Raw genomic sequence first — 127,500 nt, forward strand, 5'->3', positions numbered from 1 at the left:
TGATACATAACTTCCAGGGTGGTAGAGGATGTTTAATATGCAGAGGAGGGGTGTATAGTGGAGTGGGCTTATTATTCATAATTTTCTGGTGGGAGGACAGCTTGCTTGACTGCAGATATCTCCAGTTCCCAGAAATAGATTTCTTAAATTTTAATGGAATTAAAAACTAGAGAATCCCACCTACCAAATGGTATTGGGGACTAGGGGGTGAGAGTTCAGGAGTCAGAGCAATCTGCCAACGAGTATATAAAACTACATACCAGGTGTGTGGAGCTGGAGCAGTAACCAGCTGCTGGAAGGCTGATATCTCTGGTTCTGGGCACAGTAGAGACAAGCTACTAGTGTCCATCAAAGGGGGAGAGTCCCAGCTTTTGGAAAATACCCTCAGAGAAACTCTAAGTTCGACAGAACCTGAAATATCTGACTGGGAAAAGCAATTAACAGGCTTGGATGGGGACCTCTGCTTTGAAGTCAGATATCTCCGGTTCCCATGGGCCGATTTTTACAATTTTTGCACCCATAGAAAGAGGGGACCCTCAGCTTTCAGATGAGGGCCCTTAGACTCCTGGGGGGGTTTCTGGGTACTCAGAAACCCCCCCTGCGTGCGCTACTGTGTTGCATGCCTTTTTAGCGAGCGCGGTCTCAAACCCCCTTTCTTCCGAATAGATAACAGACCCGGGAGCCACATGTGTATTTATGGCAGCCATGAGGGTTGTGGCGTCTCCCCTTTCAACAGTGGTCAAGAAGCAGCCCCTGTCTCCCTGCATATACTGCCAAACACCCATTGCTGGGGCAGCATCCTCCCAACATTGGATTTGTGCCTCACAAAGAGGCTATCATCGACCTCCACCACCATGCCAGGGCCTCCAATTTGTGTCTGCGGCTGGGACAAGAGATCCATGGTTCATGCCTCCCTTATGAGACCGTTATACTGCACCATTGTCTTTATAGACATGTGCAGCTCCCTCTCGCAGTACTGCACATTCATCAGCTCCTGTGCCCAAGAATACACAAACCAGACCAGGGTCAGGAACGTAAAACCGACACCCGGAAAACCAGTGGTCCGCTCGAACGCTGACCTTCTTGCAGCAACAATTAATGTGGCAGTGCCACGTCGCTTCCTTAAGAGACAGCTTCATCAGATGGCCGTTCACGCAAGTCTGCGTAACGGGCAGCAATTGGTTTTGCTGACAAAACAGCACAGCCTCCTCCTCTGATGTAGGCACGGTGAACATGGACATTTGCTCACCTGCACTTCATCACAAAAATAATGTTATATGGTATAGACAGTAATTTCCTTAATAAACTTAAAAATAAATACATTTATTTAATAAACGTTGGTGGCATAGTGCCCCCCCTCACCCTAAACAAATAAACATTGGTGGCATAGTGTGTCCCCCCTCCCCCAACCAAAGAAACATTGGTGGCTAGTGGCATAGAAAAATATATATTTAAAAAAACATAATGGTGTGCCCCCCCACAAGCATGACCAGTCCCAGGCTCTTTGAGTGGTCCTGGTTCCCAAAATACAGAGGACAATGTGAGAGGGGGTCCCCCGTATTTTGGGGACCAGCACCAGGCTCTTGAGCTGGCCCTGGTTTCCAGAATACGGGGGACAAAATGAATAGGGGGTCCCCCGTATTTTGGGGAACAGCAACAGGCTTCACTAACAGGGAGTGTTATGACATAGCCAGGGGACACACTTGATGTGGTCCCGTGGCCAAAGTATTACCCACCCTAACTAGTCAGCCCAGACCAGGAGTTTTTGGGGAGGTGGGGTCCCCCCTCTCCAGGGCACCCCAGGCCTGGGCTGAAGCCCGGCGCTATCCCCTGCACCCCTGGGCTGTGGGTGCAGGGTTGATAGCTTGTTTAAACAGTAATATTGTCCTGTACAGTAGGACTACAGGTCCCAGCAAGCCTGCCCCACATGCTGGTACCCCTGCCACCCCAGGGCTTCTGCGGAGTCTTCACCTGGGGCCAGGGCCACCACTAGAAATGTTGGGGCCCAGGACTGACCTACAGTCCGGGCCCCCAGCAGCACAGCGCCATATCTCCGCCGCCCTGCCCCGCACCTGCCCCCGCCTGCCCGCACCCTGTCTCCCCCTACCCCATCCCCATTACGATTACTTACCATCACCCGCGGCAACGTCCTCCGGATCCTTCAGCCTCCACGGTCCAGAGCGCACACTGCACAGTGCAGCCTGCAGAGCGCCGAGCCCCTCTGTGTTCTAGGCTCGGCACTCTGCAGGCTGCACTGTGTATTGTGCGTGCCTGGCGCCGGCGGGGGGGGGGAGGCTGTGTGCGGGTGCGGGGGGGGGCTCTGGGCAGCCCCCCCTAGGGCTAGGGCCCGGGACAGCTGTACCCAGTGCATCTCCCTGTCAGCGGCCCTGCCTGGGGCAGCGGCCTTTTAAGCTCTTTTGCAAGGCCGCTGCTTCCCAGGGCTTCAGCCTCTTTATCTGTGTTCTTCACCTGGGGCAGCAGCCTTTTAAGCTCTTTTTGCAAGGCTGCTGCTTCCCGGGGCTTCAATCTCTTCATCTGTGTTCTTCACCTGGGGGGGGGGGGGGGGGGCGGCAGCCTTTGCAGCTCTTTCGCTTGGCTGCCACCTCCCAGGGCTTGTTCTTCTGGAGCTCTTCTCTGCTCCTCCTCCTAGGACTGATTGCCCCCTGTCTGGAGCTGGCTAATATAGCCAGCTCTACGGGTGGGGCAATGACACGCAAGCTGTGATTGGCAGGCTGCGGCCATTTTGAATTTTTTTCTCCACTCCGCTGCCTCCACTGCACCAATGGATGAGGGCCGACGCCACGACCAGGGTGAGTTTATTGAGGGTGGGGGTGGGGGGTTTGGAAGTGCTTCGAGGGGTGGGAGGGGAGGGAAGGGAAGGAGGGTGGGATCGGAATGCAGCGAGTTGGGGGGAGTCCAGGTGCCACGAGTGGGGGAGGGGGGGTCCAGGTTCCGCTATGGGGAGGGGGGTCGGAAGTGCCACGAGTGGGGGAGTGGGGGGTCAGAAGTGTAGCAAGTGGGGTCGGAAGTGCCGCGAGTGGGGTACGAGTGGGGTAGTCCGGGTGCCGCGAGTGGGGCAGGGTGGGGGGTCAGAAGTGCCGCGAGTGGGGGAGGAGGGGTCCGGGTGCCGCGAGTGTGTACGGGGGTGCGGAATTGGCGCGAGTGGGGGAGGTGGGTTGGAATTGCTGAGGTGGTGGGTGCCGCGAGTTGGGGGTCTGGGAAGGGGGCTGCTGCATCACCCGCTTAGAGGTCCTGCTCATCTGCCCACACCACACATGCGGGAGATGTGCAGGAGCTTCTGAGCGACTGCAGAGAAATTATCTGGCCCGTCTTTTCTGAATCTTGGGCAGATTCAGAACGGCGGGGCTGCGCATTTAAATCGCTGGGTGGTCTACACACATAGCAATTTACATGCGTTTTCAGGCATTTTCTGAGTGATTTAGTAAAATCGCTCAGAAAATGCCTGAAATGTCGCCCTGTGTGTGGGGCCCTTTACACAATACAGACAATAAACTGAAACCTGTGGACACCTTTATAGATAGATATAAACTAGCTACCTTTATTGTAATTTATCAACATATGTAAACTTGATTTTAGATCTTTGATCTATTCCCGCAGCCAGGGGGCTGGGGGCATGGCTAGAGGCTCACAGAGCCTCTGGGTCATGCCCCCATAGAGTCAAAACAGGGGCATGGCCTCGCGGTAGAGCCGCGAGTATAGGCCATGCCCCTTTAGTTAGGCCACGCCCCCGAAATTTTCTGCATCCACTTTTCCCTCCTCTGTCTGTTTCAAAGTTGGGAGGTATGTGCACCCGGGCTTCAGCCCGGTCAGGGTTAATACTGGAGAGGGGGACTGCTCAGGGGGTTAATGCTTCAGCCAGGGGAACTAATATTAATAGTTTTCCCCTGGCTGTGGAATTACCCTGCTGGCTGGTTGGGCCTGGTGCTGATTCTCAAAATGCGGGGACTCCTATTCATTTTTTCGCCCAATATATTGGATGCGATATCGGCCGATATATCGGATGTGATAACGGCCGATATAAAGATGCGATATGATGCGATTTTTTACCTGTTCATAACCCCACTATCCACTATGCATGGAGTTGATTTTATATAGTGTGGCAAGCGCTGGGCTTGGTGGCTCGCTGCGCTCGCCACACTATATAAAGTCAACTCCATGCGTTATAAACAGGTCAAAAATCGCATCGATAAATATCGTCCGATATTGCATCCGATATATCGGGCGCCGTGAAACTAAACAAGCACCAAATTATTTTATCACCTGTTTTATTTTTAGGAACTATCATATACGCTAGTTACAATTAAGCATTCTACAGAATAATTACAGATGATTCTTCACTGTGCTCATACTTACCTCTGATGCAGAGGCGTAGGGAGGGCGGAGCCACCGGAGCTCCTGCTCCGGGCGCCGATTGGTCGAATGGCGCCGCCGGCCCGCCCCCCCCCCTCCGCAAATGATACCTGCCTGCAGTTCAAGGCAGTGGCGCCATAGCCACCGTGAGGCAGACCCCACGGCTATTTGGAGGAGAAAGAGCCAGCGGGGTCTGCGGTGGGCGCCTGTCAGGGACAGGCTGTGCATTTAGTGATTGCGCTGCGCTCTGCTCTGGGCCACGCTGCTGATTGACAGCTTGAGCTGTCGGCACCCGGCATGTAGCTACCCGGTTTTTCTTGGTCCCCTGCGGCTGTTATAGAGGAGAAGGGGAAGGAGTGATCTGCATACGAAGATACTGCTGCTGCTGCTCCCGAGTCCCAGGCAGAGATGAAACTGTCAGTCAGCCCTGTGTAAGGGGACATGACAAAGTTCAGGAGCAGCAGCAGTGAGCTTGCTGATAGGTAACTAAGTGCTCCCACCCTCCACCCCTTAACAACAATAGACAGTGGGTGCTGAAAAGGGGGCGAGGCTAAAGACGACAAGGGGCGGGGCTAACAACTCGAGTCAAATGGGGCAGAGTTACATGGGAGCAGCTGCCTGCAGGACATCACGGGGTCAGCCATTAGACCAAGTTATGCTGCTTTCCCACTGCAGACCCGTTTTAGTTTACAGGTAATCTTAAATGGTATTTAGCATTCCCACTGCAGCAGATTACAGTTTCAAATGCCATTTAAGTACCATTCCCATTGCAGGTAAAACGTTTTAGCTCTTCAAAACGTTTAGTGCCTGTGACAATGGGTCAGGCCTGTCTTTCCTTGTTGATATATATATATAGATATATATATATATCTATAGATATAGATATATATATATATCTATATATATATATATATATATATATAGATCTATAGATCTATGTCTATATATATATATATATATATATATATATATATATAGATCTATATATATATATGTATATATATATATATATATCTATATAGATCTATATATATATATAGATAGATATATATCTATCAACAAGGATAGACAGGCAGCTTGGAGGGGGTAGAGGAGGGAAGCTGTCCCCGGGTGCTGTGGGGGTAGAGGGGGGAAGCTGTCCCCATGAGCTGCGGGAGGAGGGGGGTCCCTGCTGCTGCTGAGGGGAGAGGGGGTACCTGTCAGCCTGACACGGCGCTGCCGCTGCTGTATCACCCCCCCGGCGGCCGGTCCTTGCGGCGTATGTACAGTCAGTGTCGGCGGTCCCTCTGGCGCAGGGGAAATAAGTACTATTTCCCCTGCGCCAGAGGGACCGCCGACACTGACTGTACATCCGCCGCAAGGACCGGCCGCTGGGGGGGAGATACAGCAGCGGCAGCGGCCGCCGGGGGGGGGAGATACAGCAGCGGCAGCGGCCGCCGGGGGGGAGATACAGCAGCGGCAGCGCCGTGTCAGGCTGACAGGTACCCCCTCTCCCCTCAGCAGCAGCAGGGACCCCCCTCCTCCCGCAGCACCTGGGCACATCTTGCCCAGCGCTGCACGCTGTGGACCCGCTGCGGGTGCCTGCACCCGCAGCGGGACCATGTACACCGCCATTTACACGGGACCCGTGTAAAAGGTGTAAAAGGGGTATAACAGGGGGGGGGGGGGCGAGGGGGAGGGGGGGCGAGGGGGAGGGGGGGGGCGGGGGGCAGCGGGGCGTACACACACGGAGATGATTGCTGAAAAAAATCAGCAATCATCTCTACCGTTTAAAGATGCATTCCCATTGCATCTTAAACGGTAGATTACCGTGCAAAACCCTGCTCTGAAAACGGGTTGAAATACCGTTTAACTTTAAACGGTATTTCAACTCTGGCGCTTTCCCACTGCAGCCTTAAACGGTATTTTGCCCTCAAAAATCGGCAAAATACCGTTTTAAGGCTGCAGTGGGAAAGGGGCATAAGTGTTGCCACAGTCAGTTATTGAATAAGTGTGTATGGCCAATATATATAGATGCAGCCATGTTACAGGGAGCATTATATGTGTAGGCAGGGCTGCTCCTGGGGGAATTCTGCACTATGCATATAAACAGCTTTGCTATTGGAGGCATTATGGGTGTAAGCCAGTGCCGGATTAAGGTGTGTGGGGGCCCTGGACAACAAAATTGTGGGGGTCCCCACAGACAACCATTACACAGACGACACAGTGCCCGTCCCCCCGGCGAGGCTGGTACCTGGTCAGGCGGGTAGAGGGTCTCTGCAGGGTCCAAGCAGTCAGCAGTGCTGGTGTGGGGGCCCCCAAATGTGTGGGGACCTCGGGGCGACGGCCCCTGTCGCCCCGTGCTTAATCCGCAGTGCCTCTACTGGGGACATTATGCTTGTTAGTGGTGCTGCTCCTGGGGGTTTGTTATGCGGTGCTGCAATTTGGGCATTATGAGGTTAAGTTGCACTGTTACTGCTGGCATCATGTGTGCAAAGTGGCACTGCTACTGGGGGCATAATTTGCATAGGCAACAATGTTACTGGGGGCATTATGTGTTTAAAGGTCCGCATACGCTGTGATCCCCCCAAGACACAAAAATACTAGAGGTGCAGGAGCCCCTCTAGCATCTGTCTATTATAGGGGAGTGCAGAGCACCCAATGCTACCCGGAAGTGTGGATTCCGGGAGCGCTGTCCTTCAATGTGCACCCCCGGCAATGAGCATGTAACTCTGCTGTAGGCACCCCTGGGAAACTATCAAGTAACTAGCTCTGGCAATGACCATGTATTCCCCCATGGCAACAAGCATGTAACTCCCCCTAGGTAACAAGCAAGAAACTCCCCCTGGGAAACCAGCATAAAACCCCTGGAAATAAGCATTTAACCCCCACCCTTTCTGTGGCAACAAGCTTGAAACCCCTGGCAAGGAGCATGTAACCCCCAGACAATGGGGGTTATTCTAGTTCATTCTTTCTGACAAAATCCTTCTTAGATGGACAAAACCATGTGCACTGCGGGTGGGGCAGATGTAACTTGTGCAGAGAGAATTAGATTTGGGTGGGGTTTTTCTTCAAAGTGAGATCTATATTGCAGTGTAAAATAAAGCAGTCAGTATTTTCCCTGCACAGAAACAAAATAACTCACCCAAATCTAATTCTATCTGCACATGTTACATCTGCCCCCCCTGCAGTGCACATGGTTTTGTCCATCTAAGAAGGATTTTGTCAGAAAGAATGAACTAGAATAAACCCCAATGTGATGTAATCCCTGGCAGCAAGAATGTAACCCCTGACATTGAGACAGAAACTCCTGGCAACAGGCATGTAACTCCTTACAATGAGCATGTAAGCAAGTAGCAGTTATGATATACACACATATACATGCACACACATATACTGTATATGTATATAAATGTATATATTTGTGTGTGGTGGTGTGTGTGTGGTCTTATATAGCGCAGCACATTCCGTTAGAGTGTCTTATATAGTGCAGCAGATTCCGTTACAGCTTCTTATATAGCGCAGCAGATTCCGTTACAGTGTCTTATATAGCGCAGCAGATTCCGTTACAGCATCTTATATAGCGCAGCAGATTTCGTCACAGTGTCTTATATAGCGCAGCAGATTCCGTTACAGTGTCTAATATAGTGCAGCAGATTCTGTTACAGTGTCTTATATAGCGCAGCAGATTCCGTTAGTGTCTTATATAGCGCAGCAGATTCCGTTACAGCATCTTATATAGAGCAGCAGATTCCGTTACAGTGTCATATATAGTGCAGCAGATTCCGTTACAGTGTCTTATATAGCGCAGCAGATTCAGTTACAGCATCTTATATAGCGCAGCAGATTCCGTTACAGCATCTTATATAGAGCAGCAGATTCCGTTACAGTGTCTTATATAGTGCAGCAGATTCCGTTACAGTGTCTTATATAGCGCAGCAGATTCCGTTACAGTGTCTTATATAGCGCAGTAGGTTCAGTTACAGTGTTTTATATAACGCAGTAGATTCCGTTACAGTGTCTTATATATTTTAAATCTAACATGCCAACACATGTTAGCCACGCCCCCAATTCATATTGGGGGGGGGCGCGAAATATGCCCTTGCTCCAGGCACCATGGCACCTAGCTACACCGCTGCTCTGATGGCGTCATCTTTCCAATAATGTCTTTGGAAAGATGGTGTCTGCACAAAAGATATAAAATCTTTGGCAATGTGCCAGAATCTTTGTTATCTACTGTGCATAAACCAATTTTATTATATTGCAAGAAAGATGGCACTGCCAGCAACAGGTATGGGTGGACCCATTGCACATGGGCCCTATAGCTCTTAAAACACATTATGTAATAAAAAAAAAAAGTAGCTGCTCATGTATTAATATACTTTTCCTTGTCAACTTATTCTTTCATGTATGTACTATAAGTATTCTCGCATTTTAGAAGAGAGGATGAAAGATGTATCTCTTGATGTAGCTTGCAATGAGCCTGGCTTCCCGGAAGATGATTCCAAAGACCATACTGACTCAGTCATTCCTAAACCAAGATCAGTAAAGATCAACTATGCTAACACATATAGATTGGAACCCAGAAATACATTTTCTGTTCAAACAGTTGAAAGAATAATGGAACAAATTCTAAAGGTATGTCAGACCTAGCAAAGAGTGGAAAACTTTAGCATATTAATAAATTCAGGGTTGCCTACCCTCCCGGAATGGCCGGGAGGGTTCCGGAAATCGGGTCCCCCTCCCGGACCCCTGGAAAGAGGGGCAACCCTCCCGCAAAACCGCCTGGCTCCCGCGCCCCCCCCCTCCGCCGGCACCAGCGACCCCTCCCTCGGCGGGGGGGGGGGGGTCCGCTTGTCAAATGACTCGAATAGCGCCATTTTAGCCCTGCCCACCGCAGTGCAATACCATAAAAAATGGCATTGTATGTTGGGGGCATGGCTAAAACAGCACTATCGCTTAGGCTACACCCCCAACAAGTCACTGCCCATGTGCCTCCACCCCCTCCCCACCCATTTTCACTCCCGGCGCCCCCCCCCCCCTGAGCTGGCTGCCCTCTCCCGGATGAGGGCAGCCAGAAAGTCGGTAAGTATGAATAAATAGTTTTAAATATTTCTGTAGAAAGCACCTACAGATTAATGCCAATGGACTGATTCAGTGGTGGCAAAGCTGTTTCATATTTGTATACTAGATGATGCTAGAGCTACAGGAAGCATCTTAAGAATAAAAATGCCCACTGCCTGTTTCTCTGATCCACTGCTGCATAAAGAGGATGCAGCTTAGGATTTACTGCTACTGGCAGTGTCAGACTGGGGCATGAAGGGCCCACCACGAAAATGCACTCACAGGGGCCCACCAAGGGGGTGTGGTCTTTTTGAAGGGGTGTGGTCACCTAACCAGAGAGCAGTGGCTATACACTATACGATTTTGGGCCAATTTCATCCGATTTCGGCACTTTGGGACGATAATCGGGCAAAATTGGCCCAAAATTACAGGTGTGCGACATCTGATCCGGAAATCCCCCACCCTGATAATAATGTACATAGGTCCCACAGATAATAATACAGCAAATAGCCCCCCCCCCAGATAATAAAGCACATAGGTCCTCCACACACAGATAATAGTAAAGCACATTGGTCCCCTCACATATAATACAGCACATGGGTCCTCCCCACACAGATAATAGAAACATAGAATTTGACGGCAGATAAGAACCATTTGGCCCATCTAGTCTGCCCCTTTTTTTTACCCTTCAGGTAATCTCAACCCTTTTTAATCCTTATTTCTTTGTAAGGATATTCATATGCCTATCCCAAGCATGTTTAAATTGTTCTACTGTCTTTACCACCTCTGATTGGAGGCTATTCCACTTATCCACTACCCTTTCTGTGAAGTAATTATTTCTAACATTTCCCCTGAACCTACCTCCCTCCATATTCAGTGCATGTCCTCGTGTTCTATTACTTCTTTTCCTTTGAAGAAAAGTTCCCTCCTGTACTATGTTAAAACCCTTGATATATTTGAAGATTTCTATCAAGTCCCCCCTTTCCCTTCTCTGCTCCAAACTATACATGTTAAGATATTTTAGTCTTTCCAGGTAAGTTTTGTGATGTAGGCCATGCACCATTTTAGTTGCCCTTCTTTGTACACTCTCTAATGTATTTATATCCTTCTGAAGATATGGTCTCCAGAACTGGACACAGTATTCCAGATGAGGCCGTACCAATGACCTATAAAGTGGCATTATTACTTCTTTTTTTTCTGCTACTGATTCCTCTCCCTATGCAACCAAGCATCTGACTAGCCTTCCTCATTGCTTTGCTACATTGCTTTCCTGCCTTTAAGTCACTTGAAATAGTGACTCCTAGATCTCTTTCCTCCTCAGTAGTTTCCATTATAGTACCCTTGATAATATATTGAGCCTTTGGGGTTTTGAGTCCCAAGTGCATAATTTTGCATTTTTTAGCATTAAACTGTAGTTGCCATGCTCTTGACCAATTCTCATGTTTACTTAGATCATCAGTCATTTGATTTACCGCTCCTGGTGTGTCTACTCTGCAAAAAGGCATAATTTCCCTTCAATACCATTTTCAATGTCACTAACAAAGATATTAAAGTGCACTGGTCCAAGTACAGATCCCTGGGGTACTCCTCACTGGTAACATGTCCCTCCATAGAATGCACTCCATATACTACTACTGTTTGTTTCCTATCCTGCAACCAGGTTCTTATCCATTTAATTGTTTTATAATCCAACCCCACACTTTCAAGTTTATTTAGCAGCCTGCGATGTGGGACAGTGCCAAATGCCTTACTAAAGTCTAGATATGCCACATCTACAGCCCCCCTTCATCTAGTATTTTGGTCACAGAGTCAAAAAAGTAAATGAGACTTGTTTGGCATGATCTCCCTGCAGTAAAGCCATGCTGTTTTGGATCCTGTAAATTGTTTAATTTAAGATATTCCACTATTCTTTCTTTTAATAGTGTTTCCATTAATTTCCCTACTACTAATGTAAGGCTCACTGGTCTGTAGTTACTTGCTTCTTCTTTGCTTCCGCTTTTGTGCAGTGGAACTACGTTTGCTCTTCTCCAGTCCTCTGGAACTGTACCTGTATCTAGTGACTGGTTGAATAAATCTGTTAATTGCGCTACCAACACATCTTTTAGTTATTTTAGTATCCTTGGATGCACTCCATCTGGCCCCATTGATTTATCCACTTTCAGTCTTGAAAGTTCTGTTAAGACTTTCTCCCTAGTAAATGTACTTCCATCTAACTTATTTTTATGACTGTCCATGCAACTTAACTGTGGTCCCTTCCCTTCTCCTTCTATAGTGAATACGGAGCAAAAGTAATTATTTAGATGATCGGTACTTGTGGAGTATCACGGCTCACATCGCATGCCATCGCATGCCATATGTAGTGTAGATTTTTACCATTTTTAGCTATTTTTAGCAAAAATCGCATCGCATGCAATCAAATCGCATGCGATGCGATGCGATCGCATGCGTTTTTGCACTGAAATGCATCCAAATGCATGGAAATGTGTAGCAAACATGTTAAATGCCCCCAAATGTCATTTTTCAGAGTGTACCACCCCCACTATCAACGCCAACCCGAAGCGTGGCGAGCGCAGCGAGCCCGCGAGGGGCGGAGGTACGCGTCCTATGACCTTTTCATACCCCCACTATCCACGTCGGCGTGGAGTTGAGAATAGAAAGTGTGGCGAGCGCAGCGAGCCACCGAGCTCGAAGCGTGGCGAGCGGATGCTGACACCTGTGAAGCCCACGAGGGGACGCGGATACCTGTGAAGGTATCCACGTCCCCTCGCTGCGCTCGCCACACTTTCTATTCTCAACTCCACGCCGACGTGGATAGTGGGGGTATGAAAAGGTCATAGGACGCGTACCACCGCCCCTCGCGGGCACGCTGCGCTCGCCACGCTTCGGGTTGGCATTGATAGTGGGGGTGGTACACTCTGAAAAATGACATTTGGGGGCATTTAACATGTTTGCTACACATTTCCATGCATTTGGATGCATTTCAGTGCAAAATCGCATTCGATCGCATCGCATGCGATGCAATGCGATTTTTTAGCATGCGATGGACATCGTGGGAACCGTGATACTCCACAAGTACCAGATGATCTGTAATTGCCTTCTCTCTCTCCAGCAAATTCTCAGTGTCTGTCCGCAGTCTTATTATTCCTCCATTTGATTATTTCCTTTCACTTATATACTTAAAAAAAGTTTTGCTTCCTTTATCTACTGGTATACAAAGAATGGTTTAGTAGTGGTTATGAATGCGCCAAACCTGACTGCCGCAACTAATACCCCCTTGGGATACCAGCCCCAAAAAACAATACAAAGGAATACAAGATAGAGGTATCCTGATGCGCTGTCAGGTAAATGAATAGGGTGGATTGATCACTCCTTCTTCCCTGGTCCTGGATTCTGTCCAAGGATGCTTTACAGGCTCATGGGTAAAAGAGGAGACATATACATATAGATAGTGAAACCAGAAACAGTCTCCAATAAATCACTATAGTTGGGTTCTCAAGGGAACACTGACCTGTCCAACAGGCCCTATATGCCTATAAAGGTATCTTTCAATCACCAACTTTTCTCCAGATTCCCATGCAGTAAATGCTCACCTTTTGGCAATGCCCTATATGCACATAGGGGTATCTTTTCTGTTCTTAGATTGTCCAGATCTCATGTAGAACTTTATGGCATCAAGCTCACAGGCAGGTAGCGGTATAACAAAATTTTATTCTCACAATCCGTGCAGTAAAAAAACAGGATACATTGGACAAACAGCAGAAAAGAATTAAAAAATTAAAAATATTCCAAGCAGAGCGTCACCTCCTATCCCTGCCAACTCAGCACTCACCCGGGTCTAGAGGAGAGTTGGTGCCTCACAAGATGAAAAAAATGTGAAGAGGCCAGAGGGGATGGATCGGCTAAGCTGGAAAAGTCACTCCACAACACCGACGCGTTTCGGACCTATAATGGTCCTTTTTCAAGGTGTGGAGTGTATGAATAGGGTGAAGGTATTTATACCTGCCCAGCAAACATCCTAATTAAGCAAGTAAAAAAATCTGTACCGGAGTGTAAATTCTTAAAAAGCCAATTCATAAAATATACACACACATTAAAACAAAGGGACCTCTCTATATAAAATATATTACATCAAGAAAGCATGGAGAGAAAAAACGGAGCATATGCATTATTATGTTGGTACATTTACGTAATTGTACTGCGTCCGATCCGGGGAGTCCTTAACTTGTTTTTTCGTAGCCTCATACAGCGTTCCCGCTGTTTCTAACGGTGTACTCTATCAGGCAGTCCCGCTACCCGGATATCCGGGTCTTCCTGTGCAGGCGATAGTATTGGCTACGTCCGGTTTGTTATGTGGAACGCAGACCCTCTTCAAACGGATGCGGAAGTGACGTCTGCTTCCAAACTGAGGTTTGAGACGCGGATATCGCTCCGTATGATACTTCCTGATATCTTTACAGTGACGCTTGCGTGTCATATACGTTTAGCTTGAAACGCAGGTCACCGGGATGGTTATTCATATTGCATCAGGCACCATTATATGGATCGTTCCATATGAAAAAGTAGAGATGTGCAAAATTAGCATTAATCACATATTGCCGTACGGCCCGTATATAACAATACTAAAGGATACAAATGTTAAAAAAACCACTGCATTATTTTTAATGAGAGATAACAATAAAAATAATAAAAGAATTCATTTACTAAAAAGCCTTAATAAAAAATTCATGATAAGTGGATATTAAAAAAGCAGATATTAGAAAGGCTGGCATTATAAACCTCATTCTAAAAAGCATTTAAGCTCGAAGTCCATATTTAAGCCTAATGGGAACAGAGTTTTCAACGTATATATGGTCTGCATTTCTGTGCGTGCCAATCTCTGTTCACAGTCATTGACCCGCCAGTGTGATTTCACCATCCTTATCCCACAAAAAGAGACCAGATGTCGAATATCACACTGGTGGACTTTTTTGAAATGGTCAGACACATTATTGGACTCCAGGCCTTTCTTTACATTTCTTACATGCTCCGCCCATCTAACTTTAAGGGCCCTGGATGTCCTGCCAACATACTGTTTGGAACAATTACATTGTAGCAGATAAATACAGTTCTTGCTATCACAAGTTATGAAGTCCTCAATCGGATATATTTTCTTTGTATGTGTGGATTGGTATTCTTGCACACATTTTATTGAACCTTTACAGGATCTACATAAACTGCACATACCACATCTAAAAAACCCTTTTGATTTTATACGGGTAAGTGGCGATGGAACATTAATGGCGCTGTTCACTATGGTGTCTTTCACATTTCGGGCCCTCCTGTATACAAACTTCGGGTTGGTATTAATATGTTTGGATAACAGGGGGTCACTAGTAAGCACACTCCAATGTTTTTTTATCATGCTTTCTAGCTGTTTATGTTGACTCGTGTACTTTGTGATGAACATTACATCAGATATACTAGATTTAACCTTCTGGGGCCTTTCCTGATCTTTATTCACTAGCAGAAACCTGCCCTTATCTTTAGCTGCATCAATCATTGGCTTTTGATATCCTTTGCTAAGGAATTGTTTCTCTAGTTGTAGGGCCTGGTCATCATAAACCTCTAGGTCCGTACAATTCCTGCTGATACGCTGGAATTGACTTCCAGGGACACTTCTGAGCCAATTGGTGTGGTGATTGCTACTAGCGTCAATGAATGAGTTACAATCAGTTTTTTTTATGTAATTTTTAGTTTTTAGTAAGTTATTTTCGACGTAGATAGTAAGGTCGAGAAAATTAACAGTTTCTGAACTAATATCAAATGTTAAGCGAATATTGAGGTCATTTGAATTCAAATGATCGCAAAACAGTTTTAAATCAGGCTCATTGCCCCTCCAAATGCAAAGTATATCATCAATATACCGACGCCATAGCACCAGGCTGGCACCAAACGGGTGATTTTGCCACACCGCCTTCATTTCCCACCATGCCATAAATAAATTGGCATAGCTTGGTGCCAGCCTGGTGCCCATAGCGGTACCGGTTAATTGAAGATAGTATCCACCATCAAACCAAAAATAATTATTTGTTAAAATCAAAGAAATGCCTTCCAGAATGAAATTTTTCTTCTCTTCTTCCATCTCTTCCTGATCTAGGAAGTATTTAATCGCTACTAACCCTTTATTATGGTCTATAATTGTGTAGAGGGAGGCTACATCAGATGTTATTAATTTGAAACCTCCCTCCCACTTGATGGTTTTTAAGACATCTAGAGTGGCGATAGTGTCTTTGAGATAAGACTGATTCTTTTGTACCATCGGCTGTAACAAGTGGTCTAGAAAATGGGACAAATTTGAAAGGATAGAGTTTGTGCCTGCCACAATTGGCCGGCCGGGGGGTTTGTTCTCATTTTTATGTATTTTGGGTAGTATATATACTACTGGCATTGATGGTTTCTCGATCATAATGTATTCACTTTCAGATGTTGTGATTACTCCTTTTTTAGTATACAGTTTTAAAAAAGTGGATAGCTTCCCACTGATTGTCTCAGTGGGGTTGCCCCTTAATTTTTTATAAGTTGCTGTATCGGACAGCTGTCTTATGATTTCGCTGTTGTAATCCTCCACATCCAAAATTACGATACTGCCCCCTTTGTCTGCGGGTTTTATGACGATTTGGTCATTTTCCCGCAGACTCTTAATGGCTTCCCGTTCCTTTTTTGTTAAATTTACAGTTTTGTCTGGTTTAAATTGAATTTTTCCTAGATCATCGCATACCAGGCGTTCAAAGGTCTCGATGAAGCAACCCTTTTTGTGTTTTGGGTAGAAAGTGGACTTCTTTTTAAAAATGGAATAATTAGTAACCTCATTATTTGTATTTTCTGTCTGTCCATTTTCCTCGAAGAAACGTTTTAATGTCAACTTTCTAATAAATTTCTGGAAGTCTATAAAGACTTCAAACTCATCTGTTTTATTTGATGGGGCGAACTTTAAACCTCGCTCCAAGACTTTCATCTCTTCTGCATTAGGTATGTATTTGCTTAAATTAAAAATTTTGTTTTTGCCAAGATCATGCTGTTCTACCTCCTGTGTTTCCAAAGGGATTTGGTTATGTGATTTCTCTGATCTTTTTATTTTTTTCTTGAGTTTGGACTCCTCGGATAGTCCGCCCCCTCTTTTACCTCGTTTTTTACATTTTTTTGGGGGATTATGTATCAATGTGTTACTGGTTGGTAAGTCTCCTTGTCTAAAAAATGTGGCTCAATGTCCCGATGTCTTCTTAGAGGCTCAAATCTATTTTTTGTCCTCCAACCAATATTTTCATTTTCTGGCCTATTTTGTCTCCAGTGTCTAGGGGTTTCTTCCTCATTAGTGAAATATCTGTTTCTTTTTTGTCTAATGGGTAAGTCTTCACTGTTATTGTACACTCTCCATTTTCTCTTATTCCTTTGGAAGGTGAAACTATCTTCATTTGTTGAAATTCTCTCTTGGGGCTTATAACGATATGATTGTTTAGATTGATGGAATCTCTTTACCCTAGGGGTTTGTTTAGGAGTTACGGGGTCCCTGTTTGTTTCCATTTTATTGGTTTTGGTTTTATAATCATATTGGGAGCCTGTTTTGTAGTCCTCTTTATCTCTAAGATACTTTTTCTTTTTTTTTCAATCTAAGTTCTTTTTCGTTTTTTTCAATTTTATGTGTGATGTTCTCCTCACATTCTTTAAATTCTTTTGTTTTGGAATGGGGATCGACCAGAGTTTTATAAATCATAACAGTATCTTCATTTTTCTTTAATTCCTCATTTTTATATTTAATTATGAGTTCCATTAATTTAAATGAGCAGGTATCCAAAATTTTATACCAATTGGCTTTAAACTCATCTGATTCACTGTTAAAGGATGGCGTTTTATCTATTCTGAGCCCCCTGGGGATGATGCCCTCAGAACGATATTTTTCAAGTGAGATGACTTCCCACCAGAGACGTCCCTCCTTTAACAGTGCTTTCTCCAATTTAAACATAGCTTCCTCCAAATTATCATCTATAACTTCGCAATGTTCCTCATTGTCAAAGATATCTTTAGCTAATACATTTCTACGGCCTCTATGGGCAAACATAATCTCGGCTGCAAAAAACCTCTACCGGTGGTAAAAGACAAGTATACAAAGAATGGTTTAGTAGTGGTTATGAATGCGCCAAACCTGACTGCCGCAACTAATACCCCCTTGGGATACCAGCCCCAAAAAACAATACAAAGGAATACAAGATAGAGGTATCCTGATGCGCTGTCAGGTAAATGAATAGGGTGGATTGATCACTCCTTCTTCCCTGGTCCTGGATTCTGTCCAAGGATGCTTTACAGGCTCATGGGTAAAAGAGGAGACATATACATATAGATAGTGAAACCAGAAACAGTCTCCAATAAATCACTATAGTTGGGTTCTCAAGGGAACACTGACCTGTCCAACAGGCCCTATATGCCTATAAAGGTATCTTTCAATCACCAACTTTTCTCCAGATTCCCATGCAGTAAATGCTCACCTTTTGGCAATGCCCTATATGCACATAGGGGTATCTTTTCTGTTCTTAGATTGTCCAGATCTCATGTAGAACTTTATGGCATCAAGCTCACAGGCAGGTAGCGGTATAACAAAATTTTATTCTCACAATCCGTGCAGTAAAAAAACAGGATACATTGGACAAACAGCAGAAAAGAATTAAAAAATTAAAAATATTCCAAGCAGAGCGTCACCTCCTATCCCTGCCAACTCAGCACTCACCCGGGTCTAGAGGAGAGTTGGTGCCTCACAAGATGAAAAAAATGTGAAGAGGCCAGAGGGGATGGATCGGCTAAGCTGGAAAAGTCACTCCACAACACCGACGCGTTTCGGACCTATAATGGTCCTTTTTCAAGGTGTGGAGTGTATGAATAGGGTGAAGGTATTTATACCTGCCCAGCAAACATCCTAATTAAGCAAGTAAAAAAATCTGTACCGGAGTGTAAATTCTTAAAAAGCCAATTCATAAAATATACACACACATTAAAACAAAGGGACCTCTCTATATAAAATATATTACATCAAGAAAGCATGGAGAGAAAAAACGGAGCATATGCATTATTATGTTGGTACATTTACGTAATTGTACTGCGTCCGATCCGGGGAGTCCTTAACTTGTTTTTTCGTAGCCTCATACAGCGTTCCCGCTGTTTCTAACGGTGTACTCTATCAGGCAGTCCCGCTACCCGGATATCCGGGTCTTCCTGTGCAGGCGATAGTATTGGCTACGTCCGGTTTGTTATGTGGAACGCAGACCCTCTTCAAACGGATGCGGAAGTGACGTCTGCTTCCAAACTGAGGTTTGAGACGCGGATATCGCTCCGTATGATACTTCCTGATATCTTTACAGTGACGCTTGCGTGTCATATACGTTTAGCTTGAAACGCAGGTCACCGGGATGGTTATTCATATTGCATCAGGCACCATTATATGGATCGTTCCATATGAAAAAGTAGAGATGTGCAAAATTAGCATTAATCACATATTACCGTACGGCCCGTATATAACAATACTAAAGGATACAAATGTTAAAAAAACCACTGCATTATTTTTAATGAGAGATAACAATAAAAATAATAAAAGAATTCATTTACTAAAAAGCCTTAATAAAAAATTCATGATAAGTGGATATTAAAAAAGCAGATATTAGAAAGGCTGGCATTATAAACCTCATTCTAAAAAGCATTTAAGCTCGAAGTCCATATTTAAGCCTAATGGGAACAGAGTTTTCAACGTATATATGGTCTGCATTTCTGTGCGTGCCAATCTCTGTTCACAGTCATTGACCCGCCAGTGTGATTTCACCATCCTTATCCCACAAAAAGAGACCAGATGTCGAATATCACACTGGTGGACTTTTTTGAAATGGTCAGACACATTATTGGACTCCAGGCCTTTCTTTACATTTCTTACATGCTCCGCCCATCTAACTTTAAGGGCCCTGGATGTCCTGCCAACATACTGTTTGGAACAATTACATTGTAGCAGATAAATACAGTTCTTGCTATCACAAGTTATGAAGTCCTCAATCGGATATATTTTCTTTGTATGTGTGGATTGGTATTCTTGCACACATTTTATTGAACCTTTACAGGATCTACATAAACTGCACATACCACATCTAAAAAACCCTTTTGATTTTATACGGGTAAGTGGCGATGGAACATTAATGGCGCTGTTCACTATGGTGTCTTTCACATTTCGGGCCCTCCTGTATACAAACTTCGGGTTGGTATTAATATGTTTGGATAACAGGGGGTCACTAGTAAGCACACTCCAATGTTTTTTTATCATGCTTTCTAGCTGTTTATGTTGACTCGTGTACTTTGTGATGAACATTACATCAGATATACTAGATTTAACCTTCTGGGGCCTTTCCTGATCTTTATTCACTAGCAGAAACCTGCCCTTATCTTTAGCTGCATCAATCATTGGCTTTTGATATCCTTTGCTAAGGAATTGTTTCTCTAGTTGTAGGGCCTGGTCATCATAAACCTCTAGGTCCGTACAATTCCTGCTGATACGCTGGAATTGACTTCCAGGGACACTTCTGAGCCAATTGGTGTGGTGATTGCTACTAGCGTCAATGAATGAGTTACAATCAGTTTTTTTTATGTAATTTTTAGTTTTTAGTAAGTTATTTTCGACGTAGATAGTAAGGTCGAGAAAATTAACAGTTTCTGAACTAATATCAAATGTTAAGCGAATATTGAGGTCATTTGAATTCAAATGATCGCAAAACAGTTTTAAATCAGGCTCATTGCCCCTCCAAATGCAAAGTATATCATCAATATACCGACGCCATAGCACCAGGCTGGCACCAAACGGGTGATTTTGCCACACCGCCTTCATTTCCCACCATGCCATAAATAAATTGGCATAGCTTGGTGCCAGCCTGGTGCCCATAGCGGTACCGGTTAATTGAAGATAGTATCCACCATCAAACCAAAAATAATTATTTGTTAAAATCAAAGAAATGCCTTCCAGAATGAAATTTTTCTTCTCTTCTTCCATCTCTTCCTGATCTAGGAAGTATTTAATCGCTACTAACCCTTTATTATGGTCTATAATTGTGTAGAGGGAGGCTACATCAGATGTTATTAATTTGAAACCTCCCTCCCACTTGATGGTTTTTAAGACATCTAGAGTGGCGATAGTGTCTTTGAGATAAGACTGATTCTTTTGTACCATCGGCTGTAACAAGTGGTCTAGAAAATGGGACAAATTTGAAAGGATAGAGTTTGTGCCTGCCACAATTGGCCGGCCGGGGGGTTTGTTCTCATTTTTATGTATTTTGGGTAGTATATATACTACTGGCATTGATGGTTTCTCGATCATAATGTATTCACTTTCAGATGTTGTGATTACTCCTTTTTTAGTATACAGTTTTAAAAAAGTGGATAGCTTCCCACTGATTGTCTCAGTGGGGTTGCCCCTTAATTTTTTATAAGTTGCTGTATCGGACAGCTGTCTTATGATTTCGCTGTTGTAATCCTCCACATCCAAAATTACGATACTGCCCCCTTTGTCTGCGGGTTTTATGACGATTTGGTCATTTTCCCGCAGACTCTTAATGGCTTCCCGTTCCTTTTTTGTTAAATTTACAGTTTTGTCTGGTTTAAATTGAATTTTTCCTAGATCATCGCATACCAGGCGTTCAAAGGTCTCGATGAAGCAACCCTTTTTGTGTTTTGGGTAGAAAGTGGACTTCTTTTTAAAAATGGAAGCATGATGCAGCTAAAGATAAGGGCAGGTTTCTGCTAGTGAATAAAGATCAGGAAAGGCCCCAGAAGGTTAAATCTAGTATATCTGATGTAATGTTCATCACAAAGTACACGAGTCAACATAAACAGCTAGAAAGCATGATAAAAAAACATTGGAGTGTGCTTACTAGTGACCCCCTGTTATCCAAACATATTAATACCAACCCGAAGTTTGTATACAGGAGGGCCCGAAATGTGAAAGACACCATAGTGAACAGCGCCATTAATGTTCCATCGCCACTTACCCGTATAAAATCAAAAGGGTTTTTTAGATGTGGTATGTGCAGTTTATGTAGATCCTGTAAAGGTTCAATAAAATGTGTGCAAGAATACCAATCCACACATACAAAGAAAATATATCCGATTGAGGACTTCATAACTTGTGATAGCAAGAACTGTATTTATCTGCTACAATGTAATTGTTCCAAACAGTATGTTGGCAGGACATCCAGGGCCCTTAAAGTTAGATGGGCGGAGCATGTAAGAAATGTAAAGAAAGGCCTGGAGTCCAATAATGTGTCTGACCATTTCAAAAAAGTCCACCAGTGTGATATTCGACATCTGGTCTCTTTTTGTGGGATAAGGATGGTGAAATCACACTGGCGGGTCAATGACTGTGAACAGAGATTGGCACGCACAGAAATGCAGACCATATATACGTTGAAAACTCTGTTCCCATTAGGCTTAAATATGGACTTCGAGCTTAAATGCTTTTTAGAATGAGGTTTATAATGCCAGCCTTTCTAATATCTGCTTTTTTAATATCCACTTATCATGAATTTTTTATTAAGGCTTTTTAGTAAATGAATTCTTTTATTATTTTTATTGTTATCTCTCATTAAAAATAATGCAGTGGTTTTTTTAACATTTGTATCCTTTAGTATTGTTATATACGGGCCGTACGGCAATATGTGATTAATGCTAATTTTGCACATCTCTACTTTTTCATATGGAACGATCCATATAATGGTGCCTGATGCAATATGAATAACCATCCCGGTGACCTGCGTTTCAAGCTAAACGTATATGACACGCAAGCGTCACTGTAAAGATATCAGGAAGTATCATACGGAGCGATATCCGCGTCTCAAACCTCAGTTTGGAAGCAGACGTCACTTCCGCATCCGTTTGAAGAGGGTCTGCGTTCCACATAACAAACCGGACGTAGCCAATACTATCGCCTGCACAGGAAGACCCGGATATCCGGGTAGCGGGACTGCCTGATAGAGTACACCGTTAGAAACAGCGGGAACGCTGTATGAGGCTACGAAAAAACAAGTTAAGGACTCCCCGGATCGGACGCAGTACAATTACGTAAATGTACCAACATAATAATGCATATGCTCCGTTTTTTCTCTCCATGCTTTCTTGATGTAATATATTTTATATAGAGAGGTCCCTTTGTTTTAATGTGTGTGTATATTTTATGAATTGGCTTTTTAAGAATTTACACTCCGGTACAGATTTTTTTACTTGCTTAATTAGGATGTTTGCTGGGCAGGTATAAATACCTTCACCCTATTCATACACTCCACACCTTGAAAAAGGACCATTATAGGTCCGAAACGCGTCGGTGTTGTGGAGTGACTTTTCCAGCTTAGCCGATCCATCCCCTCTGGCCTCTTCACATTTTTTTCATCTTGTGAGGCACCAACTCTCCTCTAGACCCGGGTGAGTGCTGAGTTGGCAGGGATAGGAGGTGACGCTCTGCTTGGAATATTTTTAATTTTTTAATTCTTTTCTGCTGTTTGTCCAATGTATCCTGTTTTTTTACTGCACGGATTGTGAGAATAAAATTTTGTTATACCGCTACCTGCCTGTGAGCTTGATGCCATAAAGTTCTACATGAGATCTGGACAATCTAAGAACAGAAAAGATACCCCTATGTGCATATAGGGCATTGCCAAAAGGTGAGCATTTACTGCATGGGAATCTGGAGAAAAGTTGGTGATTGAAAGATACCTTTATAGGCATATAGGGCCTGTTGGACAGGTCAGTGTTCCCTTGAGAACCCAACTATAGTGATTTATTGGAGACTGTTTCTGGTTTCACTATCTATATGTATATGTCTCCTCTTTTACCCATGAGCCTGTAAAGCATCCTTGGACAGAATCCAGGACCAGGGAAGAAGGAGTGATCAATCCACCCTATTCATTTACCTGACAGCGCATCAGGATACCTCTATCTTGTATTCCTTTATCTACTGACTGAGCCATTTTCTCCTCAGCTTGTGCCTGCCTGATCACTTTCTTAGCCTCATTGGATCTGGCAAATCACACTTCTTTGTCGTTATTATTTTGTGTCTGCTTGTAAGTCCTAAACGCCATCTTTTTTGCTATTACACTAGTTGATACCTCTTTAGTAAACCACAGTGGCTTCCTTTTCCTGGTGCTTTTCCCAACCCCGTTGCCTTTAGTATTGAACTTTTTTATTTTTTCCACCTCTCCTGCACTCCTTTCAAGTTCCTCCAATCCGCTAATGAATCGCTTAAACATCTCCCCATTTTTGCAAAGTCAGCTTTCCTAAAATCCAACACCTTAGTTTTTGTGTGACTGGAGTTGTACCCTGCCTTGATACTAAACCATACTGCTTGATGATCACTGGATCCCAGGTTCTCACCCACATACAGTATATGTCCGATATCCTGTCATCATCTGTGAGTATTAAATCTAATATTGAGTCTTTGCGAGTAGGCTCCCTCACCAATTGCTTGAGAGATGCTCCCTGTAGGGAATTTAGAAATTTGCCACTTGTAGATGATCTTGCAAAAGACTCCTCCCAATTCACATCAGGTAGATAAAAGTCTCCCATGATTATGACCTCTCCCTTTAATGCCATTTTAGTGACAGCAAGCAATAGGCTCCTAGTACAGCACATAGCCCCCCCCCCCCCCACATATAATACAGCACATGGGTCCTCCCCACACAGATAATACTACAGGACATAGCCCCCCTCATATAATATAGCACATGGGTCCTTCCCACACAGATAATAGTACAGCACATGGGTCCCCCCACACAGATAATAGTACAGCACATAGACCCTCCGATATAATACAGCACATAGTAGGTCCCCCCACTCAGATAATAGTACAGCACATAGGTCCCCAGGCCCCAACTCAGATAATAGTACAGCACATAGGTCCCCCCACATATAAAACAGCACATTCACTGTCTGTCCTGTTGCTGCTCAGCACACTCCTTACCTGCAATGCTGCGCGGCAAGCACGAAGGGGGTACAGGTCATTAGGGGGCACCCCCCCGTGCGCTTGCCTGTGGAATGCCACTGACTAGTGACTACTGTTGACATGTCAAACGGCAGGCCCCACCCTCCTTTAAAAGTGGTCAGAGTTTAAAATCTCCCGGTCCCCCGCCAGGTCAGTCCGAGCCTGGCTAGTCTCAACTTTTTTTGCTTTGTTTACTAGGAAGTGCTATTATGATGTCTTGTAAAGTGTGAAGTGTAAAATTGAATTTAAATATTGTATCATGATGTCATTTTTTTTCTCCTATTTAGCATTTGATTTTTTTTTGTGTCTTATGCCAATTGCACAGACAATTTGATTAATTCTAAGATGCCAACTTAGGCTGTGGTGTCTCCAGTCAAACCATCTTATGAACCATAGAAACTTGTGGCAAGTACAGTTTCTCTGAGTATTGCCTACTCTGTATGCAACTGTGCATCTTTGGATACAGATGCTTACACCAATAAGCATGCATCTGCTTAGCAATCCCCCCTTTTGCTCCTAGGAATACTCACTGACCCACAAACCATACATCTGATTATGGGCCTTATTCTGGTTGGTGCGGCCGGGCCGTACGCGTACGTTCCGGGGTTTTTCATGATCTGCGCATGCGTACATTCGCTAATGCGCAGGCGCGAACACTCCACAACGCTTACGGACGGGTCTCTCCGTGCGAAAAAACCTGTACGCGAGAGTACGGGCATTGGGGGCGGCATAGGGGCGTGTTGAGGGGAGCGGCCGAAATAATGAGGGAAAATGGGCGTAAACATGGGCGTACACGGGGGTGTGCACCAAAAATGAGCGGTGCTACTACCGCACGATCGACTAAAGCACCGTTCATTTCGGACACAAAACAGGCGGCCGCCAACCGCCACCTCAGACCACCCCTACAGATACCGCATGCCAGCGTGCGCCTGGGTTTGCTAATTTACGCTGATTACTACTCAAACACATACACCTGAATGTAATAACCAATGCTGCAGTCTATTAAGTCAAAACCATGATTTCACTACCTGCAAGCCACACACAGCACTCAAACACATTGGAAGCTTATCTTTCTATACTTCTCTACATTTAAAGGTTTGTTTAATTTAAGGTAAGAATCTTTTTAAGACCTGCTTATATATGCTAAGGTAGGTATTTGTTAAACAGTTAGACACATTCACTACGTGCTTTCATAGACTTTACACAGTAGCACACTCAATCTACACAAGTCGACATGTGTCAACGTGTTCACTCTAATACAAACATAGGTTTTGTATTTATGATACAATAACATAAACCACATCTAACACCTACAAAGGATGTTTCAGCAATGTTTTAAGCCCATGCCCACTATTTTGCACATTAATTAATTCAATCAATTAATTAATTTTCATAATTATAGTTGAAAGGCAAGATTTGCAGGTCCATATATGTGAAGGGTATGTCAGCGTACACGGACGTACGCTCACTCTCACGAGCGGTGACATAAGCTGAGTTTTCTATTGAAAACAATAGGGACCCGTCCGTGCAAGCTGGCGTACTCTCAGATAGCCGCAAGAAGTCGGTGGGAAGACGGACGAGAGACGTCCGTAAATGGTGGTGTACGCTCAATTGTACGCCAGTTGTCGGAGTGTAAGGGCTGGCCCGTCCGTGTACGTTGGCGTACGCTCAATTGTACGCCACTCCCCTTTGACGTTGTTTCTGGCCGTACGTATGCGGCTGAGTTGTGGGTGGACTTAACCCCAACGGCCGCGTACGAATAGCGTACGTTAATATGGAACGTACGCACGTTTGGCCGCTACGATCAGAATAACCTCATGTTCTGGATTTAGGAGCAGTAACAATTGGGATGCATGTAGTGTATGGCTGGGACACTTGCAAATATAGAACATTGGCTAACTGCATGCGGGATTGACACTACGTATGACTCAAAAGCATGCCATTTGTGGTGACTGTAAAGATGTGCTATAACTAGAGATTGGCGCCGCGCCGAAGAGTTAAATTTGGATTCGTCGCCGGGATTTGGCTTTGTCAAGCAGCGGTGAAAAGCTTTAGATTTGGATTTTTTTCAAAAATGGTAAAAAAAAAAACTAAATCACGTCATTGTTTTTGTCCCTTTGTGAGTAATATTAAACTCAATAACATTAATTTCCAGCCCTTTCCAGACAATTATCACCACTTTACAGCTCACAATGTTGTTTTCATTCCATTTAGGCCAAGGTCTGCAGAAAGCTGGCTGGTTATTAACCCCTTCCCGACATTTGACGTACATTTACGTCATGGCCGGGATGTACTTCCCGACACATGGCATAAATGTACGTCATGACTTTAAACTGTCACTGCGTCTCGAGACGCAGTGACAGAGGGACGATGTCTGCTGTCCCTGACAGCAGACATGTCCCTGCATGCCCAGGGGGGGCTGCGATGTCGCCCCCCCGTCGGCGATCGCTGTGATTGGCTGTTCAGTGTGAACAGCCATTCACAGCGTTTTCCTGTGTTACCAGCGAATCGGACGCTCGGTAACACAGGTGTCAATCACCGCCGGGCGTCAGGGGGCATGAGGGGGTCATCGGTGACGATGACACCTCACCCCACCCTCACCCCACCTGCCCCCAAGGCTGTGATTGGTCCGTGGGACCCACGGACCAATCACAGCCAAGGCGCGACATTTAAACTACCGGTGACTGCGCTGCAGACGCCATTCCGGTCTGGAATAGCGTGCAGAGCGGTCACCGTGCCTATCTGCCGTGATACTGACCTGATCCTTGCTAATACTTACCTGATCCTTGCAAATACCTTACCTGATCACTTGATCACTGCTTGTAGCGTGCTGGACGCTTCCTGGATCTGACTTCTTGGGACTTCCTGCTGCTGCTGCAGTGTGATAGAGAGATAGAGAGATAGAGAGAGAGATAGAGAGAGATAGAGAGATAGTGACAGAGAGAGCTATATTTTGTGTCTGCTACCCCCCCTTTTTGGGGGTGCAGGTTTTTTTTATATATAAATAACTGTCACTGCTGCTGCTGCAGTGTCATAGTGATAGATAGTGATAGATAGTGAGAGATAGTGATAGATAGTGATAGATAGTGAGAGATAGAGAGATTTGTGTCTGCTACCCCCCCTTTTTGGGGGTGCAGGTTTTTTTTTTATATATATAACTGTCAGTGCTGCTGCTGCAGTGTCATAGTGATAGATAGTGATAGATAGTGAGAGATAGAGAGATAGAGAGAGATAGTGACAGAGAGTGATAGAGAGTGTATATTTTGTGTCTGCTACCCCCCCCTTTTTGGGGGTGCAGGTTTTTTTTTTATACATATAACTGTCAGTGCTGCTGCTGCAGTGTGATAGATAGTGATAGATAGTGATAGATAGTGATAGATAGTGAGAGATAGAGAGAGATAGTGACAGAGAGTGATAGAGAGTGTATATTTTGTGTCTGCTACCCCCGCCTTTTGTGCTGATCACTATATCTGAGATGATCAGCAACTTTTTGGGGGCGCAGAGGTTTTTTTTTTTTATATATACCTGTCAGTTGCTGCCAGTTGCACTGTCAGTTGCACCAAAGGTTGTGCACCTGCTGCCCCTCACTGGTAATCAGTGTTGCATCACTGATCACCTTTTTTTTTTTTTGAGGCTGCTGTGGGTCTTTTTTTAATTTTTTTTTTACACACACTGTGATTTTGTGGGTGTCCTGTGGCCACTGTGCGCTGATCAGTGACGTACATCACTGATCAGCTTTTTCGGCACAGGGTTGATCTATTTTTTTTTTTTTTTGATCAAATTCCTGTTGCCTTTGAGCGCTGTTCAGTGACGGACGTTACTGACCAACATCTGTGCTCAATTTTTGGCGCAGGACCTTTTTTTTTTTTTTTTTAACCCCTTCAATTTTTTTTTTTTTTAATTGGGTTCAAATTCCTGTATAAAGTATTTTTTTTTTTTCTGCACTACATACACACTACACACTACACACTACATACCCCCCGGGTTGAAATAAAGTTTGTACCCCCCCCTACACTATACACGTGTTGAAACATTTCACTACCAGTAACACAAAAATAAAAATGGCATCCCAAATGTCATCCCAAATGTCATCCCAGTCATCCAGAAGAATGTATTCAGCGGAGGAGGCATATGCCATGCTTGCCTCTGATTCTGACACAGCCAGTGAGGCAAGCGGGGAATTTGAAGGATTCATCTTAACCTCATCTTCCTCCTCTAGTGATGAGGGACCCCCTCAAAGACGCCCCCGTAGAGCAGCTGAGACCCCCCCCCCAATAATTGATCTCGTATGGACCCCACCACCAGACAATTTTGAGCCCCAGGTTCCTGAGTTTTTGGCCATGCCAGGAATCCAATTTGATTCCACAGGTCTCAGAGAAATTGACTTTTTCAAATTATTTTTCTCTGATGATTTTATAAATTTAATTGTGGACCAAACTAATTTATATGCCCAGCAGTTTATTGCTCAAAACCCCACGTCATCATTTGCTAGGTGGACCCCTGTAGATGCAGTAGAGATGATGACGTTTTGGGGTCTGGTGTTTCATATGGGCATAGTAAAAAAGCCAGAAATTAGGCAATATTGGAGTACAGATGTTCTGTACAGCACCCCATTTTACCGTATGGCCATGCCCCGGGCTCGATTTGAGACGATCCTTAAATTTTTGCATTACAACGATAATGCACAGTGCCCACCCAGAGATGATCCCACCTTTGACCGGCTATTCAAAGTCAGGCCGGTCATTGATCATTTCAGTGCCAAATTTGAAGAGATGTACATCCCAGATAAATTCATTTGCATAGACGAGTCCCTTATACATTTTAAAGGAAGGGTTAAATTCCGCCAGTACCTTCCCAGTAAGAGGGCAAGGTATGGCATAAAAATGTATAAGCTGTGTGAAAGCACCTCAGGGTACACCCACAGGTTTAGGGTATATGAAGGGAAGGATTCAAGAATTGAACCGCCAGAATGCCCCCCCTCCCTCGTAGGTGTTAGTGGAAAAATTGTCTGGGATTTAGTGCACCCCTTCCTGGATAAAGGTTATCACCTCTATGTGGATAACTTTTACACCAGCATCCCCCTGTTTAAGGCCCTTGGTTCAAGAGGTACAGCAGCTTGCGGTACTGTGCGCAAGAACCAAAGAGGCCTCCCAAAAACGCACATTGCCCAAGTAATGAGAAGGGGTGAAAGCAGGGGAATATGCACCGAAAATATGTTGTTGGTCAAATATAAGGACAAGAGGGATGTCCTTATACTGACAACAATTCACGGAGACAGTACCACCTCCGTCCCTGTACGAGGTACCAGTACCCACACCTCCAAACCTAATTGTATCCTGGATTACAATAGGTACATGGGCGGAGTGGATCTTTCAGATCAGGTACTGAAGCCGTACAGTGCCCTGCGGAAAACAAAAATCTGGTACAAGAAGCTGGCCGTGTATATCATCCAGATGGCACTGTATAACGCTTACGTGCTATTCCGTTCTACCGGCCAGAGGGGGACATTTACGCACTTTCAAGAGGAAGTCATAAAGGGCCTAGTATTTGGGAACCAGCAGGCAGAGGGCCCCAGTACTTCTAGTACTGGCCCCCGTATTGTACCAGGGCAGCATTTTCCTGATGAAATCCCCTCCACTGGAAAAAAGGGCAGGACACAAAAAAGGTGCAAAGTTTGCTATAAAAAGGGAATAAGAAAGCAAACTATTTTCCAGTGTGACACTTGCCCCGACAAACCCGGCCTATGTATAAAGGAGTGTTTTAAAATATACCACACATCTATGGATTTTTAGGTTCATCATTTTACCGTGCTTCGGGGGTCTTGCTAATGCCACATAGCACCCACCATTCATTCCACCAGAATCTGAGCCGCAAAATCCAAAAATCACTCCTTCCCTTCTGAGTCCTGCCATGCACCCAACTGGTATTTTTTGGTCACATGTGAGGCATTGCCGTACTCGGGAGAAATTGGGGCACAGATTTTGGGGTGCTTTTTCTCCTTCATACCTTCTGAAAATGAAAAATTTTGAGCCAGAACTGCATTTTTGTGTAAAAAAATGTAATTTTTCATTTTCACTGCCCAGTTGTATCAAAATTGGTGAAACCCCTGGGGGTTTGAAATGTACACTATACCCCTAGATGAATTTCCTGAGGGGTGTAGTTTGCAAAATGGGGTCACTTGTGGGGGGGTTCCACTGTATTGGTGCTTGGGGGGTCTTGCTAATGCGACATAGCACCCACCAACATTCCACCAGAATTTGTGCTGCAAAATCCAAATATCACTCCTTCCCTTCTGAGTCCTGACACTTTTTGGTCACACATGAGGCATTGCCGTACTCGGGAGAAATTGGGGCACAGATTTTGGGGTGCTTTTTTTCCTTCATACCTTCTGAAAATGAAAAATTTTGAGCCAGAACTGCATTTTTGTGTAAAAAAATGTAATTTTTCATTTTCACTCACCAGTTGTATCAAAATTGGTGAAACCCCTGGGGGTTTGAAATGTACACTATACCCCTAGATGAATTCCCTGAGGGGTGTAGTTTGCAAAATGGGGTCACTTGTGGGGGGGTTCCACTGTATTGGTGCTTTGGGGGTCTTGCTAATGCGACATAGCACCCACCAACATTCCACCACCAACAATCACTCCTTCCCTTCTGAGTCCTGCCATGCACCCAACTGGTATTTTTTGGTCACATATGAGGCATTGCCATACTCGGGAGAAATTGGGGCACAGATTTTGGGGTGCTTTGTCTCCTTCCTTCCTTGTGAAAATGAAAAATTTTGAGCCAGAACTGCATTTTTGTGTAAAAAAATGTAATTTTTCATTTTCACTGCCCAGTTGTATCAAAATTGGTGAAACCCCTGGGGGTTTGAAATGTACACTATACCCCTAGATGAATTCCCTGAGGGGTGTAGTTTGCAAAATGGGGTCACTTGTGGGGGGGTTCCACTGTATTGGTGCTTGGGGGGTCTTGCTAATGCAACATAGCACCCACCAACATTCCACCAGAATCTGAGCTGCAAAATCCAAAAATCACTCCTTCCTTTCTGAGTCCTGCCATGCACCCAAATGGTATTTTTTGGTCACATGTGAGGCATTGCCGTACTCGGGAGAAATTGGGGCACAGATTTTGGGGTGCTTTGTCTCCTTCATTCCTTGTGAAAATGAAAAATTTTGAGCCAGAACTGCATTTTTGTGTAAAAAATGTAATTTTTCATTTTCACTCACCAGTTGTATCAAAATTGGTGAAACCCCTGGGGGTTTGAAATGAACACTATACCCCTAGATAAATTCCCTGAGGGGTGTAGTTTGCAAAATGGGGTCACTTGTGGGGGGGTTCCACTGTATTGGTGCTTGGGGGGTCTTGCTAATGCGACATAGCACCCACCAAAATTCCACCAGAATCTGAGCTGCAAAATCCAAAAATCACTCCTTCCCTTCTGAGTCCTGCCATGCACCCAACTGGTATTTTTTGGTCACATGTGAGGCATTGCCGTACTCGGGAGAAATTGGGGCACAGATTTTGGGGTGCTTTTTCTCCTTCATACCTTCTGAAAATGAAAAATTTTGAGCCAGAACTGCATTTTTGTGTAAAAAAATGTAATTTTTCATTTTCACTGCCCAGTTGTATCAAAATTGGTGAAACCCCTGGGGGTTTGAAATGTACACTATACCCCTAGATGAATTCCCTGAGGGGTGTAGTTTGCAAAATGGGGTCACTTGTGGGGGGGTTCCACTGTATTGGTGCTTGGGGGGTCTTGCTAATGCAACATAGCACCCACCAACATTCCACCAGAATCTGAGCTGCAAAATCCAAAAATCACTCCTTCCTTTCTGAGTCCTGCCATGCACCCAAATGGTATTTTTTGGTCACATGTGAGGCATTGCCGTACTCGGGAGAAATTGGGGCACAGATTTTGGGGTGCTTTTTCTCCTTCATACCTTCTGAAAATGAAAAATTTTGAGCCAGAACTGCATTTTTGTGTAAAAAAATGTAATTTTTCATTTTCACTCACCAGTTGTATCAAAATTGGTGAAACCCCTGGGGGTTTGAAATGTACACTATACCCCTAGATGAATTCCCTGAGGGGTGTAGTTTGCAAAATGGGGTCACTTGTGGGGGGGTTCCACTGTATTGGTGCTTGGGGGGTCTTGCTAATGCGACATAGCACCCACCAAAATTCCACCAGAATCTGAGCTGCAAAATCCAAAAATCACTCCTTCCCTTCTGAGTCCTGCCATGCACCCAACTGGTATTTTTTGGTCACATGTGAGGCATTGCCGTACTCGGGAGAAATTGGGGCACAGATTTTGGGGTGCTTTTTCTCCTTCATACCTTCTGAAAATGAAAAATTTTGAGCCAGAACTGCATTTTTGTGTAAAAAAATGTAATTTTTCATTTTCACTGCCCAGTTGTATCAAAATTGGTGAAACCCCTGGGGGTTTGAAATGTACACTATACCCCTAGATGAATTCCCTGAGGGGTGTAGTTTGCAAAATGGGGTCACTTGTGGGGGGGTTCCACTGTATTGGTGCTTGGGGGGTCTTGCTAATGCGACATAGCACCCACCAACATTCCACCAGAATTTGTGCTGCAAAATCCAAATATCACTCCTTCCCTTCTGAGTCCTGACACTTTTTGGTCACACATGAGGCATTGCCGTACTCGGGAGAAATTGGGGCACAGATTTTGGGGTGCTTTTTCTCCTTCATACCTTCTGAAAATGAAAAATTTTGAGCCAGAACTGCATTTTTGTGTAAAAAAATGTAATTTTTCATTTTCACTCACCAGTTGTATCAAAATTGGTGAAACCCCTGGGGGTTTGAAATGTACACTATACCCCTAGATGAATTCCCTGAGGGGTGTAGTTTGCAAAATGGGGTCACTTGTGGGGGGGTTCCACTGTATTGGTGCTTGGGGGGTCTTGCTAATGCGACATAGCACCCACCAAAATTCCACCAGAATCTGAGCTGCAAAATCCAAAAATCACTCCTTCCCTTCTGAGTCCTGCCATGCACCCAACTGGTATTTTTTGGTCACATGTGAGGCATTGCCGTACTCGGGAGAAATTGGGGCACAGATTTTGGGGTGCTTTTTCTCCTTCATACCTTCTGAAAATGAAAAATTTTGAGCCAGAACTGCATTTTTGTGTAAAAAAATGTAATTTTTCATTTTCACTGCCCAGTTGTATCAAAATTGGTGAAACCCCTGGGGGTTTGAAATGTACACTATACCCCTAGATGAATTCCCTGAGGGGTGTAGTTTGCAAAATGGGGTCACTTGTGGGGGGGTTCCACTGTATTGGTGCTTGGGGGGTCTTGCTAATGCGACATAGCACCCACCAACATTCCACCAGAATTTGTGCTGCAAAATCCAAATATCACTCCTTCCCTTCTGAGTCCTGACACTTTTTGGTCACACATGAGGCATTGCCGTACTCGGGAGAAATTGGGGCACAGATTTTGGGGTGCTTTTTCTCCTTCATACCTTCTGAAAATGAAAAATTTTGAGCCAGAACTGCATTTTTGTGTAAAAAATGTAATTTTTCATTTTCACTCACCAGTTGTATCAAAATTGGTGAAACCCCTGGGGGTTTGAAATGTACACTATACCCCTAGATGAATTCCCTGAGGGGTGTAGTTTGCAAAATGGGGTCACTTGTGGGGGGGTTCCACTGTATTGGTGCTTTGGGGGTCTTGCTAATGCGACATAGCACCCACCAACATTCCACCACCAAAAATCACTCCTTCCCTTCTGAGTCCTGCCATGCACCCAACTGGTATTTTTTGGTCACATATGAGGCATTGCCATACTCGGGAGAAATTGGGGCACAGATTTTGGGGTGCTTTGTCTCCTTCCTTCCTTGTGAAAATGAAAAATTTTGAGCCAGAACTGCATTTTTGTGTAAAAAAATGTAATTTTTCATTTTCACTGCCCAGTTGTATCAAAATTGGTGAAACCCCTGGGGGTTTGAAATGTACACTATACCCCTAGATGAATTCCCTGAGGGGTGTAGTTTGCAAAATGGGGTCACTTGTGGGGGGGTTCCACTGTATTGGTGCTTGGGGGGTCTTGCTAATGCAACATAGCACCCACCAACATTCCACCAGAATCTGAGCTGCAAAATCCAAAAATCACTCCTTCCTTTCTGAGTCCTGCCATGCACCCAAATGGTATTTTTTGGTCACATGTGAGGCATTGCCGTACTCGGGAGAAATTGGGGCACAGATTTTGGGGTGCTTTGTCTCCTTCATTCCTTGTGAAAATGAAAAATTTTGAGCCAGAACTGCATTTTTGTGTAAAAAATGTAATTTTTCATTTTCACTCACCAGTTGTATCAAAATTGGTGAAACCCCTGGGGGTTTGAAATGAACACTATACCCCTAGATAAATTCCCTGAGGGGTGTAGTTTGCAAAATGGGGTCACTTGTGGGGGGGTTCCACTGTATTGGTGCTTGGGGGGTCTTGCTAATGCGACATAGCACCCACCAAAATTCCACCAGAATCTGAGCTGCAAAATCCAAAAATCACTCCTTCCCTTCTGAGTCCTGCCATGCACCCAACTGGTATTTTTTGGTCACATGTGAGGCATTGCCGTACTCGGGAGAAATTGGGGCACAGATTTTGGGGTGCTTTTTCTCCTTCATACCTTCTGAAAATGAAAAAGTTTGAGCCAGAACTGCATTTTTGTGTAAAAAAATGTAATTTTTCATTTTCACTGCCCAGTTGTATCAAAATTGGTGAAACCCCTGGGGGTTTGAAATGTACACTATACCCCTAGATGAATTCCCTGAGGGGTGTAGTTTGCAAAATGGGGTCACTTGTGGGGGGGTTCCACTGTATTGGTGCTTGGGGGGTCTTGCTAATGCAACATAGCACCCACCAACATTCCACCAGAATCTGAGCTGCAAAATCCAAAAATCACTCCTTCCTTTCTGAGTCCTGCCATGCACCCAAATGGTATTTTTTGGTCACATGTGAGGCATTGCCGTACTCGGGAGAAATTGGGGCACAGATTTTGGGGTGCTTTTTCTCCTTCATACCTTCTGAAAATGAAAAATTTTGAGCCAGAACTGCATTTTTGTGTAAAAAATGTAATTTTTCATTTTCACTCACCAGTTGTATCAAAATTGGTGAAACCCCTGGGGGTTTGAAATGAACACTATACCCCTAGATAAATTCCCTGAGGGGTGTAGTTTGCAAAATGGGGTCACTTGTGGGGGGGTTCCACTGTATTGGTGCTTGGGGGGTCTTGCTAATGCGACATAGCACCAACCAAAATTCCACCAGAATCTGAGCTGCAAAATCCAAAAATCACTCCTTCCCTTCTGAGTCCTGCCATGCACCCAACTGGTATTTTTTGGTCACATGTGAGGCATTGCCGTACTCGGGAGAAATTGAAGCACAGATTTTGGGGTGCTTTTTCTCCTTCATACCTTCTGAAAATGAAAAATTTTGAGCCAGAACTGCATTTTTGTGTAAAAAAATGTAATTTTTCATTTTCACTGCCCAGTTGTATCAAAATTGGTGAAACCCCTGGGGGTTTGAAATGTACACTATACCCCTAGATGAATTCCCTGAGGGGTGTAGTTTGCAAAATGGGGTCACTTGTGGGGGGGTTCCACTGTATTGGTGCTTGGGGGGTCTTGCTAATGCGACATAGCACCCACCAACATTCCACCAGAATTTGTGCTGCAAAATCCAAATATCACTCCTTCCCTTCTGAGTCCTGACACTTTTTGGTCACACATGAGGCATTGCCGTACTCGGGAGAAATTGGGGCACAGATTTTGGGGTGCTTTTTCTCCTTCATACCTTCTGAAAATGAAAAATTTTGAGCCAGAACTGCATTTTTGTGTAAAAAAATGTAATTTTTCATTTTCACTCACCAGTTGTATCAAAATTGGTGAAACCCCTGGGGGTTTGAAATGTACACTATACCCCTAGATGAATTCCCTGAGGGGTGTAGTTTGCAAAATGGGGTCACTTGTGGGGGGGTTCCACTGTATTGGTGCTTTGGGGGTCTTGCTAATGCGACATAGCACCCACCAACATTCCACCACCAAAAATCACTCCTTCCCTTCTGAGTCCTGCCATGCACCCAACTGGTATTTTTTGGTCACATATGAGGCATTGCCATACTCGGGAGAAATTGGGGCACAGATTTTGGGGTGCTTTGTCTCCTTCCTTCCTTGTGAAAATGAAAAATTTTGAGCCAGAACTGCATTTTTGTGTAAAAAAATGTAATTTTTCATTTTCACTGCCCAGTTGTATCAAAATTGGTGAAACCCCTGGGGGTTTGAAATGTACACTATACCCCTAGATGAATTCCCTGAGGGGTGTAGTTTGCAAAATGGGGTCACTTGTGGGGGGGTTCCACTGTATTGGTGCTTGGGGGGTCTTGCTAATGCAACATAGCACCCACCAACATTCCACCAGAATCTGAACTGCAAAATCCAAAAATCACTCCTTCCTTTCTGAGTCCTGCCATGCACCCAAATGGTATTTTTTGGTCACATGTGAGGCATTGCCGTACTCGGGAGAAATTGGGGCACAGATTTTGGGGTGCTTTGTCTCCTTCATTTCTTGTGAAAATGAAAAATTTTGAGCCAGAACTGCATTTTTGTGTAAAAAATGTAATTTTTCATTTTCACTCACCAGTTGTATCAAAATTGGTGAAACCCCTGGGGGTTTGAAATGAACACTATACCCCTAGATAAATTCCCTGAGGGGTGTAGTTTGCAAAATGGGGTCACTTGTGGGGGGGTTCCACTGTATTGGTGCTTGGGGGGTCTTGCTAATGCGACATAGCACCCACCAAAATTCCACCAGAATCTGAGCTGCAAAATCCAAAAATCACTCCTTCCCTTCTGAGTCCTGCCATGCACCCAACTGGTATTTTTTGGTCACATGTGAGGCATTGCCGTACTCGGGAGAAATTGGGGCACAGATTTTGGGGTGCTTTTTCTCCTTCATACCTTCTGAAAATGAAAAATTTTGAGCCAGAACTGCATTTTTGTGTAAAAAAATGTAATTTTTCATTTTCACTGCCCAGTTGTATCAAAATTGGTGAAACCCCTGGGGGTTTGAAATGTACACTATACCCCTAGATGAATTCCCTGAGGGGTGTAGTTTGCAAAATGGGGTCACTTGTGGGGGGGTTCCACTGTATTGGTGCTTGGGGGGTCTTGCTAATGCAACATAGCACCCACCAACATTCCACCAGAATCTGAGCTGCAAAATCCAAAAATCACTCCTTCCTTTCTGAGTCCTGCCATGCACCCAAATGGTATTTTTTGGTCACATGTGAGGCATTGCCGTACTCGGGAGAAATTGGGGCACAGATTTTGGGGTGCTTTTTCTCCTTCATACCTTCTGAAAATGAAAAATTTTGAGCCAGAACTGCATTTTTGTGTAAAAAAATGTAATTTTTCATTTTCACTCACCAGTTGTATCAAAATTGGTGAAACCCCTGGGGGTTTGAAATGTACACTATACCCCTAGATGAATTCCCTGAGGGGTGTAGTTTGCAAAATGGGGTCACTTGTGGGGGGGTTCCACTGTATTGGTGCTTGGGGGGTCTTGCTAATGCGACATAGCACCCACCAAAATTCCACCAGAATCTGAGCTGCAAAATCCAAAAATCACTCCTTCCCTTCTGAGTCCTGCCATGCGCCCAAATGGTATTTTTTGGTCACATGTGAGGCATTGCCGTACTCGGGAGAAATTGGGGCACAGATTTTGGGGTGCTTTTTCTCCTTCATACCTTCTGAAAATGAAAAATTTTGAGCCAGAACTGCATTTTTGTGTAAAAAAATGTAATTTTTCATTTTCACTGCCCAGTTGTATCAAAATTGGTGAAACCCCTGGGGGTTTGAAATGTACACTATACCCCTAGATGAATTCCCTGAGGGGTGTAGTTTGCAAAATGGGGTCACTTGTGGGGGGGTTCCACTGTATTGGTGCTTGGGGGGTCTTGCTAATGCAACATAGCACCCACCAACATTCTACCAGAATCTGAGCTGCAAAATCCAAAAATCACTCCTTCCTTTCTGAGTCCTGCCATGCACCCAAATGGTATTTTTTGGTCACATGTGAGGCATTGCCGTACTCGGGAGAAATTGGGGCACAGATTTTGGGGTGCTTTTTCTCCTTCATACCTTCTGAAAATGAAAAATTTTGAGCCAGAACTGCATTTTTGTGTAAAAAATTTAATTTTTCATTTTCACTGCCCAGTTGTACCACAATTGGTGAAACCCCTGGGGGTTTGAAATGTACACTATACCCCTAGATGAATTCCCTGAGGGGTGTAGTTTGCAAAATGGGGTCACTTGTGGGGGGGGTTCCTAACTTTTAGCATCTTATGGTGCCTAGAACCCTACATGGTGCCTAAAAAATAATCTCATAAAAAGGAGGCTCCAAAATCAAGTAGGTGCTCCTTCTATTATGAAGCCTGTGGTTTGGTCAACGTGCACACTAGGGCCACATATAGGATATTTATGAAAACAAAAGAATTGGGGGAATCAATTTTTAGTCACATTTCTCTAGTAAAATGTACTGTGTTCCTTAGAAAAATGTATTAAAATTGCAAATCTGCAAAAAAAATGAAATTTTGAAATTTCACCTACACTTTGTTTTAATTCCTGTGAAACACCTAAAGGGTTAACAAACTTCCAAAATGCTGTTTTGAATACTGTGAGGGGTGCAGTTTTTGAAATGGTATCAATTATGGGGGTGTCTCACATACAAGTCCCTCAAAGTCACATCAGAACTGAACTGGTCCCTAAAAAAATCAGTGTTTGAAATTTTCTTGAAAATTTGAGAATTTGCTATTCATATTGTAAGCCTCCTAGTGTCCAAAAAAATGAAAAGGAAGTTGAAATAATGATGTCAACATAAAGTAGACATATGGTCTATGTTAGTTATTAACTATTTTGAGTGGTATGATTATTTGTCTCACAAGCAGAAAATTTAACATTTAGCAAATTGCTAAATTTTCCATTTTTTCACGACATTTTGGTATTTTTCACAAAAAAACACAGACTGTATCGACCCAAATTTACCACTAATTTGAAGTACAATGTGTCACGAAAAAACAATCTCAAAATCACTGGGATAAGTAAAAGCAAAAAAAAGTTATCCCCACTTAAGTGAGACATGTCAGATTTGAAAAAAAGGGCTCTGTCAGGAACGCAAAAACTGGCTCTGTCAGGAAGGGGTTAACACACAGAACTTCTGACTGTATCAGTATGGTGTATTGAGGTGCAGTACACACAAACAATAAAGAAGAGCAAAATAATTTGGGGGTTTTATTTTTTTTTCTGCGCAGCTAGTATAACACTGTGTGGAGGCAGAACAATCACGGAACTTCTGACAAAATAGTTAGTTTGGGTGCAGTACACACAAACAATAAAGATACATTTTTTAAAAAAAAATTGTGTTATTTTTTTGGAATGTGCAGCTTGTATAATGGTGCGTGGAGGCAGAGCCAGATTAAGGTGTAAATGGGCCTGGAGCTGAAAATGATCAAGGGCCTATTATGCGCAATATTAGGGGCTCCTAATAATGTGGGAGCACTCGCAGGATGCCGATGCCCTAATATACTTGCGGGGTGAGGAGGCACTGCAGTCATAAAAAGAATAGTGAAAGCCGAAACTTGGTAGACAACATTTCAGAACCGCAGACATGAATTATCATATGTCAGCGGCAGCGCCGCTCGTCACCCGCCCACCCACTGTGCCATGCACATTACATCACCGCTTAGTGGCTGGGTCCGATGGTCCCCCTGCGCGTCCAGAAATGGCTCAGGCTCACTGCTGCTGGTGCCCGCCCATTGGCTACTCTACACACACACAGTCTATTGGCTGCTGTGTATCCAGCTGAGCTGAGTGGCGCGCAGATCCTCCCTGCATCTGAGGCTCAGTTAGTCACAGTGTGAGAGAGACTGATGGAGACACTGTGCTAATCACTGTACTAATAAGTGCCTCCCTCCCTCCGGGTCCTCCGTACAGTGAGCAGTCCAGAGAGAGACTGATGGAGACACTGTGCTAATCACTGTACTAATAAGTGCCTCCCTCCCTCCGGGTCCTCCGTACAGTGAGCAGTCCAGAGTGCTTAAAAAAATATTGAGGTGGGCTACACTCAGTTAAATTTTAATGAAATATATAAATAACAATGTATATACATATATGATTACATTAAAATAGGGGAGGCGGACACAAAAATGTTGTGCCTAGGGGCGGCCTGACCCCTAAATTCGCTCCTGTGTTGCTTACCTACATTTTCTTTGTCAGGGGTTCCATGCTCATTGCCATGTGGGATTACATGCTCATTACCTGGGGGACTGCCGCCGCCGGGTAAAAATGACAGCCGGGTAGAGAGCAGGGGGCTGCCCGGCTGTATTTAGAGCACTGCATGTCCTGGCTATTTGAAATAATACCCCTTTAACACCAGAAATTGCAGGGATTTACCCGGGAATATGGTCCCAGGATCATGCAGGGACATTCCCGGACTGGCCCCTTTTACACCAGCCTAGTCCCTGCATTTTCTGGTGTGAGGGGGAGAGAAAACCACCCCCGCCTCCCTTTAAACAACCAGCTATATCTTCTGAACCAACTGACCCATTTACATGTAGCCTTCGAATGATTTTGGTCCTGTGAAACTGGGCAGTTTGGTTCCAGAGAAATCTGTCCTCAAACAACATGAACAGCCATGAAATTACATTTCAGAAATGAAAAAAAAAATGGTTTACCTACAATATCTCTAGAACCCATGAACCCATATGGACCAGGTATCAGATTGAAGGCCCAGCGATTTGACTGAGATTAACCTCGAGCTTCTGTGATGCCGGAGGGGGAACTGACAGCCGTTGGAACCGGGTGGAGGTTGGAATTAGCGGGTCCCATGTTATCCTATGGGGAAAACGTTCCAGGTTTGCCTGGCAGTATCTCCGGTTCCCGGGGGGCTAGCGACGCGGGGCTGGGCTCGTTGGAAAGCCCTTGACATCAGCTACAAAATGGGCCTATTTGGAGAGTGGGCCTGGAGCTATAGCTCCATCAGGTCCATTGTTAATCCAGCCCTGCGTGGAGGCAGAACAATCACACAAGGAACTAATGGTGTATACTATTGGGGTGCAGTACACACAAAAAAATAAAGAAAAGCAATTTTTTTTTTATGGATGGGGCTTGTATAACACGGCAAGGAGGCAGAACAACCACACACGGAACTTCTGACAGTAGTATATGGTGTATTGGATTGCAGTGCAACACACCACACCACACACCACAATAAAAAAAAAAATGAAAAGCTGACTGACAAACTACCTGTGTACTGTACCCCAATACACTGACTTACAGCCTGTCTAACACACAACCAGTACAATACCTCAGCACAAACCCCTCTGCACAGCACAAACCCCTCTGCACTGCACAAACCCCTCTGCACTTCTGTGAAGTAATTTTTTCTAACTTTTCCCCTGAACCTACCTCCCTTCAATTTCAGTGCATGTCCTTGTGTTCTAGTCGGTAGTAGGGGCCCCCCTTTTTATAGTGCCCCGGGCCCCCCGAAGGCTCAATCCAGCTCTAATTTAGAGGCCGTATATATGGCCACCTACGCCATCAGGCAAATCCAAATTCATAAATACAGCAGATTAGTAAACCTGCTCTATTCACTAATTGTATTTTCCCCAGAATACGACCGATGCTGGTTGTATGGAGTCGCACCCAGCATCGGCCATATTCAGGATTCTTTGTAAATTTACCCCTTTGCAGTACCCGTGGACTGATATGGCACACATCCCAACACCCCTGGACAGATACGGCACACTTGGCAGCACCCCTGGACTGATGTGGCACACATGGCAGCACCCCTGGACTGATACGGCACACATTGTGGCACCCCTGTAATTATATGGCACACATGGAGGCACCCCTGGATTGATATGGCGCACAACACGGCACCCCTGGACTGATACGGCACACATAGCAGCACCCCTGCACTGATAAGGCACACATGGCGGCACTCTTGTACTGATATAGCACACATGGCAGCACCCCTAGAATTATACAGCACACACGGGGACAGCCCTGCAATATAAATTTAAAAAAAATGGTAATTTTTTACCTGCACCTCCCCCCGCAGCAGACAGCACAGACACGTCTGTGCTGTCTGAAATTACAGCCAGAATAAAAATGGTGCTGATCAATGGGAACTATATTGGGTCCGGGTCTGACAGCAGGGTCCGGGTCTGACAGCAGAATCCGTAAAATGGGTGGAAGATCGAACCCTCCTTCAGCTAGCCTTGGATCAGGTAAGTTCAGGGGGGCTTGATTCTCTAGGAACTGAACCTGCTCATCCCTAGCCTGTGCAGAGTCTACTGTGCTTCACCCCTGACTGAGCAGAGCAGCGGTGAATAAACAATGTGTGCATGGGCACAGCATCTATTCAGGCAGGCAGAGGGGCTAGAGGCATGGCCAGCAGTTCAGACAGCGCTGGCCATGCCCCCACAGTGGCAAAAACAGGGGTGTGGGCTTGTGGGAGTCCCATGAGGATAGGCCACGCCCCTAAATTTCACCCGCATGTCTCCGCCACCTGCAATTGTTCTGCTTTCTCGTCCACCAAAGTTGGGAGGTATGCCAATTATCATTGTACTAGGTGAATTATCGCGTCCGACGGGTGCTACTCACACCGTTGTAATTGGTTCTGGGCCCTTAACCTGTGACCAGTTTTATTGAAGGAAATAGGATTTGTGTGGGAGGGGTGTGTGGGGAAATAGTGCGGTTGTGGTAAGCACTGCTAACAAAGAAGTGCAGCAGCGACTGTACAGTGGCTAATGTGTGTGCTTTGGGTAAGTTATTTCTTTCTGCAGTTTTCAACTTATTCGCAGGCGTCATGCATTTCCGTAGAGCCGTGACAGTAGGCCTTGGCTAGTTTGATATAGCAGCGGGTGCATGTGACATCACGAAGATGCCGTGTTCCGCCTCCTGAGGGGTGTGGATAAGCATGCCTTGGCAGGGCCGCTCCCACAATATGCAGCGTCCCTACCCCACATTGTGCCGTCACTGACCTAGTTGTGTAAACTGCAGTTGCGGCATGCGCACATGTGAAGATATGTGAAAATTGGCCAGGACCAGTATTGAGTTTGACGTGCAATCCTAGATAGTTGTAAATAATTTATTAATATGTTAAAGTTGAGTGTTTTTTCAAGCGTAAAATAGGGATTGTTAAATATTATTTTTTAATACAAAAACTAATGATGTTACTTTTTTGCATGACATGGTATCAGTGCCATATTAATTAATTCCGTTTTGTGTTATTTTGATTATTAATCTATTGTACCCTAAATAATGGAATGCTAATGAAAAAAGCTATATGTGTTGTAAACAACACATCCAGAGTGTGGGTCACAGAAAGGATGTTATGTGACGTGCGAGTCTCTGGACAGTCCTGAATCAGAAGGGACGTCATGTAGCTTCGGGACTCCAATATGGACTCCTGCATTGCACGAAAGGGCTCGGCTAGCTCAGAGCCGTGAGGGGAGGTGTTTGCGCCGGGCGCCACTAACCCGCTGGGGGAAGAGAGGCGCGCTTAGCAGCCGCCGGCTTCTGCTCCTCTGCTCCGGGGGGAGAGGTGGGGGTGCCAGCCGCTGCTAAGCAGCTGGGGGCGAGGTTGCAGGGGCTACCGCTCACCTGCTCCGTGAAGAGACATACGCTGGAGGGGGAGAGATGAGGTTGCCAGGCGCCGGCTGACACTTTCTATCTCCGGGAAGAAGGGGGGGGTAAGCAATGCTGTGGAGGCAGCAGTGTCTTTGCCTGGCAGCATGGGGAGGCAGAGGGTGTCTGGCACTGTGGGCTGGTTCTCTGTCACTATGTGAGTGTGTGTGGGTGGAGTCAGAGGCTCTGATAGGCTATTAGCCTATGACTCCACCCAGCGTTATAGACACACTCACACATTGAGTGATAGATAGCTAAATATATGAGATATTTGCAGCTTAATCTCTGTAAACACCCATGGTTGAGGGTTTACAGCAAATATTAAGCATCCCCTGAATGCATCACAAAAGTAATGCAGCACATATATCCGATAGCTGATGCGATCCCTCCATTCCCAATGGCAGCCGCATCTGATGCTGCCAGATTTACCTACTTCTGGAATGCAAAGTATTCCGGAGATGGGCCTACACATCAGCTGGCAGGACATGATACTGGGCACATGATATGTAACTGGCACTAAATATGTGCAAGAAAATGATTGCTTGGCATTTAAATTCAGTATCTGAGATAGTACACAAACTTTGTTTCATGTTTTGAAACCTTGTTTTATGCACAAATAAAATATATGTGTGTGTATTTCATGTTTTTGATGTGTTTGTACAACATAAATGCAAGATACCTCAAGATACATCATTGAAATATAAAAATATTCTGAAATACGGAATAATCAGTTATCCAAAATTCTCCTGGTCCTGAGCATTTTGGATAAGGGATACTCAACCTGTATTATGTTAGCACTTGTCAACATTTTTTAGCTGATACTTTTACAAATATCATTAAACATTAAATTACTAATTATGAAAAATAATTAATTCATAAATATATGTTTGCATTTTGATGTTTAGGACAAGATTCAAAATATGGAGTATGATCCACACGTTTGCAAGACCCTAGCAAGTTCTGTGGCAAATGATATCCGTGCAACTGTAAAGGAAATGGAGTTTGAGCGCTATAAATATATTGTACAAGTTTTTTTAATGGAGAAAAAAAGTCATGCAATAAACGTATGTATGAACATATCAAGTTACACATTTCCAGTTAAATCCTATATAATAATAATATAATAGGCTAATGCTGCTCCTCACCTCTATGGTGGGAATTCAGGTATTTTGTCCCCAGGCAGCCACTGGATGGTGCTCTACATAGTAATTCAAGTGTTGCTCCTTTCAGGAGCACAGAGCAGTCAGTGCTAACATTACTGTTATGTTCTTCCGTTATTTTGAAGGTCTGGTAACTTGAACCAAATGCTGGTATATTGAAGCAAATGTAATATATACAGTACTGGACACTGACATCAGCGTCACTGGCGCCATTTTAATTTGACAACCTGTTGTCCTGCACTGCAGTCGGGGACTTTTTCAACTCCTGCTCCTAGCTCTTACTGAGTTGGCCTGCCCTCATTTCCTGAGCCCTGACTCCTGGCTGGGTTTCAAGCAGTGGCTGCTCTACAGAGGTAGGAATGGGTTGGCTAACTGGGATACTGTCATTGGGTCACCAGCAAGTAGTTAGCTACCATTAGCTGTTTTGAACTACACATCCCAGCATGCCCTGTTTTAGTTTTAGCATCGCCAAATCGTAAAACTGTAGCAAGGAATGCTGGGATGTGTAGTTCAACAGCTGGAGTGTCAAGGTTAGCCTTCACTGGTATAGGTAGACATGCAGGAAGGTAGACATGGGTTAGGTCTACAGGGTCATTAGGTCGACAGGGTCGTTAGGTCGACGTGGATTAGGTTGACAGTCAAAAGGTCGACATGAGGTTTTTCACTGTTTTTCACATGCCCCATGTAATTTTATGGATGAAAATTAGCCCAGGTTTGGCGACTTTTAGAGTCTCCTCTCTGGGAGAAGCCCGGAGAGGAGACTTTCAGCAGCAGTTTGGGCTTAAGCACGGCATTATATATATATATATATATATATATATATATATATATATATATATATATGTAATCAGAGGGTAATCAGAGATGATTGCATCAGGTGAGTTGGCATGGTGAGGCCCTATGTAAGGCATCTCTGGGTGCTATTAGGTTGATGACCCCTCTTGACAAAGGTGCTGTGGGCACCGAAACGGCCGTCGAGGACGAGGACTACTAAATGATGACTATTTGCCTGTTGGGTGTCACTTTACTATGCTGGAATATTGAGCATTGAGATGTCCTTTTTTGGACAATAAATCTGCATATTTGAAAATCGTAATGTGGACTGGTGCTGGTCTTCTCTGTTCACCTGCAGGGGTGTATTAAGTATTGAATTTTGACCTGGCACAATAATTTCTTAAAAGTGTTGTGCGATCATTTCTATGGTCTATATTTATATATGTATATAGAGGTCTTAAAAACGTGCTGTATTGCCAAAAGATGGAAACCAATGTTTCGGGGCATGCCACGCCGCTTTGTCAAGGGGTGTGGCAAAAAACCCCTGAGTGCCACCTTTATTCCATACATTTTATATATATATATATATATATATATATATATATATATATATATATATATTATATATATATATATATATATCAAACAAAATGCTAAACAAATGTTATCCAGGGTCTGTGGTGTCGGAAATATCACAGTGGTGAAGATCAAGTGATTCACCACTCACTTGGGAGGGTGAGGGAATTTAGAGGCAAATCTGTGGGGATATTGATATCACCTAAGACAGTCCTCGAGAGCAACCAACAGTTAATGATTTCCAGGTGTCCTCACAGAATCATAAATGAAGTAATTAGCTCCACCTGTGGATCATTTATAATGTGTCAGTCAGTAATGAGTGCACCTGTGCCCCAGCTAGGTGATCTAGAAACGTGAACAGTTGGTAGCTCTCGAGGACTGGAGTTGGCTACCACTGACCTAAGCTCTGAAGAGTGGACGTGAGGGAGCTAGGATGCAAAGTTGGTTGAGTGCCAGGGGAAGGGTAAACAGTTACTCGAAAGTGAATAATTTGAAAGAAGCATATAGCATGGACTTAAAACCTAGAGTATGCAATTGACGGTTCTGAAGATATGAGGTGGTATAAGTAATTGGGGGATATAGGGATCCCAACACCACAATGACCCACAGGCCATGGGGAAAGGGGGTTTGGGGTTAAGGTCCCAGAGCAGCAGGAGATGTTGGAAATCCAGGTTTAAGATACAAATGAAAAGGTCAATTTATTACATACAGATGTGGCTTTCCAGAGAAAGAGGGAGAGAGTTTGTGAATGAGAATGAATGTGAATCAGAGGGAGTTCTGTAGCTTTGAGGGGGTTTAATTGGAGAGCAGGGATACGAAGTGTAGGGATGGTGCGGGCTCTTGAGCTACAAATGGAACCTGCAGGAGGTGCTACCATTATCTTATTATTGCTGAGGCTTAGCTTATATGACTATCTTGTTTACTTTGTTCTTTTACAAAAACATTAAAAAACATAGGGCCTGATTCAGACCTGCTCGCTTAGCAGGCCATTTTCGCTGCCTAGCAGGTAGGTAAACAACGACCATCAAATTATTTTTCATCTCTTCTCTCCCCTTAGTATGCAAACACCCGACGAGTGTGATACTCAATGTACGCCTTTGCACATTGTGTCTGCACATGCATATTTTCATTCATATGCATGCGCAGTCCCACAACATTGGTCCCCGGAATGAATTCAGCAAATGATGAGACAACCTGAATCACCCCCATAAAATGCACTATATGCAAACAGCTAATACAATGACAAAGAAAGAAGTTATTTTATCATTTATAAACAATATATAGATAGAAATGAATCGATTATCTACAAAGTTAGCGCATAACTGAAAACGTGAACCAAGAAACGTTGGCATCACCATGAAGATATGTTATGAAAAAGTGAACATTGTATTCTTTATCTCTATAGATATCCAGCAGATCACTGTGGAATGCAGAGTTGGATAATTATGCAACAGCCAAATATGAAAATGCTGCAGTCATTTCCTTTGCACTGGTGTTTGCAATTTACTGTGAATAATAAATCAGACACAACTGAGTACAACTCATTATATAATTGCAGTTGTCATTTTACATAACTTGTAACTTCCAGGAGGAAACTGATGAAAATAAAAACAACGAAGTTGAAGAATATGCTGTTTAAATTGTATTATTATCCTAATCCATCAAATGGGGCTTATTTAATAAGAGATGATGGTGGGATGTTGCTATGGGCAACTAATTACATACTATCTATTATCTTCTAAAAGGTGCTAAATAAAGATTCTGATTGGTTGCCCGTAAGCAATATCCCATCTTCAATAGAATTCCCATTTTAATAAAATAACCCCAAACAATACAAACAAAGACTTATTTGCACATGCAGAAAAATGTGTGGCTGGGGGGGTTATTCAGACCTGGTTGCAAATCTGGTTTTTCAGCAAATGGGAAAAAAAACCATGTGGCACTGTAGGTGAGGCAAAAGTAATATGTGCAGAGAAAGTAATGGTGCATACACACTGGACAATATATTGACCGTTCGATTGAACAGCCGATATACCAATGCACCATCGGCCAGTGTGTACGAGCGAAATATCTGTGAACAGCGACATTCACAGATATATTGCATCAGCTGTGCACCACAGCCGATGCCCGATATAGCTAAATATATATCGGTGCATTGTGCTGTGTGTAGGGATCCACCCGACCGCAAATGTGTCCTGCAAAGCAACTTTCAAAGTAAATGTACTGTATAAGGGTCCGGATTCAGGTCTTAACGCAAGTGTCTGCATGTTGCAAAGTACTGATATTCATGCGCCAGACTCATATTGCGTACTTGGGCTTAGGCATAGGCATAGGTCCTGCATTGTTATTTTGTTTTTTTAAATCAGGTATGTTTTAATAGTTTTGCAATTTCCGTATTTAAAACAAAACCAGAAAACAAACAAAAACAAACACATCATACAATACAATAAGAGGAAGTGTGTCTGAGATTACATAAATCTTGCATATTAAGAATAATTTAATCGTAAGCTCTATGCAGCAAGGAAAAAAAACAACCCAAAACAAACTATTCAATATAGGATAGGAATGAGATCAGCAAGTATATAGTACAACATTGGATAAAAGACCATAACAGGTGAGGTATAATATCACAACAGAGGGAAGCGACCACGGATGCGCACTGAGCCCTGTAACAGTAGGGTGGGATATATATATAAGATATCTGGTCCTGACTACTATGGTCAAGGAAGTATAGAGAGGTCCGCCATAGCCCCCAGACGCCATCATATTTAGCTGGACATTTACGTTAGCGTACGTAAATCTTTCATGTGTAAGAGTAGAGTTGACTAGTGTTGTCCATGCAATAAAGGACGGGTTTGCTGCAGCCATCCAGGTTTGGGCGATACATACTCGAGACAAGGTAAGGAGATTTATTAACATAAAAATACATGTAAGAGGGGAGAGATTACTGGAGCTCCAAACCAAACAGACATATTCGGGGATTCAGTTGTGGCATCTGAATACCAGTATTCCGAATGCATTTGGCCACTTCCTCCCAAAAAGCATAAACCCGAGAGCACTGCCAAAGCAGTTGCCAGAAGTCAGCGGTTGGCATAGAGCACTTAGGGCATGCATCAGAAGATGATCCGCCAATACTATGCAGTCTGCTTGGCGTCCAGTAGACTCTTTGCAAGATATACAGCTGTATCTGCTGAAATCTAGCATATGAAGTGGCCACCCCGGGGGAGCCCAAGATATAGTCCCAGTCCTCATCATATAGGGCACCCAGATCCACCATCTATTGAGCACGGAGGGAATTGAGGCCAGTAGCCCCAGAGAAGGAGAGGAGGGTGGAGTAGAGATGAGAGACCTTCTTTCGCTCAGGCATATTATGCACCAGGGCATGTATAGGTGATTGTGAAAGTTGAGGAGCAACACCCCTCCACTGTGCAAAGAGAGCATGCCTAAGCTGTAAGTAACTGTAAAAATTGGAAAATGGAATGCTAAATGTGGAGGATAGATATTCAAAAGTGTGAAGGACTCCATCCTGGTATAGTTGTCCTATGGCAGACACCTCAAAAGAAGACCTTCTCGGGCCATCCTTCAATTTATATAATTCAGGGAAGTGCAAATTGTTCCACAGCGGGGAGCAGGGGTCAGAGCCTCCCAACAGACTCCCTGCCTCTCTCCTTCCAGGCTTGTACTAATAAAGGAGACAGATGGGAGAGTAGAGTGCGAGCTAAGAGAAATTGCAGCGGGGAAAACACAAGCCCAGCCATATCTAATAATGCTACAGGAAGGTTTCCATAATCCCCAGGAGTAACCCAATCCCCTAGGTGAGCCAGCTGAGCAGCCAAATAATAAAGTCGCATATCTGGCAGTGCCAAGCCGCCTGCAGCTTTGGTCCTGCACAGTGCTTTAGCAGCAATGCGTGCCCGTTTTGAGCCCAATATAATGGAAGAGAAACATTGGGTAATAATCCTGAATTTAACAACCGGGATATCAATCGGGGAATTTTAAATAATATACATAATTTGGGGTTGTACAATCATTTTAATAAGGTTAACCCGACCGGTGACTGAGAGGGGGAGTTTTTGCCAGACCTTGGATCTCTGGCGGAGCCTACTTAATTGAGGGGTTACATTTAAAGCTATATAATCATTAGGGGAGTGCGAGATCTGAATACCCAGATATTTAAACTGGGTGCACCACTTCAGGGGGAAGGTGTATGTTAGGGGCTGAGGAGTAGAGGGGAGAAGCTGAAATATAACTGTCACAACATTCAAGTATTTCAGTGTTACCTGCTTGTGAAATCCTGCTGGCTTTGTCTCATGCTGCTAACAGCTCTGTGTAGTTTGAACTCTGCATGCTGATTACAGCACCTGGTCCACTCCATGCTGCAGGAAAGTTCTGTGTGATCTGAGCTCTGCTAATTAGTTACAACACCTGGTGAATCTCTCCTGCAAGAAAGTTCTGTGTAAACTGACCATGCTCAGCCCTCGTTGATTAAGGCACCTGCGAGTATCCAGACAATTGTGCTTCCTATAAAAAGGCAGTCTCTGGCAGACAGAGGCTGCCAGAGTATAGGTTCACACCAGCTCCAGTGTTCCTGTGTCTTGTCCATTACTAGACTCCTGATCAGTAGCGCACGCAGGGGGGGGGGGGGGTTCTGAGTACCCAGTACCCCCCCCCAGGAATCTAAGGGCCTTAGCCTGAAAGCTGAGGGTACCATCTTTCCATGGGTACAAGAATTTAAAAAATCGGCCATGGGGAACCGGAGATATCTGACTTCAAAGGAGTGGTCCCCATCCAAGCCTGTTAATTGTTCTTCCCAGTCAGATATTTCAGGTTCTGTCTGACAGAGTTTTTCTGAGGGTATATTCCAAAAGCTGGGACTCTCCCCCTTTGAGGGACACTGTGCCCAGAACCAGAGATATTTGCCTTCCAGCAGCTGGTTACTGCTCCAGCTCCACACACCTGGTATGTAGTTTTATATACTCGTTGGCAGATTGCTCTGCCTCCTGAACTCTGATCCCCTAGTACCCAGTACCATTTGGTAGGTGGGATTCTCTAGTTTTTAATTCCATTAAAAGTTAAGAAATCTAGTTTCAGGGACTGGAGATATCTGCAGTCAAGCAAGCTGTCCTCCCACCAGAAAATTCTGAATAATAAGCCCAATCCACTATACACCCCTCCTCTGCGTATTAAACATCCTCTACCACCCTGGAAGTTATGTATCAGGACCCCTTCATTCATCCCAATGCCCCCTTCTCCCACTCCACCTCCCACCATCTGTGCAGTAAAGGGGTAATTAGTGGAAATTACTGACCCAGGCCCTACATGCTGAGCGGTTGATATAATACCCCCTACCACCCGCGGGACATCAAAGCTTCTACTCATAGCACCCCCCACCCCTACCTCTGGAGGATCGGCAATACATTGCTATGCCCAGGGGTCTACACTGCTGTTAAATATATATATATGTATATATATATGTGCTGGATGACTGGCACTCAGGTGAGAACGGGGTTTCAAGGTGCCTTGGTGCGCTGGACACCTGGTCTCCCAGGTAATGCAGAAGGTGGTGTAGAGCAGGCACTCGTCGGACTTAGCAATCACAGAAAAAAACGGACACAAGGGTCTTGCAGTTTACAGCAACGTTTCAAGCTTTACTCGCTTTTCATCAGGCTTAATACAACATATATCAAACAGCATTTAAATACACCTTACCTCCACCGTGCTCCCCAGTCACCGTGCACGCCGCCCGTCCAGTTCCGGGTCCGTCCCCGATGACGTCACCACGCCTACGGCGCACAAAGGCTCCGTAACCCGGCTGGGCGGGTGGTTGCCCGGCAACCTGTAACAAACAAACGTGTTAAAAACAATCTGTAGAAAATACACAAAGAACAGACAATCGTAATGCACCAGCTGTGCATAACTGTGAGAGACTGTACATAAAGCAGGCTGAGTTACATAATGCATAATGGCGGCATGTAATAGAACATGTCTACGTAAATAGAGAAAGGAAACACGTAAGTCCCATATAAACAGAGGGGTATAAGAACCAACCTACATCCTGGGGACAATAAAAGAGGCCCATAACAACAATGGAGGCCCAAAGCAAAAAGAGTCACATGACAAAAAAGAGTCACGGCCCCTGACACAAATGTTCGACCTGTACTGTCGACATGTGGAATGTGAATGCGATCACAGAAAGCAGTGGAAGCTGCAATACTCGTTGAGGCCCGCTGGGAACACCGTATTCAAACGGTGAATCCAGCGGGTCTCACACTGCAACAGGAGTCTGTCACGATCACCACCTCTTTGATTAGCAGGAATTTGGTCAATTATCTTGTACCTCAGGGTTGACAAATTGTGTCCCAATTCCCTAAAATGTCTGGGAACAGGCTGTTCATTGGCCGCAGGTTTTCCCTCAAGGGATTGCCTGATCGTGGACCTATGTGTACCCATGCGTTCTTTAAAGGTCCTTGTGGTCTTCCCCACATAGAGGAGACCACAAGGACATCTGATAATATAAACCACCATATAAACCATATAAAAAAATTTGGTCCCAATAAAAGTGGTTCACCTGCCTCTGGACCGACCATCTTGTCTGCAGAGACTCCATCATGCATAGGAAAGTCAGTACAAAAGTCCCAGCCCATAGCTATTGTCGCTGGGTGTGCTCTTTTTAACAGGTATGCTCCTGGAATCTTAGCTTCTACAGCAATGGAATCCAGGCTTGATTCTGTCTTGAATTCCGATTCAGAGATCGATGGTTGTCCAGTGTCTACTCAATCTGTCAAGAGTCCTGCCTATGCTCAGTCATGCGATACTACTTCTTCTTCTCCAGTGCCAAATGTTACCAAAAATGAAACCGTAATCCTTCCCTTAGATGCGGACTCCAACTCAGATTACAACTCTGAAGTCGATGACATGCCTTTAGTTGAGGGCACCATTAGTTCAGACAATATTTTTGGTATTACTGTGTTTACTCCTAGGCAACCTGGGAAGAAGAAGAATAAGTCTTGTCGGAGACATTGAGTCTGTTTTTGTTCCTGTTTTGTTCTTGGCTCCCCTTGATCGAGCTGGGGTGTCCGGAGTCCACCTTTTTTAGGGGGGAGGGGGGGGGGTTTCTGTTATGATCCGCCTCCAGCGGATCGGTGTAATGTGCAATTCACATATTCTGTGTGTAGTTTGTCTGTTTTCCCTGGATTCTGCTCCCTGGGTTTATTCCAGCCTGTGTTTGTGTTTGCTCGCTGGTGGCCTCCAGTGGTAAGCCTGGGCCATTGCAGCTCACTGTATGTGATGTGTCTAATTAGGCTTCAAGCCTGCAGTGCTCACCTGCAGGCAATGTGTAATCAGCACCACATTGTGCTCACTATATAAATCCTCTGGTTATTCAGTCCCATGCCGGTTATAGTTCTTTCCTGTGTGTCCAGAGTGTTCCCGGTTCCTTGGCATTACCCCACCTGTCCAGTCTGTTGGTTCCCGTGTCCTGAGGCTTGTCCTGCCTGTCAAGCTCAGTTTGCCTGTCCAGTGGGTTCACCTCAGCATTCAGCGATCCAGCCCTGATCCTGTCTCATCCTCCGCTCAGTAGCATTCCTGTTTTCCAGCAGATTCCTATCTCTCAGATAAGTTGGGGATCTCTTCCTTATCACGCTTGCTGTTTACCATCTCAGCTGTGTATAGGTACATAGGTCACTGGAATTGTCTACTGTTGCCATTTCATTGTTATTTACCACCACAGAGCATTGTTGCCATTTATTGTTTATATATTGTGTATTGTTACACCCGTTTAGTTTTATTACATCAATTGAGTATTGTTACTCCTGCATTGCCCTCAGTCGTGTCTGCCCCTAGAGCCACATCAGGCTCCTTAGCCTTTGGGGGGATCAGTGGCCCACAGGTCACCTTAGTTAGTCTGTCCTCTTGTTTCTGGTCCGTCTCCATGCGTGCTCTTTCCCAACATAAGACCTGCCTGTAACGGAGTCTGGGCGGACCTAATTCGCCCTTACAGGCGGGGACGGGTACAGGCGAAGCCTAGCCCTGCACGCACCTGAGGACGCTAGGCCAGGACAACAGAGTTAGGGAGCGTGGCCACTGATTCTCCCCTAACACACTGAGGTCCCCATCGCACACCCACACAGCTGAAGATAAAACCTGTTGTCAGACACAAAATAATTTCTCTCTAGGGTTAATTTAAGTAATTGCATAAAGAGTGAGATCCTGGGCCCCTTATATAGAGGATCATCAGTAATAAGTGCACAGACCGCCGCAAGCCTCCCCTCATAGGGAATACATGTATAGAGGCTCGCGACGTTGATGGTGCACAGCAGGCAGCCGTCAGGAACCACATTAACCTGTGCCAATTTGTTGAGAAGAGAGTTTGTGTCCTTGAGGTAGGTACTCAGGTTATTGCAATATACATACTTACATCCCTTGGACGTGGATGAGACATTTCTGTTTTTATATGTATCTGTCTGTTTTTTTTTGTAACATTGTATATTTATCTGATTAGTCACTGTGGTTTAGTTCACTTACGTTTTTTCACAGTATTTTGTATTATGCACGTTTTCACGATTGATTTGTTACTCAGTGCACTGACAGTTATTTTTGGACCTTTGAGTCTAACACTGTAGACATTGGATTAGTTTTGCTGTTAACAATGTCCTGATTATATGTATTTAATTTTCACAGCCACATTATATGTATGAACACGCCCACCTGTGAGGCTAGCTACACGCCCCCCCTCCACAACGGAGCAGTGACGTCACGACACCAGCGCCGGGAGGCGACGGAGGCGTGGAGGCTGAGCGTAGCGGGAAGGGGATAAAGGTATGATATTGTATGTTCATTCTTTGTCTTTCTGCACCTTGAAAAAGAAGCCAAGCGCTTCGAAATGTTGGGAGACATCCAGTTTTCTGGTCTCCTTTATTGTTTGAACGAGTGCCGCTGTCACCCAGTCACTATATATATATATATATATATATATATATATATATATAGTCATACACACACATATTGCACACACACACTACAAACGTGCATTGCTAGATATAATTATACAGGGTAACATCACCCATTTGCACCCACATTACTTGGGAGTTACAGTACAAGGGGATAGTGGCATTACCTATTGGGCAAGGTGGTAGTTGCTGCTGTGGGCACTTGGGGTGAGGGCTCCTGACCAATGAGGCCAGAGTACTTAAGACAAGGGGGAGCCCTAGCAAATGACTATGGGCTGGTCAGACTTTTTTTTTAAAGTGCCAATCATTTCCAAGTCACGTTTTTTCCTTGTAATTGAATGCTTCTTTAAAAAAGATTGTATGACATCCTACACGGGCGCTGAAGGCAGACGCTATTACATCCGGCCCATAGTTATTTTTAGGGGCCCACCTTGTCTTGAATACATACATACATACAAACACACACAAACATAGCATGTATATATACACACATAGCATACATATTCACACAGCATACTTATATACACAGACATACAACATACATAAATGAAGGGTAAATACACATGCAGCATAACTACAAACATACAAACAGCATGCATACACACAAAACCCACACACAGCATATCCTATACACACATACAGCATGCATAAACACAACACACACATATAGCATATAAGACATACAGTACACATCATATACACACATGCAGCATACCTACAAACAAAGTGTACATATAACATGATAAACACAACAAACAAACACACACCATATCCTTTACACACATACAGGATGCATAAATACAACACACACAGCATATACACACACATGCAGCATACCTACATACTGTATAGCACACACACTGCCACCCCTCCACCCTTCATGAGGCACTAACCATTGAGAAGAAGGAGGAGATCAGTGCACATGCTCAGCAGCTCCCTTCATGTCTGATCTGTGCGGGGAGCTCTGCCATTTGAGCTCTCTGAGCCTTATTCTAGGTCACTCTTTCTGACAAAATCCTTCTTAGATGGACAAAACCATGTGCACTGCAGGTGGGGCAGATGTTACTTGTGCAGAGATAATTCAATTTGGGTGGGGTTTTACTTCAAAGTGAGATCTATATTGCAGTGTAAAAATAAAGCAGCCAGTATTTACCCTGCACAGAAACAAAATAACTCACCCAAATCTAATTATCTCTGCATATTTTGCATCTGCCCCCCCAGCAGTGCATATGGTTTTGTGCATCTAAGAAGGAATTTGTCAGAAAGAGTGAACTAGAATAAGGCCCTCTGTGAGGAGTGGCCCTGGCCAGAGATGCAGACAAGGTTGTCTCCTTGTCTGCAGCGGCCGGGGAAGGGGGGGGGGGGGGTTGCGGGGGTCGGGCTTCGTGTTGTGACATCAAGGCAATGCAAGGAGTGCTCTACAAGCTATTAAAGTAAAGCCAGGCTACCACATTCAGTAAGTGACAAAATATGCACATGTGAAACATTGGTTGCTTAAGGGTAGAAGGGCCTGGGTTTGATTCCCGGGGTTTAGGGGTAGAATCTTGTGGTTTAGTGGAAGAATTATCCCCTGCCATGAGGGAGGCCTGGCTCTGAAAAGGGAACAAACACCACCCAACCTGGTGCTCGGGGCAAATGACCCTGAGATTATGGGGGAAATTTACTAAGAATACGAATACGATATTTCGTATTCGTATTCTTAATACGAATGAATACGACTGCATAGGCTGTTTCAGCTGTATGCAAATTCGTGTTCCGGAGGATAATTTACAAAGCAGTCAGATACGACTGCTTTGTAAACCTCCGATGGCGTACTTATTCGTATTAGCGGCCATATATACGGCCGCTAATACGAATTCGTACAGGCAGTCGGCACAGATCAGTCAGATCCGTGCAGGCTGCAGTGTGTAAAAAAAAATAGAAAAATAAATAATAAAAACGGCGTGGGGTCCCCCCCCACAGCCGTAACCAGCACCAGGCTGAAAAAAACGGGGCTGGTAATAAAAAATAAGGAAACCAACCAAATAGGGTTTCCCCGATTTTTTTTAAAACCAGCCCCAGGCTCCAGGGCTGGGGCTGGTTCCCAAAATACGAGGGACAAAATGAGTAGGGGTCCCCTGTATTTTAAGAACCAGCCCCAGGCCCAACCAGTCAGCAGGGTAATGCCACAGCCAGGGGGAGACTTTTTATACAAGTCCCCCTGGCCAAAGCATTCATCCCTACTGATCAGTCAGCCTGGCCAGGGGCCCTGGGAGATTGGGGACCCCCCCAATAAATCGGTCCCCCGTCCAGGACTTACCTGACCAAGCTGAAGCCTAGTGTTAAACCAGCCCTGGAGCCTGGGGCTGGTTTTAAAAAATCGGGGAACCATTATTTGCCGGGTTTCCTGATTTTTTTTTATTACTAGCCCTGGCTCTTTCAGCCTGGTGCTGGTTACGGCTGTGGGGGGGGGACCCCACGCCGTTTTTTAAATGTATTTATTTTAACATTTTTTACACTGAAGCCTGCACGGATCTGACTGATCCGTGCAGGCTAAAGCCAAATACGACAGGAAAATGAAGTGTATTTTCCTGCCGCATTTGCCCGGCCATTCGTGGCTGTTTTACGCCAATTAGCGGCCGTAATTTTAATACGGCCGCTTAGTAAATCAGGAATCACCATTCTTATGAATGGTGATTCCTGTCGTATTCTATTGATGGTGTATTCATTTGTATTTGTAAATACGAATGTCCCATCAATACGAATACGAAAATTCATATTTTTGGCATAGTAAATGCCAAAAATACGAATACGCCCCCAAAAATTGTATTTTCCTATGAAAATATGAATTTTTTTTCTACGAATTCATCTTAGTAAATTCCCCCCTATGAGTCTTATGCGCTACTGACTCAGCTAGCCAGTCTCGGTTAAAGTGTTGTGGCATCTAGACAAGGCAAGGATTGCTCTTCAAGCAATTAAACCAAAGCCAGGTTTCCACATTCAGTAGATCTTGAGAATCCTGCATGGTTTCACACACTGGTGTACACCACTGTTAAGTGACAAATAAAACACATGATTGGTGATGTAGTGGTACAATTCTCACCTGCTGAATTCTGGGAAAAACAACACTTAACATGACCCTTAGATTAAGAGTCTCATGCGCTACCGAGTCAGCTAGCTGGGCCTGGTTACAGTGTTGCAACATTAAGGCAAGGCAAGTCAAGCCAAGGAGTTCCCTATATGCTATTAAAGTAAAGCCATAAAAAACTTTTAATAACTTCCACATCCAGAAGTAAAAAACATACCAGATAAAAATGGATAAAAAATGGTGAGGGTATCACTCAGACTACTGGAGAGGGACAGTAATTAAATGCAAGGTCTACAACCTGGAGGGTCTTCCTGATGATCCGACCAGGGAGTATGCCGACCAAAGTCCCAGACTGGATATCAGTAGTCCAGAGCGAATCCTTCCTCTGTTCACACACAACGCGTTTCGATCCACTCTGAGATCTTCTTCAAGGTGTACAGAGGAATGTATGGGTCAGGGTTTATATACCCTATATACAGGAAGTTAGATGACTTCCTGTTCCTGTGTCTCAGTGAATGTTATAACATACAATTCATGTGTAACTTCAATTTTAGGGCATATAAAGCTCATTTAAAAGCTTGGGTCAATTTCCTGAAAAATATATAAAGCACAATATAGCGCTGTCGCACTAAATAAGTATATAGATGATGCCGGGAGAAGTGATAGCCGGAAGTGCTGTGCGTTACACTGCACCCATTTCTGCGTATCACACGGCCGGATGTTCTGTAGCCGGGCAAGGTGTGTGCCGCGCATCATTCTGATGCAATGCGGCGCGCCTACTAGTGACGGGCATGTCATGAAATGTGCGTTCCAACGCACAGAGGTACTTCCTAATAGTGCGTTCCACAGCACAAATGGACCGCGATCTCTGTTACATCGCGTCCTTAGATAACAAAAGGTGCAGATCCCCTTCCTCTTATTGCATTCCACCGAAACTTCCTTATTATGCGTGCCATGGACTACTTAACTCATGTTTCAGGAAAAATGACCCACACTGTACAAATATTGCACAATACATAATAAAATCTATAAAAATATTATAAATTGACAGTATTAAAACAATCTAGGAGTGATACATCTAGAAAATATACAAAATTAAAAAATAAGCAGCATATTTACAATACAAGCAGAACTGTACAATACAAAAATTAAAAAAAACAACATAATCAGTTCCAAATGGTGTAATCCATTTTCTTCCGGTCTTTCCATATTGTATATTACAAAGAAAGAGAAACATGCCTCAGATGACAAGAAACCATTATAGAAACCATTTCAATTAGAAATCACTATCATGACCCCCTGGTGACAAAGGGGGTTATTCTAGTCCATTCTTTCTGACAAAATCCTTCTTAGATGGACAAAACCATGTGCACTGCGGGTGGGGCAGATGTAACTTGTGCAGAGAGAATTAGATTTGGGTGGGGTTTTTCTTCAAAGTGAGATCTATATTGAAGTGTAAAATCATGCAGTCAGTATTTTCCCTGCACAGAAACAAAATAACTCACCCAAATCTAATTCTCTCTGCACATGTTACATCTGCCCCCCTGCAGTGCACATGGTTTTGTCCATCTAAGAAGGATTTTGTCAGAAAGAATGAACTAGAATAAACCCCAAAGTTCTGAACTCAAAGATATACTCCGTCTCCGTTTTTGCCAATCTACTTCCCACATCTTTATCTCTTACATCTGTAGCAATAGTTTTTAGTCCGAAAAAAAACAGATATGTAAGCAGGGGAGCAATTATGTTTGGCCTTAAAATGGGCAGACAACGCATGCGTTTCCGCTCCTTTTTTTATATTTCGCACGTGTTCCTGTTATGGTTTTCGCCTGGGCTCTGGGTGATACGACAGCTGGCAGGATGGAAAAGGTCAGGCGTGAGCCCGCAGCTGGGACCGCTGTTTAGAACGGCCACAGCGAAACCTCTGTTGAGTCCCCCGGGCAGATGGAATACCCCTGCAAGTGCTAGGCTTCGCCTGTAGCCGCCGCGTTCGACAGAGCCAGTTAGGCCGGCTCTGACCTCGATGCAGCCAGGTGTTAGGTAATGACAAGGGGTGAGCAATCGCCAGGGGGTAGCTCAAAAGGATGATCTGGCTAAAGGACCTAGCTGGAAAAAGACCCCTGACTACCGGCACCAGGCCAAGGACGGGAGTTGTGACCCAGTCGCAGACACAAGAGATACAATAGGGAATCTCGGAACAGGGGCACACCAAGACAAGTGATTCCCCAAAACCGGTTGCAGATGGAAAGGGAAACACCCCTGCCTGATGGAAGCTAGGGCGACAGACAATAACAAAACAGGAGGAACAGCTGGAAAAATGACACAAAGGAATAACGACGGACCCACAGCGGGGAACAGCCACGGCGGGCAAATGAATAATAAAAGATAGAACCACCGGGCTCCAAAGGAGCACTTACGTGACCCACAGGGAGAAGAGGGAAGTGGATCAGGCGCAGGCTCTGGCCCAGGACTGGATGACACACCAAGCAGACTCGGAAGCAGGAAACCAGGAGAGCACTGAAATTTCTAAAGGAGAACAGCAGGAACCAGAAAGCTCCGGGGTCCGGGTATACAGGCTGATGCTACAGTGAGCAATGAGCTGCAGAGGATAAATCCTGAAATCCAAACAGCAGACGGAACAGGGAACCAGGTAGCGAAGCTGAGAGCTGACAGAGAGTTCTCTTTACAGGAAGCAGGAACTAAACATAGGTTAACAGGAAGCTATCACTGGCAGAGTACTGCAGGTGAGCCTGCCCTATAAAAGGCTCAGGTGATTAATTACACCTGAAGATTCAGGGAGCTCCCAGGCTAGTGCTTGATTAGCTTAATTATCTCACAGCCTAGTGAATAAATTAAGCTCCCAGAACACAAAGCTGTAATGGCAACAGACCTGCCACTGGAGGCCACCAGTGAGTCAAAATGCCAAACAGAAACTGACAGAAAACAAAACAGACTGGTTCCTGACAGTTCCGCAACGCAGGTTTTTAAGGAACGTGAAGTGCGGCCAATGTAAAATTTGTCACATGTGCATTTGATGGCATATATTACATTTTGGCTGTTACGTGTGATAAAATCACACATTTTTGCTACCTTCCCATTTATTCAGTGGTTTTATTTTTTTCCCCTTTAATTTGTCTACATGGTAGACATAGGCCACATCTATAAAAGCAATGGACCATATACTCCCGGGCGTCCTCAAGGTTTTAATCGGCTTGATGTGAGCTTATTTTTCAAATTTGGTGCTTTTCTGTAAATTCATACGGGTTTCTCCGGAATTAGATCTTTCAATACCCTCCTCCCTCCTGTTCTCACAGCACTCTTCTTGTATTTCAACTACAGCTCTCTTACTCATCTACAATCTATACCTGCATCTATTCTTATTCACTTCCTATATCTCAGCTGTATTGTGTACTAAGAATTGTGCTTTAATTGTGTTATGTCTACTTCTGTGTACCCTGTACTGTTCTTTTGTGTTCTATATGTACAGTACTGACTGGTGCAATCACCATGTGGTGCCGCTGATTGGCTGCCTGGGTGCTGCACAGCTCAGTAATGATATGTTCCCCATGTCTGTATCCCTCATTAGAGTACATCTAGTATATATATCAGTACTGTTACTGGCTACCTAGCTGGCTGTGCAATCACCATGTGGCGCCGCTGATTGGCTGCCTGGGTGTTGCACAGCTCAGTAATTATATGTTCCCCATGTCTGTGTCCCTCATTAGAGTACATATAGTATATATATCAGTACTGTTACCGGCTGTGCCATCACCATGTGGTGCCGCTGAATGGCTGCCTGGGTACTGCACAGCTCGTTAAATATGTTCCCCATGTTTGTGTCCCTTATTAGAATGCGTCTTGTGCATATCTGTATGTGTGATGTACATCTGTACTGCCAGTGTTGCCTGTTCCTTGTACTGATAACCCTTTGTATTGCAGTATGTGCATTGTTATTTTTCAAAATATGTTTTATTGAACCTCACAAGTCATAAATGATACATACAATGAGCAGATATAAAAGGTATCGAGTGAGGAACAATTCACCATTTTCAAATGTTCCAAAACACGTATAAACCGAGGAAGGAACATAATATGGTAACTCTATTAGTAATTCAATGGACATAATATTGGTGTAAGGATACATATGGCGTGTGTGAAGCCAGTGGCATCACCAATCATTGAGAAGGGGCGTTACCAAAAACAATCAGCAATAGCAAATATAATCATAAGAAGAAAAGATAGAAAAAAAATAAAATAAAAACAAAGAACAACAACATCAACTATCCGCTCCCAACTCCAAGCCAACAACCCATTCATGGATCGATCCAGCCGTCCAGCAGGAAAGAAGAAAGAGAGGGAGGGGGATATGTGAAAGAGGAAGAGAGCAGGTAAGAGAGTAACATAGGCCTAGTAGTTAGATAACTATAGGGGGTCTGTTCTGAAAAACCTGAAGATTGTACCATGAGGTGGACTGGAAGCAGGTCTGGATGGCCTCCTTGGTCCTGGGGAGGCAAGGTCTGAATGTATTTGTCCCACACCTGGAACAGGACCGAGGTCATGGATTCTTTATGAAGAGATGCCTCCAACCAGTCCATGGTAAATAGGAAAAGTAATCGAGAAGTTGCCATCTCCAAAGAGGGGGCAGTGTCATGTATCCACTGCTGTAGAACAGCCTTCCTACCCACCGCTGATAAGAGTGCACCCCAGGACCCCACCCCTGTATATCTAATGCCGTGTATTTCCATACACATTAGAAGGCCAGAGACCCCTTCTGCGCCTGGTGGTAGCACCCACGCCCACCTGTCCTGTATATTGGTTTTAATTAGGTTCCTGACATTTCTTAGACTGCATGCAGAGCAAGGTGAGACCTGCACAAATGTTTAATGGATTATCAGATGGGGGGGGGGGGGTGCATTTCTGGGTTGTGGGCCCCCCTGGGCTGGTGTGGCTGTTTGTAATTCATTTCTCACCTTTACCTCTCACTACTTCACCTCTCACTACTTTATCTCTCATTTTTTTACCTCTCACTTACTTACCCCTGCTATCTTTAGCAGCCTCTCTCACTAACCTATCCTCACTTTGTTTCACTATATATTTCTTTCAGTCTTGTGTTGCCCTGGGGTCACTTGGCTGCACCATTTTGGGGTGCCCTGTGCCCTAGATTTGTACCCCCCAAAATGTTAGGGACTTGCCCGACTAATGAGGTCACCTGGACGCGGTGGGCAAGCCGTTACTTATGGCCATAAATAAGCGAAGAACCTCACTAAAAATGCAAAATTTTATTGCAAAATTTTTAAATTGGGAGTTTAATTTGTGCACCTGCACCTTTGACTTTGTATGCAGTTCTACTGAAAGGTCTCTGCAGGGTCGCACCTCTCAATTGGTGTGCACCCCAGGACCCCACCCCTGTAAGTTTTTTATCATGTTTGGGGACATCAGTTTGGTCTGCAACATATCCAAATAAAGCCCAGGAGTCACTACAGTTAAAGGTCAGTTTCAATGAGGAGACAGCATAATTATGCAGGGTGTTCCAGAAGGTTTGAATATGGGGGCAGGACCATAGGCAATGGAATAGGTCAGCCCCATGTGAGTGACATTTTGGGCAGTCAGAGGAATCAGCAGTACCCATCAGGTGGCAATGTTTAGGGGAAAAGTATGCCCTATGGAGGATCTTGTAGGACATTTCTTGATAAGAGCTAGCAGGGATGAGCCTCAGATTTAAAAGGAATGTGGATAAAATGGTGTCAGGGTCAAGGGTCGAGGTTTGTGAAGTCCATTTGTGGAGACTCGAAAGGTCCCAATCAGGATCCAATTCGGGGCGTATTCGTGCATATAATGTAGATATGGTATGTGTACAGGTGCGGATGACGGAATCAAGAGGGTTCGTAATGTCTTGAGGTGTAAGTTTGGGCAGTATGGATCTTAAGTAGTGAATGGCTTGGAGGTAAGCAAATTTATGTTGAGGAGTCAAATGAAAGCGTGACATGGCTTCGTCGAAAGAAATAAAAGGAGACATGGCTTTGCCGTTCTGAAATTCTAGGTTGCCAACTAAAGGGAGAGACAGGGAGTGATAACATTTTAAATGTAGAGATTTCCTAGCACGTCGCCATGCATAAACAGTGGAAGAAAGGAGGAGATTATCGTATTGGTTGGATTTTAATTGGGAGGGTTTAGCATGTAAAATAAAGCTAAGAGAAAGGGGGTAGCAAAGCTGGGAGTCTAGAGATACATCTGTAAAGATGTTAGAGTCCGTAATCCAATCTACTGCAAAGCGAAGAATACAGGCTAGGTTATAATATTTAATGTTGGGCAAGTTGACACCACCTCTTTGCGTAGTTTGCATTAATTTATAAAGGCTAATCCTAGGTTTTTTAGAGTTCCAAATGAATTTAGAGATCATGGCATTAAGTGCTGACAGGTCAGATTTGGTAAGCAAAATTGGGGTCATTTGTAAAATATATAAAAGCTTGGGGAAGCTAGCCATTTTAAAGAGATTACAGCACTCTAGAAAGTTAAGAGGCAGATTTTGCCAGAGAGCAAGTTCCTGTTTTATTTTTTGAATAACAGGAGTGATGTTACAGGTATATAGGTTATGGGGATGTGGGGGAAGAATAATGCCTAGAAAAGTAATGTGAGAGGGAGCCCATTTAAAGGGAAAAGGAGCGGACCATCCTGCCCGTGCATGGCCAAATATGGCCAGAACTTCGGATTTTTGAAAATTAATTGAAAATCCAGCAAAGGAGGAAAATCTGTTAATTGTGTCAATTTTGTCAATAAGAAAAGGAACAGAATATTTGGGATTGGATAGAAAGAGGAGAACATCATCAGCAAAAGCCACTGTACATAACTCCCTAGTGCCTATAGAAATACCTTGTAAGTGAGGTGACAATGAAATATAGCGGAGGAGCGGTTCAAGTGCTAAATTAAAGAGATGGGGAGATAGGGGGCATCCCTGACGGGTCCCTCTTTCAAGGGGAAAGGAGGGGGAGGTGACGTTGTTAACTGTTACTTTAGCTATGGGGTTGGTGTACAGGGAGTTAATAAGAGCTCGAAAAGACTCACCAAATAGTTGACTAGTCAGAACTCTATGGAGATGAGGCCAAGCAATCTGGTCAAAAGTGTCACGATCCGAGCTCTCAGACAGACTTTCTTACCGGCTAAGTGCCTCCGCAGGTTCAGCTTGCGGTCCAGACGTCATCTCTGCCGGCGTCCTGTCTCCCAGTGACAGTCCCCAGTGCACGGCAATCCACCTGTCCGCCGCCATTGCTCCCAGTATCCAGCATGGTGTGCACAAACACACTTTCCCGCCATAGCAGACATGGGGGCTGCCATGTTCTTCCCAGTCACATGTCTGTGCTGTCCAATCCTGTTGGTTCTGATCTCCCTGTCATACTTCCTCGGCCAATCCTGGCCACCCAGTGGGGATAAGTATGCTGGGAGCTCTCAGAACCATTGCTAGTGCTTCAGTTGTCTCCAGTGTATGGTCAGCTGTCCTTGTCTCCGTGCAAGTGTATTTCTCTGCTGGTGTTGTCTTCCATGCTGCAGTGTGTTCCAGGTTGTTCCATTTCCTGTGAAGTCCAGGTTATTCCACCGCCTGTGATCCTGCCTCTCAGCCCAGCGACCAAGCCTAGCTCCGGGACTCTGGTCCTTCCGATGCTCCAGCATCATCCACCATCGATGTCTCATCGTTAAATCCGATATTCCGGATCTCCTGCTTCCGTCCGTCATTCCGGACCCACAGTCATCTCCCGTCCGTCATTCCGGACCCACAGTCATCTCCCGTCCGTCATTCCGGACCCACAGTCATCTCCATATCCGATATCTGGATCCGATGTTCCACCATCGATACCATTCATCATACCTGTAAAGTATTGCAATCTGCATGAACTGTCATTACTCCTGCATACTTTACTGTCTGTCATTATTACAACCATCTGCAAATAAACTCCGGTTGTATTTTACCTCTGACTGCTTATTGGCTCTGGGTGCACTGTCGCGCAGTCTATGCGCAAGGGTCCTCTCCAACCTCACCGGTCCAGGTCCCCACCAGAGGTCTCAGTCTTGTCGACTGAGCCCCCTGGTGTGACAGTAAGCACTAGCCAAATGGATCCAGCCGCAAACCAAGCATCTCCACCCAGCCCTGTACAGCAACTGGCTGTTCGCTTGTATCAGCAAGAGGCTGCGCAGAGCCAAGTGATTCATTGTCTGCAAGATCTGTCTTCCCGGCTGGATAAGCTACAGACCACTCTCAGTGGCCCTGAGCCTGTCAGAGAACTTCCAAGTCCAGTTCATCCTCCTGTAATGGCTGCTGTACCTCGCCTTCATCTGTCTGTCCCCACCAAGTATGATGGGAACCCCAAGACCTGTCGAGGTTTTCTCAATCAGTGTGAGATTCATTTCGAGCTGCAACCCAGCAACTTCCCTACTGAAAGGGTCAAGATCGCCTACATCATCTCCCTCCTGTGTGGAGCAGCGTTAGAATGGGCGTCTCCCTTATGGGAAAGATCTGATGCCATCCTGTCCAATTACAAGGACTTCGTGTCAACATTCCGGCGTATCTTCGATGAGCCTGGGCGATCAGCATCTGCCTCCACTGAACTCCTCCGTCTCAGACAGGGATCCCGCTCCGTCGGGCAATATCTGGTCCAGTTCCAGATTCTGGCGTCTGAACTCTCCTGGTGTGATGGGGCCTTATACGCAGCTTTCTGGCATGGCCTATCCGATCATATTAAGGATGAACTCACTACCAGAGACTTACCCTCAGGTCTAAGTGACCTTATTTCATTGTGTATCAAAGTAGACCTACGCTTCCGAGAAAGGGCTGTAGAACGTCACAAGAGCGCTCCAGTTAAAGTGCCAACTCCTCCGCCTTCTTTACCCACTGCTCCTGCGGTCCATTCCAAAGAAGAACCAATGGAGATAAACCGTTTCCGTTTGTCTCCAGGAGAACGTCGACGTCGACGGTTGGCACAGCTCTGCCTGTATTGTGCCGATCCTGCACATCAAATTTCTGCATGCCCAAAGCGTCAGGAAAACTCCTCCTCCTAGCCCGTCAAGGAGAGGGTAGGCTAGGAGTAATTAAGTCCTCTCCATCAGCAACTGATTGTGTCCTTCCAGTTTCCCTACAAGTCAGTCAGCATTTCAAGACTGTCTCCGCACTTCTTGATTCCGGTGCCGCTGGCAACTTCGTTACTGCAGAACTGGTCCGCAAGTGGGGGTTGCCCACTGAAAGTCTTTCCAAGACTGTCTTCCTTACTGCTGTGGATGGCAGTAGGATTCCTGATGCGACAGTCTCCCGCAGAACTTTGCCACTTACAGTAAAAGTGGGAGTCCTGCACACTGAACTTTTGTCCTTCCTGGTTTTACCCCGAGCCACTCATGCTCTGGTTCTGGGTTTACCCTGGCTCCGTCTTCACAATCCTAGTCTTGATTGGAAGACATCGGAAATCCTTTCCTGGGATCCTTCCTGCTCCGGTACCTGTCTCCAAAAGGTACTCCCAGCTCGTCATTCTTCAGCCGATGCAGCAGACCTTCCGCCTCTTCCCTACCAAGAGTACTCAGATGTATTTAGCAAGTCTGGCGCTGATGTCCTACCTCCTCACAGACCGTGGGATTGCCCTATCGAACTTATCCCAGGCAAAGAACCACCCAGAGGTAGAACCTATCCTCTCTCTCTTCCAGAGACTCAAGCCATGACCAATTACATCAAGGAAAATCTGGCAAAGGGATTCATCCGTCCTTCGACTTCTCCTGCTGGCGCAGGATTCTTCTTCGTCAAGAAGAAGGATGGAGGCCTACGTCCCTGCATTGATTATCGCGGCCTCAATGACATTACAGTAAAGAACCGATATCCGTTGCCCCTCATCACCGAGCTGTTTGACCGTGTCAGCGGTGCAACCATCTTTACGAAACTCGATCTGAGGGGTGCATACAATCTCATCTGCATACGAGAGGGCGACGAGTGGAAGACGGCGTTTAATACCAGAGACGGCCACTATGAGTACCTCGTCATGCCCTTTGGGCTCAGCAATGCCCCAGCCGTGTTCCAGCACTATGTCAATGAGATTTTTCGGGACATTCTGTATCGTCATGTAGTTGTATATCTCGATGACATTTTAATCTACGCCAATAACATCACTGAACATCGTTATTGGGTCAAAGAGGTTCTGTCCCGGCTGCGAGCTAATCATCTCTACTGTAAACTGGAGAAGTGTGTCTTCGAGGTGAAGTCTATACCCTTCCTAGGGTACATTGTCTCCGGTTCTGGTCTTCAAATGGATCCAGGAAAACTGCAGGCTATCCAAGATTGGCCAATTCCCTCTTCGCTGAAAGGTATTCAACGTTTCCTGGGTTTTGCCAATTATTACAGAAAATTCATTCGTAACTTCTCTTCTATTGTGGCTCCCATCACTGCCTTGACTAAAAAGGGGTCTAATCCAGCGAAGTGGCCGGCAGAAGCCATCGAAGCCTTCCATCTGTTGAAACAGAGGTTCACTTCCACTCCTGTTTTAAGACAACCTGATACCACCTTGCCCTTTATTCTCAAGGTTGATGCCTCCTCCGTGGGTGACGGGGCAGTCCTCTCGCAGAAAGCGCCCGATGGTCGTCTTCATCCCTGTGGGTTCTACTCCCGTAAGTTCCTGCCTGCAGAGCGTAACTATGCCATCGGCGATCAAGAGCTCCTCGCCATCAAGTTGGCATTAGAAGAATGGAGATATCTTCTAGAGGGCGCTGTTCATGAGATCACAATTATCACAGACCACAAGAATCTTCTGTATCTCAAGTCTGCTCAATGTTTAAATCCCCGTCAAGCCAGATGGACACTTTTCTTTTCCAGGTTCCGTTTCAAGCTGTCGTTCTGTCCAGGGACACAAAACCGAAAAGCTGATGCCCTTTCCCGCTCATGGGAGCAAGAAAGTGAGTCTAAGTCCACACATCAACACTTTATTATTGATCCAGTGGCATTCTCCGCAACAAGAGTTTCAAATCTCACGCCCCCTACAGGGAAAAGATATGTAAAGCCAGCTCTAAGAAAGAAGTTGCTCTGTTGGGCGCATTCTTCAAAATTCGCTGGCCATGCAGGCATTCAGAAAACTTACGAGTTTATCACCAGGTCCTACTGGTGGCCGTCCCTCAAACAGGATGTACAGGACTTTGTTTCCTCTTGTGCTAAATGTGCTCAGCACAAGACCAGTCGTCAGTCTCCTCCTGGGCAATTGATGCCACTGTCAGTGCCACATCGTCCTTGGACGCATTTTTCTATGGACTTTGTAACTGATCTTCCAGAGTCTGACAAGTTCACCACCATCTGGGTGATTGTTGATCGGTTCACCAAGATGGCTCACTTCGTTCCCCTCACCGGTCTTCCGTCAGCTTCCAAGCTGTCCCAGCTCTTCATCAAAGAGATATTCAAGCTTCATGGGCTGCCTCTTGAAATCATCTCCGATAGAGGAGTCCAATTCGTAGCCAAGTTCTGGCGAAGCCTGTGCTCCCTGCTTCAAATCAAGTTAAAGTTTTCCACAGCCTACCACCCTCAAACCAATGGCCAAACGGAGAGGGTGAATCAGGACCTTGAAGCATTTCTCCGCACATATGTCTCTTCTTCCCAAGATGACTGGGCTCAACTCCTTCCATGGGCAGAGTTCTGCCATAATAACCAATATCATTCTTCATCAAATGTCACTCCATTCCTTGCCAATTATGGGTTTCATCCTCGAGTTCCTGACTTCACTCTGCAACCTGTGTCCTCTGTTCCAGCGGTCGACACGACCATCCGGCAATTCGTCAAATCCTGGAAGCTCATTCGTTCTTCACTTCTGAAGGCTTCAAGCAGGTACAAAAAATTTGCCGACAGGAAACGCAGAGCTGTGCCAGCCCTCCGTCCAGGAGATCGTGTCTGGTTGTCAACTAAGAATCTTCGATTGAGAGTGCCATCGATGAAGTTCGCTCCCCGATATATTGGTCCTTTCCCAGTTGAGCGAGTCGTCAATCCAGTAGCTTACAAGCTCAAGTTGCCGCCCTATTTGAAAGTGCCAGCTACATTCCACATTTCGCTGCTCAAGCCGCTGGTCTTGAATCGCTTTCATTCCAAGCTCCCCAAGGCTCCTAAGGTTTGCACCCAGCGTGGAACAGAATATGAGGTCAGTAAGATCTTGGACTCTCGCATCCGATATGGTCGTCTGCAATATCTGATCGATTGGAAGGGCTACGGGCCCGAAGAGCGATCATGGACCAATGCCATCGATGTCCATGCCCCCAGACTCATCCGGGCGTTCCACTCCAAGTTTCCCCGCAAGCCTAAAAGGTGTCCTGGGGCCACCCTTAAAGGAGGGGGTGCTGTCACGATCCGAGCTCTCAGACAGACTTTCTTACCGGCTAAGTGCCTCCGCAGGTTCAGCTTGCGGTCCAGACGTCATCTCTGCCGGCGTCCTGTCTCCCAGTGACAGTCCCCAGTGCACGGCAATCCACCTGTCCGCCGCCATTGCTCCCAGTATCCAGCATGGTGTGCACAAACACACATTCCCGCCATAGCAGACATGGGGGCTGCCATGTTCTTCCCAGTCACATGTCTGTGCTGTCCAATCCTGTTGGTTCTGATCTCCCTGTCATACTTCCTCAGACAATCCTGGCCACCCAGTGGGGATAAGTATGCTGGGAGCTCTCAGAACCATTGCTAGTGCTTCAGTTGTCTCCAGTGTATGGTCAGCTGTCCTTGTCTCCGTGCAAGTGTATTTCTCTGCTGGTGTTGTCTTCCATGCTGCAGTGTGTTCCAGGTTGTTCCATCTCCTGTGAAGTCCAGGTTATTCCACCGCCTGTGATCCTGCCTCTCAGCCCAGCGACCAAGCCTAGCTCCGGGACTCTGGTCCTTCCGATGCTCCAGCATCATCCACCATCAATGTCTCATCGTTAAATCCGATATTCCGGATCTCCTGCTTCCGTCCGTCATTCCGGACCCACAGTCATCTCCCGTCCATCATTCCGGACCCACAGTCATCTCCCGTCCGTCATTCCGGACCCACAGTCATCTCCATATCCGATATCCGGATCCGATGTTCCACCATCGATACCATTCATCATACCTGTAAAGTATTGCAATCTGCATGAACTGTCATTACTCCTGCATACTTTACTGTCTGTCATTATTACAACCATCTGCAAATAAACTCCGGTTGTATTTTACCTCTGACTGCTTATTGGCTCTGGGTGCACTGTCGCGCAGTCTATGCGCAAGGGTCCTCTCCAACCTCACCGGTCCAGGTCCCCACCAGAGGTCTCAGTCTTGTCGACTGAGCCCCCTGGTGTGACAAAAAGCCTTTTCGGCATCTAAATTCAATAGAATAGTGTCATGAATTTGATGGAGATGAGTATAGGAGATTGCGGCAATAGCTGCACGGATGCCCATCACCGATTGTCTCCCTTTAACAAAGCCCAACTGGGCAGGCGAGATCAAATGTGGTAGACACTTCTGCAGGCGATTAGCCATTAATTTCGTCAGAATTTTAAAGTCTTGGTTTAGAAGGGATATAGGGCGATATGAGCCGACAAGAGAGGGGTCCTTGTCGGGTTTCGGGATGACTATAATTTTGGCTTCGTTGAAATTATGTGGTAGGGTTCTTGAGGTCAGAATATGATTAAAAAGGAGGGCCAAAGTCGGGGAAATTTCAGAGCAAAGTAGCTTGCAGAACTCTGCACTAAAGCCATCTGGGCCGGGACTTTTGCCATTAGGGGAGGGATTTAATGGTGGTGCATATTTCCTCCTCTGTGATAGGGCTGTCTAACATGTCACTTTCCTCCTGTGAGAGTGTGGGTAGATTAGAGGCTTTTAAAAAGGCTTCACTTTCAGCTATATTGTCTGGGCCTACTTAATACAAAGATTTATAAACTTGCCTGGAACCCCCTCCGGTATTAGTGAATATTAATTATGGGTACTTATGTAATATCTGGGCTCCCGTTTTTCTTATGAGACCGCGTCCCCTCGCGGGGCTCGCTGCGCTCGCCACGCTTCGGGCACGGTGGCTCGCTGCGCTCGCCACACTATATAAAATCAACTCCATGCGTAGTTGGATAGTAGGGGTATGAAAAAATGGGGTTCATTTAACATGGGAGCCCAGATAATACATAAGTACCTAATTATGTTTCTGTTGTAATAATAAAAAAACATGTTCAATATGCAGTGTACTAAAAATGTTCTGCTCAAGGGGGCGGGGTAGTGGGCCCCCAAGATATATCAGTGTACCGGGCCCCGAGATTTCTGTTGCCAGCCCTGCATAAAGGTGAAAGAAGATTAGAAAGTGCTAGAGGCTGACGTGAACTTACCCCTGATCTGTCCATGGATGGGTCGACAACTGCATTGAAGTCTCCTCCGAGGATGAGGTTGGTATGTTCCCATGAAAGCAATTTCTGTAGGACTAAAGAAAAAAAGGATTCATTGGGGTTCGTGGGGGCATAAACATTGAACAAAGTATATGTAATGTTATCAATAAGTACATCTAGCAGGATAAATCTACCATCGGGGTCTATAGACTTTCTGACTATAGAATATTGTAGATTTTTGTTAAATAAAATAGCCACACCTCTAGTTTTGTCGGTGAACGGAGCAGAAATGTATTCGCCTAGCCACGGGGCCCTAAGTGCAGGTTGTGAACCATCAACCCAGTGGGTCTCCTGTAAAAAAACAATGTGTGGGGACATACATTGTAAATGTGCGAGGACTTTGTGACGTTTGACTGAGTGATATAGGCCCTCTACATTCCAGGAAATAACATTAAACGAGAGAAGAGGGACATCTCTCCCAGAGGATATAGGTGAAGGAGTGTGGTCAGTTATGCTAACCAACACCTGTGAGCGGGATCATATAGTAAGATGTACATGATAAGGGAAACCCCCCTCTGTCCCAGCGAGCGAAGGGGGAGTATCCCACAGAGGGAATGGGCCTGAGGTCAGAGCGGACAAAAACAAAAAACAACCTATAAACTAACAGAAAGAACGTTAGCAATAAAACATACGGTCGCCTAACTAATAATCAGTATTTGAAAATAGTCACACATCATAGCCAACATACAGTTAAATGTAAATGAGGTGGCAACAGGTATAATTGACAACACCCACATTAGGTTCCAGCAAAAGGGGGAGAAAACCTTATGAAAGAGGAAGGAGCAAAGTTCAGGTGTCAGGAATGGAGAAATGGGCTTTTGCATCTTCTGGGGTGTCAAAGAAGCGCGACTTTCCATCCTCAAACACCCAAAGACGAGCCGGGTATATTGCATTGTTATTTTTAATGTCTGTAAAGCACCTTGAGTCCTGTTGGAGAAAGTGCGCTATATAATTAAAACTTACTTACTTACAATATTGGATCTTTCTGTAGCACTGCCCAATGTTTCCTGATTGACTTCTCAATCTCTTTATATCTAGAGTTAAATCCTGTTACAAAGGCAAAATTAAATTTATTTTCTTTAATGTCCCGAGATTTGTTTTTTTTACTGCAATGAGAGTATTGCGATCTATATCTTTAACATTTTGGATAGTTATTTCTAGGAGGTTTGGTTCATAGCCACAGGCCAGAAACCTCTCTTGCGTTTCTCTGGTTTGCACATCTATAATTTCTGGTTCTGCACAATTCCTCTTCAGCCTTTTAAATTGGCCACTTGGTATGATCAAATCCATACCAAGTAGCCAATTTGATGTGAGAGCATAACATCTGTACACTGTGAGTTGGGGTATGCACTAAAAGTCAAAGATACCTTAATATGCTTTATTAGTCACATCTTTGATGTGAGTTGGGTACGCGAGTCATTTCTAGATACCATCAGGTGGAAGGAACAGCTTCACAGCCCCTAATTGCCTGCACGGGTGTTAAACGGAATCTTTAGTGTGGACATAATTCACCATATGCTATTTTGTTTCTGTTTCATTTCATGGACTAATACACATGAAAATTTGCTGCAAAGACCTTGTTCCTATCCACCTGTCTAATAGAATCATCCCATGAACAAAAGGGAAGTATTGTGTATTGTGTTGTAAGCGCTGGAAGGTTTCCACTTAAAATTGTGTGGTTTGTGTATTGTTGGAGGAGTGGTGTCTTCTCATTAAGGGGGAAGTTTACTAAGAAAAATTCATGAAAAAAAATCGTATTTTCATCCGAAAATGCGATTTTTTTGGGGTGTATACGTATTCTTGGCATTTACTATGCCTAAAATATGAATTTTCGTATTGATGGAACATTCGTATTTGTATTTACAAATACGAATGATTACACCATTGATAGAATACGACAGAAATCACCATTCAAAAGAATGGTGATTGCTGTTTTACTAAGCGGTCGTATTGAAAATAGGGCCGCTAATTGGCGTCAAATGCCCGCGAATGGCGGGCAAAATACGGCAAGAAAATACACTTTATTTTCCTGTCGTATTTGGCTTTAGCCTGCATGGATCAGTTAGATCCGTGCAGGCTTCAGTGTAAAAAAAATGGTAAAATAAATAAATAATTTGAAAAAACGGCTTGGTGTCCCCCCCACAGCCGTAACCAGCACCACGCTGAAAGAGCCGGGGCTGGTATTCAAAAATCAGGAAACCCCACAAATAGGGGTCCCCCAATATTTTAACACCAGCCCCAGGCTCCAGGGCCGGGGCTGGTTCCCAAAATGCGGAGGACAAAATGACTAGGGGTCCCCCGTATTTTAAGAACCAGACCCAGGCCAAACCACCCAGCAGGGTAATGCCAAAGCATTCATCCCTACCGACCAGTCAGCCTGGCCAGGGGCCTTGGGGGAGTGGGGACCCCCCCAATAAAGGGGTCCCCACTCCAGGACTTACCTGACCAGGCTGAAGCCTGGAGCTGTTCCCGGTGGCCCTGGAGTGGTGGCCACCGGGCTGATGAAGTTGTGTAAAAAATAGAAAAAACTATTGTTTAATACTGTGGAACAATGAGTCCCAGCAAGCCTCCCCCGCAAGCGGGGACTTGGAGAACCACAAGTCCCAGCATGGAGGGCATTAAAGGGCCCACTGGCACTTGTGGTTCCACAGTAGTAAAAATAGTCAAATAAACACACTGACACACAAGAAAAATAAAGCTTTATTACATCCAAAGCCCACACATATTGATACTTACCTATCTTGAGCCCATAGGTAGGTCTATGGGTCCAGGTCCATGTCGGCGTCCGGGTCCATGTCGGCCGCGTCCGTGTCGGCGTCCGGGTCCAGGGTCCGAAGTAATCCATAGGGACCTGTGGAAGGAAATTATACTTACAAGAATCCTATGGCGAAGATCTATCCTTTTCTCTCCTGAAGTAGGCCAGGTCTTCGCAAAATAAAAAAACGCGAGTGTCCCGGCGGTCACCTGTCAAGGACTGAGGAGAGACGAAGAGATGTTTCATCTTCCGCACCTCTCCTCTGAATGTTTCTATTGCCCACCTAGCAGCCAATCTGGAGCCAGCCTGGCTCTGAAAAGGGAATAAACACCACCCAACCTGGTGCTTGAAGCAAATAACCCTGAGATTAGGAGCCTTATGTGCTACTGACTCAGCTAGTCAGGGTTTGTTATAGTGTTGTGGCATCAAGGCAAGACAAGCATTGCCCTTCAAGCTATTAAACAAAAGCCAGGTTAAAACATCAGTGGATCCTGACTACATGGTTTCACACTGATGTACACCACTGTTAAGTGACAAAAAATTGTTTTCAAATAAAACACGTTTGGTTGTGTAGTGACAGAGAACTCGCCTGTAGAATTCTGGGAAAAAACAGCACCTATTGTGGGGCTTGAACACACGACCCTGAGATTAAGAGTATCATGCTCTACCGACTGAGCTAGCCAGGCTTGGTTACTGTGGTGTGATAAAAAGGCCACTCAAGCCAAGGAGTGCCCTACAAGCTATTAAAGTAGATCTAGGCTATCACATTCAGTACACTCTGAGATTCATGCTTGGTTTCACACATTGATGAAAATGGGTAAGTAACAATGAAGTAAAATGTGAAGCATTGGTTGTTCAGTGGTAGAATTCTCGCCTGCCACGCGGGAGGCCCAGGTTCGATTTCCGGCTAATGCAGTACTCAAGTTTTACTGAAATTATGGTATATTTTGTTAAAGAGTGCCTGGCTCTTTGCATTTTGGTGGTGCAGGTATAGAATTCAACATACAAGGATTTAGTGGTAGAATCTTGTGGTTTAGTGGTAGAATTCTCGCCTGCCATGAGGGAGGCATGGATCTGAAAAGGGAATAAACACCACCCAATGTTGTGCTCAAAGCAAATGATTTTTAGATTTGAAGACTTATTCGCTATTGACTCAGCTAGCTAGGCTTTTTTACAGTGTTATGGTATCATGGCAAGGCAAGGATTGCCCTTCAATCTATAAAACCAAAGCAAGGTTTCCACAATTAGTAGATCCTGAGATTCCTGCTTGGTTTCACACACTGATGTACACCTCTTTTAAGTTTCAAATAAAACACGTTTGGTTGTGTAGTGACAGAGGTCTCGCCTGTAGAATTCTGGGAAAAAACACCGCCCAATGTTGTGTTCAAAGCAAATGATTTTTAGATTTGGAGACTTATTCGCTATTGACTCAGCTAGCTAGGCTTTTTTACAGTGTTATGGCATCATGGCAAGGCAAGGATTGCCCTTCAACTTATAAAACCAAAGCAAGGTTTCCACATTCAGTAGATCCTTAGATTTCTGCTTGGTTTCACACACTTTAAAGAGGTGTACATCAGTGTGTGAAACCAAGCAGGAATCTCTCACATGTCTCATGTACACCTCTTTTAAGTTTCAAATAAAACACGTTTGGTTGTGTAGTGACAAAGATCTCGCCTGTAGAATTCTGGGAAAAAACACCGCCCAACGTGGGGCTCGAACCCACGACCCTGAGATTAAGAGTCTCATGCTCTACCGACTGAGCTAGCCAGGCTTGGTTACTGTGGTGTGACAAAAAGGCCACTCAAGCCAAGGAGTGCCCTACAAGCTATTAAAGTAGATCTAGGCTACCACATTCAGTACACTGAGATTCATGTTTGGTTTTACACATTGATGAAAATGGGTAAGTAACCATGAAGTAACATGTGAAGCATTGGTTGTTCAGTGGTAGAATTCTCGCCTGCCACGCGGGAGACCCGGGTTCGATTCCCGGCCAATGCAGTACTCAAGTTTTACTGAAATTATGATATATTTTGTTAAAGAGTGGCTGGCTCTTTGCATTTTGGTGGTGCAGGTATAGAATTCCACATACAATAAATTAGGGGTAGAATCTTGTGGTTTAGTGGTAGAATTCCCACCTGCCAAGAGAGAGGTCTGGATCTGAAAAGGGAATAAACACCAAACAAATGTTGTACTAAAAGCATATGACTCTTAGCTTGGGAGTTTTATTTCTATTGACTAAGCTGGCCAGGCTTTGTTACAGTGTTGTGGCATCAAGGCAAGGCAAGGCTTGCCCTTCAATCTACACTATTAAACCAAAGCAAAGTTTCCACATTCAGTAGATCCTGATATTCCTGCATGGTTTCTCCCACTGATGTACACCTGAAACAGCGATATATTTTGTTAAAGAGTGCCTGGCTCTTTGCATTTTGGTGGTGCAGGTATAGAATTCAACATACCAGGATTTAGTGGTAGAATCTTGTGGTTTAGTGGTAGAATTCTCGCCTGCCATGAGGGAGGCATGGATCTGAAAAGGGAATAAACACCACCCAATGTTGTGCTCAAAGCAAATGATTTTTAGATTTGGAGACTTATTCGCTATTGACTCAGCTAGCTAGGCTTTTTTACAGTGTTATGGCATCATGGCAAGGCAATTATTGCCCTTCAATCTATAAAACCAAAGCAAGGTTTACACATTTAGTAGATCCTGAGATTCCTGCTTGGTTTCACACACTGATGTACACCTCTTTTAAGTTTCAAATAAAACACGTTTGGTTGTGTAGTGACAGAGATCTCGCCTGTAGAATTCTGGGAAAAAACAACGCCCAACGTGGGGCTCAAACCCACGACCCTGAGATTAAGAGTCTCATGCTCTACCAACTGAGCTAGCCAGGCTTGGTTACTGTGGTGTGACAAAAAGGCCACTCAAGCCAAGGAGTGCCCTACAAGCTATTAAAGTAGATCTAGGCTACCACATTCAGTACACTGAGATTCATGCTTGGTTTTACACATTGATGAAAATGGGTAAGCAACCATGAAGGAAAACGTAAAGCATTGGTTGTTCAGTGGTAGAATTCTCGCCTGCCACGCGGGAGGCCCGGGTTCGATTCCCGGCCAATGCAGTAATCAAGTTTTACTGAAATTATGATATATTTTGTTAAAGAGCTGCTGTCTCTTTGCATTTTGGTGGTGCAGGTATAGAATTCCACATACAATAAATTAGTGGTAGAATCTTGTGGTTTAGTGGTAGAATTCCCACCTGCCAAGAGAGAGGTCTGGATCTGAAAAGGGAATAAACACCAAACAAATGTTGTACTAAAAGCATATGACTCTTAGCTTGGGAGTTTTATTTCTATTGACTAAGCTGGCCAGGCTTTGTTACAGTGTTGTGGCATCAAGGCAAGGCAAGGCTTGCCCTTCAATCTACACTATTAAACCAAAGCAAAGTTTCCACATTCAGTAGATCCTGATATTCCTGCATGGTTTCTCCCACTGATGTACACCTGAAACAGCGATATATTTTGTTAAAGAGTGCCTGGCTCTTTGCATTTTGGTGGTGCAGGTATAAAATTCAACATACAATGATTTAGTGGTAGAATCTTGTGGTTTAGTGGTAGGATTCTCGCCTGCCATGAGGGAGGCATGGTTCTGAAAAGGGAATAAACACCACCCAATGTTGTGTTCAACGCAAATGATTTTTAGATTTGGAGACTTATTCGCTATTGACTCAGCTAGCTAGGCTTTTTTACAGTGTTATGGCATCATGGCAAGGCAAGGATTGTCCTTCAACCTATAAAACCAAAGCAAGGTTTCCACATTTAGTAGATCCTGAGATTCCTGCTTGGTTTCACACACTGATGTACACCTCTTTTAAGTTTCAAATAAAACACGTTTGGTTGTGTAGTGACAAAGATTTTGCCTGTAGAATTCTGGGAAAAAACACCGCCCAACGTGGGGCTCGAACCCACGACCCTGAGATTAAGAGTCTCATGCTCTACCGACTGAGCTAGCCAGGCTTGGTTACTGTGGTGTGACAAAAAGGCCACTCAAGCCAAGGAGTGCCCTACAAGCTATTAAAGTAGATTTAGGCTACCACATTCAGTACACTGAGATGCATGCTTGGTTTCACACATTGATGAAAATGGGTAAGTAACCATGAAGTAAAATGTAAAGCATTGGTTGTTCAGTGGTAGAATTCTCGCCTGCCACTCGGGAGGCCCGGGTTCGATTCCCGGCCAATGCAGTACTCAAGTTTTACTGAAGTTATGGTATATTTTGTTAAAGAGTGGCTGGCCCTTTGCATTTTGGTGGTGCAGGTATAGAATTCCACATACAATAAATTAGGGGTAGAATCTTGTGGTTTAGTGGTAGAATTCCCACCTGCCAAGAGAGAGGTCTGGATCTGAAAAGGGAATAAACACCAAACAAATGTTGTACTAAAAGCATATGACTCTTAGCTTGGGAGTTTTATTTCTATTGACTAAGCTGGCCAGGTTTTGTTACAGTGTTGTGGCATCAAGGCAAGGCAAGGCTTGCCCTTCAATCTACACTATTAAACCAAAGCAAAGTTTCCACATTCAGTAGATCCTGATATTCCTGCATGGTTTCTCCCACTGATGTACACCTGAAACAGCGATATATTTTGTTAAAGAGTGCCTGGCTCTTTGCATTTTGGTGGTGCAGGTATAGAATTCAACATACAATGATTTAGTGGTAGAATCTTGTGGTTTAGTGGTAGAATTCTCGCCTGCCATGAGGGAGGCATGGATCTGAAATGGGAATAAACACCACCCAATGTTGTGTTCAAAGCAAATGATTTTTAGATTTGGAGTCTTATTCGCTATTGACTCAGCTAGCTAGGCTTTTTTACAGTGTTATGGCATAATGGCAAGGCAAGGATTGCCCTTCAATCTATATAACCAAAGCAAGGTTTCCACATTTAGTAGATCCTGAGATTCCTGCTTGGTTTCACACACTGATGTACACCTCTTTTAAGTTTCAAATAAAACACGTTTGGTTGTGTAGTGACAGAGATCTCGCCTGTAGAATTCTGGGAAAAAACACCTCCCAACGTGGGGCTCGAACCCACGACCCTGAGATTAAGAGTCTCATGCTCTACCGACTGAGCTAGCCAGGCTTGGTTACTGTAGTGTGACAAAAGGGCCACTCAAGCCAAGGAGTGCCCTACAAGCTATTAAAGTAGATCTATGCTACCACATTCAGTACACTGAGATTCATGCTTGGTTTTACACATTGATGAAAATGGGTAAGTAACCATGAAGTAACATGTGAAGCATTGGTTGTTCAGTGGTAGAATTCTCGCCTGCCACGCGGGAGGCCCGGGTTCGAATCCTGGCCAATGCAGTACTCGAGTTTTACTGAAATTATGATATATTTTGTTAAAGAGTAGCTGGCTCTTTGCATTTTGGTGGTGCAGGTATAGAATTCCACATACAAAAAATTAGTGGTAGAATCTTGTGGTTTAGTGGTAGAATTCACACCTGCCAAGAAAGAGGTCTGGATCTGAAAAGGGAATAAACACCAAACAAATGTTGTACTGAAAGCATATGATTTTTAGCTTGGGAGTTTTATTTCTATTGACTAAGCTGGCCAGGCTTTGTTACAGTGTTGTGGCATCAAGGCAAGGCAAGGCTTGCCCTTCAATCTACACTATTAAACCAAAGCAAAGTTTCCACATTCAGTAGATCCTGATATTCCTGCATTGTTTCACCCACTGATGTACACCTGAAACAGCGATATATTTTGTTAAAGAGTGCCTGGCTCTTTGCATTTTGGTGGTGCAGGTATAGAATTCAACATACAATGATTTAGTGGTAGAATCTTGTGGTTTAGTGGTAGAATTCTCGCCTGCCATGAGGGAGGCATGGATCTGAAAAGGGAATAAACACCTCTCAATGTTGTGCTCAAAGCAAATGATTTTTTATATTTGGAGACTTATTCGCTATTGACTCAGCTAGCTAGGCTTTTTTACAGTGTTATGGCATCATGGCAAGGCAAGGATTGCCCTTCAATCTATAAAACCAAAGCAAGGTTTCCACATTTAGTAGATCCTGAGATTCCTGCTTGGTTTCACACACTGATGTACACCTCTTTTAAGTTTCAAATAAAACACGTTTGGTTGTGTAGTGACAGAGATCTCGCCTGTAGAATTCTGGGAAAAAACAACGCCTAACGTGGGGCTCAAACCCACGACCCTGAGATTAAGAGTCTCATGCTCTACCGACTGAGCTAGCCAGGCTTGGTTACTGTGGTGTAACAAAAAGGTCACTCAAGCCAAGGAGTGCCCTACAAGCTATTAAAGTAGATCTAGGCTACCACATTCAGTACACTGAGATTCATGCTTGGTTTTACACATTGATGAAAATGGGTAAGTAACCATGAAGTAAAACGTAAAGCATTGGTTGTTCAGTGGTAGAATTCTCGCCAGCCACGCGGGAGGCCTGGGTTCGATTCCCGGCCAATGCAGTATTCAAGTTTTACTGAAATTATGATATATTTTGTAAAAGAGCTGCTGTCTCTTTGCATTTTGGTGGTGCAGGTATAGAATTCCACATACAATAAATTAGTGGTAGAATCTTGTGGTTTAGTGGTAGAATTCCCACCTGCCAAGAGAGAGGTCTGGATCTGAAAAGGGAAAAAACACCAAACAAATGTTGTACTAAAAGCATATGACTCTTAGCTTGGGAGTTTTATTTCTATTGACTAAGCTGGCCAGGCTTTGTTACAGTGTTGTGGCATCAAGGCAAGGCAAGGCTTGCCCTTCAATCTACACTATTAAACCAAAGCAAAGTTTCCACATTCAGTACATCCTGATATTCCTGCATGGTTTCTCCCACTGATGTACACCTGAAACAGCTATATATTTTGTTAAAGAGTGCCTGGCTCTTTGCATTTTGGTGGTGCAGGTATAAAATTCAACATACAATGATTTAGTGGTAGAATCTTGTGGTTTAGTGGTAGGATTCTCGCCTGCCATGAGGGAGGCATGGATCTGAAAAGGGAATAAACACCACCCAATGTTGTGTTCAAAGCAAATGATTTTTAGTTTTGGAGTCTTATTCGCTATTGACTCAGCTAGCTAGGCTTTTTTACAGTGTTATGGCATAATGGCAAGGCAAGGATTGCCCTTCAACCTATAAAACCAAAGCAAGGTTTCCACATTTAGTAGATCCTGAGATTCCTGCTTGGTTTCACACACTGATGTACACCTCTTTTAAGTTTCAAATAAAACACGTTTGGTTGTGTAGTGACAAAGATTTCGCCTGTAGAATTCTGGGAAAAAACACCGCCCAACGTGGGGCTCGAACCCACGACCATGAGATTAAGAGTCTCATGCTCTACCGACTGAGCTAGCCAGGCTTGGTTACTGTGGTGTGACAAAATGTCCACTCATGCCAAGGAGTGCCCTACAAGCTATTAAAGTAGATTTAGGCTACCACATTCAGTACACTGAGATGCATGCTTGGTTTCACACATTGATGAAAATGGGTAAGTAACCATGAAGTAAAATGTAAAGCATTGGTTGTTCAGTGGTAGAATTCTCGCCTGCCACTCGGGAGGCCTGGGTTCGATTCCCGGCCAATGAAGTACTCAAGTTTTACTGAAGTTATGGTATATTTTGTTAAAGAGTGTCTGGCTCTTTGCATTTTGGTGGTGCAGGTATAGAATTCCACATACAATAAATTAGGGGTAGAATCTTGTGGTTTAGTGGTAGAATTCCCACCTGCCAAGAGAGAGGTCTGGATCTGAAAAGGGAATAAACACCAAACAAATGTTGTACTAAAAGCATATGACTCTTAGCTTGGGAGTTTTATTTCTATTGACTAAGCTGGCCAGGTTTTGTTACAGTGTTGTGGCATCAAGGCAAGGCAAGGCTTGCCCTTCAATCTACACTATTAAACCAAAGCAAAGTTTCCACATTCAGTAGATCCTGATATTCCTGCATGGTTTCTCCCACTGATGTACACCTGAAACAGCGATATATTTTGTTAAAGAGTGCCTGGCTCTTTGCATTTTGGTGGTGCAGGTATAGAATTCAACATACAATGATTTAGTGATAGAATCTTGTGGTTTAGTGGTAGAATTCTCGCCTGCCATGAGGGAGGCATGGATCTGAAATGGGAATAAACAACACCCAATGTTGTGCTCAAAGCAAATGACTCTTAGATTTGGAGTCTTATTCGCTATTGACTCAGCTAGCTAGGCTTTTTTACAGTGTTATGGCATCATGGCAAGGCAAGGATTGCCCTTCAACCTATAAAACCAAAGCAAGGTTTCCATATTCACTAGATCCTGAGATTCCTGCTTGGTGTACATCAGTGTGTGAAACCAAGCAGGAATCTCTCACATGTCTCATGTACACCTCTTTTAAGTTTCAAATAAAACACGTTTGGTTGTGTAGTGACAGAGATCTCGCCTGTAGAATTCTGGGAAAAAGCACTGCCCAACGTGGGGCTCGAACCAACGACCATGAGATTAAGAGTCTCATGCTCTACCGACTGAGCTAGCCAGGCTTGGTTGCTGTGGTGTGACAAAAAGGCCACTCAAGCCAAGGAGTGCCCTACAAGCTATTAAAGTAGATCTAGGCTACCACATTCAGTACACTGAGATTCATGCTTGGTTTTACACATTGATGAAAATGGGTAAGTAACCATGAAGTAAAATGTGAAGCATTGGTTGTTCAGTGGTAGAATTCTCGCCTGCGAGGAGGCGTGGCCACGGCGGCGTGTGCGTGAGGGAGCGTGTCTGGACCCCCACATGCCGGCTGCATGAATTTGGCGCTCTCCTACCCCATGTGCAGCTAAACTTCCCAGACGCCAGTGAGAAATCGTGGGTGACTAACCAGGGTTTTGCCGGTGGTCGTCCGGCTCAGGGGCCACAGCGGGCGCAGCGAGCGGCTAAACAGCGGTGACCAGACGGAGCAGGAGCAGTGGGCAGCACTGCTCCGGGAGTCGGACGGAGCAGCATCGTAACAACAGGCGTCTGACGTCATTAGTCAGAGACGCCGCCGCTGCCGGGTGCCTGAAGGCTGGGAGATACAGCCGCGTGAAGCAAGCCGACTTGCAGTGCATCCAGCTAGTGACCGGATAAGCCTGATAAGCCCTCCAGCTAGGGAATTGCCAAAGAACCTGTCCCCCAGCCGGAGGCCAGCCAGAAGGGAAGACTGGATCAGCCTGCTTAACCCTCCAGCCAGGGAATCGTCAGACAACCTGTCCCCAGCCAGAGGCCAACCAGAGGGAAGTCCTGGTGAGTGCTTGAACTGTAATATCTGGCAAAATAAGGAACATTGGAGTTGTGTTAGCCTACATCTGTCTATAGCACTGAATAAATGCTGAATAAATAAAGTACAGTATATCAGTGGTAGCTGCTCTCTTCTGCCCTAGCTGGGTGTGAGACCAGGGACTGGCAAATAAAAGAACTGTTGTGCTGTGAAAGAGAGCATCAGCCAGGGCCACTGGGTGAAAGACAGGGGCTGGTAAATAAAGGCATATTCTGTGCTGTAAAAAGTGACATCCTGCCTGGGATATGGTGTGAGAATTAAGGGCCGAGCAGATTAAGGAATTGGAGTGTGGTGAAAAGCCAATTCTGTCCGGTTGCCACTGAGTGAGAGGTCCTTGGCTGGGGGAAGGAGGTCTTTTCCAGAACCGCTGTGTGAGAGACAGGGGCCTGATAAATAGAGGAGCAATTGAGCTGTGAAAAATCCTCTTTGCCGGAGTCACTGTGTGAGAGACAAAGACTTAACAAGAGGAGTAACCTTGGTGCTGTGAAAACTCTGTCAACAAAATTGCTGGGTGAGAGACAGGGGCTGGGACAAACAAAGGAATACTTGTGCTGTGAAAGCTAAAATTTGCCAGGGTCGTTGTGTGAGAGACAGGGGCTGGGCAATTAAAGGAAACTCAGCTGGTGTGAAGTTGCCAGTACCCTGGGTGAGAGACAGGAGCCTGGCAAATAAAGGAACTCTTGTGCTGTGAAAAGATATCCTAGGCCGGTGCAACTGTGTGAGAGCCAGGGGCCCGGCAAACAAAGTAACATTGGTACAATAAAAGTGTTCAACTGCCAGAACAGCTGTGTGAGAGACAGGGGCTTGGTAATAAAGGCGCGGGGTGCTGTGAAAGACATCTCTGCTAAAGGTGCTGTGTGAGAGACAAGGGGCCGTGTTAATAATAAAAATAAATAAACAATCTTAGTTTAAAAAAAAAAAAAAAAAATGGGGAAAACAGGCCAAAACTCTGCAGCGGCAAGACTGGAGAAATATGCCCGTGGCCAATCTCAGCCGGGGAATAGCTCACAATCAAATACCCCCCTGACAACTCCAGTCAAAGGGAGCAGCGCCTTGCCAATACCAGAAGTGACTTTGCAGCAGGTCCTAGACGCTGTCAATAATTGTGAAACACGGCTTATGGAACAGCTTCATAAAGTTCAGACAGACATAACATTGTTGCGGAGTGATGCGCAAAAAATACGGGAGAGGGTGACAGAGGCTGAGAACCGGGTATCTTCGTTGGAAGACACCATTACTCCTATGCAAGCTCAGGTTAAGGATATGTCTGGACAAATTACAGAACTGAGGCAGAAATTTGCAGATATGGAGGGAAGACTCAGACGGAATAATGTCCGGTTTATTGGGTTTGAGGAACGGGCTGAAGGAAATCAACCAGAGAAATTTCTTGAAGGGTGGTTAATCCAAATGTTTGGAAGGGAACCATTCTCTGCCCAGTTCGTGATCGAACGAGCTCACCGCATTCCAGGCCGTCATCCAATACCCGGGTCACCAGCACGTACCCTAATCGCAAAAATGCTCAATTTCAAGGACAGGGATTGCATCTTGCGCTTGGCTCGAGATAAACCTGACACTGTATAATGGCCAGAAAATAGCCATATTCCCAGACTTCCCATTCGAGGTCCGGAAAGACCGGGCAAAATTTAAGGACATTAAAACAAGACTGAGAGAACTGGGACTGAGCTATTCCATGATGTATCCATCAAAACTGCGGATTGTAATAGATGGTAACACGAAATTCTTTTCCTCCCCAGCAGAGGCAGCCAGATGGTTGGATTTAACCCATCCGGCAGGGAAACAAATAATGGCTACATAGTTAAGAAAGTAATCTTTGAAGTAATGTAAGGTCTGTCATAATAAGGACTGGTGAATTTGTGCACATGGGGGTGGGGTGGGAAGGTTATTAGAATTGATATTTGTAAATGCAGCAGGGGCATGTGGGGGGTAGGAAGCTCTCTTTTGTGGTCATTAGTGAATTGCCTCGGTAGAAAGGTGAAGTAGGGAAGAAGATACAGCGGGTTAAGTATAGGGAAAAGGTATGCCTATAGGGGTAGGTCATACAGGGAGGGGGGAGCCGGGGGGTATGTTAGGGGTAAAAATGTGTTTGTCGGTTTATGTTGTGTGTAAAAGTGTGTCTGTCTGTTTGTCTCAATTTGGCCTGTCATGGAAAAAAATTGCTAGGTACTTTATGGTGTTTCACAGATGGCTAAGAGTAAAAGAACTTAGTGGAATACAATGGAAAATTGTTAGGCACTACACGGGGCTTTATAGATGGCTAAGAATAAATGAATTTAGTGGAACACAATGGTGAAAGTCTTAACGTGGAATGTGAGGGGGATTAATGGCCGTATATAGAGAGCTTTGGTGCTAAAACAATGCAAAAATCTTGAGGCCGATATAATATGTCTCCAAGAAACGCATTTAAGTGGGGACAGGTTGCCCTCTCTTAGACGCCCTTGGATAGGCCATGCCTATCACTCTTCATTTACAACCATGTCAAGAGGGGTATCCCTGCTGATTAAGAAATCCCTTGTGTTTGAACCAGGAGTGGTAAAGATCGATCCCAGGGGCAGATATATATTTCTGGATTGTAGTATTAACCACATTAAAATATGTATTCTCACGGTGTATATTCCTCCCCCCTTCTCATATGAGATTATTAAAGCGGCGGTGGAATTCTCAGTAATGTACCCAGATAGTCAAGTTATCTGTTTAGGCGATTTTAATAAGATATTGGATCCCCTACTGGATAGATGGAGGAGTTCAGGTGGGATTATGCCTAAAGAAGATAGAAGATTCGCGGAATTTATAAACGAAATCGGGTGGTGTGACCCATGGAGGCTTAAATTCCCTGAGCGTCAACAATACTCATGTTACTCTCCTTCACATAAAGTGTTCTCGAGAATAGATATAATATTCGTGTCAGCGGGTTTACTTAACAAGATTACTAAGATCGAGTATAAAGCTCGTGGAATATCAGACCACTCGCCAGTAGTGTTGCAATTAGAGCTGGAGGGGGACAGAGGATTTAAATATTGGAAATTACAGCCATTTTGGCTAGCACAATTGGGAGATACTGAGGAACTGGAGTATATAATGGCGGAGTTCCTCGAGCTGAACATCGGGACCGCCAAAAACACCATCGTATGGGATGCGTTCAAGGCATTCGTCAGAGGAGTCCTGATTAAAAAAATTGCGATGTTAAAAAAAGCTCATAGGGCACGGGCAAAAGAGCTAGAGACAAGGACAGGAGATCTAGAAAATACGTTTCTGAAGAGTAATTTAGAGGTTGATAGAGAAATATGGCAATCGGCCCAAAGAGAATGGGTAGATTATATGCAGGACATCACCTGTCGCAGGTTAATATCAGGCTCCCATCGGTGGTACGCCAGTGCGGACAGGGCAGGGAAATGGTTGGCATATTTAGCGAAGCAGGACCGTCCCTCCAACATGGTACCAAGAATCATGCTGGAGACTGGGGAAATAGTAAATGAGACTCCCATAATAGTTCAGGCATTTGTTAAACACTTTAGCACAGCATATTATTCCCAATTATCTAAGGGAAAAGGAGAGATTAGGAAATATTTGGGATCAATACAGTTACCGTGCCTAACTGAGGAACAGGCAAAATTACTGGATGCTCCATTAGAACTATGTGAAGTTACAGAGGCTATTAAATCATTGCCCGCCAATAAGGCTCCAGGCCTGGATGGCCTCCCAGGTGAGCTGTACCAGAAATTTGCAACCACTCTAGCTCCCCAGTTGTTATCTTTATTTCAGGCGATGGTAGAAGAAGGAAACATCCCAACTTCAATGTCAGAAGCATCAATAATAGTGATTCCCAAAAGTGGAAAGGACCCATCTTGGGAGTTTTATTTCTATTGACTAAGCTGGCCAGGCTTTGTTACAGTGTTGTGGCATCAAGGCAAGGCTTGCCCTTCAATCTACACTATTAAACCAAAGCAAAGTTTCCACATTCAGTAGATCCTGATATTCCTGCATTGTTTCACCCACTGATGTACACCTAAAACAGCGATATATTTTGTTAAAGAGTGCCTGGCTCTTTGCATTTTGGTGGTGCAGGTATAGAATTCAACATACAATGATTTAGTGATAGAATCTTGTGGTTTAGTGGTAGAATTCTCGCCTGCCATGAGGGAGGCATGGATCTGAAATGGGAATAAACACCACCCAATGTTGTGCTCAAAGCAAATGACTCAGATTTGGAGTCTTATTCGCTATTGACTCAGCTAGCTAGGCTTTTTTACAGTGTTATGGCATCATGGCAAGGCAAGGATTGCCCTTCAACCTATAAAACCAAAGCAAGGTTTCCACATTCAGTAGATCCTGAGATTCCTGCTTGGTTTCACACACTTTAAAGAGGTGTACATCAGTGTGTGAAACCAAGCAGGAATCTCTCACATGTCTCATGTACACCTCTTTTAAGTTTCAAATAAAACACATTTGGTTGTGTAATGACAGAGATCTCGCCTGTAGAATTCTGGGAAAAAACACCGCCCAACGTGGGTCTCGAACCCACGACCTGAGATTAAGAGTCTCATGCTCTACCAACTGAGCTAGCCAGGCTTGGTTACTGTGGTGTGACAAAAAGGCCACTCAAGCCAAGGAGTGCCCTACAAGCTATTAAAGTAGATCTAGGCTACCACATTCAGTACACTGAGATTCATGCTTGGTTTTACACATTGATGAAAATGGGTAAGTAACCATGAAGTAAAATGTAAAGCATTGGTTGTTCACAGTGCTATTTTTGTAGGAAAATAGGTTCAGGAACTGTGGGCGGGGGCAGAAAGTGGGCGGTGATATGGGAGGAGCTACAAAAGGGGTGGGGCATTACATTAAAAAAAACAAAAAAATAAAAAAACTAGAAAAACATAATTCCTCGCATATGCCACACACAGAGATTCCCATTATACATATGCCCCACACCGTGATGCTCCATTATACATATGCCACACACCGTGATGCCCATTATACATATGCCACACACAGTGATGGCCATACCACACACTAGATGTCCAGGCAAGACAGAGTGACAGGAGAGAGAGAAAAATGGTGAGATAGTGCTACAATGGAGAGGTAGATGGTGATGCAGTGGGTGATGGGGAGAGATAGAGAGACAAAGGTGGCTACAGGGAGAGACATAGGGAGCTGGGGAAGGTAGAGAGAGGGATGGGAGTGAGAGTGGGTGAGAGGTACGGGAGACGGGGACAGTGAGAGGGGAGAGGAGTGAGGCACAGAGAGCGAGGGGAGAGAGGATGTGAGTGGAATAGAGAGAGGGGGGTGAGAAATGGGCAGAGAGGGGACAGGGAGGGTGTGAGTGAGAGACAAATAGAGGGAGTGAGTAAGTGAGACATAAAAATAGGGGGGAGAGAGCAAAGACAGAGAATGTAGAGAACGAGAGGATGCATGAGAGGGGAGAGTAAGTGAGAGGGGATGAGAGAGGGGCAAGAGAACAACGGGGTAGGTGGAGGGGGTAGAGGAGGAGAGAAAGAGAGGGGGAGAGAGGGATTGGGTGAAAGGGGAAAGTGAGTGACGGGAGGATAGGGGTAGGGGAGAGTGAGAGATGGGCAGGATGAGAAAATGAAGAAAGGGAGAGTGTGTGAGGGGGAGAGGAAGTGGTAGAGGAGGAGAGGGGACAGAGGAGTAGAGGGGGTTGTATAGGAGGAGAGGGGGTAGAGAAGGAGAGAGGGGTTTAGGGGTGGATACAGGGGTTAGAGGAGATGGGGGTGGTAGAGGGGGAAATGGGAGGTAGATGAAGAGAGTAGTATAGGAGTAAAGGGTGGTGGTAGAGGAGGAGAAGGGGGTTGGTAGACGAGGAAATGGGGGGTAGTAGAGGAGGAGATGTGGAGTAGTAGAGGAGGAGATGGGGGGTAGTAGAGGAGGAGATGGGGGGTAGTAGAGGAGGAGATGGGGGGTAGTAGAGGAGGAGATTGGATGGAAGAGGAGGAGATGGGGGTGGTAGAGGAGGAGAAGGGGTGGAGAGAGGATGGTATAGGAGGAAAAGGGGGTGGTAGAGGAGGAGAGAAAGAGAGGGGGAGAGAGGGATTGGGTGAAAGGGGAAAGTGAGTGACGGGAGGATAGGGGGAGGGGAGAGTGAGAGATGGACAGAATGAGAAAATGAAGAGAGGGAGAGTGTGTGAGGGGGAGAGGAAGTGGTAGAGGAGGAGAGGGGACAGAGGAGAAGATGGGGTTGTATAGGAGGAGAGGGGGTAGAGAAGGAGAGAGGGGTTTAGGGGTGGAAACAGGGGTTAGAGGAGATGGGGGTGGTAGAGGGGAAAATGGGAGGTAGATGAAGAGAGTAGTATAGGAGTAAAGGGTGGTGGTAGAGGAGGAGAAGGGGGTTGGTAGACGAGGAGATGGGGGGTAGTAGAGGAGGAGATGGGGGTAGTAGAGGAGGAGATGGGGGGTAGTAGAGGAGGAGATTGGATGGAAGAGGAGGAGATGGTGGGTGGTAGAGGAGAAGAAGGGGGTGGATAGAGGATGGTATAGGAGGAAAAGGGGGTGGTAGAGGAGGAGTGGGGTGGTATATGGGGAGAGGGGTGCTATAGGGGAGAGGGGATGGTATAGGAGGAGACGGGGTGGTAGAGGTGAAGAGGGGTGGTATAGGGGAGAGGTGGGGAGTAGAGGAGGTGAGGGAGCGGTAGAGGAGGAGAGGAGGGTGGTAGAGAAGGGAGAGCAGGCAGGTGTTTGATAGTTACAGAAATTATTTTGCGCCTCCTAAGCCTTACTCCCCCTCAATCAAAGTGGCGAGTGTACCTCAGGCAGCTCTCCCTCTCTCCAGCGCCGGGCCTCCTCCTCCCGCTCAACGCGTGCCGGGACCTCTTGTCTGCGATCACCTGGTGTAGAGCCTCAACCTCCTATCTGCGGCACCCAGGCCTCCTCCTTCCAATCCACGGTGACGACTTCCTCCCGCCATCCACAGCAACGCGTCTCCTCCTGATCCGTGGCGCTGGCAGCAGAGGGCTGCAACTCCTTGGAAGAGCAGGAGACGGGGTTATAGAGGAGAAGACAGAGGTTAGAGGAGGAAAAGGGGGTGGTAAAAAAGGAGAGGAGGAGAGGGGGTTGCATAGGAGGAGAGGGGGTGTAGGGGAGGAAACGGGTTAGAGGAGAGGGGGGTTTAAAAGAGGAGGAAAGGGGGATGGTAGAGGAGGAGAGGGTGGTGGTGGTAGAGAAGGGAGAGCAGACAGGTGTTTGAAAGTTACAGAAATTACTTTGCGCCTCCTAATCCTTCCTCCCCCTCAGTGGCGAGTGTACCTCAGACAGCTCTCCCTCTCTCCAGCGTGGGCCTCCACCGGAATGCTGGGTCTCTTGTCTGAGGACCCCTGGTGCAGAGCTAGGGTTGCCACCTTTGTGTTGAGAGATTCCTGGACATTGGCCTGCCCACAGCCTGCCCCTTGACCCACCCACAGCCCGCCCCTTGACCCACCCACAGCCCCAACCCTTGGTCTGCCTTATCATGTTTTTTTTTTAACCCTTGCTTCAATTCTATTCTGGATTTTGCACACCATAATGCCCCTTACACGTTACATCACACACCATAATGTCCCTTACACGTTACATCACACACCATAATGCCCCTTACATGTTACATCACACACCGTAATGCCCCTTACATGTTACATCACACACCGTAATGCCCCTTACACATTACATCACACACCATGATGCCCTTACACGTTACATCACACACCGTGATGCCCCTTACACGTTACATCACACACCGTGATGCCCCTTACACGCTACATCACACACCGTGATGCCCTTTACACGTTACATCACACACCGTGATGCCCTTTACACGTTACATCACACACCGTGATGCCCCTTACACGTTACATCACACACCGTGATGCCCCTTACACGTTACATCACACACCGTGATGCCCCTTACACGTTACATCACACACCGTGATGCCCCTTACACGTTACATGACACACCGTGATGCCCCTTACACGTTACATCGCACACCATGATGCCCCTTACACGTTACATCACACACCGTAATGCCCCTTACACGTTACCTCACACACCGTAATGCCTTACACGTAACATCACACACACTGATGCCCCTTACATGTTACATCACACACTGATGCCCCTTACATGTTACCTCACACACACTGATGCCCCTTACACGTTACATCACACACACTGATGCTCCTTACACGTTATATCACACACACTGATGCCCCTTACACGTTATATCACACACACTGATGCCCCTTACACGTTACATCACACACACTGATGCTCCTTACACGTTATATCACACACACTGATGCCCCTTACACGTTATATCACACACACTGATGCCCCTTACATGTTACATCAGACACTGATGCCCCTTACATGTTACATCACACACTGATGCCCCTTACATGTTACATCACACACTGATGCCCCTTACATGTTACATCACACACACTGATCTCATCATTTCCAGGCACCAAAAGCAACTGCGGGGCAGGGGGAGAGGAACAAGTTTTATAGTAAAAGGTGCACTGCACCAGGAGCGTGGAGGCCTGGAGGTGGGAGACAATACCTGAGCGAGGAACCCTTCTAATATCAGCAGAGGGACATAATATGTACTGAAGGCTGCACAAGCTCAGCAGCGTGTCAATCTCACCCGCTCCCGCTCCCCGTGCTGCGCTGCCTCCTGCTGTGGTGACTGCACTGCAGAATAAGAACTACACAACAGCAGGCAGCGCAGCGCGGGGAGCGGGAGTGGGTGAGATTGACTCGCTGCTGCTAGAAGCACCGCACCGTGACCACACTAACCAATTAATCTCTGCCGCTTCTCCCGCGGCTGCTCCGGAGGTCGTGGACGCTCCCCCTCTTCGTGCTGGACTGTACCCGCCTGCCGCCGCTGCGTAGTGTGTAGCTGCTGTGGACAGCGCTACCCACAGAGTCCCGCAGCGTCCGGCATGAAGTAGGACAGCTGCGACTGACAGACGCACGCCGCCCACCACAGCCAGGCACACTCACTGGCTATTCAGTCGCTCTGATAACCTTTCCCCTCGCGCGCGATGAGCCCCCCACCGCGACCCGAAACCTGCACACAGCAGGTAGGGCAGTGGCAGCTCCGCGGTAGGTTAGTTTTACAGTCACGGCCTGGCGGGGAATGAGGTTCCGGAACGCCGTTCCTGATTACGTCATTTTTAATTTGAACTTCAGGAACGGCGTTCCGGACCGTTCCTGCTGAAAAATAGCCCTGGTTGTTCAGTAGTAGAATTCTCGCCTGCCACGCGGGATGCCTGGGTTCGATTGCCGGCCAATGCAGTACTCAAGTTTTACTGAAATTATGGTATATTTTGTTAAAGAGTGGCTGGCTCATTGCATTTTGGTGGTGCAGGTATAGAATTCCACATACAATGATTTAGAGGTAGAATCTTGTGGTTTAGTGGTAGAATTCACACCTGCCAAGAAAGAGGTCTGGATCTGAAAAGGGAATAAACACCAAACAAATGTTGTACTGAAAGCATATGATTCTTAGCTTGGGAGTTTTATTTCTATTGACTAAGCTGGCCAGGCTTTGTTACAGTGTTGTGGCATCAAGGCAAGGCTTGCCCTTCAATCTACACTATTAAACCAAAGCAAAGTTTCCACATTCAGTAGATCCTGATATTCCTGCATTGTTTCACCCACTGATGTACACCTGAAACAGCGATATATTTTGTTAAAGAGTGCCTGGCTCTTTGCATTTTGGTGGTGCAGGTATAGAATTCAACATACAATGATTTAGTGGTAGAATCTTGTGGTTTAGTGGTAGAATTCTCGCCTGCCATGAGGGAGGCATGGATCTGAAAAGGGAATAAACACCACTCAATGTTGTGCTCAAAGCAAATGACTTTTAGGTTTGGAGTCTTATTCGCTATTGACTCAGATAGCTAGGCTTTTTTACAGTGTTATGGCATCATGGCAAGGCAAGGATTGCCCTTCAATCTATAAAACCAAAGCAAGGTTTCCACATTTAGTAGATCCTGAGATTCCTGCTTGGTTTCACACACTGATGTACACCTCTTTTAAGTTTCAAATAAAACACGTTTGGTTGTGTAGTGACAGAGATCTCACCTGTAGAATTCTGGGAAAAAGCACCGCCCAACGTGGGGCTCGAACCCACGACCCTGAGATTAAGAGTCTCATGCTGTACCGACTGAGCTAGCCAGGCTTGGTTACTGTGGTGTGACAAAAAGGCCACTCAAGCCAAGGAGTGCCCTACAAGCTATTAAAGTAGATCTAGGCTACCACATTCAGTACACTGAGATTCATGCTTGGTTTTACACATTGATGAAAATGGGTAAGTAACCATGAAGTAACATGTGAAGCATTGGTTGTTCAGTGGTAGAATTCTCGCCTGCCACGCGGGAGGCCCGGGTTCGTTTCCTGGCCAATGCAATACTCAAGTTTTACTGAAATTATGATATATTTTGTTAAAGAGTGGCTGGCTCTTTGCATTTTGGCGGTGCAGGTATAGAATTCCACATACAAAAAATTAGTGGTAGAATCTTGTGGTTTAGTGGTAGAATTCCCACCTGCCAAGAGAGAGGTCTGGATCTGAAAAGGGAATAAACACCAAACAAATGTTGTACTAAAAGCATATTTTATTTTTAATGTTTTTACTTGGATTTGTTACCCCCCATTTTACCTTGGGTTATAAATCCCTCCTACCCAGGTACTTAACCCCTTTATTCCTGGGACTTTAAGATTTCAAGGGAGACTTCGCAGAATAGCAGCACCCGATTTGCACAATATTAAGGTTTCTGATTTTCCCTATTCCTATAGTTCAACACCCATTTTACTAGTACTTAGCATACTTATAGAAATTTTTAATTGTACAATATTTTAATGTGCATTAAAGAATAAAGTGTGCAACCCCCCCCCCTCCCCCCCCCTTTACGTGAAATATATGAGGTGTTCAAAAAGTCAAACATATTTTCATTCTATATACTATGCTATTTGTGATATATATTTATATACCCTTTTCTTATATGACCGTGTTGATACATAGTGAACAGTATCTAGTTTCCCTCCCCTATCCATACCCCTTTTTATACCAACCTCCCCAAATATTATAAAATTTTATTACTGAATTTCTTGACATATAAATAAATTTCTCGTGCTCTATTGTGCTATTTACCATGATTATCCAATTCTTAATATCAGGCCCTTTTTTGGCCATCTAGGTTCGTGCTATACATACTTTTGCCATTGAACACAAGTTCTTAGCCATTTGTCTCATTTCTAGGGTGATACTGTCTTTGGGCCAAGTACCCATAATGCATTCCATTGGCAGGCAGTGTTGGGATGGTATTCCAAGGTCAGTCAGTATTTCACTTACTTTTAGCCAAAACTCTTGTACTTGTTTGCACTGCCACAGCAAGTGGAAAAAAGTACACCCCATCTCGCGACATTTTGGACAATTATCCAATTTATTGGTTGAAAATTTACTTAGTGTTATAGGGGTGAGATAGGTCCTGTGTTGAATGTTTATTTGGACCTGCTGCACTCTGAGGGAGTTAGTAGCCCCCTCTGTAGCTGCTAAGGCTATCTTCCAATCCTCTTCACTAAGTTCTGGGATGTCTCTCCTCCATTTCGTTCTCAATTCTGGAAGGTCATTCATTTGATCGAACCCCAGCAGATATTTATACAATTTTGACAGTCTCTTTCTACTGCTAAGTTTGTTAATAAACTTTTTAACTGGAGTTTCAGTTATTTGAAAATTTTCCCGTCTCTCTTGCTGTAGGATAGCACTTCTTAATTGTAGAAATCTATAAAACATTTTTTGTGGCAACCCATACTCAATCTGCAGTTGCGTGAACGATTTTAAGATGTTATTATTATATAATTGTCCCATTGAATTAATTCCAAACTGATTCCATATTTTATTTCCTTGTTCCATGTACAGTTTTTTTAGATGTTTTAACGAAGATAAGTGGGTATCTGGATCTACACCCTCATAGTTTGTTACTCTACAAACTCGTCTCCATATTTTAATTGCCTGTACAATAATTGGTGGTAGCCCCCGGCCACACTCGACCTTCAAGATTACTTGAAGCGGAGTAAGCCAAGGCGCAACCTCTCCAATCAATTCCAATTGTCCTGGGGCACGGCTCATTCTCCCTTACCCAGGTTCAAATGTGTATCAGCTGGGCTGCCATATAGTAGAGCCTAAAATTAGGCATCGCCAGTCCCCCAGGCTACCACATTCAGTACACTGAGATTCATGCTTGGTTTTACACATTGATGAAAATGGGTAAGTAACCATGAAGTTATATGTAAAGCATTGGTTGTTCAATGGTAGAATTCTCGCCTGCCACGCGGGAGGCCCGGGTTTGATTCCCGGCCATTGCAGTACTCAAGTTTTACTGAAATTATGATATATTTTGTTAAAGAGTGGCTGGCTCTTTGCATTTTGGTGGTGCAGGTATAGAATTCCACATACAAAAAATTAGTGGTAGAATCTTGTGGTTTAGTGGTAGAATTCCCACCTGCCAAGAGAGAGGTCTGCATCTGAAAAGGGAATAAACACCAAACAAATGTTGTACTAAAAGCATATGACTCTTAGCTTGGGAGTTTTATTTCTATTGACTAAGCTGGCCAGGCTTTGTTACAGTGTTGTGGCATCAAGGTAAGGCAAGGCTTGCCCTTCAATCTACACTATTAAACCAAAGCAAAGTTTCCACATTCAGTAGATCCTGATATTCCTGCATGGTTTCACCCACTGATGTACACCTGAAACAGCGATATATTTTGTTAAAGAGTGCCTGGCTCTTTGCATTTTGGTGGTGCAGGTATAGAATTCAACATACAATGATTTAGTGGTAGAATCTTGTGGTTTAGTGGTAGAATTCTCGCCTGCCATGAGGGAGGCATGGATCTGAAAAGGGAATAAACACCTCTCAATGTTGTGCTCAAAGCAAATGACTCTTAGGTTTGGAGTCTTATTCGCTATTGACTCAGCTAGCTAGGCTTTTACAGTGTTATGGCATAATAGCAAGGCAAGGATTGCCCTTCAATCTATAAAACCAAAGCAAGGTTTCCACATTTAGTAGATCCTGAGATTCCTGCTTGGTTTCACACACTGATGTACAACTCTTTTAAGTTTCAAATAAAACACGTTTGGTTGTGTAGTGACAGAGACCTCGTCTGTAGAATTCTGGGAAAAAACACCGCCCAACGTGGGGCTCGAACTCACAACCCTGAGATTAAGAGTCTCATGCTCTACCGACTGAGCTAGCCAGGCTTGGTTACTGTGGTGTGACAAAAAGGCCGCTCAAGCAAAGGAGTGCCCTACAAGCTATTAAAGTATATCTAGGCTACCACATTCAGTACACTGAGATTCATGCTTGGTTTCACACATTGATGAAAATGGGTAAGTAACCATGAAGTAAAATGTGAAGCATTGGTTGTTCAGTGGTAGAATTCTCGCCTGCCACGCGGGAGGCCCGGGTTCGATTCCCAGCCAATGCAGTACTCAAGTGACAAAAAAGCCACTCAAGCCAAGGAGTGCCCTACAAGCTATTAAAGTAGATCTAGGCTACCACATTCAGTACACTGAGATTCATGCTTGGTTTAACACATTGATGAAAATGGGTAAGTAACCATGAAGTAACATGTGAAGCATTGGTTGTTCAGTGGTAGAATTCAACATACAATGATTTAGTGGTAGAATCTTGTGGTTTAGTGGTAGAATTCTCGCATGCCATGAGGGAGGCATGGATCTGAAAAGGGAATAAACACCACCCAATGTTGTGCTCAAAGCAAATGGCTCTTAGATTTGGAGTCTTATTCGCTATTGACTCAGCTAGCTAGGCTTTTTTACAGTGTTATGGCATCATGGCAAGGCAAGGATTGCCCTTCAACCTATAAAACCAAAGCAAGGTTTCCACATTCAGTAGATCCTGAGATTCCTACTTGGTTTCACACACTTTAAAGAGGTGTACATCAGTGTGTGAAACCAAGCAGGAATCTCTCACATGTCTCATGTACACCTCTTTTAAGTTTCAAATAAAACACGTTTGGTTGTGTAGTGACAGAGATCTCGCCTGTAGAATTCTGGGAAAAACACCGCCCAACATGGGGCTCGAACCCACGACCCTGAGATTAAGAGTCTCATGCTCTACTGACTGAGCTAGCCAGGCTTGGTTACTGTGGTGTGACAAAAAGGCCACTCAAGCCAAGGAGTGCCCTGCAAGCTATTAAAGTAGAACAAGGCTACCACATTCAGTACACTGAGATTCATGCTTGGTTTTACACATTGATGAAAATGGGTAAGTAACCATGAAGTAACATGTGAAGCATTGGTTGTTCAGTGGTAGAATTCTCACCTGCCACGCGGGAGCCCGGGGTTCGATTCCCGGCCAATGCAGTACTCAAGTTTTACTGAAATTATGATATATTTTGTTAAAGAGTGGCTGGCTCTTGAATTTTGGTGGTGCAGGTATAGAATTCCACATACAATAAATTAGTAGTAGAATCTTGTGGTTTAGTGGTAGAATTCCCACCTGCCAAGAGAGAGGTCTGGATCTGAAAAGGGAATAAACACCAAACAAATGTTGTACTAAAAGCATATGACTCTTAGCTTGGGAGTTTTATTTCTATTGACTAAGCTGGCCAGGCTTTGTTACAGTGTTGTGGCATCAAGGCAAGGCAAGGCTTGCCCTTCAATCTACACTATTAAACCAAAGCAAAGTTTCCACATTCAGTAGATCCTGATATTCCTGCATGGTTTCTCCCACTGATGTACACCTGAAACAGCGATACATTTTGTTAAAGAGTGCCTGGCTCTTTGCATTTTGGTGGTGCAGGTATAGAATTCTACATACAATGATTTAGTGGTAGAATCTTGTGGTTTAGTGGTAGAATTCTCGCCTGCCATGAGGGAGGCATGGATCTGAAAAGGGAATAAACACCAACCAATGTTGTGCTCAAAGCAAATGATTTTTAGATTTGGAGACTTATTCGCTATTGACTCAGCTAGCTAGGCTTTTTTACAGTGTTATGGCATCATGGCAAGGCAAGGATTGCCCTTCAATCTATAAAACCAAAGCAAGGTTTCCACATTTAGTAGATCCTGAGATTCCTGCTTGGTTTCACACACTGATGTACACCTCTTTTAAGTTTCAAATAAAACACGTTTGGTTGTGTAGTAACAGAGATCTCGCCTGTAGAATTCTGGGAAAAAACACCGCGCAACATGGGGCTCGTACCCACGACCCTGAGATTAAGAGTCTCAAGCTCTACCGACTGAGCTAGCCAGGCTTGGTTACTGTGGTGTGACAAAAAGGCCACTCAAGCCAAGGAGTGCCCTACAAGCTATTAAAGTAGATCTAGGCTACCACATTCAGTACACTGAGATGCATGCTTGGTTTCACACATTGATGAAAATGGGTAAGTAACCATTAAGTAAAAAGTAAAGCATTGGTTGTTCAGTGGCAGAATTCTCGCCTGCCACGCGGGAGGCCCGGGTTCGATTCCCGGCCAATGCAAAACTCAAGTTTTACTGAAATTATGGTATATTTTGTTAAAGAGTGGCTGGCTCTTTGCATTTTGGTGGTGCAGGTATAGAATTCCACATACAATGATTTAGAGGTAGAATCTTGTGGTTTAGTGGTAGAATTCACACCTGCCAAGAAAGAGGTCTGGATCTGAAAAGGGAATAAACACCAAACAAATGTTGTACTGAAAGCATATGATTCTTATCTCGGGAGTTTTATTTCTATTGACTAAGCTGGCCAGACTTTGTTACAGTGTTGTGGCATCAAGGCAAGGCTAAGGCTTGCCCTTCAATCTACACTATTAAACCAAAGCAAAGTTTCCACATTCAGTAGATCCTGATATTCCTGCATGGTTTCTCCCACTGATGTACACCTGAAACAGCAATATATTTTGTTAAAGAGTGCCTGGCTCTTTGCATTTTGGTGGTGCAGGTATAGAATTCAACATACAATGATTTAGTGGTAGAATCTTGTGGTTTAGTGGTAGAATTCTCGCCTGCCATGAGGGAGGCATGGATCTGAAAAGGGAATAAACACCACCCAATGTTGTGCTCAAAGCAAATGACTCAGATTTGGAGTCTTATTCGCTATTGACTCAGCTAGCTAGGCTTTTTTACAGTGTTATGGCATCATGGCAAGGCAAGGATTGCCCTTCAACCTATAAAACCAAAGCAAGGTTTCCACATTCAGTAGATCCTGAGATTCCTGCTTGGTTTCACACACTGATGTACACCTCTTTTAAGTTTCAAATAAAACATGTTTGGTTGTGTAGTGACAGAGACCTCTCCTGTAGAATTCTGGGAAAAAACACCGCCCAACGTGGGGCTAGAACCCACGACCCTGAGATTAAGAGTCTCATGCTCTACCGACTGAGCTAGCCAGGCTTGGTTACTGTGGTATGACAAAAAGGCTGCTCAAGCCAAGGAGTGCCCTACAAGCTATTAAAGTATATCTAGGCTACCACATTCAGTACACTGAGATTCATGCTTGGTTTCACACATTGATGAAAATGGGTAAGTAACCATGAAGTAAAATGTGAAGCATTGGTTGTTCAGTGGTAGAATTCTCGCCTGCCACGCGGGAGGCCTGGGTTCGATTCCCGGCCAATGCAGTACTGAACTTTTACTGAAATTAAGGTATTTTTTGTTAAAGAGTGGCTGGCTCTTTGCATTTTGGTGGTGCAGGGATAGATTTCCACATACAATAAATTAATGGTAGAATCTTGTGGTTTAGTGGTAGAATTCCCACCTGCCAAGAGAGAGGTCTGGATCTAAAAAGGGAATAAACACCAAACAAATGTTGTACTAAAAGCATATGACTCTTAGCTTGGGAGTTTTATTTCTATTGACTAAGCTGGCCAGGCTTTGTTACAGTGTTGTAGCATCAAGGCAAGGCAACGCTTGCTCTTCAATCTACACTATTAAACCAAAGCAAAGTTTCCACATTCAGTACATCCTGATATTCCTGCATGGTTTCACCCACTGATGTTCACCTGAAACAGCGATATATTTTGTTAAAGAGTGCCTGGCTCTTTGCATTTTGGTGGTGCAGGTATAGAATTCAACATACAATGATTTAGTGGTAGAATCTTGTGGTTTAGTGGTAGAATTCTCGCCTGCCATGAGGGAGACATGGTTTTGAAAAGGGAATAAACACCACCCAATGTTGTGCTCAAAGCAAATGACTCTTAGATTTGGAGTCTTATTTGCTATTGACTCACATAGCTAGGCTTTTTTACAGTGTTATGGCATCATGGCAAGGCAAGGATTGCCCTTCAATCTATAAAACCAAAGCAAGGTTTCCACATTTAGTAGATCCTGAGATTCCTGCTTGGTTTCACACACTGATGTACACCTCTTTTAAGTTTCAAATAAAACACGTTTTGTTGTGTAGTGACAGAGATCTCGCCTGTAGAATTCTGGGAAAAAACACCGCCCAACGTGGGGCTCGAACCCACGACCCTGAGATTAAGAGTCTCATGCTCTACCGACTGAGATAGCCAGGCTTGGTTACTGTGGTTTGACAAAAAGGCCACTCAAGCCAAGGAGTGACCTACAAGCTATTAAAGTAGATCTAGGCTACCACATTCAGTACACTGAGATGCATGCTTGGTTTCACAAATTGATGAAAATGGGTAAGTAACCAGGAAGTAAAATGTGAAGCATTGGTTGTTCAGTGGTAGAATTCTCGCCTGCCACGCGGGAGGCCCGGGTTTGATTCCCGGCCAATGCAGTACTCAAGTTTTACTGAAATTATGGTATATTTTGTTAAAGAGTGGCTGGCTCTTTGCATTTTGGTGGTGCAGGTATAGAATTCCACATACAATAAATTAGTGGTAGAATCTTGTGGTTTAGTGGTAGAATTCCCACCTGCCAAGAGAGAGGTCTGGATCTAAAAAGGGAATAAACACCAAACAAATGTTGTACTAAAAGCATATGACTCTTAGCTTGGGAGTTTTATTTCTATTGACTAAGCTGGCCAGGCTTTGTTACAGTGTTGTAGCATCAAGGCAAGGCAACGCTTGCTCTTCAATCTACACTATTAAACCAAAGCAAAGTTTCCACATTCAGTACATCCTGATATTCCTGCATGGTTTCACCCACTGATGTTCACCTGAAACAGCGATATATTTTGTTAAAGAGTGCCTGGCTCTTTGCATTTTGGTGGTGCAGGTATAGAATTCAACATACAATGATTTAGTGGTAGAATCTTGTGGTTTAGTGGTAGAATTCTCGCCTGCCATGAGGGAGACATGGATCTGAAAAGGGAATAAACACCACCCAATGTTGTGCTCAAAGCAAATGACTCTTAGATTTGGAGTCTTATTTGCTATTGACTCAGATAGCTAGGCTTTTTTACAGTGTTATGGCATCATGGCAAGGCAAGGATTGCCCTTCAATCTATAAAACCAAAGCAAGGTTTCCACATTTAGTAGATCCTGAGATTCCTGCTTGGTTTCACACACTGATGTACACCTCTTTTAAGTTTCAAATAAAACACGTTTTGTTGTGTAGTGACAGAGATCTCGCCTGTAGAATTCTTGGAAAAAACTCCGCCCAACGTGAGGCTCGAACCCACGACCCCGAGATTAAGAGTCTCATGTTCTACCGACTGAGCTAGCCAGGCTTGGTTACTGTGATGTGACAAAAAGGCCACTCAAGCCAAGGAGTGCCCTACAAGCTATTAAACTAGATCTAGGCCACCACATTCAGTACACTGAGATGCATGCTTGGTTTCACACATTGAGAAAAATGGGTAAGTAACCGTGAAGTAAAATGTGAAGCATTGGTTGTTCAGTGGTAGAATTCTCGCCTGCCATGCGGGAGGCCTGGGTTCGATTCCCGGCCAATGCAGTACTCAAGTTTTACTGAAATTATGGTATTTTTTGTTAAAGAGTGGCTGGCTCTTTGCATTTTGGTGGTGCAGGTATAGAATTCCACATACAATAAATTAGTGGTAGAATCTTGTGGTTTAGTGGTAGAATTCCCACCTGCCAAGAGAGAGGTCTGGATCTAAAAAGGGAATAAACACCAAACAAATGTTGTACTAAAAGCATATGACTCTTAGCTTGGGAGTTTTATTTCTATTGACTAAGCTGGCCAGGCTTTGTTACAGTGTTGTAGCATCAAGGCAAGGCAACGCTTGCTCTTCAATCTACACTATTAAACCAAAGCAAAGTTTCCACATTCAGTACATCCTGATATTCCTGCATGGTTTCACCCACTGATGTTCACCTGAAACAGCGATATATTTTGTTAAAGAGTGCCTGGCTCTTTGCATTTTGGTGGTGCAGGTATAGAATTCAACATACAATGATTTAGTGGTAGAATCTTGTGGTTTAGTGGTAGAATTCTCGCCTGCCATGAGGGAGACATGGATCTGAAAAGGGAATAAACACCACCCAATGTTGTGCTCAAAGCAAATGACTCTTAGATTTGGAGTCTTATTTGCTATTGACTCAGATAGCTAGGCTTTTTTACAGTGTTATGGCATCATGGCAAGGCAAGGATTGCCCTTCAATCTATAAAACCAAAGCAAGGTTTCCACATTTAGTAGATCCTGAGATTCCTGCTTGGTTTCACACACTGATGTACACCTCTTTTAAGTTTCAAATAAAACACGTTTTGTTGTGTAGTGACAGAGATCTCGCCTGTAGAATTCTTGGAAAAAACTCCGCCCAACGTGAGGCTCGAACCCACGACCCCGAGATTAAGAGTCTCATGTTCTACCGACTGAGCTAGCCAGGCTTGGTTACTGTGATGTGACAAAAAGGCCACTCAAGCCAAGGAGTGCCCTACAAGCTATTAAACTAGATCTAGGCCACCACATTCAGTACACTGAGATGCATGCTTGGTTTCACACATTGAGAAAAATGGGTAAGTAACCGTGAAGTAAAATGTGAAGCATTGGTTGTTCAGTGGTAGAATTCTCGCCTGCCATGCGGGAGGCCTGGGTTCGATTCCCGGCCAATGCAGTACTCAAGTTTTACTGAAATTATGGTATTTTTTGTTAAAGAGTGGCTGGCTCTTTGCATTTTGGTGGTGCAGGTATAGAATTCCACATACAATGATTTAGAGGTAGAATCTTGTGGTTTAGTGGTAGAATTCCCACCTGACAAGAGAGAGGTCTGGATCTGAAAAGGGAATAAACACCAAACAAATGTTGTACTAAAAGCATATGACTCTTAGCTTGGGAGTTTTATTTCTATTGACTAAGCTGGCCAGGCTTTGATACAGTGTTGTAGCATCAAGGCAAGGCAACGCTTGCTCTTCAATCTACACTATTAAACCAAAGCAAAGTTTCCACATTCAGTAGATCCTGATATTCCTGCATGGTTTCACCCACTGATGTACACCTGAAACAGCGATATATTTTGTTAAAGAGTGCCTGGCTCTTTGCATTTTGGTGGTGCAGGTATAGAATTCAACATACAATGATTTAGTGGTAGTATCTTGTGGTTTATTGGTAGAATTCTCGCCTGCCATGAGGGAGGCATGGATCTGAAAAGGGAATAAACACCACCCAATGTTGTGCTCAAAGCAAATGACTATCAGATTTGGAGTCTTATTCGCTATTGACTCAGCTAGCTAGGCTTTTTCAGTGTTATGGCATAATGGCAAGGCAAGGATTGCCCTTCAATCTATAAAACCAAAGCAAGGTTCCACATTTAGTAGATCCTGAGATTCCTGCTTGGTTTCACACACTGATGTACACCTCTTTTAAGTTTCAAATAAAACACGTTTGGTTGTGTAGTGACAGAGATCTCGCCTGTAGAATTCTGGGAAAAAACAGCACCCAACGTGGGGCTCGAACCCACGACCCTGAGATTAAGAGTCTCATGCTCTACCGACTGAGCTAGCCAGGCTTGGTTACTGTGGTGTGACAAAAAGGCCACGCAATCCAAGGAGTGCCCTACAAGCTATTAAAGTAGATCTAGGCTACCACATTCAGTACACTGAGATTCATGCTTGGTTTCACACATTGATGAAAATGGGTAAGTAACCATGTAGTAAAATGTGAAGCATTGGTTGTCCAGTGGTAGAATTCTCGCCTGCCACGCGGGAGGCCCGGGTTCGATTCCCGGCCAATGCAGTACTCACATTTTACTGAAATTATGGTATATTTTGTTAAAGAGAGTCTGGCTCTTTGCATTTTGGTGGTGCAGGTATAGATTTCCACATACAATAAATTAATGGTAGAATCTTGTGGTTTAGTGGTAGAATTCCCACCTGCCAAGAGAGAGGTCTGGATCTAAAAAGGGAATAAACACCAAAGAAATGTTGTACTAAAAGCATATGACTCTTAGCTTGGGAGTTTTATTTCTATTGACTAAGCTGGCCAGGCTTTGTTACAGTGTTGTAGCATCAAGGCAAGGCAACGCTTGCTCTTCAATCTACACTATTAAACCAAAGCAAAGTTTCCACATTCAGTAGATCCTGATATTCCTGCATGGTTTCACCCACTGATGTACACCTGAAACAGCAATATATTTTGTTAAAGAGTGCCTGGCTCTTTGCATTTTGGTGGTGCAGGTATAGAATTCAACATACAATGATTTAGTGGTAGAATATTGTGGTTTATTGGTAGAATTCTCGCCTGCCATGAGGGAGGCATGGATCTGAAAAGGGAATAAACACCACCCAATGTTGTGCTCAAAGCAAATGACTATTAGATTTGGAGTCTTATTCGCTATTGACTCAGATAGCTAGGCTTTTTTACAGTGTTATGGAATCATGGCAAGGCAAGGATTGCCCTTGAATCTATAAAACCAAAGCAAGGTTTCCACATTTAGTAGATCCTGAGATTTCTGCTTGGTTTCACACACTCATGTACACCTCTTTTAAGTTTCAAATAAAACACGTTTGGTTGTGTAGTGACAGAGATCTCGCCTGTAGAATTCTGGGCAAAAACACTGCCCAACGTGGGGCTCGAACCCACGACCCTGAGATTAAGAGTCTCATGCTCTACCGACTGAGATAGCCAGGCTTGGTTACTGTAGTGTGACAAAAAGGCCACTCAAGACAAGGAGTGCCCTACAAGCTATTAAAGTAGATCTAGGCTACCACATTCAGTACACTGAGATTCATGCTTGGTTTCACACATTGATGAAAATGGGTAAGTAACCATGGAGTAAATTGTGAAGTATTGGTTGTTCAGTGGTAGAATTCTCACCTGCCACGCGGGAGGCCCGGGTTCGATTCCCGGCCAATGCAGTACTCACATTTTACTGAAATTATGGTATATTTTGTTAAAGAGTGTCTGGCTCTTTGCATTTTGGTGGTGCAGGTATAGATTTCCACATACAATAAATTAATGGTAGAATCTTGTGGTTTAGTGGTAGAATTATCACCTGCCAAGAGAGAGGTCTGGATCTAAAAAGGGAATAAACACCAAACAAATGTTGTACTAAAAGCATATGACTCTTAGCTTGGGAGTTTTATTTCTATTGACTAAGCTGGCCAGGCTTTGTTACAGTGTTGTAGCATCAAGGCAAGGCAACGCTTGCTCTTCAATCTACACTATTAAACCAAAGCAAAGTTTCCACATTCAGTACATCCTGATATTCCTGCATGGTTTCACCCACTGATGTTCACCTGAAACAGCGATATATTTTGTTAAAGAGTGCCTGGCTCTTTGCATTTTGGTGGTGCAGGTATAGAATTCAACATACAATGATTTAGTGGTAGAATCTTGTGGTTTAGTGGTAGAATTCTCGCCTGCCATGAGGGAGACATGGATCTGAAAAGGGAATAAACACCACCCAATGTTGTGCTCAAAGCAAATGACTCTTAGATTTGGAGTCTTATTTGCTATTGACTCACATAGCTAGGCTTTTTTACAGTGTTATGGCATCATGGCAAGGCAAGGATTGCCCTTCAATCTATAAAACCAAAGCAAGGTTTCCACATTTAGTAGATCCTGAGATTCCTGCTTGGTTTCACACACTGATGTACACCTCTTTTAAGTTTCAAATAAAACACGTTTTGTTGTGTAGTGACAGAGATCTCGCCTGTAGAATTCTGGGAAAAAACACCGCCCAACGTGGGGCTCGAACCCACGACCCTGAGATTAAGAGTCTCATGCTCTACCGACTGAGATAGCCAGGCTTGGTTACTGTGGCTTGACAAAAAGGCCACTCAAGCCAAGGAGTGACCTACAAGCTATTAAAGTAGATCTAGGCTACCACATTCAGTACACTGAGATGCATGCTTGGTTTCACACATTGATGAAAATGGGTAAGTAACCAGGAAGTAAAATGTGAAGCATTGGTTGTTCAGTGGTAGAATTCTCGCCTGCCACGCGCGAGGCCCTGGTTTGATTCCCGGCCAATGCAGTACTCAAGTTTTACTGAAATTATGGTATATTTTGTTAAAGAGTGGCTGGCTCTTTGCATTTTGGTGGTGCAGGTATAGAATTCCACATACAATAAATTAGTGGTAGAATCTTGTGGTTTAGTGGTAGAATTCTCGCCTGCCATGAGGGAGGCATGGATCTGAAAAGGAAATAAACACCACCCAATGTTGTGCTCAAAGCAAATGACTCTTAGATTTGGAGTCTTATTCGCTATTGACTCAGCTAGCTAGGCTTTTTCAGTGTTATGGCATAATGGCAAGGCAAGGATTGCCCTTCAATCTATAAAACCAAAGCAAGGTTCCACATTTAGTAGATCCTGAGATTCCTGCTTGGTTTCACACACCTCTTTTAAGTTTCAAATAAAACACGTTTGGTTGTGTAGTGACAGAGATCTCGCCTGTAGTATTCTGGGAAAAAACACCGCCCAACGTGGGGCTCGAACCCACGACCCTGAGATTAAGAGTCTCATGCTCTACCGACTGAGCTAGCCAGGCTTGGTTACTGTGGTGTGACAAAAAGGCCACGCAATCCAAGGAGTGCCCTACAAGCTATTAAAGTAGATCTAGGCTACCACATTCAGTACACTGAGATTCATGCTTGGTTTCACACATTGATGAAAATGGGTAAGTAACGATGTAGTAAAATGTGAAGCATTGGTTGTTCAGTGGTAGAATTCTCGCCTGCCACGCGGGAGGCCCGGGTTCGATTCCCGGCCAATGCATTTTACTGAAATTATGGTATATTTTGTTAAAGAGTGTCTGGCTCTTTGCATTTTGGTGGTGCAGGTATAGATTTCCACATACAATAAATTAATGGTAGAATCTTGTGGTTTAGTGGTAGAATTATCACCTGCCAAGAGAGAGGTCTGGATCTAAAAAGGGAATAAACACCAAACAAATGTTGTACTAAAAGCATATGACTCTTAGCTTGGGAGTTTTATTTCTATTGACTAAGCTGGCCAGGCTTTGTTACAGTGTTGTAGCATCAAGGCAAGGCAACGCTTGCTCTTCAATCTACACTATTAAACCAAAGCAAAGTTTCCACATTCAGTAGATCCTGATATTCCTGCATGGTTTCACCCACTGATGTACACCTGAAACAGCGATATATTTTGTTAAAGAGTGCCTGGCTCTTTGCATTTTGGTGGTGCAGGTATAGAATTCAACATACAATGATTTAGTGGTAGAATCTTGTGGTTTAGTGGTAGAATTCTCGCCTGCCATGAGGGAGGCATGGATCTGAAAAGGAAATAAACACCACCCAATGTTGTGCTCAAAGCAAATGACTCTTAGATTTGGAGTCTTATTCGCTATTGACTCAGCTAGCTAGGCTTTTTCAGTGTTATGGCATAATGGCAAGGCAAGGATTGCCCTTCAATCTATAAAACCAAAGCAAGGTTTCCACATTTAGTAGATCCTGAGATTCCTGCTTGGTTTCACACACTAATGTACACCTCTTTTAAGTTTCAAATAAAACACGTTTGGTTGTGTAGTGACAGAGATCTCGCCTGTAGAATTCTTGGAAAAAACACCGCCCAACGTGGGGCTTGAACCCACGACCCTGAGATTAAGAGTCTCATGCTCTACCGACTGAGCTAGCCAGGCTTGGTTACTGTGGTGTGACAAAAAGGCCACTCAAGCCAAGGAGTGACCTACAAGCTATTAAAGTAGATCTAGGCTACCACATTCAGTACACTGAGATGCATGCTTGGTTTCACACATTGATGAAAATGGGTAAGTAACCAGGAAGTAAAATGTGAAGCATTGGTTGTTCAGTGGTAGAATTCTCGCCTGCCACGCGGGAGGCCCGGGTTTGATTCCCGGCCAATGCAGTACTCAAGTTTTACTGAAATTATGGTATATTTTGTTAAAGAGTGGCTGGCTCTTTGCATTTTGGTGGTGCAGGTATAGAATTCCACATACAATAAATTAGTGGTAGAATCTTGTGGTTTAGTGGTAGAATTCCCACCTGCCAAGAGAGAGGTCTGGTTCTAAAAAGGGAATAAACACCAAACAAATGTTGTACTAAAAGCATATGACTCTTAGCTTGGGAGTTTTATTTCTATTGACTAAGCTGGCCAGGCTTTGTAACAGTGTTGTGGCATCAAGGCAAGGCAAGGCTTGCCCTTCAATCTACACTATTAAACCAAAGCAAAGTTTCCACATTCAGTAGATCCTGATATTCCTGCATGGTTTCACCCACTGATGTACACCTGAAACAGCGATATATTTTGTTAAAGAGTGCCTGGCTCTTTGCATTTTGGTGGTGCAGGTATAGAATTCAACATACAATGATTTAGTGGTAGAATCTTGTGGTATAGTGGTAGAATTCTCGCCTGCCATGAGGGAGGCATGGATCTGAAAAGGGAATAAACACCACCCAATGTTGTGCTCAAAGCAAATGACTCTTAGATTTGGAGTCTTATTCGCTATTGACTCAGCTAGCTAGGGTTTTTCAGTGTTATGGCATAATGTCAAGGCAAGGATTGCCCTTCAATCTATAAAACCAAAGCAAGGTTCCACATTTAGTAGATCCTGAGATTCCTGCTTGGTTTCACACACCTCTTTTAAGTTTCAAATAAAACACGTTTGGGTGTGTAGTGACAGAGATCTCGCCTGTAGAATTCTGGGAAAAAACACCGCCCAACGTGGTGCTCGAACCCACGACCCTGAGATTAAGAGTCTCATGCTCTACCGACTGAGCTAGCCAGGCTTGGTTACTGTGGTGTGACAAAAAGGCCACGCAATCCAAGGAGTGCCCTACAAGCTATTAAAGTAGATCTAGGCTACCACATTCAGTACACTGAGATTCATGCTTGGTTTCACACATTGATGAAAATGGGTAAGTAACCATGTAGTAAAATGTGAAGCATTGGTTGTTCAGTGGTAGAATTCTCACCTGCCACGCGGGAGGCCCGGGTTCGATTCCCGGCCAATGCAGTACTCACATTTTACTGAAATTATGGTATATTTTGTTAAAGAGAGTCTGGCTCTTTGCATTTTGGTGGTGCAGGTATAGATTTCCACATACAATAAATTAATGGTAGAATCTTGTGGTTTAGTGGTAGAATTCCCACCTGCCAAGAGAGAGGTCTGGATCTAAAAAGGGAATAAACACCAAACAAATGTTGTACTAAAAGCATATGACTCTTAGCTTGGGAGTTTTATTTCTATTGACTAAGCTGGCCAGGCTTTGTTACAGTGTTGTAGCATCAAGGCAAGGCAACGCTTGCCCTTCAATCTACACTATTAAACCAAAGCAAAGTTTCCACATTCAGTAGATCCTGATATTCCTGCATGGTTTCACCCACTGATGTACACCTGAAACAGCAATATATTTTGTTAAAGAGTGCCTGGCTCTTTGCATTTTGGTGGTGCAGGTATAGAATTCAACATACAATGATTTAGTGGTAGAATCTTGTGGTTTAGTGGTAGAATTCTCGCCTGCCATGAGGGAGGCATGGATCTGAAAAGGGAATAAACACCACCCAATGTTGTGCTCAAAGCAAATGACTCTTAGATTTGGAGTCTTATTCGCTATTGACTCAGATAGCTAGGCTTTTTTACAGTGTTATGGAATCATGGCAAGGCAAGGATTGCCCTTCAATCTATAAAACCAAAGCAAGGTTTCCACATTTAGTAGATCCTGAGATTCCTGCTTGGTTTCACACACTGATGTACACCTCTTTTAAGTTTCAAATAAAACACGTTTGGTTGTGTAGTGACAGAGATCTCGCCTGTAGAATTCTGGGAAAAAACACCGCCCAACGTGGGGCTCGAACCCACGACCCTAAGATTAAGAGTCTCATGCTCTACCGACTGAGATAGCCAGGCTTGGTTAATGTGGTGTGACAAAAAGGCCACTCAAGCCAAGGAGTGCCCTACAAGCTATTAAAGTAGATCTAGGCTACCACATTCAGTACACTGAGATTCATGCTTGGTTTCACACATTGATGAAAATGGGTAAGTAACCATGCAGTAAATTGTGAAGCATTGGTTGTTCAGTGGTAGAATTCTCACCTGCCACGCGGGAGGCCCGGGTTCGATTGCCGGCCAATGCAGTACTCACATTTTACTGAAATTATGGTATATTTTGTTAAAGAGTGTCTGGCTCTTTGCATTTTGGTGGTGTAGGTATAGATTTCCACATACAATAAATTAATGGTAGAATCTTGTGGTTTAGTGGTAGAATTATCACCTGCCAAGAGAGAGGTCTGGATCTAAAAAGGGAATAAACACCAAACAAATGTTGTACTAAAAGCATATGACTCTTAGCTTGGGAGTTTTATTTCTATTGACTAAGCTGGCCAGGCTTTGTTACAGTGTTGTAGCATCAAGGCAAGGCAACGCTTGCTCTTCAATCTACACTATTAAACCAAAGCAAAGTTTCCACATTCAGTAGATCCTGATATTCCTGCATGGTTTCACCCACTGATGTACACCTGAAACAGCGATATATTTTGTTAAAGAGTGCCTGGCTCTTTGCATTTTGGTGGTGCAGGTATAGAATTCAACATACAATGATTTAGTGGTAGAATCTTGTGGTTTAGTGGTAGAATTCTCGCCTGCCATGAGGGAGGCATGGATCTGAAAAGGAAATAAACACCACCCAATGTTGTGCTCAAAGCAAATGACTCTTAGATTTGGAGTCTTATTCGCTATTGACTCAGATAGCTAGGCTTTTTTACAGTGTTATGGCATCATGGCAAGGCAAGGATTGCCCTTCAATCTATAAAACCAAAGCAAGGTTTCCACATTTAGTAGATCCTGAGATTCCTGCTTGGTTTCACACACTGATGTACACCTCTTTTAAGTTTCAAATAAAACACGTTTGGTTGTGTAGTGACAGAGATCTCGCCTGTAGAATTCTGGGAAAAAACATCGCCCAACGTGGGGCTCGAACCCACGACCCTGAGATTAAGAGTCTCATGCTCTACCGACTGAGCTAGCCAGGCTTGGTTACTGTGATATGACAAAAAGGCCACTCAAGCCAAGGAGTGCCCTACAAGCTATTAAAGTAGATCTAGGCTACCACATTCAGTACACTGAGATTCGTGATTGGTTTCACACAGTGAGGAAAATGGGTAAGTAACCATGCAGTAAAATGTGAAGCATTGGTTGTTCAGTGGTAGAATTCTCGCCTGCCACGCGGGAGGCCTGGGTTCGATTCTCGGCCAATGCAGTACTCAAGTTTTACTGAAATTATGGTATATTTTGTTAAAGAGTGTCTGGCTATTTGCATTTTGGTGGTGCAGGTATAGAATTCCACACATAATAAATTAATGGTAGAATCTTGTGGTTTAGTGGTAGAATTCCCACCTGCCAAGAGAGAGGTCTGGATCTGAAAAGGGAATAAACACCAAACAAATGTTGTACTAAAAGCATATGACTCTTAGCTTGGGAGTTTTATTTCTATTGACTAAGCTGGCCAGGCTTTGTTACAGTGTTGTAGCATCAAGGCAAGGCAACGCTTGCTCTTCAATCTACACTATTAAACCAAAGCAAAGTTTCCACATTCAGTAGATCCTGATATTCCTGCATGGTTTCACCCACTGATGTACACCTGAAACAGCGATATATTTTGTTAAAGAGTGCCTGGCTCTTTGCATTTTAGTGGTGCAGGTATAGAATTCAACATACAATGATTTAGTGGTAGAATCTTGTGGTTTAGTGGTAGAATTCTCACCTGCCATGAGGGAGGCATGGATCTGAAAAGGGAATAAACAACACCCAATGTTGTGCTCAAAGCAAATGACTCTTAGATTTGGAGTCTTATTCGCTATTGACTCAGATAGCTAGGCTTTTTTACAGTGTTATGGCATAATGGCAAGGCAAGGATTGCCCTTCAATCTATAAAACCAAAGCAAGGTTCCACATTTAGTAGATCCTGAGATTCCTGCTTGGTTTCACACACCTCTTTTAAGTTTCAAATAAAACACGTTTGGTTGTGTAGTGACAGAGATCTCGCCTGTAGAATTCTGGGAAAAAACACCGCCCAACGTGGGGCTCGAACCCACGACCCTGAGATTAAGAGTCTCATGCTCTACCGACTGAGCTAGCCAGGCTTGGTTACTGTGGTGTGACAAAAAGGCCACGCAAGCCAAGGAGTGCCCTACAAGCTATTAAAGTAGATCTAGGCTACCACATTCAGTACACTGAGATTCATGCTTGGTTTCACACATTGATGAAAATGGGTAAGTAACCATGTAGTAAAATGTGAAGCATTGGTTGTTCAGTGGTAGAATTCTCGCCTGCCACGCGGGAGCCCCGGGTTCGATTCCCGGCCAATGCAGTACTCACATTTTACTGAAATTATGGTATATTTTGTTAAAGAGAGTCTGGCTCTTTGCATTTTGGTGGTGCAGGTATAGATTTCCACATACAATAAATTAATGGTAGAATCTTGTGGTTTAGTGGTAGAATTCCCACCTGCCAAGAGAGAGGTCTGGATCTAAAAAGGGAATAAACACCAAAGAAATGTTGTACTAAAAGCATATGACTCTTAGCTTGGGAGTTTTATTTCTATTGACTAAGCTGGCCAGGCTTTGTTACAGTGTTGTAGCATCAAGGCAAGGCAACGCTTGCTCTTCAATCTACACTATTAAACCAAAGCAAAGTTTCCACATTCAGTACATCCTGATATTCCTGCATGGTTTCACCCACTGATGTACACCTGAAACAGCGATATATTTTGTTAAAGAGTGCCTGGCTCTTTGCATTTTGGTGGTGCAGGTATAGAATTCAACATACAATGATTTAGTGGTAGAATCTTGTGGTTTAGTGGTAGAATTCTCGCCTGCCATGAGGGAGGCATGGATCTGAAAAGGGAATAAACACCACCCAATGTTGTGCTCAAAGCAAATGACTCTTAGATTTGGAGTCTTATTCGCTATTGACTCAGATAGCTAGGCTTTTTTACAGTGTTATGGGATCATGGCAAGGCAAGGATTGCCCTTCAATCTATAAAACCAAAGCAAGGTTTCCACATTTAGTAGATCCTGAGATTCCTGCTTGGTTTCACACACTGATGTACACCTCTTTTAAGTTTCAAATAAAACACGTTTGGTTGTGTAGTGACAGAGATCTCGCCTGTAGAATTCTGGGAAAAAACATCGCCCAACATGGGGCTCGAACCCACGACCCTGAGATTAAGAGTCTCATGCTCTACCGACTGAGCTAGCCAGGCTTGGTTACTGTGATATGACAAAAAGGCCACTCAAGCCAAGGAGTGCCCTACAAGCTATTAAAGTAGATCTAGGCTACCACATTCAGTACACTGAGATGCATGCTTGGTTTCACACATTGAGGAAAATGGGTAAGTAACCATGCAGTAAAATGTGAAGCATTGGTTGTTCAGTGGTAGAATTCTCGCCTGCCACGCGGGAGGCCCGGGTTCGATTCCCGGCCAATGCAGTACTCAAGTTTTACTGAAATTATGGTATATTTTGTTAAAGAGTGTCTGGCTATTTGCATTTTGGTGGTGCAGGTATAGAATTCCACACATAATAAATTAATGGTAGAATCTTGTGGTTTAGTGGTAGAATTCCCACCTGCCAAGAGAGAGGTCTGGATCTAAAAAGGGAATAAACACCAAACAAATGTTGTACTAAAAGCATATGACTCTTAGCTTGGGAGTTTTATTTCTATTGACTAAGCTGGCCAGGCTTTGTAACAGTGTTGTGGCATCAAGGCAAGGCAAGGCTTGCCCTTCAATCTACACTACTAAACCAAAGCAAAGTTTCCACATTCAGTAGATCCTGATATTCCTGCATGGTTTCTCCCACTGATGTACACCTGAAACAGCGATATATTTTGTTAAAGAGTGCCTGGCTCTTTGCATTTTGTTGGTGCAGGTATAGAATTCAACATACAATGATTTAGTGGTAGAATCTTGTGGTTTAGTGGTAGAATTCTCGCCTGCCATGAGGGAGGCATGGATCTGAAAAGGGAATAAACACCACCCAATGTTGTGCTCAAAGCAAATGACTCTTAGATTTGGAATCTTATTCGCTATTGACTCAGCTAGCTAGTCTTTTTCAGTGTTATGGCATAATGGCAAGGCAAGGATTGCCCTTCAATCTATAAAACCAAAGCAAGGTTCCACATTTAGTAGATCCTGAGATTCCTGCTTGGTTTCACACACCTCTTTTAAGTTTCAAATAAAACACGTTTGGTTGTGTAGTGACAGAGATCTCGCCTGTAGAATTCTGGGAAAAAACACCGCCCAACGTGGGGCTCGAACCCACGACCCTGAGATTAAGAGTCTCATGCTCTACCGACTGAGATAGCCAGGCTTGGTTACTGTGGTGTGACAAAAAGGCCACGCAAGCCAAGGAGTGCCCTACAAGCTATTAAAGTAGATCTAGGCTACCACATTCAGTACACTGAGATTCATGCTTGGTTTCACACATTGATGAAAATGGGTAAGTAACCATGTAGTAAAATGTGAAGCATTGGTTGTTCAGTGGTAGAATTCTCGCCTGCCACGCGGGAGGCCCGGGTTCGATTCCCGGCCAATGCAGTACTCACATTTTACTGAAATTATGGTATATTTTGTTAAAGAGAGTCTGGCTCTTTGCATTTTGGTGGTGCAGGTATAGATTTCCACATACAATAAATTAATGGTAGAATCTTGTGGTTTAGTGGTAGAATTCCCACCTGCCAAGAGAGAGGTCTGGATCTAAAAAGGGAATAAACACCAAACAAATGTTGTACTAAAAGCATATGACTCTTAGCTTGGGAGTTTTATTTCTATTGACTAAGCTGGCCAGGCTTTGTTACAGTGTTGTAGCATCAAGGCAAGGCAACGCTTGCTCTTCAATCTACACTATTAAACCAAAGCAAAGTTTCCACATTCAGTAGATCCTGATATTCCTGCATGGTTTCACCCACTGATGCACACCTGAAACAGCAATATATTTTGTTAAAGAGTGCCTGGCTCTTTGCATTTTGGTGGTGCAGGTATAGAATTCAACATACAATGATTTAGTGGTAGAATATTGTGGTTTAGTGGTAGAATTCTCGCCTGCCATGAGGGAGGCATGGATCTGAAAAGGGAATAAACACCACCCAATGTTGTGCTCAAAGCAAATGACTCTTAGATTTGGAGTCTTATTCGCTATTGACTCAGATAGCTAGGCTTTTTTACAGTGTTATGGCATCATGGCAAGGCAAGGATTGCCCCTCAATCTATAAAACCAAAGCAAGGTTCCACATTTAGTAGATCCTGAGATTCCTGCTTGGTTTCACACACTGATGTACACCTCTTTTAAGTTTCAAATAAAACCCGTTTGGTTGTGTAGTGACAGAGATCTCGCCTGTAGAATTCTGGGAAAAAACACCGCCCAACGTGGGGCTCGAACCCACGACCCTGAGATTAAGAGTCTCATGCTCTACTGTCTGAGCTAGCCAGGCTTGGTTACTGTGGTGTGACAAAAAGGCCACGCAAGCCAAGGAGTGCCCTACAAGCTATTAAAGTAGATCTAGGCTACCACATTCAGTACACTGAGATTCATGCTTGGTTTCACACATTGATGAAAATGGGTAAGTAACCATGCTGTAAAATGTGAAGCATTGGTTGTTCAGTGGTAGAATTCTCGCCTGCCATGCGGGAGGCCCGGGTTCGATTCCCGGCTAATGCAGTACTCACATTTTACTGAAATTATGGTATATTTTGTTAAAGAGTGTCTGGCTCTTTGCATTTTGGTGGTGCAGGTATAGATTTCCACATACAATAAATTAATGGTAGAATCTTGTGGTTTAGTGGTAGAATTCCCACCTGCCAAGAGAGAGGTCTGGATCTAAAAAGGGAATAAACACCAAACAAATGTTGTACTAAAAGCATATGACTCTTAGCTTGGGAGTTTTATTTCTATTGACTAAGCTGGCCAGGCTTTGTTACAGTGTTGTAGCATCAAGGCAAGGCAACGCTTGCTCTTCAATCTACACTATTAAACCAAAGCAAAGTTTCCACATTCAGTAGATCCTGATATTCCTGCATGGTTTCACCCACTGATGTACACCTGAAACCGCGATATATTTTGTTAAAGAGTGCCTGGCTTTTTGCATTTTGGTGGTAAAGGTATAGAATTCAACATACAATGATTTAGTGGTAGAATCTTGTGGTTTAGTGGTAGAATTCTCGCCTGCCATGAGGGAGGCATGGATCTGAAAAGGGAATAAACACCACCCAATGTTGTGCTCAAAGCAAATGACTCTTAGATTTGGAGTCTTTTTTTTTTTTAATAGTCTTTATTGTTTTTTTCTCATATAAAAAGACACAAACTTATAACAGTACAACATATAACATTCTTACATACTTTCATATCTTACCCCAAACCGTTATTTATCTCCCTTATCAGTTCCTTTCATCCCTTGTCTCCCTCTATCTAAATTTTCCTCTAGCTGTTCTTTTCTATATCCCCTCTTTTATTATATTCTATTACCTCCCTCCAATGCTGTCTCAATCTGTTGTCGTACTTGTTGATCCAACGTTTCTAAGTAATATCTCCATTTTTTGTGGAACCTCCTCCCTCCTCCTCCTTCTAAGTCCACTAATGCTCCCTGTTTCTCAAAGTGCATTGTTTTTTCCAGGAGGATCTTTACATTTTCTATCCTTGGTGTTTTCTTTGAAATCCAGTTATTCAAAATCTCTTTTTTTGCGATTGTAACTATTATTATTAATATGGGGGTTAGTCCCTTTTGTTCTTGTTTAAGGTCCCACTTGGTGATATCTGCAAATATCATAGCTTTGATATTCTTAGTTACCTTAATTCCAAATGTCTTATTTATAAAATGTATAAGTTTATACCAGAAACGTTGGATTTTGGAGCACTCCCAAAAATTATGTTTGAAGAGTGCGTTTTGTGCCCTGCACTTAGGACATATCCCCTTTTCCTCTTGAACCATGTGCTTTCTTTGTCCCTGTGCTATGTATGCTCTGTGTATGGTGCGAAAGTGTACTTCTTGAAGCATTGCCGAAGGCAATTGCTTCATAACTTTTTCCATATGTGCTAGTGCATTTAGTAGGTAAATTTCTTCTATTTGGTCTCTTGACCAGGCTGAACAGAGTGTTGTCCATATTTTATGCTCATCTATGGGCATTAAATCCCAATATAGCTGTTTTACCTTATATGGGCTCCCTCTGCTTATTTTCAATAGTTTTGATATTCTATTTGCTTCATCGCTAATATTAATGTGAGGAGTGAGATTCTGAATAAAGTGCCTTAGTTGAAGGTACATATAAAATTGTGTCTTCTCTAATTTAAATTTATCTACTAGTGTACTATATGTCATTATCTCTCCCCCTGGGTCAAAGATGTCCTTGATCTCCATAATCCCCTGAAGGTGCCAGTGTTTAAAAAGTGCATTTTCTAGTGCCGGAGTGAACATGGGGTTACCACAAATTGTTATATATTTAGATGACGTGTGTGAGGATTGTAAAATTTTGTGAGCTTTTATCCAAGAGAGATAAGTGGGCATGAATAGTACATTTGTTTTCATCTTTATGGGCATCGATTTTTTTGGGGTGTGCAATAGTGCGCTCAGTGAATATGGGGTTACTAGGGATTCCTCTATATCCAAATTTGTATACAGAGAACTCCTGTGCACCCAATCCACTATATATCTGAAGGAGACAGCCAGCGTGTATTTATCCAAGTTGGGGATCGCCAAGCCTCCCTCTCTGCGTTGTAGATGTAGTTTAGATAAGGCTATTCTTGGCCTTTTCCCCTGCCACAAGAATTTTGTAAATGACTTATTACACGCTGCGATGTCTCCTCCTGTCATTTTTATGGGGAGCATCTGTATTGGGTATAGTAGTTTGGGGAATATTACACTCTTCAAAACTGCCGCACGCCCCAACAAAGATAGCGGAAGATTTACCCATTCTGTTAGTTGTCTCTTTATTTGTTTAACTATAGGGATATAGTTATATCTATATAGGTCCCTTATCTTTGAGGTGAATTTTATTCCCAGATATTTCATGGGGGTTGTTAGGTATCGAAATCTCTTGAATTTATGTATAAGATTATGTGCTAATGTGTTATCGTTAAGTATCAAGATCTCTGATTTATTATGATTCACTTTATATCCAGCAAACTGTTCAAATTGATCTAGCGTCTGGATTATATTGGGAACTGAGATCTCTGGATTAGAGATAAAGAGAAGTAATAGGGAGGCCTTTAGCTCCTTTTTTCCTATGCATATCCCCTGAATATCTACTCTTTCTCTTATTGCAATGGCTAATGGCTCTATAGCGAGTGCAAATAGTAAGGGGGATATCGGACAACCTTGCCTGGTTCCCCTCTCTATTTTGATATGATCTGATATACACCCATTTCCCAAAACCTGTGACGTTGCCCCGTTATATAGAGCTCGTAATATTTCCCTGAATTGTTCTGGGAACCCGAATCTCCTTAGGGTTTCCCTCAGGTGATCCCATGACAGTAGGTCAAACGCCTTTTCGGCATCAATCCCCATTAAGAGATTAGATGTATCTCTCCCTGTTTGTTCAATTTCTTGAATTGCGGCTATTATTTTCCTAATATTACAGGTAGAGTGTCTTCCCCTTATAAAACCTGTTTGATCTTCGTTAATTAGGTCTGGGATTATTGTTTCTATTCTTCCTGCTAATATTTTAGTCAAAATTTTATAATCCACATTTAAGAGGGATATTGGGCGGTATGATTCTGGTTATATTGGATCTCTGTCCTTTTTTGGTATCACCCGAATTAATGCTGCATTGAAGTATTGTGGAATTTGATGTGTAGTTATAATACTATTAAGAACTTTTGTGAGGGGCTCCAAAATATACGGGAGTAGTATCTTGTAAAACTCACCTGTATACCCATCTGGGCCTGGGGCTTTATTCGGTTTCAGTGCTATTATCGCTTTTTTTACTTCCGTAGTTGTTATTGGTGTCCCAATTGTTGTTGCTATCTCTTGGGGGATTTTTGGTAAGTTAATTTTTTCCCAAAATCTACTTTTCATCTCTTCATTTACGTTTGCCTCTTTATATATTTGCTCATAATACTCCCTCAACGTTTCTACTATTTGTTTACTATCCAAAGTTTTTGTTCCGTCCTTTTTATTAAGATTTGGAATCGTGTTAGATGGATATGCTATTCTGAGCAAATTTGAAAGTATACGTCCTGACCGATTCCCCATTTTGTGGTACCTATATTCTTTTTGGAATGTATACCTATCTCCTACCATTTGCAAGATATCTTCAAATTGTTGTTTTGCTAGAGTATATTCTGTTTTAGTGTGAAGATTAGCCTTCTTTTTAAATGCTTGGTAGGTATCCGTAAGTTTTTGTTGGGCTATATTGTATATCACAGTTTTATTTTTTTTATTTTGAGCTTCATATGCAATTAGGTTCCCTCTTATTACAGCTTTAGCTGTCTGCCAGTAATTTTGCGGGTTTTCCCCTTCATTTTGTTTATTGTTCTTTTCAAACTCCACCCAACTAGCTTCCAAACTTTTTTTAAATACTCTCGAACTCGCTAAGTATGTCGGGAATCTCCATTGTCTGAAGCTACCTCTATCTTGTTGTAGGGAAATTTTTGCCCATACCAAGGCGTGATCAGATACAGTGATTGGCTCAATTTGGGCGTCTATAACTCTGGTCTGCACTGATTCTGAAAACAGTAAATAGTCGATCCGCGAAAAGGATTTGTGAACCCCCGAGTAGCAGGTGTATTCCTTTTCCGTCGGATGGCGGGCTCTCCATATATCAGCTAGTTTCAGTTGTTCACAAATCCATCTTAGGCCACATTTTGGGTGTCTTAGACGTACTGCTAGATCTGAGCTCCTATCCAGGTATCTAGAAGTCACCAGATTAAAGTCCCCGCCGACCAGTAGCCTGCATGAAGAGGACGGTCTCAGTTAGTCTAGTAGTTTAAGGAAGAATTCCTTCCTATATACGTTGGGGGCATACACATTTGCCAGTATGTATCTTGCCTTATTTATAAACAGATCTACTATTACGTATCTCCCCTCTTTATCTGACACAATTTTATTTATCTCATATTGTAAATGTGAGGCTATAATAATAGCTACACCTCTTGCCTTTGAGTTATATGTTGATGAGGCGATCACTTTTCTTCCCATCATATTTAATTTCACTATCTCCTTTGGTATAAGGTGGGTTTCCTGGATAAAAGCTAGATCTATGCGCAGTTTGTTTAGATATACCATGACCTTTTTCCTTTTTATCGGGGAGTTTATACCTCCCACATTCCAAGTTGCTATTTTAAGGTCTGGCATACTCAAAACCTAGGGTGCATTATTTTATTTACCGTGCTCGGGTACAAGGGGATTTTTCTTCCATCAAACTCCTCAGGGAGCATTTCTATATTGAGGGGTCCAAACATACTATTCCATACATATTTCTTGACCTTCCCTGTTGTACACATATACAATATCCAGGGAGGATCCACACCTACATATAACATTAACAAAAGAAAAAGGAGAGAAAAAACCGCGGCACCCACTCTGGGTCCGAGGGTATTCCCTCCCCTTAAGTACATTTTCGTCGTAGACTTCCTTGGAGGTTCAGGGGGGGGGAGACCCAGGGAAAGTTGTTTTTTGCAGATTTTTCTCTGCTGTCCCCGTCTCTCCCCTCCCCCTCCCCTCCTTGGAGTTAAAGCTCCCAACCCTCCCTCTCCATTTTATATTTTCTCCTTATTTAAACACTTTATTTCTATGCTTTAGCACTGATCACCCCCCCCCCCCTTACAGGTAATGAACACACTATTTTTTTTTTCCACTTAATTCAATTCACAGAGTGTGACTGATCTGCTGGATTGCGCTGTTGCTCTATATATCTTTGCGCAGCATCGGGTTCAGAAAAGTCTTTGTATGTGTTATTCTCAAAAAGTCTCAATCTTGCTGGAAACAGCAGCGCAAATTTTTTTTCCTCCTTGACCAGCATTGTACAGATAGGGCTAAAGTCTCTTCTTGACCTTAATACTTCTATGGAATAGTCCTGAAAGATCAAAATACGTTTTTCCTCCCATTTTAATTCTCTGATTTTCCTGGATGCAGTCCATATTGCTTCCTTATGCAGGAAATTTAGGCACCTGAAGATGACTACTCTTGGACGTATTTCCTCCAGATTTCCTTCTTTAGGTTTACCCAGTCTGTGTGCTCTTTCGATTATCAGATCTGAGCAGCTGGTCTGGATGTTTAACAGAGCGGGTAGTGTAATTCGCAGGAAATGGTTAAGTGCTGGACCCTTTATGGATTCTGGTAGGCCCACTATTCTTAAGTTATTTCTTCTTGCCCTGTTTTCCATTTCGTCCATTTTGGTCAGCATCTGTTGTTGTATTTTGTGCATTTCTGCTACTTGTTTCTTCAAACTGACATTATCCTGGAATATCTCTCCCATTCTCTGTTCTGTTTCCTGTACTCGATCTGAGATCTGCTTTATCTGTCCTTTTATATCCTCCACTGCCTGTTTCATCACATCCGCTTGGGCTTGTAGTAAAGGTTCTAGAGTTTGTTTAATCACTTGCGTCATCATTTGGTAATCTACCGTGCCCGAGGTCTGTGTTGGGGGTGACGGTGACTCCTCTATCTGATTGCTAGTATTGGCCATGGTCTCCGATTTTCTTGGTACCTTGGTGGTATTGGGAGTGGGGGCCACCGGGGTTTGTATTTGGCGTGTTCTTTCAGCTCGTTCCTTCTGGGCTTTCGTCGGCATTGTTGGTGAGAGAAATTTCTCCATACGCTGTCTTCTGCTTATTTTTATTTAGGGCTATACTCCCTTTTACTGGTCCAGCCCACAGCGTTTTATTCCCTGCTGTGTTATTACAGCGGGTATCGGTAGGCAGCCTATTTTGACCTTTTAACACTTTGAAGTTTATTTCTCTCCCTTCAGCTGCTTTTCCCCATCAGGGGTCCCAAAAGCTATTGGAGTTTTGCTCAGTCTGTAAGGTCAGATGTCCTGCTTTTATTTCCCGGCTTTTTTTTAGCTAGACTTATGTCTCCCACTTTCCTGGCACGGTGTACAGTTTTCGTAAGGGGTACTTGGGGGCACTATTCCTTTAACCACTTTGTCCCTCTTCCAGTGGACCCTTGTATCTGTATAAGCTTCTGTTTTGTTATCTGCTACCACGTATTAAGATCACCCCACGATATCTAAGCACAGCTCAAGTGGGGGGGGGGGGGGGAGGGGACAGGAGAACTTCTCTTGCGATGTCCGTTTAGACTCTGTCCATTTACCACACTGATTTTCGTGTGCAGTTTTAGTAAGGGGTGCTTGGGAAGGCTGTTCCTTTAATCCCTTTGTACCTCTTCCAGTGGGCCCGTATATCCGTATGAGCTTCTGTTTTAATTATTTGCCACCTTGTATCTAGGTCACCCCAAGGTGTCTGAGAGGGGAGAGAGGGGGCAAGAGACCTTCTCTAATGATGTCCCTAAAGGCTCTGACCCTTTAATGACTTTTCAACAGACTATTTTTCCCCACTGGCAGCCTTTTTCCTCTGCGGGTATGGTTTAATATACTTTATCTCATAGTACAAACTATAAACTGGTACCAAAGTTTTAAAGTCTCTGACCTTTGCCCAGTGGAGATCACAGGTAAATTGGACCTCAGGCGCCGTCTCAATGGAGAGTCCCCCGCTGTCCACTCAGTTTTAGCTGCTTGCTTAGTGCCTCTGCCCCAGCCTCATTCCCTGCACTGTACACCGTCCGTCCGTCCGGGCGGCCGCTCAGAACTCCGCCAACGGGTCTTTGGTCTGGGAGATTCAATCTGTCGGGCGGCTATACGGAGGCTGCTGCGTTCCCTCCGTCTCCGTCCCTCAGAATCGGCGTCTCGCCTCGTCACTCTGCAGCGCCTCTCCTCCCGGCTGCCGGGTGCCGCGCGCCGTTCACGCTCAGTGCCCAGGGTCCACCCGCCGGTCTCTCTGGAAACACCAGGCTGGTGAGTAGGCAATGTGACGTGCTCCGTCTGGGGTTGCTGAGTGGCGCCGTCTCTCGCTCGCCGGTGCTCTTAGCTCGCGCCCCGATGCTTCTTCTCAGGGATTTGGAAAACCAGGCCGCTTGCTTTTCGTGCTATTCGTGAATTTGTTTTAGGTATTGGAGAGGGGGTAGTGGAGCTCGCTCTCCCTGCTGCCTACTCCATGCTGCAGGAACCGGAAGTCCACTATCTAGATTTGGAGTCTTATTCGCTATTGACTCAGATAGCTAGGCTTTTTTACAGTGTTATGGAATCATGGCAAGGCAAGGATTGCCCTTGAATCTATAAAACCAAAGCAAGGTTTCCACATTTAGTAGATCCTGAGATTTCTGCTTAGTTTCACACACTGATGTACACCTCTTTTAAGTTTCAAATAAAACACGTTTGGTTGTGTAGTGACAGAGATCTTGCCTGTAGAATTCTGGGAAAAAACACCGCCCAACGTGGGGCTCGAACCCACGACCCTGAAATTAAGAGTCTCATGCTCTACCGACTGAGCTAGCCAGGCTTGGTTGTTCAGCATTGGTTGTTCAGTGGTAGAATTCTCGCCTGCCACGTGGGAGGCCCGGGTTCGATTCCCGGCCAATGCAGTACTCAAGTTTTACTGAAATTATGGTATATTTTGTTAAAGAGTGGCTGGCTCTTTGCATTTTGGTGATGCAGGTATAGAATTCCACATACAATAAATTAATGGTAGAATCTTGTGGTTTAGTGGTAGAATTCCCACCTGACAAGAGAGAGGTCTGGATCTGAAAAGAGAATAAACACCAAACAAATGTTGTACTAAAAGCATATGACTCTTAGCTTGGGAGTTTTATTTCTATTGACTAAGCTGGCCAGGCTTTGTTACAGTGTTGTAGCATCAAGGCAAGGCAACGCTTGCTCTTCAATCTACACTATTAAACCAAAGCAAAGTTTCCACATTCAGTAGATCCTGATATTCCTGCATGGTTTAACCCACTGATGTACACCTGAAACAGCGATATATTTTGTTAAAGAGTGCCTGGCTCTTTGCATTTTGGTGGTGCAGGTATAGAATTTAACATACAATGATTTAGTGGTAGAATCTTGTGGTTTTGTGGTAGAATTCTCGCCTGCCATGAGGGAGGCATGGATCTGAAAAGGGAATAAACACCACCCAATGTTGTGTGTCAATGTAGATCTAGGCTACCACATTCAGTACACTGAGATGCATGCTTGGTTTCACACATTGAGGAAAATGTGTAAGTAACCGTGAAGTAAAATGTGAAGCATTGGTTGTTCAGTGGTAGAATTCTCGCCTGCCACACGGGAGGCCTGGGTTCGGTTCCCAGCCAATGCAGTACTCAAGTTTTACTGAAATTATGGTATATTTTGTTAAAGAGTGGCTGGCTCTTTGCATTTTGGTGGTGCAGGTATAGAATTCCACATACAATAAATTAATGGTAGAATCTTGTGGTTTAGTGGTAGAATTCCCACCTGCCAAGAGAGAGGTCTGGATCTGAAAAGGGAATAAACACCAAACAAATGTTGTACTAAAAGCATATGACTCTTAGCTTGGGAGTTTTATTTCTATTGACTAAGCTGGCCAGGCTTTGTTACAGTGTTGTAGCATCAAGGCAAGGCAACGCTTGCTCTTCAATCTACACTATTAAACCAAAGCAAAGTTTCCACATTCAGTAGATCCTGATATTCCTGCATGGTTTCACCCACTGATGTACACCTGAAACAGCGATATATTTTGTTAAAGAGTGCCTGGCTCTTTGCATTTTGGTGGTGCAGGTATAGAATTCAACATACAATGATTTAGTGGTAGAATCTTGTGGTTTAGTGGTAGAATTCTCGCCTGCCATGAGGGAGGCATGGATCTGAAAAGGGAATAAACACCACCCAATGTTGTGCTCAAAGCAAATGACTCTTAGATTTGGAGTCTTATTCGCTATTGACTCAGCAAGCTAGGCTTTTTCAGTGTTATGGCATAATGGCAAGGCAAGGATTGCCCTTCAATCTATAAAACCAAAGCAAGGTTCCACATTTAGTAGATCCTGAGATTCCTGCTTGGTTTCACACACTGATGTACACCTCTTT

The 127,500-nt window shown here is 44.2% G+C and overlaps 1 protein-coding gene and 10 non-coding genes across 11 annotated transcripts; 5 read left to right on the forward strand and 6 right to left on the reverse strand.

Annotated features, from left to right (window-relative positions):
* Positions 1-4,976: 4,976 nt before the first annotated feature.
* DYNLT2 (dynein light chain Tctex-type 2) lies at positions 4,977-48,257 on the forward strand. The gene is made up of 4 exons (XM_083174661.1): positions 4,977-5,064; positions 8,773-8,988; positions 45,056-45,214; positions 48,066-48,257. Exons 2-4 carry the CDS (start codon positions 8,797-8,799, stop codon positions 48,174-48,176), a joined length of 462 nt encoding a protein of 153 aa, XP_083030787.1. The 5' UTR covers positions 4,977-5,064; positions 8,773-8,796; the 3' UTR covers positions 48,177-48,257.
* A 29,241-nt stretch (positions 48,258-77,498) lies between these two features.
* Positions 77,499-77,571, reverse strand: TRNAK-CUU (transfer RNA lysine (anticodon CUU)). The gene has a single exon. It is a non-coding gene; the product is annotated as a tRNA-Lys (tRNA).
* Positions 77,572-78,848: 1,277 nt separating this feature from the next.
* Positions 78,849-78,919, forward strand: TRNAG-GCC (transfer RNA glycine (anticodon GCC)). Its single transcript has one exon. It is a non-coding gene; the product is annotated as a tRNA-Gly (tRNA).
* An 821-nt stretch (positions 78,920-79,740) lies between these two features.
* Positions 79,741-79,813, reverse strand: TRNAK-CUU (transfer RNA lysine (anticodon CUU)). The gene has a single exon. It is a non-coding gene; the product is annotated as a tRNA-Lys (tRNA).
* A 3,291-nt stretch (positions 79,814-83,104) lies between these two features.
* TRNAK-CUU (transfer RNA lysine (anticodon CUU)) lies at positions 83,105-83,177 on the reverse strand. Its single transcript has one exon. It is a non-coding gene; the product is annotated as a tRNA-Lys (tRNA).
* A 25,715-nt stretch (positions 83,178-108,892) lies between these two features.
* On the reverse strand, positions 108,893-108,965 carry TRNAK-CUU (transfer RNA lysine (anticodon CUU)). The gene has a single exon. It is a non-coding gene; the product is annotated as a tRNA-Lys (tRNA).
* A 156-nt stretch (positions 108,966-109,121) lies between these two features.
* On the forward strand, positions 109,122-109,192 carry TRNAG-GCC (transfer RNA glycine (anticodon GCC)). The gene has a single exon. It is a non-coding gene; the product is annotated as a tRNA-Gly (tRNA).
* Positions 109,193-113,352: 4,160 nt separating this feature from the next.
* Positions 113,353-113,425, reverse strand: TRNAK-CUU (transfer RNA lysine (anticodon CUU)). The gene has a single exon. It is a non-coding gene; the product is annotated as a tRNA-Lys (tRNA).
* A 1,037-nt stretch (positions 113,426-114,462) lies between these two features.
* TRNAK-CUU (transfer RNA lysine (anticodon CUU)) lies at positions 114,463-114,535 on the reverse strand. Its single transcript has one exon. It is a non-coding gene; the product is annotated as a tRNA-Lys (tRNA).
* Positions 114,536-115,812: 1,277 nt separating this feature from the next.
* Positions 115,813-115,883, forward strand: TRNAG-GCC (transfer RNA glycine (anticodon GCC)). The gene has a single exon. It is a non-coding gene; the product is annotated as a tRNA-Gly (tRNA).
* Positions 115,884-116,920: 1,037 nt separating this feature from the next.
* On the forward strand, positions 116,921-116,991 carry TRNAG-GCC (transfer RNA glycine (anticodon GCC)). Its single transcript has one exon. It is a non-coding gene; the product is annotated as a tRNA-Gly (tRNA).
* Positions 116,992-127,500: the final 10,509 nt, after the last annotated feature.

This window comes from Crinia signifera, chromosome 3, assembly GCF_055691185.1.
Source record: "Crinia signifera chromosome 3, ASM5569118v1, whole genome shotgun sequence".
Lineage (NCBI taxonomy): Eukaryota > Metazoa > Chordata > Amphibia > Anura > Myobatrachidae > Crinia > Crinia signifera.

What these genes read in the sequence shown, in the direction of transcription:
- DYNLT2 (XM_083174661.1), top strand. Translation starts at nt 8,797, where the DNA reads ATGAAAGATGTATCTCTTGATGTAGCTTGCAATGAGCCTGGCTTCCCG. An exon ending in TAATGGAACAAATTCTAAAG is followed by an intron (nt 8,989 to 45,055) that starts GTATGTCAGACC and finishes TTTGATGTTTAG; the next exon opens with GACAAGATTCAAAATATGGA. An exon ending in AAAAAAGTCATGCAATAAAC is followed by an intron (nt 45,215 to 48,065) that starts GTATGTATGAAC and finishes TTATCTCTATAG; the next exon opens with ATATCCAGCAGATCACTGTG.